We start from the raw sequence: 142,485 nt of genomic DNA, 5'->3' as shown, positions 1-142,485 counted from the left end.
CTCCAACTCATTTTAAAGATGAGAAATTGAGGCAAATAAAAGTTAAATGACTTAATTAGGACAACATAGCTAGTACATGTCTGAGGCTAGATTTGAACTTATAAAGATTAATCCTCTTGGCAGCTCTATCCAATATACTGCCACTCCATTTTAGATTAGCATTTAGATTTGCAGATCTTTTGCCCTCTAGACTCAAGGTGTTATGGGCAGGGATAGTTACTGAATAGGCAAAGTCTTACATTTTCCCTTTAAATTTTCTGTTTGCACTAATAAATAGATATACAAATCTGTGAATAAATTCCTTTAAAAAGTCTGAAACTCAGGGCAGCTAGGTGGTGCAGTGGATAAAGTACCAGCCCTGGAGTCAGGAGTACCTGGGTTCAAATCCGGTCTCAGACATTTAATAATTACCTAGCTGTGTGGCCTTGGGCAAGCCACTTAACTCCGTTTGCCTTGAAAAAAACCTAAAAAAAAAAAGTCTGAAACTGGATTGGTCATTCTTTAAGGGGAAGTTTCAATTCAGCAAATAATAACAAGGGCATATTTTGCAACAAAAACAATTAGCATTTAGTAAACCATACAGTTTACTACAGTTCTCACAATGGCAGATGAAGTACTGGTTTCATCTTTGGAGGTTACTTCAATCTTGAACCTGAATTATTAGTCTAGTTTGGGTCAGGCATGGCCTAAATATTTGTCATTGTTGGTAGCATTAGATAGGAATGCCTTCATTGAAGTGAAGAAAGGCTATCCAGAAGAAAGGGAGCCCCCGGAGGTACTGTTAGCTGCCCACTGTAAAAAACTCCCCATTTACCTAGAGAGGTATTAGAGAACAAACAGTCTACTGGAATTTGGTAACTAGAGATAGATGGAAATAAACTCTGCAACTCTAAAAACTGTGTTCTGAAGTTGATAAATACTGTAAAGCATCATTTGCTAAATTTAGATAATTTCTATATTTGGAGGTGGCAGTGATCTCCAGGCCTACCAGGTGTGATAAGCCTGGTTGCTCCCTCAAGACTGGAATTTGGGGATTGTTTAAGAATTATTCTGGGAGGCGGCTAGGTGGCATAGTGGATAAAGCACCGGCCTTGGAGTCAGGAGTACCTGGGTTCAAATCCGGTTTCAGACATTTAATAATTACCTAGCTGTGTGGCCTTAGGCAAGCCACTTAACCCTATTTGCCTTGCAAAAATCTAAAAAACAAAACAAAAAAAAAAGAATTATTCTGAAAAAACCTGGATAGATTTGCATGAACTGTAAGTGGAGTGAACAGAATCAGAAGAACATATTACATACTAACAGCAAATTTGAATGATGATCAACTATAATGAACTTAGTTCCTCTCATCAGTTCAGTGATCAAGAACAACTCTAAAAGAGTTGGGATGGAAAATGTCATCCACATCCAAAAAACTATGGAGTCTGAATGCAGAGCAAAGCATACTAATTTTATTTTTTAAAATTTGTTTTATGTTTTTTCCTTTCTTTCTCATGTTTTTCTGCCTTTAGTGCTGATTCTTCTTTCACTATATCCTATCCACTGCACTACTTGATTATCTCTGCCATTGTTCTGGATCATCTCTACCATTAGCTATATGCCCTTAGGCAAGCCATTTGCCTCCCTTATTCTTCTGGTGGCACGATGGATAGAATACTGGCCTTGGAGTCAGGAGGAAGGGTGTTCAAATCCAGCCTCAGACACTTGCCACTTACTACTGTGTGACCTTAGGCAAGTCACCTAATCCTGATTGCCTCGCATCCAGGGTCATCTTCAGTCATTCTGATTCATATCTGATGACCAAACCCAGATGTCTCTAGAAGAGAAAGTGAGGCTGGTAATTTAGCACAGCACCTCCCCCCCCCCCAATCAAATCCAATTCATGTGCTTGTCATAGCTTCACTTCCCTGATATCAGGACAAGTATCATGAAAATGTGTTAAACATGATTGTACATGCACAACCTAAATCAATTTACTAGTTGTCATAGGAGGCAGGGGTGGGGTGGGGGGGAGGTGGGGGAAAGGAATAAGGGAGAAAATGTAGAACTCCAATCTTACTCAAAAAAATGTTGAAAACTATCTTTACATGTATTGGGAAATAAAATGAAATAATATTTAAAAAACTATTCTGAAAGAACTACTTAGGTTTTATAAAATGTCATTTGGGAGGTCAATGAAAACTGTGCAAAGTGGGCTGTATTGGAACTCTTTGGTATGAGATACATGAAAGGATAATGCTTGATCATACCAGAGATTTGTTGAGGATGGGGGCTGCTCTTTCTATAACTCTCTTTCTAGGGCTTCCAGGGAGGAGATCAGCAAGGCATCCTTATAGAGTGGACCCTTCACTGATGACACAGGGATAATGGCAGCACTTATGGCAATGTCCAGAATAGAGGAGTAGACCATAGACCCCAGAAACAATAATCCCTGTGGTAATGCTTGCATCTCATCCTAGAGGAAGGTCATCACTCAGTGCTTGACATAGGAAGGTCTGGCTGAGCCTTGGCAAAGAGATCCAGCATTCCTGTCAATATTTAGGCAGCACAGAGGGATATTGCTAAGCCTCATCCCAGGGAGGGGGATAAACCTTGGTCTTGGCAGAGTGAGTAATGGTAGTCAGTGTGGCAAAGACTCCAGGAAATAGTAACAAAGCCTCCAGGAGAGCAGGCACTGGTGTGGCATGTCTAGCCTAGACCTTTGTTTACTTGTCATCTAAAAAAGATGAGGTTCCTCCACATTGTTGATGATACAGTTCCTCATGATTGCTAGACATCTTTCCAGGAAGGGCTTGGAAGATGAAAGAGTGAAGTTTTGGGGAGGTGGTTTGCTTTCTGGTGAAAGAAGGGGGGGTGAAACTGTTTACCTAGATATTAAGGAAAAAAGGAGAAATTCCCCACAAAAGCCTCTAAGGGATACAAATTTGTAATATCTTCTCCTCACCCCCATTCATGCAAGTTCCTCAGGCAGAGCAGGTCCTGACTGGTGGGTTGTGGTACAAAGGTGATTCCCTATAATCAGCTCTGGTTTGGGGACTAATTGAACTACAGAAAATTATCTTGTACTAAAACATTCCATCCACTCTAGTGGCCCTCTGTCCAGTATCAAATCCATAATCCTTTGTCATTCAAAGCCCCAAACCCTCCCACCTCCTCTATCCCTTTCCAGTCTTTACACCCCTCCATATGCTGTGCTCTTTGCACAAATAACTCCATCTTTTGACTTAAGGACAGTTTCACAAATTATCCCCTATGCCTGGAATTCTCCCCCCTCCTCATCTCTGCCTTTAGGTTTCCCTGGCTTTCTTCAAGTCTCACCTTTTACAGGAGACTTTTCTCAATCGTCCTTAATGTTAGCATCTTCCCTCTTTTGATTATTTCCAATTTATCTTGCTTAAAGTTTTTTTGGGGGGGGTATGTGGTTGTTTACCTGTTATGTTCCCCATTTGACTACTCCAAGAAGGAGATTACCTTTTGTCTTTCTCTGTATCCCTAATGACTGACATGAAATAGGCAATCAATGTTTATTGATGGGAACTAAATGTATTATAATTTTCCCATTCTTGGGCAGGGAAGAAGTTACCAATACAAGTATTCTGTTTTTCTGTTTTAATAGTAACTTCAAGATGGGGGGGGGGGAATAATCCAGTCTTTTTCACTTGGAATGTGTGATTCCAAGATTGATAGTCATGACATTTAACAGTAATGCTAATTTTTTAGATTAATATCTAGTAAACTCTCTACTGGTATAATTCCTTCCACTCTTTTTCCTTATCATCATAATTCTAGGTCTAAGAAAAAACACATTTAACTTAGATGTGTTGCAGAAAATTGAAAATATTACTATATAGTTAATGACAATTAGACAATAATAACAAGACAATGACAGTCCAGACCTGAGGAACATTCATAGTACCCACAGCCTGTTGCAATACCTCATGTTGGAACTTGCTTCTAGGAATGTGCAAAAGAGGGCCCTACTCTCTAGTTCAGGATATGTACAGGTATTCTTTGACTATTTCCTGTCTGTTTGGTGTATAGTGAAGAGGGGCCTTTTGAACCACTGCTGAGCCAGAACTGAATGTCCATTAAAAAATACTAATTGGGGGGCAGCTAGGTGGCACAGTGGATAGAGCACAGACCCTGGAGTCAGGAGTACCTGAGTTCAAATCCAGCCTCAGACACTTAATAATTACCTAGCTGTGTGGTCTTAGGCAAGCACTTAACCCCATTTGCCTTGCAAAAACTTAAAAACATATATTAATTGGCCAAATTAATCTGTTTATGTGTTTAGTGTGTGCGTGTGTGTGTCTCTGTCTCTCTGTCTTTCTGTATCTCTGTCTTTAGTCTCTGTCTATCTCCACTGTCTCTCTCTGTATCCCTGTCTGTCTCTTCCTCTGTCACTGTCTTTCTCTCTTTCTCTCTGCCTCTGTCTCTTGCTTTCTGTCTCTCTGATTCTCTATCTTTCTGTTTCTTTGTCTCTTTGTCTCTCTCTGCCTCTCTCTTCCCCCCCCCCTCCACTTTCTCCTTCAATAGAGATGGACAAAAATGTTGTGGGTCTCTGAATGAGGATCAGACCTGTCTCAGTTTCCTCAATTGTAAAATGGGTACAATAATAGCACTTATCTCCCAGGGTTGTTGTGAGGCTATCAAATGAAATAATATTTGTAAAGTATCTGGCACATACATATTAGGCACGTAATAAAAGCTTGTTCCCTTCCCCTGCCCTCTTCCCCTTACCCAGAATTGCCATAAAGCTAGTAAGCACATGGTCTTCTAGGAAAACCTCTGGCTGGGGTGGAACCCATGTCCTGTTTGCATCTTCTTTCCTTTGGGACAGGATCTTGCAAAATTTTGAAATTGGGAGAAAAATTTATCAGTGTTCCAGGAAATGTACTCCATACCAGAGTTTGCTGGCCCCTGAGCCAGGTGAATTCTAACCTAAGATCCAGGAAAGCATGACTAGGTGAGCTCTCCTTCCTTGTCCTATGTCCCAGAGGGCTATTAGGGCTAGCATTAGTCTATCTACCACATGCACAAGTATTGGTAATCTAGGAACTTTTGAGGGATCAGGAATAATGACATTTTCCCTAATTTTTCAAAGGGAAGGAGAATAGCTTATTCTCTGGCCACCTGCCAAAAACTACACCAAGCTACACAGAAAGCCAAACCTATCTTGGATAGTGAGCAAACACATTTATACAAGCAAATAGTAAATAAAACTCTTGGAAGTTGTCCAGATTAGAGTAGATGTTAGAAAACACCAGCATGAATGATCCTTTTAACTTGAAAGTAAGGTAGTTTCTTAGCCCCTTCAAGGTAAGAACAACCTCACTAGGAAGTCAAAGTTCACTCTTGGCAGTCTTTGGGAGTTCAGTTGCTTGGAATCAAGGGAGATCCTGGGGATGGGAGAATGCCTGGCTCTCCCTCATTTCTTTTTGGCCCTTCAAAAGTTTATTCCTGATCTCTGCCTATCTCTTTCAAACTCCATTTCTTTTCCCCCAGGTCCTCCATATATATCCATCATCACTGTTAATAATCTCTTATCCAATTGGGAGTCATATCTCTCTTCATACACACACACACACACACACACACACACACACACACAAACATATATACATATATATCTGCAGCATCACCTGGTTGCCTTTGGAAATGTCCAAAGCCTGGGCAGGGGTGAGGGAACTCATACACAAATGTATTAAAGCTAGTTTGTTTTTAGCCAATTATTATCCAAAGATTCAATAAAATAATCCCTGCTGGTACATTGATTTTAAGGACATAATTAAATTTCCCAGGGAGTCAATCACCTAGGACTTCAATACAAATGGTCAGTCATTTCTCAGTCATGTATAATTCTTCATGACCCCACTTAAGATTTTCTTGACAAAGATATCAGAGTGATTTGTCATTTCTTTTTCCAGCTCATTTTGCAGATGAGGAAACTGAGGCAAACAGGGTAAAGTGACTTGTCTAGGGTCAGTGTATGAGGGTAGATTTGAACTCGGGTCTTTCTGACTCCAACCTTGGCCCTTTATCCACTACACCACCTATCTGTCTGCAAAATTATTAGCTATCTAGAAAAATTATTAGGAACATACAAATTCTGAAGCAGATGACAAAGTCAGGTATTCCTCATAAAATAGAGAAATCACAGATCCCAGATAGAATCAAATGACCTTAGTAAAGAAATGTCAAGTCATCAAGCATCAAGTATCTGTGGACTACTAGGCACTGTCCCCTAAGTGATAGAGAATTAAAGAAAGGCAAAAAACGTGGTTCTCTCAAGGAACTTATCATTTAATGGAGAAAACAACATGAAGACAAGAAGTACACAGGATAAATTGGAGATGATCCCAGAGAGAAGAGACTAACATTGAGAGGGACTTCTTGCAGTTCCCTCCAACCAAATGAGTGTCACTCAAAAAAAAAAAACCCAACACTGGATAACTAGCAAACACTTTTATCCAAGCAAAGTGTAAACAATTCAGGGAAGGGAAACTTCAGGCAGATACAAGGAGGGTCAGTGCAGGCATGAAGGACAAGCAGTGAAAATACACAGGCAGGGCATGGAACATTTTGTTCAAGGAACAGCACGAAGGACAGTATCAATGAATTACAAAGAATGTGGAGGTGAGTTAGGTTTAAGGAGACTGGAAAGACAGGAAGGGATCATGGTAAGAAAGGCTTTAAAAGCCAAATCAAGACTTTTATATCTAATTCTGGAGGTAATAGGAAGTCACTGGAGATTGTTGAATGGGGTGAGGAGGGGACCACGGAGGAAGAGGGGATTGCATGGTGAGACCTATGTTTTAGCACCATCAATTTGATAGCTAAATGAAGAATGGACTGGAGAAGGAAAAGATTTGAGGTTGCCCCCCATTGACTATTATAATAGGCCAGAGATGAGATGATGAGAGTTTGTGCTAGGTTGGTGGTAGTGTCAGAGGAGAGATAAACAGAACAGACAAAGACAAACATACAGAGAAAGGGGGGGAGAGGGAGAGAGAGAGAGAGAGAGAGAGAGAGAGAGAGAGAGAGAGAGAGAGAGAGAGAGAGAGAGAGAGAGTTGATCCGAAGTGACACCTGGTTTGGAGAGAATCCTCCTAGGGATGGTGGTTCATCAACAGCAAGACAGAAGTTTGGAAGAGAGAAAAGAATCCCTTTAGACATTCTTATGACCTCTTTTCCAACATGCTTTGTAAAATCATAAATGCTTTGGATTGGTCTGGCATATAGGTTAATAATACATTATCAACAAAGGCATAAAAGGCATATATCTTATTTAACAGTATATAGAGTCATTTACTACAACAAGGCTAAATAAAGCTTTCAATCTTCTCACTTTTGGGGCGGCTAGGTGACACAGTGGATAAAGCACTGGCCCTGGAGTCAGGAGTACCTGGGTTCAAATCCAGTCTCAGACACTTAATAATTACCTAGCTATGTGGCCTTGGGCAAGCCACTTAACCCCATCTGCCTTGCAAAAACCTAAAAAAAAATCTTCTCACTTAGGTCATAGAATTGTTCTAAACATAAATTGGTCTTATCTCTATATAAAGTTCAAAATAAGTGGTAAATCTGGAAATATTTTTCTCATGATTTGACAAATAAAATGGATTTTCCTTCTCAATAGGCAGGAAAGGGCCTGCGGAGAGAGTTTGGCACTGAGCATTTTAAAAATGATGGTCAAAATAGTAAATAAATAATGCTCACAGCCTCTTTCCTCCCTAAAAAAAAAGGTTAATATAGGCTATTAAACATGAAATTTAAGGGATTCCCAATTTGCACTGTAGCAAATTTACTCTTTTAGTTTTAAGTCATGGATATGATTTGTTGCAAAGATTATCTTCACCTTGCAATAGTAGTGGTAATAATAATAATAGAATAATAAGTATAAATATTAAAATATTAAAAGAACATTAAAATAATTGATAATAATCAATAGCATTTATATGACTATAACAATTGCAAGCAAAGATTCAAAACAACAATATAATACCATTTTAATCACACTTTAAGGTTTACAAAACACTTCATAAATATCAAATTTCATCCTCTCAACAGTCCTGGGAAGTAGGTGTTACTATTATTCCAATTTTATAGATGAGGAAACCAAGAGTGACAACAGTTAAGAGACTTGCCTAAGTTCACATTTACTGATTCCAGGTTCAGCATGTTATCTGTGTACCAGTAGTTGATATTATTGAGCCATTCGTGTCTGACTCTTTGTGACCCGGTTTTCTTGGAGTGATATACCATGTCATTCTCCAGATTATTTTACATATGAGGAAACTGAGGCAAATAGGTTTAGGTAACATGCCCAGAGTCACACAATTATTAAGTATCTGAGGCCAGATTTGAATATCTTCCTGATTCTGTGCACTATCCACTGTATCTCCTAGCCCCCCATTATTAGAATTGCATGTTACACATAAATTACATGACACATTTTTATAACCTAAAGATAAATTGTCCTTATTTAATGAATAAATGTTTATTCTAATAAGATAAGAAGTGCTATTTAATGATGTCACATAATCAAGATTTAGGAAGAATTATGGTCAAATGTAACTCCTCATAATGAAAAGAAGTTAAGGTTATCCTGTGAGTGAGCCTGTCCCCATTTTCCATGCCCAATGACATAGCTCTTCCAAACTGCCAATAATTATGCACAGTCCCAAAAGTAAATAAGACTATATGGAAAAAGAAGAAATAGATATATCTGAGATCTCTTTGTGCTTAGAATAAACACAAAAAAATAGTTGATATAAAAATATTCTGCCCATAAAGACGCACCACCAAATTAATCTTTTATATACATTATTAGCAACTTCTAGTTTGGGTTTTTTTTTATTTTTAGTGCTTTCTTTTTCTTTTTTTTTTACTTAAAGATTTTATTTACTTTGAATTTTATAATTTTTCCCCTAATCTTACTTCCCTCCCTCCACCCCACACAGAAGGCAATTTGCTAGTCTTTACATTGTTTCCATGGTATACATTGATCCAAATTGAATGTGATGAAAGAGAAATCATATCCTTAAGGAAGAAACAAAGTATAAGAGATAACAAGATCAAACAATAAGATATCAGGTTTTTTCTAAATTAAAGGTAATAGTCCTTGGTCTTTGTTCAAACTCCACTGTTATTTCTCTGGATACAGATGATATTCTCCATTGCAGACAGCCCCAAATTGTCCCTGATTGTTGCACTGATGGAATGAGAGTCTATCAAGGTTGATCATCGCCCCTATGTTAGCAGCTTCTTATGATGATATGTAACCCTTGGGACACTTTTTTTTTTAGATTTTTGCAAGGCAATGGGGTTAAGTGTCTTGCCCAAGGCCACACAGCTAGGTAATTATTGTCTGAGGTCAAATTTGAACCCAGGTACTCCTGACTCCAAGGCTGGTGCTCTATCCATTGCATCACCTGGCCACCCCTGACACTTTCTCTCATATGTGAGGCTACCAACTGGGGAATGATGAACAAAGCTATGGAATCATCAAAAATATCAACTAATGAATACTACTTTCACTTATATAGAATCTTGAGATTTACAAAGAATTCTTTCTATTAACATATATGTACAAATATTATATCCCTGTTTTAGAGATGAAGAAAACAAAGCACAGATAAAATAATTTATTCAATAATACAACTAGTAAGTCGCAGAGCCTGGACATGAATCCAGGTATTTTGAAAACAAGGCCAGGATGCTTGAAAGCTGTGCCTCCTGGGAGAAATCTTAAGGATGCCCTAAAGAAGGATGCTCCAGAACCTCCAACACAGGATCATTCCTAAACCATCAGCAAAGGGCATAACCTCCTTAAAAATTCCCTGCTTCCTCTAGAAATTCCCTCTAGATTTTTCAGACTTCTATTAATACATATTTTTTTAATTTAAAAATTTTTATAGTTCTGTCTATATATTGAGTCTAATAGAAACATTATCCTTTAGCCTCTGGACCCAACTCTGGTTACCTTGAAAATATATACTTCCCAACTTTGTTAAGGTCTAAAGACAAGAAAACAGAATGCATATCTTTCCTTTTGTAGAGGTAGGGAACTATGGATATAGAAGACTATACACACACCATCACCCTAGGAGTCAATCACTATCTCTCCCCCTATCTAATCTGTTGCCAGAGTCTCCTGTTGCCTTCTCTCCTCTAACACATCCATCACTTTGGTACAGGCCCTCCTCACCTCACACTAACTGGCTGGCTGTTTCACCATCTGCAAGTCCCTCCCCACTCCAATTCATTCTCCATTTAGTCACATAAATGATTTTATTAAAATACAGGTCCATTCATGTCACCCACCCTTATTCTCTTCTTTTTTCTTTTTTTTGCAAGGCAGTGGGGTTAAGTGGCTTGCCCAAGGCCACACAACTAGGTAATTATTAAGTGTCTGAGACTGGATTTGAACTCAGGTACTCCTGACTCCAGGGCTGGTGCTCTATCCCACTGTGCCACCTAGCCACTCCTACCCACCCTTATTCATTAAACTCCAGTGGCTACCTATTGCCTCCAAGAGCAAATACAAAAATGTTATTTGACATGCAAAGCTCTTCATAACCTACTTTCCCAGTCTTCTCATGTTCTTTGATCTAATGACACTGGCTATTCCATAAAAAGACACTTTATTTCTCAATTCTGGGTATTTCCTTTGACTGTTTTCCCAAGCCTGGAACAGATCTTGGTTTCTCTTACATCTCACCTAAAATTTCACCTTCTACCCCAATCCTACTAAATTCCAGTGCTTTCCTTCTGCTAATTGTCTCCATTTATCCTGCATATAGCTTACTTTGAGTATATTTGGCTGGATATTGTCATTCCCCCTCCCCTATTAGATTATAAGCTTCTGTAGACAGGGACTGTCTATTGTCTTTTCTTCTATTTCCAATGGTTAGAACAGTGACTGGCACATAGTGGGTTCTTAATAAAGTTGACTGATTGATTGTCAAATTTAGTTTATATAAGCCTGTTAGATTTGCTGAATTTATTTTTTGTTTGTTTATTTGTTTTTAGGTTGGTTTTTTTTAGGGTTAAGTGGCTTGCCCAAGGACACACAGCTAGGTAATTATGAAGTGTCTGAGGCCAAATGTGAATTCAGGTACTCCTGACTCCAGGACTGGTGCTCTATCCACTGTGTCATCTATCCACCCCTAGATTTGCTGAATTTCTTTTAAAAAAAACCTTTTTTTCCATTGTTATTATATCAATGAAAAGATAGATTTGAAAAGAAATAAAAGTGATATAATAAAAACAAAAGATATCAACTGAAATAAAAAATAATAACTTATGCCAAGGTTTAGCCTTGGAAAGAAAAAAAATTAACCAAACTCTGGGAGATCTAACTTCTGCCCCAGTGGGATTCAGGGATCCAGTACATCATGCCTTTTGGGAATAATCAGATTTTCCAACATGACCAGAGAAGACTGCAATAAAGTATCTGACCATAGGTGAGTCTGGGTTCCTTGGGCTGGAGTCAATGAAAGTGTGAGGGTGAGGTGACTGCAAAGTATTGGGTCTCAACTTCACCTGGTAGTACTGGTCAAGAGCTGGGAAGCTGGTATCATGGAAACACTGGAGGGTAAGAACAGCTAGGTTGCACAGTGAATAGTGAACTGGGCCTGCACTCAGGAAGACTTCATCATCCTGAGTTCATATCTGACCTTAGATACTCACTAGCTGTATGGTCCTGGACAAGTCACTTATCACTTGCCTCAGTTTCCTCATCTGTAAAGTGTGTTGGAGAAGGAAATGGCAAACTACTCCAGTATCTTTGTGGGTCAGAAAGAATCTAAAATGACTAAACAACAAACAAGCAACAATGATAACAACAATAGCAACAAAGTGACATTATTGATAGATTACTGGGCCTGGAGTCAGGAAGCCCTCAGTTCAAGTATAGATACTTAATGTGTGACCCTGAGCAAATCACTTCATCTTAGTTTCCCCATCTGTAAAAATGGGGACTCACCTACATCCCAGAGTTATTGTTAAATATTTATTATTATTATTATTATATTAGATATTTTTCCCTATCCTCACTGGGATAATAACACTTGGTAAAAAAAAAAAAAAAGACCTTTGGTTCCATCTGTAAAAACAGATGCAGAAAATAAAAAAAAAAATTAGACTTCACCAAGGGTTGCATTGCTCTGCAGTTTTAAGCTGTATTATTATTGTTGTTGTTGTTATTGCTGTTGCTATACTATTATTAATTCTGAGTTTGCTTCAACAGAAGCAATTTATTTTAAATGCTGATTTTGTATCCTTTGGTTATACTGCAGAGGGAAAGCAAGATCAAAAAACTGGATTATGAGTGATATCTAGAAGGATTATGCTTTTCCCCAGACTCTAAACATAAAATCTAGGAAGACACAAGGTGAGAAAGACGAAGGTGGGGGAGAAGGGGATGGCTAGGGTAAACCGGGCTAGAGCAATTTGGGGTTAGCTCGCCATCTGGTGGTTAAGACCACAAGAGCACCCTGAACACTGTCATCCTCACAACCGTCTCTGCTAAATGAAGCCCCAAGTGTCCCTCACAATTATGGGAGTTGGATAGTCTGTACAAAGGCTGGAAGTGAGAATGCCATATTTGGGGTACATCAATCAATTAGGAAATTATTCTAATAGTCGGGGGGGGTAAAGGAAAAAAGGATGTGCCAGGTTAAGCTTTACAACTCTTATCCCATTTGCTCCTCACAGCAGCTCTAGGTGAAAGATGCTATTATTTACCCATTTTATAGATGAGGAAGCTGAGGCATACAGAGGTTAAGTAACTTGTCCAAAGATATTTGGTGGGCAGGTATCTGAAACTGATTTGAATGTGTGTCTTCCTGACTCCAGTCCTCTATTTCTTCTTCTTTTTAATTTAAATTTATTTTTATTAAAGATATTATTTGAGTTTTATATTTTTCCCCCAATCTTGCTTCCCTCCCCCCCCCCCCCCACAGAAAGCACTCTGTCAGTCTTTACTTTGTTTCCATGTTGTACCTTGGTCCAAATTGGGTGTGATGAGAGAGAAATCATATCCTTAAAGAGAAGTCTAAGAGGTAACAAGATCAGACAATAAGCTATCTGGGTTTTTTTCTAAATTAAAGGGAATAGTCCTTGCACTTTGTTCATACTCCACAGCTCCTTATCTGGATACAGATGGTACTCTCCTTTGCAGACAGCCCAAAATTGTTCCCAATTGTTGCACTGATGGAATGAGCAAGTCCTTCAAGGTTGAACATCACTGCTGTTAGGGTATACAGTGTTTTTCTGGTTCTGCTCATCTCATTCAGCATCAGTTCATGCAAATCCCTCCAGGTTTCCCTGAAATCCTGTCCCTCCTGGTTTCTAATAGAACAATAGTGTTCCATGACATACATATACCACAGTTTGCTAAGGCATTCCCCAATTGAAGGTCCAGTCCTCTATTTCTAACTTCTACACCACTAAGCTGAGAGAGAAGGGAATGGATGTGAGGAATAACATAGATAGAAAATCACTAAGACCTCCTAGTTGATTGGATGTCGGTATTAAAGAAGAGGGAAGAATTAAGATATATTCCAAGGTTAGGAAACTTGAGCAACTCTAAGAATGGTAGTACTCTTACCAAGGAAGTTTATAGGAGGGATTGTTGTTGGTCCTTCATTCTCAAAGAAAACTAAGGCATGCAAAGGAATTGGATTTGGGTGGGTGGAGGAGTAACTGTGCAAAGTCACCAGCCTCACTTTCTCTTCTGAGTCATCTGGGTCCTTTAGCAAGATATCCATCAGGTCACCATGGGTGCAGTAAGAGACTTTGGTCTTTTTAAGCTAAAGGTCTCAAGTTTGACTGAGGCAATGTCCATTTAGTGATTAAGGCTAGGGAAGAAAATGAAGCAAAGAATTATCTTTTACCTAATTAAAAAGAAAAAAATCAGGGAGGGGAAGACTCACCAGGGTTTCTGGTCAAAACAGAAACAGTTGCTATTTATCAAACAATGACCAAGTTCAACTTGGTCTGGGAACTATAGTTGGTCAATCAATGAGAATCAGAGTGATTTGGATTAAGGCATGGTCCGTGTTAGGAGGCTTAGGTTTAGGAGAAAAGATGGTACATTCTGTTTTGAATATATGGAATATAAGATGCTGGATGGAATATGAGGACCCTCAGGTAGAGTCTGTTGCTAGTAATATGAGACTAGAGAATGTACTGGGTTTTCATTTTTTTTAATCTAGTTAATACAAAGTAAATTTGTTTTTGATTGTGTGTACTTATATATACTTTCATTTTAAATTCAATTCAACTCAATATTTAGTGAGTATATATTCTATGGAAACAGCTATGCTATATTTTTCATGTATAGGGAGTATAACAAAAATTAATGAAATTTGATTTTTTTAAACAAATATGAAGTAACATTTAAATTGTGTAGTATTTAGAGAGGATCACCTTGAAAAGCTATATATTTATCCTGCCATTTCTCAAAGACTTTATTAAAACTCTTTGAATTGCTTTTGGGAACAATTTATGGTCTATGTGGTAAAATTAATTTCTTCAATTAACCCCCCCAAAAAAATTGTTTACAGTCATTTCTCAACGTATGCCTTTTTCCCTGCTCTCTCCATCTTTCCTTATGACAAAGGTAACGTTAAGTAAAGTCAAACAACAAAATTGCTACCTTTGACCATCACATATATTATGCACCCAGAGTCCAAAGATAAAGGAAATGGGTTTTATCATCATTTCTATGGGTCCAATATTAGTTACCCCCCCAAATCTGAATTAAACAGCAGTTTAGTGTGCTTTTTCTTAACACTGATGTAGTTGTTTTAAAATACATAGTATATATAGTAAATATTGTATATTATATATGGTTTTCCTGGTTCAACTTCCTTAACTCTGCATTAATTTTTCCAAGTCTTCCCATATTTCTCTGAATTCCCATTATTTTTTACTTTACAGAACGATAATATTTCATTAAATTCATATACAAAATTTGTTGAGCCATTCATTCCTCATTCCATGAGTGTCCACTTTGTTTCCTTTTTTTTCCCAAAGAATGATGCATGAATATTTTATATGGCATTTTTTTCTTCTTGTCTTTGACTTTTGACTGGGGAACACTGTAGAGGATTGGGGAATGAGAAAGGAGTGATGTAAACACAATAATGATTTGGCTGGATCAAAGAAATAGCAACTTTTCTCACATTATTTCAAATTGCTTTCTCTGATAGTTAAACCAATTCATATCAATGAATTAGTGTGCTTGCTTTCCCCTAATCCCTCTAAAATTGATTGATTCTGACTTTTGTAATCTTTGCCAATTATGGTTGTGAGATGAAATCTCAGAGCTGTTTTAAATTATATTTCTCTTCTTAGTGACTTGAATCATTTTTTAAGCAATTGTTGATAACTCACATTTTTTCTTTTGAAAATTGTTCTTATCCCAAAGTTCTCACAAGAATTACACAATATAAGACTGCTGCAAATCACTAATAAGAGAAATACAAATCAGAAAAACTCTGAATAATTATCTAGCTGTGTGGCCTTAGGCAAGCCACTTAACCCTATTTGCCTTGCAAAAACCTTAAAAAAAAAAACTCTGAGATTTCACTTCATACCCATCAAACTGTCAAAGATGACAAAAGATAGAAATAATGCTGGAGGAAGTGGAAAGACAGGCATACTAGTGCACTCATCATGAATTGATCTCAGATCAAAGATCCCATTAAGCATATACTCAAAGGAAACAAAACACAGAAAGAAAAGGACTATATCAATCAATCAATTAATCAACATTTATAAAGAATCCACTATTTCCCAGGTTCTGTTCTAAGAACTGGAAATAGAAGAAGAGGTTAAAAAAAAAACAGTCTTGTCCTTAAGGAGCTTACAGTCTAATGGGATGGGAGAGAGATATGTAAACAAATTCCTGTTAAATAGGAGATAATTAACAGAGGGAAGGCACTGAAATTAAGAGGTATTGGAGAAGGCTTCCCATAATAAGTGGGATTGTAGTTGGGAATTAAAGGAAGCCAGAGAGGTCAGTCAGTAGTTGGAGCAGAAAAGGAATATTCCAGGCATGGGCACAGTCAATGAAAATACCCAGAATTAAGAGATAGAGTAGGGGGCGGCTAGGTGGTAGTGGATAAAGCACCGGCCCTGGAGTCAGGAGTACCTGAGTTCAAATCCGGCCTCAGACACTTAATAATTACCTAGCTGTGTGGCCTTGGGCAAGCCACTTAACCCCATTTGCCTTGCAAAAACCTAAAAAAGAAAAAAAAAGAAAGATAGAGTATCTTGTTGGAGGAATAACTAGGAAGCCAATGTCCTGTGTGTTAGGGAGTAAGGTAATTAGAATACTAGAGAGAGAGAGAGGAAGGGACTAGATTATAAAGGTCTTTGAATCTTAAACAGTATTTTGTATTCATCAAAACATTCATAGCAGCATGTTTTGTGAAAGAAAAAAGCTGAAACCAAAGTATTATCAATTGCTTAGGAATGACCAAACCAATTGTGGTATATGAATGAAATTATTATAATACCATGAAAAATTAGGAATATGAAGGATTCAGAAAAGCATGGGAAGAATTTACATATATGATGCAAAGTAAAATAAACAAACCAGGAAAACAATATACAGTAACTATAACCATGTAAAAAGAAAGAACAAAAACCAGAAACTCACATTGTAATTATAATAACCAAGAGAGGAATTGAAAAAATGATTTTCCCTCCTTTCTTTACAGAATGGAGATGCTAGGTGTAGAATATTGTACATATTATCAAACAATCGATATGCCAACTGGTTTTATTGAATTGCATTTTTATCTTTATAAATTTTGTTAGAAGGACTTGCTTGGGTATGTAAATGAGAGACATAGTAAGAAATGAAGATAATATCAAAAAAAGATGAATTAAAAACAAGATTTTTTTTAGGAAAAACAAGATTTTTTAAAAAAGAGAGATGTCCTTTGGTTAGTCATCTATTGGCAAAATGACTATTTTAAATATTTGTAGTCACTTTCTTACTATCTTGGTTATAAAATACTATTTCTCTTCTTATTCTAATTTCATTGTTCCCATTAATATACAAAAGCTTTTAAATTTTATATAATCCAAATTATCTTTTTTGTCACTTGTGTTCTCTAGCCTTTCATTTTTAATTTCTCCCATAACTGTATATCTAAAGGTATTTAATTTCATTCTCTATTTTTTTGTCACTGATGTGATTTAATAAAGACCAATCATATGTATATAACTGATTTTGGCATATGGTGTAAGCTACTGATCTAAACCTATTTTCTTCTAAACTGCTTTCCAATTCTCCCAGCCCTTAAAGAAGACTCTCTCAGACTACCATTTTAGTGTACATTGCCATAGAAATATGAGGTACCAAAAATAAACATGTCAACCACATGGACTTGGCATTGGAAGAGTCCCAGTGAAAAATAAAGTACAAACATTTAATAATTAACTATCTGTGTGACTTTGGGCAAATCATTTAACCCCATTGCCTTAAATAAATTTAAAATTTTTTTTTAGGTTTTTGCAAGGCAAACGGGGTTAAGTGGCTTGCCCAAGGCCACACAGCTAGGTAATTATTAAGTGTCTGAGATGGATTTGAACCCAGGTACTCCTGACTCCAGGGCTGGTGCTTTATCCACTGCACCACCTAGCCACCCCTAAATTTTTTTTTTAAAGAATAAAGTAAGAAGAATCCACTTTGACCCTGGGACTCTTGCAGGTTGCTAGCGCCAATGATAGTGATAGAGAATTTGAAGTGGCACCAATGGAAGCTGTCAACTGTGGTGTGGCTAGTGACACACACACACACACACACACACACACACACACACACACACCCTGAAGTCTTCCTTTTCTTCTCAATCTCTGGGAGGCCAGTTACACTCCATGAACTGTCCAGACAGACCATTGTCTTCTCTCTTCCTCTGAAGAATGGAAGTGTTGATAAAGAAATGCTATGGCAGAAGTCAAATTTCAAATAAACTGTTCCATAACTATTTACTCTTGTTTATTCTTGTTTTTGTTTTTTTTTAGTTTTTGCAAGGCAATGGGGCTTACCCAGGCCACACAGGTAGGTAATTATTAAGTGTCTGAAGCTAGATTTGAACTCAGGCACTCCTGACTCCAGGGCTGGTACTCTATCCACTGCGCCACCTAGCTGCCCCTACTTTCGTTTATTCTTGCAAGTCAGTTAGGTTGAGCAGTGGAGAAGGCTGAGCCTTCAAGAAAACCTGAGTTCAGATCTAGTCTTGGATATTTAGCTAGCTGTGGGACCCTGAGCAAGTCTCTTAATCATTTTTTGCCTCAATTTCCTCATCTGTAATACAGGGATGGTAATAATAGCATCTACCTCTCAAGTTTATCATAAGGATCAGATGAAATGATAAATGTAAAGTTTTTACCACAGTGCCTAGCACGTAGCAAGCACTAAATTAAGGTATTACTATTAATTACTTATTACTTCATTTGCTCATACATGTATTGTACATTGTATATATAATATACTGATATTAAAAAAAATCTGGTGACTATCAAAATCCTGACTGAAGTGAATAATGATGGTAGCTTGGAAAAAAACTGGAAGAAAGGAAGAGGATTTCCCCCCATAAGGAGGGAATATATGATTCTTTTCCACCTTAGCTGATAGTCTTAGTAAGTCACAGATGATCTAATGTAGTCAAATGATAACAAGGTGTTTAACTATAAAACTCCCCCCCCCAACTGGAGAACCTTCTTTGAAGTGTAAACCTCCTTTTTTAATGGAAAGAGTACAAAAATTGAACTTGAAGACCATAACATCAGGAAGGTGATGCCATGACAAGCACATGAATTGTATTTCAGTAAGGAGATGCTGTCCTAAGTCATCAGTCTCACTTTCTCCTCCAGAGCCACCTGTGGCAGTGGCCAAATAGAAATCAAGAGGACTGGAGATGGCCCTGGATGGGAGGCAATCAGGGTTAAGCGACTTGCCCAAGGTCACACAGCTAATAAGTGGTAACTGAGCCTGGATTTGAAGTTCTTTCCTCTAGACTCCAAGGCCAGTGCCACCAGTCCAGGCACCACAAATGTAGAAAGAACTATGTTCCTGAGAGAAAATTATGTTGGAAGGAAAAAGGTTCATTCTCCTCTGCCTAATTCCCCACAAGTCATGTGACTGAAAGAATTATTGATTTAGGGAGATTCAAAGTTTCCCCCTTTTCTCTATCCTCATTTCAAGACTTCAGCCTCTGAAGGTTAAGTTAACCCGTTCCTCTGTGCAACCCCACTCAACCTTACCAGGAATCTCTAGTCTAAAGTGATTTCCATTTAGTCTAGCTTGGGTGGAGACAGACTCTTTTGTTTAAAGTGCTCAAGGCTGGGAGTGGTCTGGGTATAGACATAGTCTCCAAGGTTAATATGATGTCACCCTCAGCCCCTCACTGGAGTAAATCCAATTCTCTTTGTAAAGTTCACCTCTCATTGTTTTTTTTTTTTGCAAGGTAAACGGGGTTAAGTGGCTTGCCCAAGGCCACACAGCTAGGTAATTATTAAGTGTCTGAGACCGGATTTGAACCCAGGTACTCCTGACTCCAGGGCCAGTGCTTTAGCCACCTAGCAGTTCCGCCTCTCATTAATTGTTAGCCATTCAAAGTTGATTGTCAACCTAGGGAACTCTTCCCAGGGCATAAAAACTGTAAGCCTGCCACCATGAGATGAAAGATGGACAAGTGACCTTCCTTTTATTAAAATGCTAGCAATTAAATGATTAAATTATCAAGAAATTATGTCTCTTGTACTTTTTTAATTGCCACATCACTTTGAAGGAATGGATAAGAGACATTACAATCAGATACCAAAGATACAAGTATGGCAACATTGTCATTTTCAAAAACCCATTGAAAACCAAATAGTTCTTTCTCCATTTCCACACAAATATGACTCCTTTAAAGCCAAGAGGGTCTTTTTTCAGTAGGCCTTCCTTCAGTTAGACAATGATGACTATAAACAATACAAGAAGGCATCTAATCCCAAGGAAATGAGAACAGGTCTAAGAACTCATCAGCTCTTGATTGGATGAGCAGAAGTGTGGAACTAAAGTAACACAAACTTACTTCAAATAGTCATTTGGAGCTGAGAGAGAAGAGAGTAAATTCCAAAAAAGAGGTCAAATCTCTGGAAATCAGATTGGATCTAACAGATAAAAGTGAGCACAAAAGCTTTGTTGTGGAAACATTTTTAGATTACCAGCCCTCGAGGCAGTAATCTGTATCTCCTGTCTCCAATCAAAGAAATCTTCATTTCTTACCCAGCTGCACTACTCTAGGGGTCTTTTCACTAATTTCTCCATATTCCTTGTTACCAAGTTTTTACTAACCTAGTCAAACAAAGCAAAGCCAATAAATTAGATAGCAGTCTATTAGTTATTTTCTTTACAAGGAATCGATTTTAAATCATGGGATTATTCCATTCTCCTTGTTGTGGAGCCAGATATTTTATATATGATCATAAGTGGGCAGGTGGATCATAGAACAATCAGATTTGGAGATTGAATGATCTTCCCAGAACTAGCCCACCATGCAGGACAAAACAATTACATCACTTATGATCATTCAAGTAAGAGTCCTGTGGGAAAAGCTGGAATGATTTTGGAGTTACAGTCCAGTACAGGTTATACTGATACATTTCATTTAATACAGGAAAGCACAGTTCAGGGAAGGACTTGTCATGGTTGTCGAATGACTTCTGCTGCTTTGTTTTCACTGTTTTTAAGGGAGCTCTAAAAAAATCCAGATGATCAGTATATACATTACATATATCACATTGATCAACATGAAAATCATAATTTTCCTGACACCCTCAAGTTGTTGGTTTAATTCCATCATTCTCCAAGTTCTCAACAGCCTTGGGACTCTGCTTCACCACCCCAAAACTTCCATTTGAGGAGGGAGTTCAACTTAGAAGATTTCATCTGGATGTATTACTTTGCATTTTCCCCCATTAGACTATAAACTCCTTGAGGGCAAAAACTGATTTTTCTTTTTTCATATCTGTAACCTTAGTGTTTAGCACAATGTCTGACACAGTAATAGGCATTTAATGTTTATTGTAACCTAGTTTCATAAAACATAGGCCTTATCTTGTCTCCATTCAATAAACCTTTGACTTTTGTAAAGCCTTTCATAACTAGGCCCATACTATCTTTCTAGCATTTGTCCGTTTTGCTTTGCAAGGTACAAGCAGATTCCTGGAGCAGGGATGACTGGGGGGAATCTACATGATAATTTTTTCCAGTAGAAATTCCAGGAATTACAAGACTGAAGTTACTGATCTTGGGAAACAGTCAAACATCTGGGATTATAGATGGATATGGAGGAAGGAGAGCTACTGGTATTAGGTTTGAGGGAATAGCAAGCAGCTCAAAGCCACTCTCCCCACAATTCCTCAAAATTCTTGTCCAGGAACTTTCTCTCCAGCTTCTTTATCTTTGCACTGGAATACCTGAATGCACTCTCTAGGCCTGAAATGCCCTTCCTCTTCATGTCTACCTAATTCTATTAAAGAATACCCTTGCATACTTCAGTCCCCCCCCATCCCGCCATTTATAACTTTAGTGTTAACTCCAACTCCCTAAATTCTGTCATCCCACAGAGTCAACCAATCAATATATCTTGCCATTTCTACCTCTACACCATACCATCATCTCTACCCTCCATCCCTTCTTATCACTCATATACTTAAAAGTCACCATTTTCTTACCTGAACTATTTTTTAATCCTCATTTTGTACAATAATATTTTTATACATTAATAAAATATTCTTGTTTAAGATTAAACAAAATACCCCCTCCCCCAAAAAATATAGACTCCCTTGAGCGATAAAAGGGAGAGAAAAAAATTAAAATTAAAAAATAATAGTAATAATTGTAGATATGGCCAGGTGGTTCAGTGGACGGAGCACCAGTCCTGGAGCCAGGAGCACCTGAGCCCAAATCCGGCCCCATACACCCAACAATCACCCAGTTGTGTGACATGTAAGTCACCCCAACCCCACTGCCCTGCAAAAAACAAAAAAAAAGAAAAAAAAAGACCCAAAATAAATAATAGTAGGGGCGGCTGGGTGGCGGACAGAGCACTGACCCTTGAGCCAGGAGCATCCCGGTCCAAATCCAGCCTCAGACACCCAATGATCACCCTGCTATGGGGCCCTAGTCAGGCCACCCAGCCCCATTTGCCCTGCACCCCCCCCAAAAAATAATAAAAAAAAAATGTGCTTCAAACTGTGTTCCAACACCACCAACTCTGTCACGGGTGTATCACATTCTTTATGATGTCCATCACAAAAATTACTTCCATGTTTTTCCACTATTGCCATTGCTGATCACAACTCCCTCCTTTTCTATTTCTCCACTATCATGTACTATATTTTCTCTCTCCTTTCACTCTGACTCTGCTGTAGGGTAGCTGAGTGGTGCAGCAGACAGATCCCCAGCTCTGGGGCCAAGAGGCCTGGAGCCCCCATACCACCCCTTAGGCCCAGCATCCACCTGGCCCTGTGGTCCCGGACAGGCCATCCAATCCCAGCCCCTTGCAAGAAGGAAAAAAGAAAATGTGTTATATCTGACCACTCTCCCCCCCCCATGGTCCACCCTCTCCTCAATCATTCACATCCCCACCCCTTCCCCCTGTCCCCCCCTTCTTACTCCAGATGCCTATACCCCATTGAGCATATATGCTGTTTCCTCTCCTAGCTGCCTCTGATGAGAGTGAAGATTCCCTCATTCCCCTTTGCCTTTCCCCTTCCATATCATTGCAATAGCTCATTGTAATAAAGAAAAATCATATGAACTATCTTGGCCTATTCCCCCTCTCCTTTTTCTTTCTATTGATTCCATTTTTACACATTTATCTTCAAATTCGGCTTTCTCCTGTGCTTCATCTATAAAAGCTCCTTCTACCTGCTCTGTTAACTGAGAAGGTTCATGTGAATATTATCAGTGTCATTTTTCTATACAGGAATACATGCAGTTCATCATCATTAAATCCCTCATATTTTCCCTTTATCCTCCAATCTCTATGCTTCACCTGAGTCCTGTATTTGAAGATCAAACCTTCTGTTCAGCTCTGGCCATTCCAACAGGAACATTTGAAATTCCCCTGGTTCATTGAAAGGCCATCTTTTTCCCTGGAAGAAGACATTCAGTTTTGCTGGGTAGTTTATTCTCAGTTGCATTCTAAGCTCTTTTGCTTTCCGGTATATTATATTCCAAGCCCTATGAGCTTTTAATGTAGTTGCTGTTAAGTCCTGTGAGATCCTGATTGCAGCTCCACAATATTTGAATTGTGTCCTTCTAGCTGCTTGTAATATTTTCTTTTTTTTTCCCAAGGCAAATGGGGTTAAGTGGCTTGCCCAAGGCCACACAGTTAGGTAATTATTAAGTGTCTGAGACCGGATTTGAACCCAGGTACTCCTGACTCCAGGGCCAGTGCTTTATCCACTGCGCCACCTAGCCACCCCTGCTTGTAATATTTTCTCTTTGACTTGGGAGTTCCGGAACTTTCCTATGATATTCCTGGGTTGTTTTTTTTTTGGATCTCTTTCTCAGGGAGATTGGTGGATTCTTTCCATTTCTATTTTGCCCTCTGTTTCTAGGATATCAGGGCAATTTTCCTGTAGTAATTCTTTGAAAATGATGTCAAAGCAACATGGGAGTGATGTTCAACCTTGAAGGACTTGCTCATTCCATCAGCGCAACAATTGGGAACAATTTTTGGCTGTCTGCAAAGGAGAGTACCATCTGTATCCAGATAAGGAGCTGTGGAGTTTGAACAAAGTACAAGGACTATTGCCTTTAATTTGGAAAAAAAAAACCCAGATGTCTTGTTTGATCTGGTTACCTCTGAGAATTCTGTTCTCTTTAAGGATATGATTTGTACAACATGGAAACAAAGTAAAGACTGATGGAGTGCTATCTGTGGGGTGGGGGTGGGGGGAGGGAAGCAAGATGGGGGAAAATTGTAAAACTCAAATAATATCTTTAATAAAAATTAAAAAAAGAAAAGAAAATGATGTCAAGGCTCTTTTCCTGATCATGACTTTCAGGTATTCCAATAATTTTAAAATTATCTTTCCTAAATCTGTTTTCCATATCAGTTGTTTTTTTCAATGAGATGTTTCACATTTTGTTCTAATTTTTCATTCTTTTGGTTTTGAAGTATTGAGTCCTGATTTCTCGTAAAATCAGCAATCTCCCTGAGTTCTATTCTTTGTCTGAAGGATTTGTTTTCCTCTGGGAGCTTTCTTATCTCTTTTACTATCTGGCCAATTCTGCTTTTTAAAGCATTCTTCTCCTCAATAACTTTTTGAACTGTTTTATCCATTTGAACTAAGCTGGTTTTTAGCATGCTATTTTCTTCAGCATTTTTTGGGATCTCCTTGACTAAGCTGCTGACTTCATTTTCATGTTTTTCCTGCATCTCTCTCATTTCTTTTCCCAATTTTTCTTCTATCACCCTCATTTGATTTTCAAAGTCTTTTTTGAGCTCGGTCATGGCCTGAGTCCAATTTCTGTTTTTCTTGGAGTCTTTAGATGCAGGAGCTTGGACTTCCTCATCTTCAGATTGAGTGTTTTGATCCTTCTTAGGATCATAGACAAAGTATTTCTCAATGGTGTTCCTCTTTTTTCTCTGCTTACTCATTTTCCCAGCCTGAGCCTGGTTTTGGGGTGCTTCCTGAGCTTTTGGGACAATCCCACAAGGATCTCAGTGTGTGAGGCTCTGTCCTCCCTCTTGGTCTATGAATGACCATAAGTGCCCCCCTCTGCCTCAGGGTTGAGGTGGGGGGGGCATGCTGTTCTATGGAGGGGGCTAGTCTGCGATCATGATCTGAATGTGGTCAGAACCCCAGAGTTCTGTTCCATGGACAGAGGACAGAGCTCAAGCTCAGCATTCTCTCTCCACCTCCCTCCCTAGGCTCAGTGGGCTCATGCTCTGGGGGCTCCTGCTTACTGGCTTCTGCTTCTTGTTCCTGGATCTGGGCTGCTCGCTGTGTGCCCTGAGTGCTGGGCTTCACATGGTCACTCTGGTAGAGGTCCCCCTGCTGTTCCCCCAAGTTGTGCCTGGTGCCCTCAGGGGTATAAGTCAGGAAACTGCCCCAGCTGCTGTGAGCCACCCCAGGGCTGCTTCTGGGAGGCTCAAGTTCTTTTGCTCTAGCGGGCCACCCCTCCAATCCCGTGGAGAGTTACCTGAACTCCTTATCGGTCCTTCTGCTTCATCTTCCTAGACTCTAATCCATCCTTCCCAATTACTATCAAAATGTTTTTCCTTAAATATGGATTTGATCATGTCACTTGCCAATCAATGAATTGCAGTGGTTCCTGATAGCTCCAGGAGTTTTCAGATAAAATGAGAATTCCACAATGTGGACAAACCTACTTTCCCAATCTTTCTTTTCAACTTCATTGTGCTTCATGATCAAGGCAAAGAGATCTTCTCTCCACTCTTCACATTAGGCACATCATCTCCTGTATTCAGGCCTTTGTGTTGGTCATTCCACCTGGAATGATTTTACTCACCTCTAACTCATAGAATCCTTCATTTTCTTCAAGTGGCATTGAATTTTTCTGGTTCCCCCAGTTGCCTAGTGTTCTACCTCCCTGACTCATATTTAACCTAATATATTTATTCTGTATATGCTTATGTACGCTGTCTCCCTGACAGAAACAGAACTATATATGACAAACCTCTTCAGAGTGAGGAGTTTCCTTTTTTGTCTATATCCGAAGGGCCTAGTATACTGCCTGCACATAAGGTTTACTCTATGTTTTTTGACTGATTGAATGGAACAGTGGATAGAGCTCTGGACTTGGAGTCAAGAAGACTCTAGCTTCAGACATTTAGTAGTTTGGTGACTCTGGGTAAGTCACTTCACCCTATGTAAAATGAGTTGGAGAAGGAAATGTCACAACCCTCTAGTATCTTTGCCAAGGAAACCCCAAAAGGGATCATGAACAGTTGAACATAACTGAGCAACAATTACGTACTGTACCATACTCATCTGGAGGGATGATGTTATCCATTAGTGTTTTTAAATTGTAGTTTTACTAAATAGCATATATAACTTAAGCTAGGCATTGAGTGAAAAATTAAAATTAAATTTGAAATAGTCTTATGTGACACTTTATTAGGTAAAAGTCTTGAAGTGGACTGAACCTGTGATTTAATTGATGTACAGAACTCTAAAGTGAGGAAACTACCTGTAACAAGCCAAGTCAATATTTTTCTACAATTTATGTTGATCTTGTTAAATTGTTTTCAGTCATATCTGATTTTTCATGACCTTATTTGTGGTTTTCTTGACAAAGATACTGGAGTGGTTTGCCATTTCCTTCTCTAACTCATTTTACAGATGAGAAGACTGAGGTAAACAAGGTTAAATGACTTACTCATGGTCACAAAGTTAGTAAGTGTCAGATCTTTCTGACTCCAGCCTGACATGCTATCCATTATACTACCTAGCTACCTCCAACAACTTATAATAGCTTATTTTTATAAAGTATTTTTAGGTTTGCAAAGCACTTTATACAAATTATTCACATATATGTATTTAAGTATGTGTAGATGTATGTGTATGTGTGTGTGTGTGTGTGTGTGATTCACAACAACTTTGTGAGGTAGGTACAGTTATTAACCCCATTTTATAGATGAGAAAACTGAGACTAAGTAAATGTGATTTGCCCAGGCTCACAAAACCAGCAAAGGCCTGAGGTTTGAACTCAAGTCCTTCCAGTCTCCAAGTCCATTGTAATGCCTAACTGCCAAACTTAGATGCCAAATCTAATTATTTCTTCTCAATTTTCATCCTTGACATTTCTGCAGTCTTTGACATTTTCACTCTCTTCTCCTGAATATTCTTTCTTCTCTATTTTTTTTGTGTGACATTGTTCTCTCCTGTTTCTTTCCCTATGTATATGACTATTCCTTTCATGGCTCCTTTGCTAGATTTTTATCCAGTCATATCCACTCACCAGGTCCTTGACTCTCTTATCTTCTCCTATAATATTTCACTCAGTTGCATTAGCTTTAAAGAATTCAATTATCTTCTCTTACACAGATGAATCTGAAATGAAGGGAAGGAAGGAAGAAAAGAAGGAAGGTAAGAACAGAAAGAGGAAATGGAGGGAGGGAAGAAATATCCAGGGCCATCTCCAGTCATCCTGATTCACTGGCATTAGAGGAGAAAGTGAGGCTGGTGACTTAGCTGGTGACTCCACTCAAATCCAATTCACTTGCTTGTCATGGCATTATCTCCCTGGTCTTCTTCAAGAAAGAAAGATAAGTATTATATGTAGATATGACAGCTATACATATATCTCTACAGATATTTATAGATTTCTATATTATCTATATATTTATATAAAGTTACTCACTTTAATCTACTCTCACACAAATGGGTCTATATTATCAGAGTAGGACCACAACTATAAAGTTATATTCAAAGAGGTTAAATGATTTGCTTCAGAATAGCAGTTAGTGCAATCTTTTAGCTACTACCCTGTATTTGTCTTCCCAGGGAAGTTCTTTGTCAAGAACTGATGGGAAAACCAGAATTTTAGTTTTTTTTGGTGGGGGGAAGATTCAAATCATTGTTTTATTTGACTGAATATTTGCTAAATGGGAGGGTTTTTCTTTTGATTCTTTTGCAGCATTAGATAGTAATTTGAGAAAGGAGAAAAGAGTGTTACTAAAAAATTTTTTTTTTAGATTTCTTTATTGGAGAGCAGAAGGAAGTTCAGAATGAGAAACAGATAAGAAATTTTGAAACTACTGCAGAATTTATCATATACCTTAAGAAAACAAATGACATTATAGTTTCAGTTTCATATACAAAAATAGAGATTTAGACCACTGTAAGATTCCAAGTATACATTCAACAAATATAAAAGGCAGTATCATAAAGAAAAATTGGTGAAAAATGGAATGAATATCTTTCATAGCTATGGTTATAAGAATTAAAAACAAAAAAGAGCTAGATATCCCAAAATAAGAAGTATAATTTCAAATGAAATTGAAAATTTTTACATGAACAAAATCAATACATCCATAATATGAAGAGAAACAATTGATTGGAGAAAAAAATCTTGGCATCAAATATTTCTAATAAGAATCTGTTATTCAAGATATATTCCAAAGATAAATCCTACATATGATAAATCCTGCATAAATCCATATATAAATCTCATCTGTGAAATGAACTGGGGAAGTAAATAGCAACCCCCTCCATTATCTTTGCTAAGAAAATCCCAAGTGAGGTCATGAAAAGTTGGACACGACTGAACAACAACAACAAAAAAAATGTTAAATTTATGGCATTATAAATTCCATTCATAAAGTTCCTTCTCAGTTCATTCAGTCTACAATTATCGGCAAGGACTGGCTTTCAATTCTGAAGCTAACCAAAAAATTTGGATGGTGAAAATGTAGATTCAATGGATCCAAGATTCAAAATTAAGAATTTCCCTTAAGTAGGTTTTGCATGACTTCACAATTATAATTGATATCATATTGCTTGTCTTTTCAATGGATGGAGAGAGACAAGAGGGAGACAATTGGAAATTTTGCATCAGCTGAACATGCTGATGAATTCTATGCAAGTGCCAGTTCCCAGACAGAGCTAACACTCTACAAGTATGTTCTATGAAAAGTTTTTAACTTTCTTTTTGAGTTGTAGACCAGTCACAGTCTGGTGAAGCCCATGGACCCCTTCTTAGAATATTTTTAAATGTACAAAATAAAATGCATAGAATTATCTAGGAAACCAATTATATTGAGGTATAGATATCAAAACTTTTTAAAAAACAAACTCACAGCTAAGAACCAATGATATATGTCATTAAGAATGTAGAATTTAATTGCCTCTGAAGAATTAAAAACTAAGTATTGCATAGTGAATAATGGAGAGAATGATGAGCATGGGTAGGTTACCACATATAACCAAAGAACAGGAGTAAAAATATTACTAATGGATTGTACATGGGGAAAAGAAATGGATCCAGTCCCAGGGAGAGGAAAAGGAAGACAGGTGAACAATCAGACTTCTCCACTGATGACTTTCCATTGTCAGGAGAAAGGAAAGTGGACCCAGGGAAGGGAAAGAAAAGAAAGAAAAATAAGTATTTATTAAGTGCCTATTATATACTAGACACTGTGCTCAGTAACTATTATCTAATTTGAGCTCCACAACAACCTTGAGAGGAAGGTACTGGTATTATTCCTATTTTACAGTTGAGGAAACTGAAGCAAAGATAAGGACTTGTCCAGAGTCACAAAGTTAGTGTTTAAGACCTCTTGAACTTTTGATTTCCTGATTCCAGACCTAGTGCTCTATCCATTGTGCCACCTATAAACATTGGGTGAATCCTCTGTGGGAAAATTTTTTTAATTGAAATTTTTATTCTGAACTTAACAAACTTCAAACAAAATGGCATTTCCCATCTACATAGTAGAAAAGAAAGAGGATTATACACATAGAACTCTTACAAAGGAATATTTACTCCCCTGAACATATGGGAGGCAGAAACCTCCTCCTTCCCTATACCACCTGGGTCTGTAGGGACGGGAAGAGGATTAGGTTCACAACTTAATTCTGTTGTGATAAATAATAGTTCCATTTCTAAGGTCAAAACCCTCATGGGGCTCAGTATCATTGTTGCCAAGCTGCATTATCCCCCTTGCAGCTTTGGCTCCAAAGTCACCTTGGTTGGAACTCAAGAGGCCCAAAGGGGATGATCACCTCAGACAGACGTCTGAAAGTGAGAACAAACAATATAGAACATAAGCAAGCATCCCCAGGCCCACTTCTCAGAGCTGGGTCATGGGCTCCCTTTATAAAAAAAAAAGAGAACTGCAGAAAATTAGAGGCAAGGCTGATCTGTTCCTCTCACCATTTTAAAGTCTTAGGCAATCAAGATTATTCCTCCCAGCAGCAAGGGGCCATTGAGTTCCATGTTAGATAAACTGCTCAAACTTGCTCAAAGACCCATTTCATGTTAAAACTGGTCATACTCAGCAGCTCAAGTTGCTCATGAAACTGCAGCTCTCTCACGTACTGCCTGTTTTTCTTTTAAAGTGTAAAATTTCATCTTGTTCCTTTTAAAGCTGACCTACTTGTATGGTTTTCTTTCTAGCCTTCCTTTTTTCTTCATTTTTGAAAAAGAAAACTTTTCAGTAGCCTTTTTTTTTGGGGGGGGGTGGATAGCATCCTCTATTTTCACTTGCCCTTTCCTCTCCCCTGGATGCCCTAGGCAAAATTAAAGAAAAGAAAAACAAAGTGCTTAGGACAAATATAATAGAAAATAAAACACTTTCTAGGAAACATAAGAAGGCAGCAAAAGACTCACAAGATGGACATGGATGGGTTGCAATCTGCATTGTTGAAAGGAAATTTTCAATCCACAAGGATATAAATCTTTTCCAAAATTTCAGTCATAATTCAAAAAAGAAAGAGTTGAGAAATGGCAGTTTGTGGAGGTAAGAATACCGTAAGTAACAGAAATAGCATCTGACCTGAGGAATTCAGTCTGTGATCTTATTTCATTAATATCTTATAGGACATTGGAATTAAATTTGTCATTTCTCCTTTTCCTAGAAGGGTAAAATGAGGAATAAATAAAAGTTAAATGATTTTACTGGTGTCTTGTAGTTACATTAGCAGTTTTCTCAAGTAGAAAGATGCATTTGGGGTAAAGAGTTAGGGTGAGGAAGAAGACCTTTGACATCTCATAATGTTGACTCTGATCACCAATTTACAAAGGAAATATAAGAAAAAGTAAAAAAAAAAAAAGAGACTCAGATGGGTTGGTTCTTGGGAAGAAGGGAACCCAGCAGTTCTCAGCCAAGCAGTCTGGAGAGTGCCAAAGAATTGTACTGAAGTAGAAAGAGCATAATAGTGAGGAACCAGAATCACTCCATTGGGAGATCACAGATTCATAGATTTACAGCTAGAAGCCATCTAGAACAGATAGACTTTTAAAGTTATCTAATGAAAAATTCTACCCACCAGATAGATAACCATTAGAGTGCAGATGGCAGTAAACTTTTTAAACTTATTTTTCTTGCTTCCCCTGAACTCCAACATGGTTAATATGGAAATGTTTTCCATGACTTAAAAGTTATTTAATCCAATCCCTTTATTATATGGAAGAGGAAACTTGACTTCCCACACAGAAAGTGGCAGAGTGGGCAAGTGTACCAAGTTGATGTTTGGATTAAACAGTGAAAAGATCAGATGCCTAGATACTGAACCAACCATTCAGTGAATATTTATCCCTGTTCTCCAGGAGTTTATAATCAAATGGGGGGAAGACTGCATTGTTTTTTTTTTCTATTTCATTGTGTATTTTCTTTTCCAACCTCTATTTCACTTTGTATTGGTTTATGGAAATCTTTCCATGCTTTTCATCACAGCCATAGGTTTCTTTCTGTATAGTACTATTCTGTTATATTAGGGCAAAACACTTTGTTGAGTCATTCCCCAGTCAAAACTTTGTTCCCAGTTCTTTGCTACACCATGAAAATCAAATTACTTTAAATGCTGTAATGGAAGATTGATGAGATGCTTTCTCCATCAACACCCTTTACAATGCATGTCAGCTTTTTTTTTTGTGAAAGAATCCTTCAAAAAAAAAAAGAATCCTTCAGTGAAGTGATCCATGTTACAAATTATACTTTGCTAGGAAAGAACTCTAATTTAATAATGAGTTCTTCTTGGAATCTGTATTTTGGGGAATGATCTTGACCGGCGATGCTTCACTTTCAGGACTGTGCCACCAAGTTTCAGCTGCCCTCTCTCATGTTCCAATGGCCCCCTTCTGCCATTCTGAAGAAAGGCTCAAACTAGTCAGTTTTATTCTCTCATTTTCTCCACTGCCCACCCCAGTTCCCTGTAGATCCCCAACTCCTTCAACTTTTTTTTTAAGATTTTTCAAGGCAATGGGATTTAGTGGGTCGCCCAAGGCCACACAGCTAGGTCTGAGGCCAATCTCTGAACTCAGGTACTCCTGACTCCAAGGCCTGTGCTCTATCCACCACCGGGCCACCTAGCCGCCCCTAGATTTCCTGAATTTCTTTTAAAAAAAAAACAACCCTTTTCTTTGTTATCATATCAATGGAAAAGATAGATTTGAAAAGAAATAAAAGTGATATAATAAAAACAAAAGATACCTGCGCCACCTAGCCACCCCTCTTCAACTCCTTTTTATGGTTGCTTTTCCTTATTAACAAAATAAGAGCAGTACAGCTAGGAACACTGAATTCAAACCCAACCCCCAAAACCCATACTAGCTGTGCGCTCCTGGGCCACGCACTTCACCTGTTTCCTTTCTAAAATGGGGGTGTTTATTAGCAGCGCTTACTTCCCAGGCTGGTTTCTGAGGATCAGGTGAGATAGTGTAGAACAGTATCCGGCACATATCCAGATGTTAGCTGCTATTTTCCACAACTTTTATGAACCTACAACTCATTTTCTTTGGCTTTTGCAGAGCTGTGGTGCTACGTGACTTGCCCGGGTCATTCCGGTCTAACTCAGGTCCTCCTGGCTCCAGGGCCGAGGCTCTGCCCTGCCCCGGCCTCAGTTCCTCGGGGCAGGGGCGGCATCTGGGCTGGCATTCGTGTCCCGGGCTCAGGGCTGGAGACACGCGGTCTCAGGGCCGCTCCATCCCGACCGCGCGGGGCGGCGGGGGGATGGGCGCGGGGCGGGGGCCGGGTCTGCAGCCCGGATGGGCTGGTTTTGCGAGCGTGTTTGCCCCGGCGCTGGCCTTCTCTCTTCCTCGGGCCTGAATGGGGAGCCCCGCGGGCCTGGGGGCCCGGCGCCCAGCGCGGCCGAACCGACCCGGGGCGAGTCAGAAGAGAGCGAAGGCGCCGGTGCCGGTTCCCTCCCGCAGGGGTTGGCTCGGAGCTGAAAGGCGGAAGAAGCCGCCGGGGGGGGGGGGGGAGGAGGCGGGGCTCTAGCGAAGCGAGGTAAGGGAGCCGGCAGTTAGAGGCGGTTCTCGCGAGGGGCGGGATCTGCGAGGTGGCCCTGGATTGGATGAGGCAGCAGCTGTAGGCGGGGCCCAGCCCGGGTTGGGCGGAGTCGGTGGTTTGTTGCTGTCAGCGGGAAGCTGGGGGCCCGCCGCCCCTCCTCCACCCCCAGGGCGGGCGGCGCGGTGCCGACCCACATCTGGATTTGCCCGCTCCACCCCCTCCCCGCCCAGGAGCGGGGCTAGGACGGACCCGCTCCGTACCGGATCCCCGTGGAGTTTAGAACCCGGATCAGGAAATCCCGGAGCCCGGATCAGTAAAGACCGGAGCTCGGACCCGGAAGCCCCGGAGCTCGGAGCGCGGAGGGGGTTCCCCGGGCGCGGAGCCCCGGAACCTGGATCGCGGCTGAGGCCGGGCGGGACGGAACGATGTCGGGCCGCGGCGCGGGCGGGTTCCCGCTGCCCCCGCTGAGCCCCGGCGGCGGGGCCGTGGCGGCGGCCCTGGGGGCGCCCCCGCCCCCCGCGGGCCCCGGGATGCTGCCCGCCGCGGCGCTGAGGGGCCCGGGGCCCGCCGGAGGCGCGGGGGGCCCGGGGGCCGCAGCCTTCCGCCCCATCGGGCCCGCGGGGCCCGCGGCGCAGTACCAGGTGCGAGGCCGGGGCGGGGCGGCGTGGGGCCGCGGAGGGGCCAAGTGCAAGGGTCACCTCCAGCCGGGGGTCAAGGCCGACTTCAGTTAGGGTGGGGGGGCGCCCTAGAACGCAGAAGCCCGCGCCGGGGCTCCCCAAGAGAGGGCACCAGCCCCGGCGCGGAGCCCTCGGAAGGGACCCGGAGGGCAGCCAGGCCCGCTTCCTCCCACCCCCCCATTTTACAGATGAGGAAACTGAGGCCGCAGAGGTTAGGGCACCGGGCCGCGGGCACGGGGAAGGCGGTGTGGCATAGGAAGCCGCGCCCCGATTCCAAGGCCAGCACCCCGAGGCGGGCAGGCGGGAGTGGGGTGCGGATGGCGGGAGATTGGGTGCCGCCGCGCCCCCGGCTGAGGTGGGCACGGAACCGGGGCAGGGCCCGGCACCACCGGGGCAGGGCCCGGCACCACCCGGGCCGAGAGGCTTGTGCAAACGTGGGAGAACCCTCCCGTCGGAGGCACCCTCCCTTGCCCGGAGGCATTTTAGCTTGTCTTGGCTCGCTGGCCGCCCCGGGCAAGCTTGGCAGTAAGGTTTCTGCACGCGGCCGGCCCCTGCAGAGGTGGCCCGTGGGTTTCCTCCATCGGGTTGTTCAAGAAATGGAGGCTTAACCCGAGTTGAGCCAAGTAACTTGGGCAAGGGGACCCGGGCCCGTGGGAGCCCAGCTCCAGCCCAGGCACGGGAAGGTACTTTGCTGTCATTTTGTCTGGGAGCCGACGGGGAGCGGGAAGGTTCAAAGAGCCCCTGCTGAGTCCAGACCTGGGCCTAGAGGAGCCCAGGAGCAAGTGAGAGTTCTGAAGGATTGGAGCTAATATTGGAAGAGCCTTTTCTGCCTCACTCTCTCCTACCCCAGAGTCTTAGGCTTCATTCATAGAGCGAGGTGAAAGGTTAGTTAGCCCTGCCTCTAGAAGGCAATACCAGATAAGGATTTTATTCTAGGGTCTAATTAGTTGGGGCCTCACACCCCAGTCTCTTAGTTGTTTATGAATACTTATGAGGGTTACTTCTTTTTCTGTCCTCATTCCCTCCATACCTGTTTCATTTCTGCCTACTCTTTGGCCATGCTGAAGGCTAAGCTACCTACTTTAGCACTGGGTTTTATCTGTGGTTCCTCTGCTCCTTATGTTACCATCTGGAGGGCACTAGGAAGAAAACAACTTACATAGATTAGGGGAGCACCTGTGCATTCTGCCAGGCTCTCAGATGATAAGTGTTAACAGCATTTTCCCTCTTTTGACCTTTCTCAGTTGATTGGACATGACAAGCCAATATTGACCCTGGTCCCAAGGCCCTTGGAGGAAACAGGTCCCTCTCTCTTGCCTCTGACCTTGCTCAAGAGGACTTTAGAGCCAAGGTGGTTGTAGGGAGGCCCTGAAAATAAACCAGTTCCTTGGGCCTGTCAACTTAGATGTGAATCGCCAGTATCCTGAGCAGCTTCACCCTTTGAGATGATTGAATGCGAATGAATTATATTCCCTCTCAACTTTCTCTCCCTTCCCACTGTCTCTCAGGAGTCCAAGGTAGGGATTATCCCAACATGAAATTCATAGGAATGGCCTTGAATACAGCAAGTTCAGAATCAGTCAGATTCTGGAAGGGAAAGGCAGATCTGAAGGGTAGTTGGTGGGAATGGCTGGGGAGATCTTTCTGGGCCTCCTTGCAGATCAGTAATCTAGGAGGCCGAGAACTTTGTAATGGAGGTATCAATACTATTAGGAATGTCAGATGAGTTGGGGAAACAGGGACTCAGAAATGCTTTAGGGAAATTTGAGGAAGGAAGTAATGAGGGGCCTGCTGAAGGAAAAAAAAGAACAACTCAGCAGCTGTTGGTATTTGGCCAGCTCAGCAGTAGCACCCTAAAGACAGTGACATGCTATGTAGGGGTAATCCATTCCACATTCAGCTGAGACCCTTTTGGTTAGACATACGGGGTCACTAAAGTACATTCTGGCATTTTTAAGGTTGCTATTTGGAGCATCATCATAGGGGTACACTGTCAATAGGCTTCATTCTCTATCCCTGACCAGCCAATGCTGACTCAGTCTTATGCCCTGATTTCTGTAAATGATAAGAGCTGAACCAGTTCTGGCTTATATTTGGTTCAAGGAAGATGCTGTAGCCTAGATAGTCAAAGTGGGGGAAGGGCTAAATATAGGGGAGAGTAACCCCAAAACTGATCCAAATAGACTAGGAGAAACTAAACTGGTTCTTTGCTTCCCTAATTAGGAAACTGAGTCTGGGAGCTCTGGGGTAAGGATTATTTCTTGGAAAATAGCAGAATTTTCTTAAACCAAGACATAATCCAAGAAGAATTTGGGGAAGGATTTTCCATGAGGACATGTGAGCCTGTAACCTGTCAACCATAGGAGAGAGACCTGCAAGGAAATCTGAAGCAAATGTTTGGGTTAGAACCTATACCCAGTTCCTATTTTTGCCTTGTTAATGAGATATTTTCTCTGTTATCTGAGTACCTAGATAGTGGGGCTAGATAGTGCTCCAAGGACCCTGAGGAATCCAGGGGAGGGTGTGAACAGAATCCCTTTGCACTCTTCCCTCTGCTTAGTGCCAAGCATTGGATTGGCAGGTATGGGATAGATATGGCTTTGGGAATAGAGTTGAGGCCACAACGATCTGACCAGGTACTGGAAGCAATTAGTCAAGCTGACAACAAATACTTATTAAATGACTATGTCCTAGACAAAGTACCTAGGTGCTGGGGAAACAAGGACAAGAACAAAAAAGACTCTATCCTCAAAGAACTTATATTTCAGAGGAAAAATATCATGTTTGTACATATACAAAAGAAATTTTTTAAAAAAGATCATTTTTAAGGAAATTAGCATCTGGAGAATTAGGAGGGAATTACTTGAGCCAAGCGGTGAAGAAGATTCCAGATTCTAATAGAAGTGAGGAAGGAATGGAGAGAGATAGGAGATGGGAAGGTCTTTGCTATTTGAGGAACATCAGAAAGGCCAGATGAACAGAACAGCAAAATTCAGGAAGGAGAATCATGGATGTTGCTGTTGGAAAATTAGGTGGGAGAGAGGTGGTAAAGGATTTAAAATGCCAAACAGCAGGGTTTGTGTTTGATTCTGTAAGTAATGGGGAGCTTCTGGGTTTTACTGAGCAATGGAGACATATGCAGAACCATGATTTAGGATTTTAATTTGGGTAATGCTGTGAAAAGTGAATTGGACTTGAGGCAGAGAAACCAATTAGGAAGCTCTTGTATTAGTCTAGTCCAAGGAAAACAAGGGCAGAAACTAAAGTTGTGACCATATGAGTGGAAGGAAGGCCATGAATATGAGGGATGTAGGGGCAGAAACAACAAGACTTGGGAAATGATTGGCTATGTGGGATGAAGAAGAATGAGAAGTTGGGGGTGACTTTGAGGTTGCAAAGCTAAGTGACTGGAAGGATGAGTAATGTCCTTGACTGAAATAAGGAAGTTCATAAGAAAGGTAGATTTTAAAGGAAAAATAATGAATTTTGTTAGGACATGTTGAATTTGAGATTCCTATAAGATATAAGTTGAAAGGCAGGACTGGACCACAGGAGAGAGAAAGTAAGACTGGCTTTCTAGATCTAGGAGTTATCTGCATAGAGATAATCATTTAACTCTTGACACTTGAATGAATGAGATCACCAAGGAGAAAAAAAATGTAAGAAAGAAAAAGAAGGCCTAGGACAGACCTTAGGATTACACCCTCAGTAACAGAATAGGATCTATATCCTGCAAAGGGGACTGAGAAGGAGCATCAGATAGGGAGAAAACCAGCCAAAAAAGAGCAATTCATGAAAACTTCAAAGAGAGTATCTAGGAGTCATTGACAGTGTCATATGCTTCTGAGATGTCAAAAAGGATGAGGATTAAAAAAGAATCCATGGGGTGCAAAAAGAAATCATTGGTAACTTTGGAAAACAATAATTTTAATTATATGTTTAAGATTGAAAACCAGAATACCAAGATTTGAAAAGTAAGAGAGAAGAGAGGAGGTGAAGTCAATAAATGTTTTTTCCTAGGAATTTGGTTGTAAAAAGGAAGAGAGATAATAGGACAGTAGCATGAAAGACTACAAGGTCAAGGGAGGGTTTTTTTATGAATGTAGAGATCTGACCCTTGGGCCTAGCAGTGCTACTGCTGCATCTGTATTCCAGAAGAGATGAAATATAGGAAGAAAAGAACCTATATGTATAGGGATATTTATAGTAGCTTTTCCCTGGTGTCAGGGACCTTAAGATTGAGGGGATAGCCATCCGTTGGAGGATGATTTAACAAATTGTAGTGATTGAGATGAGATGCTGTTCTGTTATGAGAAATCATGAATTAGATGCTCTCAGTAGAAGAACATGAGCAGGTGCAATGGGAAATCTGTATACAAAGTCCTCACAGCCATATTGCAGGATGATCAGTTGTGATTGACTTTTTCTCAGCAATGAGCTATGACTCGAAAGAACTCAGAAGGACTTACAATAAAGAATACTATCCATCAGGGCAGCTAGGTGGTGCAATGGGTAGTACACTGGCCCTGGAGTCGGAGGATCTGAGTTCAAATGCAGCCTCAGACACTCAATAATTACCTTACTGTGTGACCTTGGGCAAGTCACTTAACCCCATTGCCTTAAATAAAAAACAAACAAAAGAACACTATCCATCCCAAAGACAAAGCTGGTTGGTGTCTGAATACTTTGAAGCATACTTCCCCCCCCCCCCACTTTATTTTTCTTGAGATTTCTTTTGTGTGTGTGTGGGGGGGTTATATGTTTACTTTTACAACATGACTATTGTAGTAATGTTTTTCATGACTACACATTTTTAACCTAATCAAGTAACTTGTTTCTTAAAGAGGGGTGACTTTGAGGTTGCAAAGCTAAATGTTTGGAAGGATGAGTAGTGCCCTTGACTAAAATAAGGAAGTTTAGAAGAAAGGTAGATTTTTGAAGGAAAAATAATGAATTCTGTTTGGATATGTTGAATTTGAGTAAGGAATGGGAGTGGGAATAAAGAAGAGAATTTGGAAATCAAGGTTTTGGATGTTTGTTTTTGCATGTAACCAGGGGGAAAAATTAAATTATATTTTTAAAAAAAGAATATAGAGATCTGGCCATGTTGGTAGGCTCTAGGGAATGGGCCAAAAGATAAAGAGACTGAAGAAGGGAGGGAGATGTCTGTGTGTGATGATTGTGAGAACAATATGCTGGAGGAAGGGACAGATAGGGTCAAGGATAGAAGCAGAAGCATCTTCTCCCCCAGAGATGACCTGAGTGCATAAGCTTTGAAGGAAAGGCCCAATTTGGGTTAGGTATTTGGGGTACTTTGAACATCCCAATACCTCTATTTTGCTTTTCCTGCTTCCTTAGATCTCTTTCCGTGAATGGGTATATAGGAATCCTTCTTTCCCCTCTTAGCCCTTCCATAGATACAGTTCCTATTGTTTAGAGTCCTACTCTCACAGCTTGGTGGTATTGGTGGTCCAGGTAGATTGCTTTCTCTGAAGTAGAATGCCTCTGGCAGGGAGCTGAGGGTAGTAGTGATGTAGGGAGGTGGGGCCATTTGTGGCTTTGACCCACCATCTGTCTCTGAACTTCTTTCCTTAGAACCATATTATCAGTATCAGCCTGGACTTTGTCTTCCACTGTCTTGTAGTAGTGTATAGACTTAAAATGCTTTCCCTAGCTTGCATTATAAGTTCTGTGGGGCCCGGTGAAGAGTCCTTGGACAGGTTGCTCTGAGCCTTCAGGAAAGGTAGCTTAGGGAAAGGTAGCATAGCATGCTGGGAACTCAGAGGCTGGGTTCCTCCCACCAGTTTACTCTCTAGGGGAGAGATCTTCCCTTGTTCTTTGTGCTCTGGTAAGGCTGCTCCTATCCTATTCGCTGGCACCACAGCCTGGGCGGTTGGAAGGGGTGGGGCAGGTGGGGCTTATATTTTTGCTTTCAGACGCCTGTTCCTCTTTGTCTTCCACTGAGTCATCACACTGTGGGACTAGTCAAAGCTCTATGTGACCCAGAATCAGAAATGGACAGTTAGTGACCAAGAGGACAAGGATGGAGGGGATGGGCGGAAGGCCTTGTCGAGCATACCCAGGAACCTACACCCTGACTGTTCCACTTTCCCTACAGCGCCCTGGTATGTCTCCAGGAAGCAGGATGCCTTTGAGTGGCCTACAGGTAGGACCCCCAGCTGGTACACCCTTTGGTGCAGCTTCTCCACTTCGGCCTGGGATGCCACCTACTATGATGGACCCATTCCGGAAACGTCTGCTTGTACCGCAGCCCCAGCCTCCAATGCCCACTCAACGCCGAGGGTAAGTTCTGTCTGTTTTCCCTGCCCCTCCCTACCACTAACTTTCTTGATAGAAGGGTTTCTCTCTGGCCTGAGAGGATAGTAAATGAGGCTTGTTTTCTGACTGTCTTCTCCCAGGAGAAGGTTGAGAAACTAGGACTTGGGGTAAAGAGGCAATGGGAAGAGATAATTTATGGACTCATTAAGCTCTTGGGTGAATGTCTGATGTTTTCTTCCTTCCCAGGCTGAAGAGAAGAAAAATGGCAGATAAGGTTCTACCTCAGCGAGTAAGTTTTAGTCTTGGGGGGAAAAACCCTGTGGTTAACTGGCAGGGAGAGGGAATTCCCTTGAATTGGATGTGGTGAAGTGAAAAGAGTGAAACTTTAGATTCATAGGACTAGTCTTAGTGCCTGTGTGACTTTAGACAAGTCACTTAACCTTTCTTGTTTTCCTCATCTGTAAAATGAAGGGATTGGACTAGAAGTCCCTTCCAGTCCTAGAGCTTCTATAAATGTACATATATTCAGCAGATAAGGGGTTGGGAAAGTCACTAAGGGTTGGATGTTTGATGCTTATCTTCTCTTCCCCAACCACAAGATCCGGGAGCTAGTCCCAGAGTCTCAGGCATATATGGATCTCTTGGCCTTTGAACGTAAACTGGACCAAACAATTGCCCGTAAACGAATGGAGATCCAAGAGGCCATCAAGAAACCATTGACGGTGTGTATATTCCCTATTCCATTCCTCCTCAAATTCACTTGAATAAGCTGAGCTCTTTGTCTAGAGCGGTACCAGGGTGGGATTGGAGCAGAACTATTGGGATTTTTCACTTCCTCTCCCCCAATTTAGGGGGTATGATTTTGGAATCCATCTAGAATTGGGATTTGGGTTTTTGTTTTTTTTTTTTGAGGTGAGTGGCAGACTTTTTGTTTGGTTTTGGTGTTTTTGCAAGGCAGTGGGTTAAGTGTCTTGCCGAAGGTCACACAGCTATGCAATTATTAAGTGTCTGAGGTCACATTTGAACTCAGGTCCTCCTGAATCCAGGGCTGGTGCTCTATCCACTGCGTCACCTAGCGGCCCCAGGTGGCAGACTTTTAACATGAGTTAACCCTCACTCCAAGAGATACCCTGTCTCTTTTTAAATGTAGCAAAAACGAAAGCTTCGAATCTACATTTCTAATACGTTCAGCCCCAGCAAGGCAGAAGGTGAAGGGGCTGGAGCTTCAGGAGCTACAGTGGGAGCCCCAGGATCAGTTCCAGCAGGGGACAAAGTGGCCTCCTGGGAACTTCGAGTAGAGGGGAAGCTACTGGATGATGTGAGTTGAAAATGAAAGGTGTTTGTGGGGAGAAGACAGAAGGAAGATAACAGAGATATTATGTTGTCATTAGAAACTGCACCACTCCAACCCCATTCCCCCAAATCCCCTTCAGTACAGGACTGTAATAAGCCTCACTTTTGTTGGGGAGAGGGGCAAGGTCAGGTAGCTAATTAGTCCCTCTTTCCCATCTCCTTAGCCCAGCAAACAGAAGAGGAAGTTTTCTTCATTTTTTAAGAGTCTGGTTATTGAGCTGGACAAGGAGCTTTATGGACCTGATAACCATCTGGTAGAGGTGAGACTAGCTTAAGCTGAACTTTGGGAGCCACACTTTGATATGTTTGGGGACACAGAATTGGCTCTAATCCCACAAGTGGGGAAAACATGTTTTGATCCATAAAATGGACCCTTCTTCCCTTCAGTGGCACCGCTTGCCTACAACTCAAGAGACAGATGGCTTCCAAGTAAAACGCCCTGGGGACCTTAATGTCAAGTGTACCCTCCTGCTTATGCTGGATCATCAGGTGACTTCCCAGGGCTACTCTTTGGTGAATACAGTTGCCTGTGCAACAGCTGGGCTTCTGCTCTGACTTTCCACCCTGGTCTCTCCACAGCCACCCCAATACAAGCTGGACCCTCGATTGGCTCGGCTACTCGGTGTGCACACCCAGACCCGGGCTGCCATCATGCAGGCACTGTGGCTGTACATTAAGCACAACCAGCTACAAGATGGTCACGAGCATGAATACATCAACTGTAACCGCTACTTTCGCCAGGTCAACACTCCAGTACCTCCCTTCTGTGCTCTCCCTCATGCTCTGTGCTTACCCTTTCCATGCCAGCTTCCCTGAGTGCTTTTTAAATATTCTGCTTCACATTACTCTGCGAGACTGTTGGTTCTATAGATCCTGAGATGCCCCGTGTACCCTTCCCAGTCTTAGCCAGCTAACCCCAGCCCCATCTACAGCCCAGCCCTGTCTTAACTCAGTTGCTCCCTCCCTAGATCTTTAGTTGTGGGCGTCTTCGTTTCTCTGAGATACCCATGAAACTGGCTGGGTTGCTGCAGCATCCAGACCCCATCGTCATCAATCATGTCATCAGGTAAAAAAAAAAAGTTTGGAGGCTCTTACTTCAACCCTTTAGGAAATGGTGAACCCTTTTTTCTAGGGTTGGGTGGGAGATCGGATACCCCCAGGATCTGGGGTCCATATTTGATCCTCATTCTTTTTTCTTCTGTTTTGGTCTAGTGTGGACCCCAATGACCAGAAGAAGACGGCTTGTTATGATATTGATGTTGAGGTAGATGACCCACTCAAGGCACAGATGAGTAACTTTCTAGCCTCCACCACCAACCAACAGGAGATAGCATCCCTAGACATTAAGGTAGGCTTTTGCCCTTTAGGGATAAGCTGATAGTTCCTCTTTGTCCCCAAGCTCTAGACCCTTGGGATGGGGTATCTGTTCTTATGCTTTGAATTCAGGGCTTTGAGCAGAACCCCAGGGAGAATGGGTTTGCCTGACACAACTCTCCTCAGATCCATGAAACCATTGAGTCCATCAACCAGCTGAAGACTCAGAGGGATTTCATGCTCAGTTTCAGCACCGACCCACAGGACTTCATTCAGGAATGGTTGCGCTCTCAGCGACGAGATCTCAAGGTATGAGGATGGGTTAGGGAGGTAACATAGTATAGTATATCAACTTCCCAGTCTGTGGGTTTGACTTCAGAGCCAGTACCAACAGGGATCCCAACCCACCCTTCTTCCCTACTCTTTTAATGGATTTGGATACTCTTCATGGTTTCTGTTCTCTCCTAATAGATTATTACAGATGTGATAGGTAACCCAGAGGAAGAAAGGCGAGCTGCCTTCTACCATCAGCCCTGGGCCCAGGAAGCTGTCGGAAGGCACATTTTTGCCAAGGTGAGGACTAGTCAAAGTTTCCTGGTTTCAGTAGGCTTATATGAAAAAGATCAGTCTTCTCTTTCTTTCCTCAGGCTCACCTGTGTTTTTTTCCCTCCAACTCTCAGGTGCAACAGCGCAGGCAGGAACTGGAACAGGTGCTGGGAATCCGCCTGACCTAGCAGCTCAGGGAGCCTTCCTTATTCCTGCAGCCACTCCCTCCTCAGACTGGAATTGATGCCACCCTCTGTGCCCCAGCTGGGGTTAGAGGGAGGTGGGATAGGATGGGGTGGAGAAGCTTCTGCCACCCCATCGCCCCAGCTTTAGTTGCATAAATGTAGTCATAGGATTCATAGTCGCTTGGGCCCCCACAGCCTTATTATTCACTTTTGCGTTGGCTTTAATTGGGTTCAGCAGATGCCTCCCCTGTCCTTATGGGCAGGCCTGAGCAGGACCTCTGGGAGCTGTGGCAGCCCTAGGGGGTTGGGCTTCGACATTGTAATTGCAAAATTTCAGAACCAAATACCCCTGGGTTTTTTTATGTTTACAGGTATTGACCTTGGAGGTCAGAGGTGGCTCCAGGGAGCCAGACAGGGGTAGTAAGAGGGCCCTTCCCAGGCTCTCTCTGGTCTTTCTAAACCAAAGTTCTTTGCCATTCCCACAAGCCCAGTGTCACTGCTGGTTTCTTCCTTTCCTTCAGGTATTTGCACTATTTGGGGAACAGGTTTTCTAGTGGGAAACACCTTTTTGTACAGGGATCGGTTGGGGGTTTTCCTAGGAGCTCTACCTGGTGCCTCCCCTTCATTATCTTAATCTATGCAAGCGGCTCAAGGGCTCCGGCCGCCATCATCTCCTTGGGTGTCAGGCAGTGGTTCCAGCTTTGCCCCTTCATTAGGGGTAGAAGGGGGGGTGGTGGGTTAAAGTGAAGTCTTTGAAAGACTTTCCCCTCTGGTCATCTTAGGCCAAAGGGTAAGGGAAGTATGGATGTTTGCATGGTGGAGGGGAAGGGTATTGCTGCTCCATAGGGGCTGGGGGAAGGGAGTGGACAGGGCGGCAGGTACCATTTTTGGCTAGTTTGGAAATTTCCAAATAAATACTTTTTTGTTTACTGATGCCTTCTGAGTTTGATCACTAAAACATCTCTGCAAGATGGCAATGAAAGGCAAAAACTAGAAACAGGAGAACTAACTGTCCCAGAGAGCTTTTATTTGGGAGACATAAGGCTGACCATTTTATTTCCATAGTTTCTTGATGGACATGTTCTTCTCACTATCTTTTTGCATGACCTGAAGGAAGAAATGATAGGCTGTAATAGCCCAGAAAAGGGCAAAACCAGTTCAGGGTATTGTGGCTTCCCACCCCCCCCCCCCCCAAATCACAGCTTCTTTACCTTGGCTACTGCCATCTCAAAATCTTCCTGGGTGACATGGACACGCCTTTCTCGAAGAGCATACATTCCAGCTTCTGTGCACACACCCTGTACACAAAAAGTTAAGTTAATAGGACCCTCAGATCACAGTTCCTATAACAACATCTCCCTTCATACATTACCTTCACTTCAGCCCCTGATGCCCCAGGCATGAGCTCTGCAATTTTCCGTAGATTGATGCCTCGAGTCAGGTTCATTTTCCTAGAATGAATCTTCAAGATATCCAATCGTGCCTGTAGTGGTAGAGAGGAGAGGGAAGCCTTGAGCACTACACTCCCCCCCTCTTAGGCAGCTACATATTTCCCTGGGTGCTCTCTACCACCAACCTCCTCATTAGGGGGTGGGAACTCAATCTTCCTGTCAATTCTACCAGGGCGAAGTAGAGCTGAGTCCAAGATGTCAATTCTGTTGGTAGCCATGATAACCTGTGGGAGGGAAGAGCTCATCAGCTGTCTTTATTCTCTTTCCTAAAGCTAGATTCTACACCTTTCTTCTCTCTCCGTTCCAACCAGAATCCTTCCCACCTTGATGTTCTTAGTGGCTTCAAAGCCATCCAGTTGGTTAAGTAGCTCTAGCATCGTTCGCTGTACTTCACTGTCCCCCCCAGAGCCACCTTCTAGCCGAGATGAACCAATGGAGTCAATCTCATCCATGAAGATGATGGAAGGGGCATGTTCTCGGGCCATAACAAACAACTCCCGTACCATTCGTGCCCCTGAAAAACATAAACTTGTGTCAAAAGCTGAGTGCCAAAGAAGAGGAAGGATTCTGGCTGACTGATCCCTTATACCTCATCTAAACCGAGGTTACCTCATGACTTCATTTTCCCCTACCATGCTCACCTTCACCAATGAATTTCTGAACCAGCTCTGAACCTGAGACACGAATAAAGGTGCAGTCAGTGTGATGAGCCACAGCTCGAGCCAAGAGAGTCTTGCCAGTCCCTGGAGGTCCATACAGCAATACACCCTATGGAAGAGTAGGTGAACTCGGTCTTCATGGCAAAGTCCACCCTGAATCTCCCATATCCCAGTTGGTGTCTTGAGCACAACTGCCTCTAACCCAGCCCCCTCTTTTTGACTGAGTAATGTTATCTGGTACAAACATAGATCAGAACTTTTCATATGACTAACAGTAAATCCTGCCCCTCACCTTAGGCTGTGCAATGCCTAGAGCCTCAAAAAGCTCAGGATGTTTAACAGGAAGTTCAATCACTTCTTTAATCTCCTTAATCTGCTTGTCTAAGCCACCAATCATCTCATAGGTTGAATCAGGAACTTTTTCCACCATCATCAAAGATACCAATGGATCTACTTTGTTGGGTAGAATTTTGTGCAGGGTGTAGCTGTCATTTCGAAGGGCCACTCGGCAATTGGGTGTCACCTGGTTGTGGTGAATAGTTTTAGAAAATGATAAAGAATAGCACAGACAAGCCTCAATCCCTCCCCCCCCATTCCTTGAATTATGACACTTACGTCATTGATGTCGATGTTCTTATCTACATCTACCACAAACTTCCCTTCAGGATGGACCTAGAGAGAGAAGCTTGTTAATTTCCAAGTGGTTACAATCTACATCCTAGGCTCAAGTCATATAACAGTGAGAAGTCAAGAAATGTTAAAAGAATACGTGGTAAGTCAGTAAGATACGATATTACCCCCCTTCCACCTCTAAGGGTCCATTATAAAGAGTAAGAACTATAGAAAATAGATGTATTTCAGACCTTGGGGTCAAACTCTGTACCTTGACCAAAACTTTCTTTTTGTCCATAGCTCGGACCACTTCCCCCACATAGGACCCCTGTTCCTGCAATAGCTGTAGTTCTTCCCGTAGCAGGCGTACTGTTTGAGAAGCAAATATGAGAAGTTTTTTCAGAATCTTGCTATTGTTTTGCTAAATAGCTCAAATTACCTGATTCCTATTCCAGTCCTGCAATTCAATCAACTGGAGCAGTGCTGGAGAGCATAAAGTATTTTCACAGACTTAAAAGAAGTTTCCATCATATTTAACAGAAAAAAGTAATGCTAATCAATGTTAATCATGCTTTCATTCAATTACTTTGGTTGTGTCTGACTAGACTTCACTTGGGGTTTTCTTGGCAAAAACATTGTAGTTATCTGTCATTTCCCCCTCCAGTTCATTTTACAGCCAAGGAAGAGAGGTAAAACAGGGTGGGCTGACTTGCCTAGGGACTCACAGATACTAAGTGTTTGCAGCCAGATTTGACCTCAGGAAGATGTCTTTCCAACTCCATTCCTGGCACTCTGTCCACCATGCTGCCTAGCTGCTCACTTGTATACTACTTTATATTAACATCTGAAGTGTGGGCAAGGATACCACCCAGAAAGTCAAAACAGAATCCAGAATCCCAGTCACTATGGTGGGCTCCTACCTTTTGCATTTAGTTCATTTCTTTGTGCTTGCAGACGCCGGAGATTCTGACTTTTGTCATTCACAATCAGCTGTGATGAAGAGGAGACAACCAGTATAATCAATAGACCAGGAGCTAAAAACAGAATCCTAATCAAATTCCTTAAAACTTGATCATAAAGAAAAATGAGGCCCACATTACCTAGGCTTACCTATACCTAATATCAGATTTTAGCAAAGTGATCCCACCAACCCTGTTCTGTCCTTTAAAGAGTCTTGCCATTAGCTAGCACTGCTAATTTTATTCTAAATACTATAAACCTTCACAAAGAGGGCTTCTGGGGAGACAATTTTAATAACCCAAATCAGTTATTCACTAAAACAAAGTCTCTGAAAAGGACCACAAAAGCCCTTAGCCTCTACTAACTGGATACCTTACTTTCCCTATATAAGCATCAAAGTCTCCATTGAAGTTCAGAAACACATCCTTCAATATGTCTTCATTCTGTTCTGTTTTTATTCTTAAGGGTCCTTCTAAAAAATAGAGTTCTGGGTTTTCTCTCTTCCTTGAGCTCGGGTCCCAAGCAGTAGTGTCCTTTCAGTACACCCATGCTTTAAGCTCTCAAAGCTTCTTTATCTTGCCCCCCCCCCCTTTAACCCAACCCCCTACATTTCTGGCAAGCCCAATTTCTATGCCTTCTCCCCTGTCTCGCATCCTTCTGAAACACTCTTTCTTCCACAGACTGCCTCCCTGGAGGGAATGAATTTCTCTTCCCCCTCTCCCAAATTTCGTGCCCACTCTCATAATACCTGGTTGCCCCCTCCCCGAGGCACGGGCTGAGTGCTCCCATGCCGCCTTCAGTCCTCCTCACCCCGAGCCCGCCCCCAGCGCCCAGCCTCACCTGCAATTCCTCGATCTTGGACAGGTAATACTGCCGCAGCCCACTCCCGGCCTTGCCTTCCTCCAACTCCATCTGCTGAAGAAGCGTTAGCAGACAACATTCGTGGGAGGTGCCTACGGCACAGAGGCCCGTGAGGCAGGCACAGTCCCGGGCCAGGGAGGGCGCGGACTCGCCCCCTGCCCGTCGGGGACCTACGGTCAACCTGAGCGGGAAGGGAAGACACGCACACCCGCGGGCAGCGTCCGTGCGGGGTGGGGGCCCCGTCCGATCGGGGCTCGGGGCCGCATCCCCGGCCGGGGCGGCGCTGACAAAGCACATCGGCCTGGGCGGGAAGCACCGGCCTCGCCTGGCGCTCGGTCCCCGCCTCCGTCGGATCCGAACCCGCGGTCTGTTTGTGCCCGCCAAAATTTGAATTCCGTACCCCATCCGTCCCCACAGATCCCTGCCTCGGCCCAGTCCCGGACTGCTTACCTGCTCCGGCCCGTCCAGCGCCATCTTCTCTTCCCAAAGCCGGATGCCGGCATCCAAGAGAGTTCCGGGCGCAAGCGCAAAAGGGCGGGAGCGTTAGCGACTGGCGCGAGAAAGCTTCCGGGTCAAGGAGCGCGACGGTCTCCACGCAGGAATGACGGCGTCTAGAAGCCATGTTGAGAAGGTCGAAGTCCACTTCTGGCCATTTGAGGTGACTTGAAAATGGTCCCCCCCCGCCCCCGAAAGCACTCCTGGATGATTGGTTTCCACTGCTCCAACATCTCCTCTCTAAGTCTTAGCTTTATTTTTGAAGGAGTCCAAGGCAGCGCTCTTGGCTGCGTCACTTCCTGTCTCTGCCTCCCTAGCAGTAAGAGATTGGATTAGAGGCCCGCTAGTACCGCCCCGTCAGCCTAGTGAAAACAACAACAAACGCCGCGAACTCAAGATGGCTGAAGGGGCGGCTGTGACGTCATAAGGACGGCGACGGAAGAGGGCGGAAGGTCGGCCCCGGTCTACACGTGCCCTCAAAGTTCGGGTGCGGGCGCCTGCGGCCTTAGGAAAGAGGACCCGAGTCGGAGCACCCTCCCGGTCCGGCGCCATGGGAAAGAAGGGCAAAGTCGGGAAGAGTCGGCGGGACAAGTTCTACCACCTGGCGAAGGAGACCGGTGAGCCTGGAGGAGCCCCCGGGCCGCCCCCCGGGCCCCGCGGGTCCCCGCTCACCGCGCGCCCTCTCTCCCCCAGGCTTCCGTTCCCGCTCCGCGTTCAAGCTGATCCAGCTGAACCGCCGCTTCCAGTTCCTGCAGAAAGCCCGGGCCTTGCTGGACCTGTGCGCGGCGCCGGGGGGATGGTGGGTGCCCGGGAGCCCCCCCCCGTCTCCTTCCCCTCCCCCCCGCGGTGAAGGAGGGCACGCCCCGGGCGCTGGGGCCCCGCTGCCCCCGGAGATGGGGGCGCAGCGGGGGCCCCCGTGCTAGGTAACGCCTCTCTGCCCCGCAGGCTGCAGGTGGCCGCCAAGTTCATGCCGGTGTCCAGCCTGATCGTGGGTGAGTGTCGGGGCGCCGGGGCTGCGGGGCGCCCGCCGTGGGCCGGGCCGCCGCCTCACTGTCCTTTCCCTAGGGGTGGACCTGGTTCCCATCAAGCCCATTCCCAACGTGGTGACGCTGCAGGAGGACATCACCACGGACCGCTGCCGCCAGGTGGGTCCCCTGCCCCGGGCTGCCCCGCGGACCATTGGATTTGTGGCCCCCAGCTTCATCACGTGCCCCTGCACCTGTCCTCTTGGAAGCCTGCCCCAGGCCCAGGGCAAGCCCCCCGAGACCCGCGGGGACACCCGCGGGGAGACCCGCGGGGAGACATGATGGTCTGTTTCCTTTCTCCAGGCTCTCCGGAAGGAGCTGAAAACCTGGAAGGTTGATGTGGTGCTCAATGACGGGGCCCCGAATGTGGGGGCCAGCTGGGTCCATGATGCCTACTCACAAGGTGCTTGAGGACCGAGGGCTGGGCTTGTTCACAGGCTCGGCCCCTGGCACTCCAGCTGACGGGTCTTGTTTCCCCCAGCCCACCTGACCTTGATGGCCCTGCGTCTGGCCTGTGATTTCCTGGCGAGAGGGGGCTGCTTTATCACTAAGGTTTTCCGCTCCCGTGACTACCAGCCCCTTCTCTGGATATTCCAACAGCTGTTTCGCCATGTCCAGGCCACCAAGCCCCAGGCCTCCCGCCAGGAATCTGCAGAGATCTTTGTGGTCTGCCAGGGTGAGTTCTCCTCTATCTAGATAGCTATATTCTCATTCTCTTAAAAAGCCATTTTTCCTATTCAACATCTTTTCTCTTCCAGGTTTCCTGGCTCCTGATAAGATTGACAATAAATTCTTTGACCCCAAATTTGCCTTTAAAGAAGTCGAAGTTCAGGCCAAGACTGTGAGTGAACTGGTAACCAAAAAGAAAGCCAAGGTATGCATGTGGAAGAGAAAAATGAACATACCCTGAAATCTCTTAGAAGAAGAAGGAATGTAAGCCATTTAGAATATCTCAAAGGGGACTTCCCTCTTCTGTGTTTCTTTCCTGTCTCCCTAGGCTGAGGGCTATGCTGAGGGTGACCTCACCCTCTATCACCGGGTCTCCAGCACTGACTTTCTTCGAGCTGCCAACCCTGTTGACTTTCTCTCCAAAGCTAGTGAGGTGAGTGTGGGGTTGAAGAGATATATAGAAAAGTCAGCCTAACTCAGCTAGGCAGTTTAGTCTTCTCTGATCCTTTTCCTTCCGTGCTGAGCAGATCATACTGGATGATAAGGAATTGGAGCAGCATCCAGCCACTAGCGAGGATGTGAAGGTGTACTGCCAGGACATCAAAGTACTGGGGCGGAAGGAGCTCAGGTACTAGGGAAGACCTCCCAAAAATTATGAGACTGGGAACCACCTTCGAGGGCAAGCCTGATTGTCTATGGTTACATATATGAGATTTGAGGAGCAGATGTGACAGATGTCTTTTTCATAATAGGAAACTATTGTCTCAAAAATTGCAGTTAGGTTAATGGACTTGCTCATTTCATCAGTGCAACAATCAGGGGCAATTTTAGGCTATCTGCTGATGGAGAATACCACCTGTATCCATACAAAGAATTGTGGAGTTTAAATGACCAAAGGGTATTACTTTTAATTTTTTTTAAAAAAGAGGCATCTTACATGTCTCTTATATTGTACTTTTTCCTTAAGGATATGATTTCTCTCAACAGTCAATTTTGACCAATGTACGGCATGGAAACAATGTAAAGACTACCTTCAGTGGGGGTGGGGGTGGGGAAGCGAGATAAGGGGGAGAATTGTAAAATTCAAAAAAAAATTGAGGCACAAGGCATTGGTTTTCATTTATTTTATGATCTTGGTATCTTGAGCATAGCTTTGATATTTTTTAATGAGTTACTTGACAATAATAGGAGTAGGGTGATCAGTTATGGGCCTTTTGGAACAGGTCCCTGCTGAATTGGAGGACAAAACTTCGTCGATTTGTGGCCAAGAAGCTAAAAGATCAAGCAAAGGCATTGGATGTTAGGTAAGCTGAAGATTGAGGTTAGAGCATAAGATTTGAAAAGGAAAATTGGTAAGAGGGTTAAATGGCATTGTATGTGCCTTCATTCTGTTTTACCTTCATTCTAGCCTTAGCTCTGGGGAGGAGGAGGAGGAACAAGAGGAAGAAGGAAGAAAAAACATAACTGTGGCTGCAGAGGATGATGAGGAAGATTTGGACAGAGCTCTTGCAGAAATGAAGGCCCAGGAGGTAGCAGAGCTGAAAAGGTGAGAGAAGAGACTGGCAGCAGAGCTGGGACTTTACAAGTAGAGAACTACACTAGGGCACAAAATAATAGGAATGCTGGATGGGGAAGTGCTGTGACATTTTATTTTAGAAGAAATTACCTTTTACAAATGTATGGAAAAGCTAGATATTAAATTGCATTTGTTATTATCTACTGAAGGCTTTGAGTCTTTAACGTAAGACACAAGGAGCAGCTAGATGGTGCAGTAAATGAAGCACTAGCCCTGGAGTCAGGAGGACCCGAGTTCAAATCTGGCCTCCAACACTTCAATAATGGCCTAGCTGTGTGACCTTGGGCAAGTCACTTAACCCCACTGCCTGAAATTAAAAAAAAAAGACAGGTTCAATTTTCAAATTGTTCAGTGGTTTCCAAGTATAACTCGTCATGTTTATAACATCCTAGATTCAGCTCTTTCTAGATTCTTGAGCCAGTAAATACAGGAGAAAGGGTTGTGGGGTTTAGAAAAAGCCTTGGGAGATTAGCTGATATGTAGAAAGGCCTAGAGTTGATTTCATGTTCACTATCCAGGAAGAAAAAAAAGCTACTTCAGGAGCAGAGGAAGCAACGGGAGCGTGTGGAGCTGAAGATGGATCTGCCTGGAGTGTCCATTGCTGATGATGGTGAAACTGGGATGTTTTCGCTTCGGACAATCCGTGGGCACCAGGTGGCTGGAGGAGAAATATAGGAATGAGTGCTTTTAGGAATTTTCAGTGATTCATGAAGCATCATGGATAACAGATTGTGGATTGTGAAAAAGTTCAGGCCCAGGGAGTTAGGAGATATCGATTATCATGCTGGGTCTGACAGGCATCTAATTGGTATTTTATTTGTGAAAGTATAATGAAAAAATGATGCTTCTCAAGTCTGGAAAGATAAGGGCTAAGAAGGGGATATACGGCTTATATGCATTAGGGTGAGGAAAATGTTTGTTGGACCTGAACATTTTGGAAGGCCTCTATTGGGGTGACCTCAAAAAAAGATCTGTCTTTGATCCCCAGATGTTCAGCATTTTTATCAGTTATGTGGATAAAGGTATGCTTCTGAGATTTGCTATGACATGAAACTGGGAGAGTGAGCTGTGGGCTAAATCTACTAACCCCCCCACCACTTTTAAATTTTGGCTTCTGTACCTAACATGGATACGTCCAGATTACACAGAAAGCTCTAGTAGATTTATAAAATCACTGAGTCAACAGTAAGACAAGACAGCTCAAAGTTAAGTTGTAGAAGGAAAATTTCCATAGTTCATGGTAAAATTACATGTAGCAATAAGTTTTCCAAAAGTGACATTGTGGACATAAACTGAAAACACAGTATTTTGAAAATATAAAAGCATCATTTTGATAAGCCTTGGCCTGTTTTACATTAAACCACAGCTACTACAGGAAGTGGTACAAGGAAATATGGGGGCTGCAGACAAATTCCTGATGGAGGAACCAGAGAGTGATATCTATTTATCTGATGAAGAGGATGAGGATGCTGATGATGAATCTCTGGCCAGTGACCTAGACCCTGAAGAACTAGCAGGAGTTAAGGGATATGGAACTTCTCCATCTCGAAAACGGTGAGCTCAGTTTTAGGGTGGAAGCCCTTTGATTTTTCTTTAGCTCTAAATCCCATGATTCTATTACCGAAGAGGAAATGTTTCATTGAGGTGTCTAATTGTAAGCATTATACAATTGTAAGTATCTAATTGTAAGAGTCTGCAACTCAAGTTTCCCTGGGATCCATTTCTGGGCCCATAGTGTGAAGTTTGCAGAGCAGCAGCCTCAAGAAGAAGAAGAAGATAATCCTCTTTTGGTGCCACTAGAAGAAAAGGCTGTCCTTCAGGAAGAACAAACCAACCTGTGGTTTTCCAAAGTAAGTGTAAGATCAGGTATAGGAATTGGAATTACGAGAGGGGATCTGAAGTCTGTTTTAGGGATTTAGGTTTGAGGTCAAGGAGGGAGAGGACTGCTGTTTCCATCCCCCTTCCCTATTAGTTCTGAAGTCCTATGGTGTTGCCAGGGTGGCTTTGCTGGAATTGAAGATGATGAAGATCAGGCCCTGGAGATAAGCCAGGCTCAACTGTTGTATGAGAGCCGCTTCAAAGAAAAACAGAAGAACCAACAAAAACCTACAAGTTTAAGGAGGGAGGAACTGCCTTCCCAACCTCAGTCCCAATCCATAAGCACAAAAGGAGATATCTCTGTGGAGATAAAGGCAACCACTTCTGCTAGAGAGGAGCAAGATGACACTACTTCAGACAGTGATAGTAGCAGCAGTGAAGATGAGAGGTGAGAGAGAGGGCCTGTGCTGGGTGGGGGGGTGCAAAATGTGGTAGAACCTGGGGAAGGATTGATTGATTTCCCTTCATCTCCCTGTACATTTTTCACAGTTCCTTTGTCCTGCGGGGAAGGGGATTTGTTAAGTGGGGAGAATTCTGATGGGCTTGTTTTCTTTTTATTAGAAAATTAAGTCAAGGCTCCCGAGGTAAGAAGCGGGGCCGGTCACTGGAGCCTGATGATGGATTTGTGGTTGTGCCAATTGAGAACCCAGGTAAGAGTGCCAGGGTTCTGCTTGGTAGGTGGCTAGGACATCCTAGGATACTCAATACTCTGGGTACTGTCAGATGCTGTGTTGGGTACTGAATTCTTAAACTGTTCCTTTAGCCAAACGCCAGATATTGGACCCAGAAGGTCTAGCTCTAGGTGCTATGATTGCCTCTTCCCGGAAGGCACGGCGGGACCTTGTGGATGACTCCTTCAGCAGGTATGAAGAGTAGGAATTATGGAGGATGAATGGACATGAATGGACAGCTATTTTGAAAAAGCATTGAGTAGGGGTGGCTAGGTGGTGTAGTAGATAAAGCACCAGCCCTGGAGTCAGGAGTACCTGGGTTCAAATCTGGTCTCAGACACTTAATAATTACCTAGCTGTGTGGCCTTGGGCAAGCCACTTAACCCCGTTTGCCTTGCAAAAAATCTAAAAAAAAAAAAGCATTGAGTAACTTCTTTTTCATCAGATATACATATAATGAGGAGGAAGGGGACCTCCCCGAGTGGTTTGTGCAGGAAGAAAAGCAGCACCGGATTCGACCACTGCCACTGGATAAGAAGACAGTGGAGGAATACAGGAAACGCTGGCGTGAAATCAATGCTCGGCCCATCAAAAAAGTGGCTGAGGCCAAGGCCCGAAAGAAACGTAGAGTGAGTGTTTTCTTGGGGTTCTTTTCTAGGTAATTATTAAGTGTCTGAGGCCATGATTGTTTTTCTAAGCAGCCTGAGGGTCTTCCTCTGAAGGCAGTCATGTAATAAAGGAGTCTATCCACAGATGTTAAAGAAGATGGAGCAGACTAAGCGGAAAGCAGAGGCTGTGGTGAATACAGTGGATATCTCTGAGCGGGAGAAGATGGCCCAGTTGCGCAGGTGAAGTGGAACAACAGAATGGGATGTGTAATACATTAGGTTTATTAGATTTAGAACACAAACTTTTTGGTTTTCACATTCTTAGAAATATATTGGGGACCCTGGCAGAGCTTTTGTTTAAGTGGGTTTTATTAAAGTCTTAATACAGAAGTGTTATGGGGACAAAGGTTTTCAATTTCATCTTCCTTTGCAGCCTCTACAAGAAGGCTGGGTTTGGCAAGGAGAAACGCCAAGTTACCTATGTTGTGGCTAAAAAAGGTGTGGGCCGAAAGGTCCGACGACCAGCGGGAGTCAAAGGTCACTTTAAAGTGGTGGACACACGGATGAAAAAGGACCTGAGGGCACAGCAACGTAAGGAGCAGCGGCAAAAAGGCCGAAGGAGAAAATGAAAGACCCCAGAGGAACCTTGGAGAATTACTGAACTATTCCCTCTCCTTAGGTTTCAGACTTGCCTCTTTTTCTGTAAAAAAGGGAAAGCTGCTCAGATCAAAGCTCTCTGGGTTAACGATTTTCTGGTATTGGTCATTGTTAGACCAATTTTTTTTTTTTTTACTGTTCTTTTCCCTCCCCCTTTTGTGGAAAATAAAAAGTTCAAAAAAAATTAAAGGAACACATTAAGCCTAATCCTTCATCTCTGATATGTCAAGGGAACTTTTCTGAACTAATTCAGCTTTCTCTTTACCGTCTTAAACATGGTCCTGAGACCAGGACTGTCAAGGGACATCACCCTTCTTATAGTGAAAAACAGTTAAGTCTATATCTGAGATAATGACACACAAACCAGGCATACTCCCAGTAATAAAACATTTACTAGAGCAAGCAAAAAGGAATGCACATCTGAAAGAAACCTTCACAAGTGTCACAAAATCTGGTAGTTCTGGATACTTTTATAAACAAGAAGAAAACAAGTTTCAGCCAAAAAGTTGTGACAAAAGTAAAAAAAAAAAGGTAATATACAATGAAATCATATTTTAAAACTGCTCAGGTTTATTTTTAAGAAACATCTTAGGCCTAAGGAACCATTTCCAGAATACTTCCTAATCATAGTAGCTCTGGGCATAGCTTGTCAGAAACAGTTTGTCATTATCTCCCATGTATCTGAAGGTTTCTGGCTGAGGAGACAAAAGTACTGCTTTCCAAATGACCTGGCACACCTGTTGCCACATCAAAAACTTAAGAGCTTGTGCCTGCTGCCATTTGTGGAATCCAAAACTCAATGCAGAGCACCCGGCTACCTCACACTAACTTACTTGGCCACCACATAAAGAGAAGAAAATCTGTCAGGAGTTTGGAAAAACGAATAAAAACAACAAAAGTACAGAGCACAGATCTGTACTCTTACAGTTAGCTTTCAGGACAACCTGAACTGGCCCCTCAACACCTAAACAGGATTTCAGGAGCAGATATATGGCTGCCTAACTGCTCTCAAGTCTCACAGAACATACCAGAAGCTCCATCGTTGCCAGAGCTCTAGCTCCCTCTGGCTAGAGCCCTACTGAAACATGAGGATTCAACACACAATGAGGACCAAAGCAGCTTCAAAGGAAGCTTAAGAAAAAGGATTCTAAAGAAGGGTTCTTATTTCTAGGCCCTGGCTACTGATGTCCCTTAGGAGCGGAGGATCTCTGCATTTCGGATTTATGGGCCCCAACTTATCTCTCAGGACACAGCCATTTATGAAGAAGAAATCCTTAAAAAAAAAAAATAACACTCCACCCATTCCATTCCATGCCTCTGCACACACCCTCTAACTGTCCCATCGACTCTTCTTGCGTTTGGGTGGCTCAGGCACAGCAAAGCCATCTGCTGTCTTATCCGTCTTCAAGTCCATCTTGCTGTCCGTCCTGCTGTCCGTCCTGTTGTCTGTCCTGCCGTCTGTCTTGTTTTCACGACCACAAGCTTCTTTCCTGCTCTCTCCATTCCGACCATCACTCCCAACCCGGCTTTCCCCATGACGACCACCACTCCCATGTCTGTTTTCTCCATGCCGGTGACCATCTCCATGCCGGCCACTGCTTTCTGGATGACGATATCCATCACCGTGACGGCCGTCTCCATGGCGTGGACCATCACCATGGCGATTACCACTGTCTCCATGGCTATGGCGACTACTACCTCGGTTCTCTGGGTATCGCTCTCTATTCCCATTACCACTGCCACCACCAATTCCTTCTCGGCTGTTGCTCCCAGAAGCTGTGTTGTTGAGACCCTGGGTTCCAGTAGGTGAGTACCCTCCTGGAACACTGCTAAGGTTACCAGCACTGGCAAAGCCTGGGATGCTCTTGGCAGCTGTGGCAATGGGGCTGTCAGAATTGGCATGGCCCTGTTGGGCTGAATTACTTGGGACAGAATTCAAACTCCCTGCACTGGTCCACCCACTTGCCCCAGCAGCAGAGCTCCCAGCCTTCTGATTGCTTAAACTGGCAGCAACAAAATGGCTCTTGTACTGCGACTATAAAAGAAAGAAAGAGTACACATATGAGTGAGACAAAATTCAAAGAGAAAATTGCGTAAAGAGACATACAGTATAGCATCTTACATGTGCAGCATGGATCTGTCATCCCCAATAATGCTATACTTTGCTCTTTCTTCCATAAGGTCAGTGGGCACAATTTTCATTTCTAGTTTCTCAATAAGTCCTATTTTAAAAGGGAATCACTGAGGAAACCATTCTTAATGCGTGCAAATTCACTCTACAGGACTCGGCTAAAACAAAATCTGTCATTTATCAAACTATATCTCTATTCAAACACAATATACTCGGGATTCAGTAAACCCAGGAAATAAACTAGAATAGAAGTCTGGAGCAAAAGCTCCTAATCTGGGTATCCTTGGACTTTTTTTTTTTTTGCATATGACTATTCTATTTCAAAATAATTGATTTTTCTTGTGATCCTATCTATATTATTTTAGATCAAGACTGTCCAAAATGTGGCCTGTGGGTTGTATGCTGCCTGCAGGGCAATTTTATGTGCCTGCCTATGAATTTACTTAAAGGCTTTAGTAATGCTACCAGAGCTCTCATTAAAATGGCAAATCAAAATGTACTATTAACGTTTCAATGAAAACTTTTAAAAGTAATATTGGGACAGCCCTGTTTTAGATTTTTTAAAAACATTTTCTGAGAAAGGGTTCATGGGCTTCTCTAGATTGCTAATGAGTTCTATGACACACAAAATTAACCTGGTCTAAGAGGCTCATGTACTAAGTGCCCAACTAATTTATGGAAAGGAAGATTCAAAACTCCTTCAGTGGAACAAACTTTTCAACTTAAGAACCCTGGCTGTTTCCACTTTGGAAAAAGTCTAAGAATTCCCACTGCTGTGTAAAAACAATTTTGATAATGTTTGTAAAACAGTCCTAGCTGTATATTTCAACTGAGTTAGCTAGGAAGTGACTTTCTAGTTTTCCTAAATCTTGAAACCACCCTGTTCCTAGAAAAAGCCACCCATGCACTGATGGCCTTCTTTGTACCACCATTAAATCAGACTATGATCTCTTCCTCTCCCACCACCCGTGCCCTTTGTTCTTTTTATTGATCATACATGAGTTCTCCCATGAGTGCCAAAGCTACGTGTCAAACCTGGAAAGCTGCTTTCATTGCAGTCAGGCGGTCTCCCATGGCCCCAGTGGAAGGCTTATAGGCCTCATAATTACTCATCACATTGCTGTTGTTTCCACGGTCCTAGGGAGTAAAGACACCCAAGATGATATACCTGGACCTCATCCCAGAGGGGAATCAAGTGTTGGGACTGCTGAGCAATGCTTTGGGGGAAATTTGCTTCTACCTTTAGAGAATAAAGACACAGCAAAAAGGCTTAAAGAACCTAATAGGCATTTATTTCCTGAGGCTTTAAAAGGAGAATCATTTCTAGGAGAGTATAACCAGGAGAGATGATTACAGCTTTGAGGCTGGCTGAAGAATATGAATGACAGGGGCGGCTAGGTGGCGTAGTGGATAAAGCACCGGCCCTGGAGTCAGGGAGCACCTGGGTTCAAATCCGGTCTCAGACACTTAATAATTACCTAGCTGTGTGGCCTTGGGCAAGCCACTTAACCCCACTTGCCTTGCAAAAAAAAAAAAAAAAAAAGGAATATGAATGACAATAAGTAATAGTGCTGGTCAAAATGACATAATATTCTCTAGGCTTCAGATTTCCACTCATTCTCTGCTACCACCACTAATGTTAGAAAATGCATAATACAGGTCCCCTTACACAGTAAGGATGAAACTTGGCAGTGATTGTTCCCCACACCCCATGCCTTAAAATAGAAGCTGGTTCCACTTAGATATGTTTTTAGTTACAAGCTCCAAAACAACTTCCTGAGCAGTCCTAACTAGCTCCCTGGAGAGCAAAATGCATACAACTTTCTCAATGCCTTCTGTGATTGGCTCATCATTTATCCTATTCCCCTGCCAAAATTCTTGGGAATTGAAATTTCCTTACTACAAACCTAGCAAACTGGTCATAATTCCTTAAGCTCTTCCTCTTTTTTTTTTGCAAGGCAAATGGGTTAAGTGGCTTGCCCAAGGCCACACAGCTAGGTAATTATTAAGTGTCTGAGACCGGATTTGAACCCAGGTACTCCTGACTCCAGGGCCGGTGCTTTATGCACTGCGCCACCTAGCCGCCCCAACCTCTTTCTCTCTTATCATGACCCCTGCTCCTCAGATTCATTCCCTTTCTCTTAACCTGTCTTTCCAACTCTGGTTTAGATGTTTCTGCAATCAGTTTTATACAAGTTACTATTTTGATATTACACTAGCTCATACCTGTCCCTTTGTTTCACTTGCACTCCACTCCCTTGGAACTTAAGTTCTTTGAAGGGAAGGACACAAAGAAATGGTGTCCCCAAATCTAGCACAGCCTGGCTTAGTAAATATGTGTGCTTTTAAACTGAGTTAATTTTACTCATTAAAAATTCACAGTACTTAATCTCTTGCTCTGCCCTCAGTGCTGATCAACAAGACTTCTCTTTAGCTGCAAATATTTTTGACCAGTGGATACTTTTTTCCTTCTTTCAATTCAGAGATACTATAACCCTAGTTCTCTTACTACACTCTATTCTGACCTATTGAGTTTTGTCTTATATTGGATGTCTTTACTTGCATGACTGACCCTATTTTTCCCTCAGCTATGAAGATCTGCTAATCCATTGGTGAAACAGCTTTTAGATACAGATCCTCTCTCAAACCCTTCTGCTATCACCTTAGTCCAGGTTCTCATTACCAACCACTCAGATTCCTAAAAGAACAGGTCTTCATACTTCCACTTCATCTTACTGCCAATCTAGTCTCGAAACTATTACCATACTCAAATTCTTATGCTTGAATCTGTCCAAGTCACTTTATGCTTATCCTTGAGTGTGACTTTATTGCCTCTTGAGCAAAGTTCAACCTCCTCTGCCTAGCATTCAAGGCCCTCTACAAACTAAACTCATAAAACTTTTTTTTCAGATTTTCTCCATATAATAGTATCTACCACACTCACAGTAATGTTGTGAGAACTAAATGAGGTAATATCTGTAAAGTACTTTGTATATATTGAAAGTACTATGTCAATATTAGATATTATATCCATCTAATTTTTAAGTTTCAACTAAACTGGCCTTTCTTTCTGTCTCCAGAAGATACCTTTCTCTCTTACTATTCCTCTGCCAGGTTGTTCCTCCTTTTTCTATCAATTCCTTGTCAATCTTTTAAAGGCAAATTTAAATAAGATTTAAGAACTAAAAGTTAACCTTAGCATCCAGTGCAATTCCTTCATTTCATATTGGAAGAAACTGAGGCTCAGTGAGATTGTGATTTACTCATCACATAGAGAGTAAAGACAAGAGGTGGTGCAATTTAAAACCAGGTGACCACAGAGCCAGTGTACATTTTATCTCATATGCCTTGCCCAACACCATGTAAGTAGCAGTATGTGGCAGGGATCCCAACCTAATTCTAACTCCAAATTCAGTTCATTTTTCAATGTATCCACTTTTTCCTCAATGTTACTCTCCTCTGGCACCCAGACAACCTTTATTAGTAATAACTTTCCCATGTGAATATCATATAGCACTTTATTTTACTCTTAATTTCTTCCCACTAGACTTAATATTCTATGAGGAAAAGGATTATGTTCTATTAATTACCCTTCTTAGCAAAATGCTCTGTAAACAGTAGGAGTAATCTTAACTTCATTCAAAACATTGACTCAGGACAAGAACTTCTTGCCATTAGGACTTACTGTGTTCTCAGAACCTAGACCAGGTCTTTCTCTGTAGCCAAGGCCTCCACCACCAATGTTCAGTTTTTTTCCTTTCCCTCCTTTGAATCGAGATTTCCGAAACCAGGCATTCTGTATGAAATATAATTCTCGTAAAGTTATGGTTGGAAGGTAGCTGAAGCATAATTTGTGTTTGGTGCAAGAAAAGGTAAAGGAGAAACATGTTTCTTTCAGCACAGAATGATCACGATTAAGCCTTTTGCTCTACTAACTACACCTAGACAAAAACAGCTATGAGATTCTATCTGTTGATTCTAAATGTTTCAGATCAAATTACTCTCAGGTCAGTGGAGTCTAATGGGCCAGGTTTGCATTCCAGTCTGCCTTGGGGAAAAAGGAAGGCCCCTGGGGCACCTAGGAATGGCCTGCCTAGCTAGCAAACCCTACAAGACATGGATTTATTTTATATTTTGTCTTAAACAAAAGTTTAATTCCAATAAGCAGTCATTGTGCTCATTCTACTCATCACCTCCGATCTCATACCTGGGAACCACAGTGGAAAAATTTTAGAGAATTTTTAGAGAACTTGTAGGTTCTAAAGTAGAAGAAGAGAAACTGCATAGACATAACTTCAGGGTAGAGAAGAAGAATCTTTTAACATCCCAGTATTAAAAAATGGTGTAGTCAAGTCTCATAAAGCAAGATTTTTTTTTATAGTAAATGGATATAGTTGGATTACATTATCGCTAAAGTTCATTATAATTTGTAAGGCATTCTAATATTTTTATCTTATAAGCATTATCCTCAGGAGTCAATTTCTTTATTAGGTTTTCTGTTCAACTAAAGCATTTGGACCAGGCTTAATGGAGACAGATCATGCCTGAACTTTCTTCTATTAAATACTCTTGATTAATATCAATGAAGCAGAATAGCTTTGAGAAAGACCTAGTTCTTCACCTGCATTGCTAGGTCCAGAAGTTCCTTGGTAACATGTTGATTGGCCCCTTCCATGTTCCTGACAAGATCACCAGCAAAATTGCTGTCCTTGGGAGTCAGAAGAGTATATGCCACACCCTTCTCGCCCGCTCGGCCTGTCCGGCCAATTCTGTGTGTATGGGTGTCGATGTCCCGAGCCACATCATAGTTGATGACAGTCTTAATAGAAGGAATGTCCAAACCACGGGCTGAAATACACAACACCCCCCCACCCCCAGGTTCCCTTCTTTTAAATTGGGCTCAGGGACTAGAAATTTAGCTACAATGATTTCATTCCACAAAAAAACCTTCTTTTGCAACTTTCTACATAATTTGGAGGAAATAGGCATATTATTGTAGACATTCTCTTTCTGGAAACTATAGAGTTCCACCTCCTCACCACCCCTACTTGACATCTGTGATACAAGACTGTTTTGCTCAACTTTTCTTGCAAAGGATTCCTGGACCGCAGGAATAAAATGCACTAGCATAAATGTCCACCACATTCAAGTAAAGACTTAATGATACACAAATAAATCAAGGTGCCTGTGTAGCTCCTCTCTTCTTAGCAGTGAAAAAAAGATTAAAATACCTTCCAGTCATCGGGCCTCTATTTTAGAAGTCAAAAGCAAATAGTAAATTATAATGTGGAGCTCAGTACACTCCCATATTCATCTATCATCCTCCTCAAGTGTTGGTTTTAGCTAAGCATACAGTATGTATTTCCAAATTTATTGGGAAAATCTTTCCTCTACCATACCTGCAACATCTGTAGCCACAAGAACTGGGATGCCCTTTTTCTTAAAATCCGAAATGACCTTGTTTCTTTCACTTTGATCCATGTCCCCATGGAGCAGCCCCAGATTGTGTCCTTCCTGCCTGAGATTGTTAGCTAGTTCATCAGCATTGGCTTTCTTAGTTACAAACAAGAGAACACTTCCTGAAGAGGTGAATTCTACCAGACGCCGAGTGAGCCAGTTCCATTTACTGGGTCCAGAGTGAAGAATTTCTACAATCTGAGTCACATCTTCATTTGCCTAAGGAAAGGATCAAAACAGAAAACTATAACATTGAGATCAAAATGGATTAAAAGACTGAATATTATTTTTTCAAAATAAAGCCTGGGAGTTTCTCAGAACTGGGTAACTACAATGTTACAGATAATATCAACTGTCTTTTTCCTTCACTACGTTAATTAATCTGCCTCAAAATTCACCCTTTCTAGGAAGCCTTCTCCCCTAAGAAAAGGTTCGATTGTTTGTCCCTGAAGAGTTTCTGTATAACATACTAATTTTCACATACTTGACCACCATAAGTATATTTTTCCATATATGTATGTAGGGTATTCTTAACGAGATTCTAAGATATTTATTACTGTGACCATGTGCAAGTCACTTAACCTCTGATCTGTTCCTGTCTTGCCTTTGTCATCTAATCCTTCCTCTACAAAACTGCCAAAATTTTCCCTTTTCCCTGTCTTTGCTCTAGTTGTCCCTGAAGCCTGAAAGTCTTCATTTTTTCACTAACACTTCTTAAGTCTCCCTGGTTTCCTTGGAGGTTCAGTTCTTGCAGAAGCCTTTCCCATACTCTCCCATCCCCAGATGCTAGTTGCTTTTTCTAAGGTTTGTCCTACTTGACCTTCTCTGTAAGTGACTTGCAAGTTCTTACTTAAATATTTGCCTCCTCCTCCTCAGAACGTACGTAAGCTCCTGGAAGGCAGATTTCTGTCCCATCCCCATCAGTTTTTAGCATACAGTGCCAGCATTTAACTGGTTACAATCTATAGATATGTTATAATAGAGGATATTTAAATACCAAGGGAATCACAAATGCTTCTCCATATCAAAATTTTCAAAGTACTTGAAGGAAATCTAATTCACAGGATTTTGGAAAAGAAGGTACTTAATATGTTTACTGAATGTTCCCCTCAGAAAGCCTTGTGAATGTTATTATGATTTAAAAGTAAGTGTTAGTTTTCTAGGAAGTAAAAAGTGGAAAGCACTCCAATCTCCTCCCTAGCCTCAATCTCTCACTGGCCAAAGTCATCTTAAGGAGAGTGCTCAGCACAGTTCATCTCATTTCCCATCTGACTGCTCACTATAGGACTGCTCCACTACATTCCCACATGTGTCACTTTTCCTGTACTTTTGTCACTTGTCTTCCCCATTACTATAAACTCTTTGAGGGTAGAAGCGGTCTCCTTTGGTATTTGCATCTCCAGTACTCAGCACTGTATCTGGCACTTGGTAGGCCTTTAATTTATGTTTACTGAAGAGGAATCCATCCCCTGGGGTTTGAGCAAATGGAATTACAAGTATTGAAATAGGAATACAAAGTTGTTGGTCTAAAACACTGATGGAAAACCTCAGAAAAGAAACATTTAGAGTCACTTAGATTGGACTTGGGTCACATCTTAATCAAAATCTTGCAGACAAGAAAGGGAATAAAATTTTCTGAATGAGACTGACACTACACCTCAAACTTGACAATGCTATGATTCTGCTCATTTTATTTTCGCACTGAATTTCACAGTAAAGATTTCTATCTTGTCCCATTCTTGGGATATTAAAGAGAAAAGTTTGCTGATTATCTGGGCAAAGAATCAATGAGAAAATTAAAATGCCCTTGATAGAAGTCTAAACTTAGGTATTCTCTTCCAAAGAAAAGTAAATTTCTGCCTTCTCCAGCTCTGTTCAGAAATTACCTCTCCAATGTCTCCCTGCACCACTCGGATAGGATCAATCAGGATGTCTCTGGCCAGTTTTTCAATCTTTTTCCGGAAAGTTGCACTGAATAACAGAGCTAAGAGAGAAGTGGATTCTATTACACTGAAAAGAGTATCTCTTCAATATACAACCAAATTCCCATAAATCAATGTTGAAAAGATAGGAAAGACTTGCTTCTAGTTCCCCTCAAATACTCTGCTCTTCTCACCCTGGTTTCAACCTAGTACAAACAAAATCACCACCCATCCAGAAGAAAATGTTCCTGTGTTTCTTCTGGCTTTACACTGACATAAAATTCTACAGAAGGCACTGAAACACTCAAAATCTAAAAGTTTAAAGCATCCATTCAAATCATTTTAGCTTGTCCTAGAAATGATAAGGGTGTCAAAATTCAGAAACAGCTTCAAGAAAGTAACTGATCTATTTGTATATGATTTATATTTATCCTAGAGTTTTCATGTTACTTTGCAAATGCATTTTCCTCAAATACAGTAGCTTATGAATAAGTAAATGCTTTGTGCCAAAATATGAAATACACAAAGTACCTCCATCATAAGACATTATGATGGTATCTATACAAGTTGATTAAAACAGTTTCATACATACTCTGTCTGTCGGGGCGGACATGACTGGCTATGGATCGAACCTGATACTCTAGAAGGAAAAAAAAAAACAAGAGTCAGAACATTTATTTATTTATCTGATGCAAAAGTTTAATATCTGGAGGGTAAAAATGTCAAAGAAGTAAAAGTTTCATGTGACATGGAGAATGAATCAAGGAAGATAATCCACAAGGATTTACCTACTAAGTGCCAAGTAAAATTGCTAGAAATCAAAGATACAAGGATAAAGAAACTTTCTTCCGTTAAAGGAGATTACATTCCATAATCCTATAGCTTCACTGCTTATCAAGGGGTACCAAATTCAGTAATCCTCTCTACCTAGTTGGAAAGAATATAGGTAGCTGGAAGGGTCCCCAATGTTGTTAAGTCAAGGAAGGCAGCAAAAGAAAGGTCTTAGAATGACTGAATCAAAGTATTACACAGTAATGTTCTAATCATCACCCAAAAAGCTGCCACAGTTTAAAGTCAATCAGGACAAAAGGAGAGAACAAATAATCCTCTACATATGACAGGCGATTTTCTATTTCCCATGACTTCAAAAAGGTGTACTCCACCAAAAAATGTTTCCTGATAGGCAACTACGGCACATAACTGATGCCAGGCAAGGTTTACAGAGACCAACCGCCAGTCTTTATGTGAGTAGGGCATGCTCATGCAGAAAGTACATGCACAGCAAACAGACTCAGACAGACAGACAGACACACACACACACACACACACACACACACACGGCTTAGTCCATTTTCAAGTGGGTTTAGAACATGGTGAGACAGCGAAGGTGAATGTCTTGAGGGCAGGGACAGAAAAGTTGGTGCTCAATACATACCAAAACCCATGTCAAACATTCGATCAGCTTCATCAAACACTAGATAAGAGACTCTTTGGAGATTTGTAGCTTTCTTCTTCACATGATCAATCAGTCGACCCTTTGTTACACACAGACAGGGTGTGAATTTACAAAGATTTGCTTTAGGATGTAGTCTAATTGGCATCAACATTCACAAAATACAGTTCCAATGCAATGATACCAGGTGATAATGTAAAATTTGTGGAGCCCCAATGAGGTTCTTTCCTTCCATTAACTTTAATTTCTCGGCAAGCTAATTTAACCAAAAGGTGTGAAATGTCAAAATTCAAAGGTCATTCTTTAAGGGTTCTAACTTTTAAAAACCATTCTCCTACCAGCTGTGACTTATCTTTCAAGTCCTGACCCTAAATTCTACTGGAAATAGCTAGATAAAACAGCTGTATTGTAATTATGTAACAAAGTTTATTCTGATTTTGCAACAAAGATTATGCTCTATTAGAGTATGCTTTCTTTCTCACCCCTTTCATCTCTTGGTCTTGCAAATGATGCATCCTCCTGACAATACCAATTCCTTTACTATCCTTTCCAGGCCTGACCTATTATCTCACCCCTATAACACAAATGGCTGTAGTGGGAAGATGGGTATGCTCTTTGTTCCCAATCTTCACTAATCAATTTGTCCTCCTTTGAGGCTCATTAACCAAATTTGCCATCAAATCTATATGCTAGTAGGCATCATGTATAACTTCAGTATATTCATATTCCTTCCTTCCTTCTTCAATGAATTCAGGTCTAGCTCAGTCTCTCCTTTACATCTACTGCTCCCCTATCAGAGACATATTTATGTTCATTCATTGTAATACTTTATCTCCACAATCCTTTACACAGATAGTCACAGCCACATCCTTAACCTTGCCATCATCTACATATCTCCCTTACATGTTCATGAATTCCATCTTTCTTTGTGCTTCACTACCTCTCATCTGTCCTCATCATGACCTCCATTCACTCTACCTCTCAGGTCTTTCCCAAGCCATTATCCCAGCACTGATTAGACTCTTCTGTCTTGCCATCATAACCCCCTGCTGAATCAACTCAACTCTATATGACCCTCCACACACTATGGATTCCCTTTTCCCTCTCACTGATTCACACTTTGTCAAACACCAACCTAATCACCATCTGCCTCCTTCATCATATTCACATGATGATAAGAGATAAAAGAAATAACAAAATCGTGCTGACTGGGCGCCTACAAATTTATCTAATCATAACTGATTCTTCAGAGCATCAAGGCAAATAGTACTTTCCTCCCTAATTGATTTGCTATCCAAAAAAGCTTTTCCAACACTTTTTGTATCTCAAGCTTCCCCTAGTACCCTTTCCCCCTTCCCCTCTTCATTTATCATCCTCCACACTGAGAGGAGTTAATGAGAGAGCATCTCCCTTCAACTCCAATTAATTAGCTATCTTCATCAACTATCTCCTATTCCATTCCAATCCAAAATAAAGAAGTGGTTCTTCTCCTTACTCTTTCATTTTCAATTTTAATCTAGACTACTTCTCTGCTGACAACAAGCATTACCATGTTTTTTCAATCTTAGAAAACCTTCACTTGATCTGACCTTCTCCGCTACCAACTCTTCTAATATGATGGCTAAAATACTCAAGAATGGCATCTACAATTCTCTTCTAAACTGTCTGGCCTAATCACTTAACTGAAACTTAGCTCTCCAAAGATATCAATGATCACTTAAGTGCCCTCAATCCTGAACTGCCTAGACTTCAATATAGGATTGATACTATTCATAACCCTTTCCTTCTAGATAGGCTCTCATCTATAAATATTTTTTTTTGGTGATACTGCTCTCCTTGTTCTTCTTCTATCTGTCTGACCAATTCTTCTCAATCTCCTTTGCCAGTTCTTCATCCATTTCATACACTCCAATCATATTTTCTCTAGCCTCTGATCTGGACCCCTTTCTCTTTTCAATATATTTCATATCAATTAGTGACCTCATCATGCTTCCACTGATTCAGCTATCTCTATGAAGACTCCCCAGATCTAGACTATCTCCTGAGGTGGATACTCACATCACCTTTTTTCTCTTTAACATAGCAAACTGGATGCCCTGTAGGATATCAGATTTAATATGCTCAGAATAAAATTTACCCCCACACACACCATAACACTTAACCTAATTTAAATGTTCTTACTTTCAAGCATCTACCATGCTCCAAAACATCTGGACTTTTACCCCTGGTATTGTCCTCTACTTCCTCACTTTTCCTCACCATTAATAACTGTCTTCAAAACTCAGCATCACTTCTCAACACTCAAATAGCTGATTCTGGTATAGAATTTCATCACCTCATGTGTGGATAACTGCAATAGCTTTCTAACAGGTCTTCCAGCTTCGGGTTTCCCACAACTCTAAACCATCCTTCATTAAGCTAAGGGTGAACCCCCCCCCCCCACCATAGATCTTCACGTTTACCCTCTTATTTAATGAGGGTATTGAACCCTCAGGACCAAATATAAATTCCTGTCTTGATTTAAAGTTTTATAAAACCTAGCCCTTTCCTTTGTTTTTTTGTTTGCCAGGCAATGGGATTAAAGTGACTTGCCCAAGGTCACACAGCTAGACAATTATTAAGTCTCTGAGGCCAGATCTGAACTGAGGTCCTCTTCACTCCACTGGTGCTTTATCTACTGTGCCACCTGGCTGCCCCTCCTGCATTGATTTTTTTTTAAATTTTATTTATTTAAGGTAATGGGGTTTAGTGAATTCCCCAAGATCACACAGCCAGGCAATTATCAAGTGTCTGAGGCTGCATTTGAAATCAGGTCCTCCTGACTTGTGCCTTTGGCTGTCCCTCATGTATGGAATGCTCTTCTTCCTCTCCTCTATTCCCTGATTTCCTTAAAGAATTAGCTCAAATTCTACATTCAGCAAAAGGTTTCCAAGTCCTCCAAGCTACTGGTGCTTTCCTTGTTCAGATGACCATCCATCCATATATATGTATATTGTGTGTATCTAAATTGCAGGGTTTTTTAATTACTATTATTATTATTAATTACAGGGCTTTTTTCTTCCACATTAGACTACATTCTTGGGGGGCTCGTTTTTGCCTATGTCTTAGCACTTAGCACAATATTCTGGCACACTGACTAAGATGGAATAGCCCAACAACCAGGATGCTGAGCCATACTCACTGGGGTACAGACAACAATCTCAGCCCCTTCTTGAAGGGCTTTGGCCTGTTCCCACATGCTTCCTCCACCATAAACGGCCACAGATCGAAGATTGTATGCTTTTCCAAACCGCTTGCATTCTGCATGAATCTGTTAATGACATGTTGGTTAATCCAGCAATTAGTACTTATTACCACAAAGAAAAAACTTTATTCAGAAAAGAAAAAAACAAAAAATTAATGTAAAATTAATAATAATCGACAATTCCACAGCATTTTTTTTTGTTTTTTTTTTTTGCAAGGCAAATGGGGTTAAGTGGCTTGCCCAAGGCCACACAGCTAGGTAATTATTAAGTGTCTGAGACCGGATTTGAACCCAGGTACTCCTGACTCCAAGGCCGGTGCTTTATCTACTACGCCACCTAGCCGCCTCAATTCTACAGCATTTTAAGGTATATAAGGAGCTCTGCATACATATCTTCATTTGCTCCTCACCACAACTTCATCAGGTGGGCACAGAAGGTACCACCCTCAATGTACAGATGAGGAAACTGAAGCTGTGAGGAATAAAGACTTGCCTATGGTCTTAAAACCACCAATTGCCAGAAACTCAGGCCTCTATTAATTCCAGGCTTAGCATTCCTTTCCTTTATTTAAAACTTGTAATTATCAATTTGCCTGAAATGTAAACTGCCAACCAGTCTTGGATCAAAAGCATGTTATTCAATAGGCTGTCTAAAACCTCATGTGAAAAGTGCTCTCCTTATTAAGCTTGACCTTTACACTAAATTTTTACGGATTATAATTTTGAGGAAATTAATGAAAGAAAAAACTGCAAGCTATTAATTCTCTCAATGGTTCTTCTTAGGAAGAGATTAATTTAAAAAGAAAAAGAAAGATGCTTTTTAGACAGTTATGGAAATTAATTTCTCTGGCTATTTCTGAGGTTAATTTTCCCTAAATGCACCTTCCTTACCTGCTGACACAGCTCCCTGGTAGGGCATACAATCACTGCAATGGGTCCATCCCCTGGATCCAATTCCTTCTGATCCATGATGTGAATCAGCATTGGCCAGATAAAGGCTGCTGTTTTCCCACTGCCTGTTTTGGCAATGCCAATCATGTCTCGCCCACTTAGAGCCACTGGAACACCCTAAAGAGAGTTAAGTGATACCTCAATTCCAAAGTTATATTTAAAGAGACTCAGAAATGGATCAATGACCACTGAGGCTCCATGATGAACAAAAGTAGAATACTCTGGGCTATATAAACACTAACCTAAAATTCTTGTATTATTCTTAGATTAATAAAGAGAAAGACTTACTTTCTGTCAATTTCTCACTAAGACACTTGCTAGAATATTTTGTAGGAATGGAAAAAAAACTTAATGTGACTCCCAAGTGACTAAAATATCTAAACCCTTTACCCACAAACCTCAATGACAGCATTTACCCCAGGGTCAAAGACAAAAATAACAAAGAGAACCACCGTTCAATAGACACCAGCATATTTAATGCCAAAAACCTGTCAAAACAGTAGATGACTGAGAAATGGATAAACAAATACTGGTAAATCAATAGGATGGAATAATATTGTAACTTAAAAATAGTAAATTATATAATTATGAAGACTACAGAAAGCACAGAAAGTTTTAAATAAGCTGATATAAAGTGAAGTAAAGAGAATTAGGAAAACAATGTCTATTAAATGGAAAGAACAAAAGAAAAAGAGAAATTGAACTCTGTACACATTGGTGATGCTCAAGCTTGACCCACAAGAAGAGATGCAAAGGATGCACCTCCCTGCCTTCTTTATGCATGTGGAACACTGCAAACTACTGGATCTGAATGTTGGTTAGTCTTGCTTGAACTGCTTTTCCCATACCCTTTTTACTCTTTGTTATAAGGAATGACTCTCTGGTTATTGGAAGAAGCAGGATATGTTGGGAATGAAGATATACAGAAAAAAAAAGATATTTAATTCTAATAGGTAAAACATACTATCCTCATTCCCATATAAAAAAGCTTTCATGGTAAAAAAAAATTGCTTTTTGGTGATGAAATAGGACAGATGGCAAAATTCAGTATCTGTGGCAACATCTAAGTAAGCTATATCATAATGTATGTATACTCCTTCATACTGTTAAGATTTTTGTTTAAATTGTACATTAGCCACAAAGGATTATGATACAATTCCTTGATTCTGGTTTCCAAAACCTGTCAAATATTGAAGGCTTTATGTATATATACTGGTGAGAAATTTGTGTATATTTATAAAAACTATAGAAATACACTGAAGATATAGCTACAACAGTTTCTATTTTGGAATTTACAATTCTGAACTTTATCTAAACAGGATCACTTATTTTTTATATTTGCTTCGAGATGGACATTCCACCCAACCGACTCTTCTTTCATGTTTTAACTGCTCACCTGACACTGAATGGGAGTAGGCTGTGTGTACTCTGATTTCCGAATCTGATGCATAAGCTGCTCGTCGAATCCAAAGTGAGCAAAACTGCTTCCTGGTCTAGGTGGAGCAGCACCAGAGACCTAGAAATTAAAATGACAAGTTTATTGACACTTCAATGACAATTAACTTGTAATTCAACACGCTTTTATCTGAAGTTATCAATTAGTCTGAATCAAGGCCAAATCTGTTCTAGTCAACAGTTTGTATGAAAAACTTTAAGTGTATCCAAAATACAATTTTTTTGCTAAGGTTTTAAGCCCTTTTCTCCTCATCAAAAGATTTCTCTTTAGTATCTTTTTAAAAGAAATATCAGAGATAATATAACAATTCTAAAATACCTTAAAGAACTAATCTAGGGGCGGCTAGGTGGCGCAGTGGATAGAGCACCAGCCTTGGAGTCAGGAGTACCTGGGTTCAAATTTGACCTCAGACATTTAATAATTATCTAGCTGTGTGGCCTGGGGCAAGCCACTTAATGCCCCATTGCCTTGAAAAATCTAAAAATAACTAATCTATATCAATTAATACAGTGTATATTTCTTTTATCCAAAAAGCAAAGTTTATATAAATATGAAAATTATTTCAAAGCAAAATTATAAGATCTATAATTACTAAAGTGTTTGCAGAAAAAATTATAATAAAATCATAAACATTTTTTGCATCAATCGATCCACCTGTCATCCTAATATTAAACTTGTTCCTCCAACTGGACCACAAACTCTTCAAGAATACTTATCTGCTCTTATTTTTCTATTACAGCCTCTAAATCACACAGTACAGAAATGAGCAATTCTTTACTTGACTGATTTAAATTGCCAGTGCCTTGTTTGTTCAAAAAGGAAAATGGAGACTTGATGAATAACTTGTCCAATCTCATTTAGTTATACACAGAAAATCAAGGTGCAGGAAGAATAAGCACAAGAAAATTAATTTGCAGCGATCTCATTTTGGTTAATCAAATTTTTGGCCTAATTAGTCCTAATTCATGGCTAATGGTTTTCTTACCCGAAGATTGAGTTTATGTCGGAGATCTATCACCTGCTGTGGGGAAAGGCTGGTTATCTCTTCATGCTCATTGTAGAAATTTTTTTCAAATGGTGGATAGTCAATCTGCAGGTTCAATTATTTAGAGTTAGTTTAAAATTCAAAAAATAATCTTGCAAGTTTCATTTTTTAATACAAAGCTTTTCTGAAAAAAATCCCAATAGAACTTTGATGCTTAGATACTTCCAACATATTTGTGACTGCATCAGTATATGGGATCTCTTCAATAAACTGTAAGTCATTTACCTTAGGAGACCAGTTTCTATTTATAAATTGACAGGGTCTTATCAAAAACAATATTACCCAGTGATCAACCTTCCAGAAAGGTATCTCTAAATTGAACCAGCCTAGGTCTCAGTGGGCTTAGTCTGTATCTTAATCCATTCCACTTCAGGGACTTTCCAGATAGTATATTACATCTCTCACATTCCATGACTTTTGGGTAGCTAAAAATTCATTGCCTCTTAATCCAATTTCAAGCAGGGATAAAGTGGGAATTTGTTTTGTTTGAATGTGTATTGTTACAATGGGTTTTTCTCTTTATTTTTAAAAAGAAGTAACCAGAATGGGGAAGATAATGGTTCTGATATACTCTGCCTGACAGGCAATATTTGGAATATTATGTTCAATTTTGAATAACATATTTTAAAAGATACATTGATAAACTCAAAGAATGGGCAAAGAGAAAGACAAGAGGAATAGAGAACATGACATACAACATATGAAGGAACAAAGGATATTTAGCCTTGAGAAAAAGACTAAAACAGATAACTGACTTACTAAGACAGAGAGCAGGCACATGACTTCTTTAACCAGAAGGTAAAGCAAAAGTCAACAGGTAGAAGCAGAAAGAAATAGATTGAAGTTTAACATAAAGGGGGCAGCTAGGTGAAGCAGTGGATGGAACACAGGCCCTGGACTCAGGAGGGCCTGAGTTCAAATCTGGCCTCAGTCACTTAATAATTACCATAGCTGTGTGACTTTGGGCAAGTCACTTAACCCCGTTGCCTTGCCAAAAAAAAAAAAATTTAACAAGGAGCAAATATTCCAAACAATTAAAATGATTCCAAAATGGAATGGGCTCCCTTGGAATGTAATAGATTTTTCCCTCATAAGTATATCCTAAGCAGGATGACTGGTCAGGTACACAGTCTCTAAGGTTCCTTCTTAGATTTTTATATTGTAGGAGTCTAAGAATTCAGGATTCACACTAATGTCACAATGAAGCACTAGTGGAAGACATTAGTATAAGATTCCCATTTTACAGATGAAGATACTTAGGCTCAGAGAGGTAAATGACTTACAGTTACTAAGTAGAAAAGCCAGGGTTCCTATATATAATTCCTATATATGATCTGAATATACATTTTCTTATTTCTTATTTCCTCAGCTCTTGAATGAAATGACAAAACAGGTACTATTTAGCATTATAAAAACCAACATATTGGAGGCGGTTAGGTGGTGCAGTGGATGGAGCACTGGCCCTGGAGTCAGGAGTACCTGAGTGCAAATCTGGCCTCAGACACTTAATAATTACCTAGCTGTGTGGCTTTGGGCAAGCCACTTAACCCCATTTGCTTTGCAAAAAACAAAAAACAAAACACACCTTAAACCCCCCCCCAACATATCATCTGTTCAGTTGAAAAAACAATTGTTAACTCTTTTAAACAAGCATAATTTGTTAACAAATACTTGCTTGAAGGTCATCAAAGACAAGTACCTTAACTAATATAAATTTTAGAATCTTGAATTTCTAACCCAACATTTTAATGAAAAATCTCCAAAATTCCTGCAAGTATTTTTATTACATTATTAGACTATGTGGAGAGAGATTGAGATCAGCCACCATTATATGAAGAGCCCAGTCATACACCTTGAAGAAAAGTAAATTTTCAAAAGCATCACTGTCATACCTCTGAATGATCAATTGGAGGAAGGGGATCAATGACTTTTTTGGATGGTGCAATGGGATTTCCATCACTGTCATACTCCAGATTATCTTCTTCCTCTTCCTGAACCAGACCAGCAGTAGGGTTTTCTGCCATGTATCGAAAATAAGCTTCCTGCGGGAAAACATAAAAGTAAAATCACACCCCAATACAGGAGAGAACAAGAAAACTTTCTTGCTCCTGTAATTTGTATATACAGTATGTCAGATGGTCGCTCACTTTACATACTTATCACGTAGGACAAGATGTTCACTAGTGATGATTCTTCTAACATTAATAGTTAGAAAGTCCAAAGGAAGGACAATTAAGGGAAATGAGCAAGAATAACTATGATGTTCATCAGTATCACGAAATAACATGGCTTTTGAAAGAAGATGATTCAGAAATGGAGTGCCACAACCTGGTCTCTTAAGATGTGTTCTACACCTACAGTCCTTGAGGTTGTAGAACATACACTGCCATCCCAACAATATCAAGTTTGGAAGCTGTCCAAAAATAAAAATGCCTCAAACCTGGAAAGGGCTCATTTCTGTTCCCTCCACACCATCCCAAAACTAAGGAGTGAAAAAACTAGAACTGCACGGTCAATATATAGTTAGCAACCCATTATGATAGACAAGAAACCTCAACAGACCGTCCAAAAAAGGCATTATGTGAGAAGCTGTTAGCGGCATACATAGATTCCACACTAAAATGTTAAATCTAACATTTTGATTTACTGAAATGGACACGAATTTTTAATTTTAATATTCAAACCATAAAAAAATCAATTCTTTAAAAATGTCACAGTTTCCTTATTCAACATGGTAGAAAAAGCCATGTACATTTTAATATTATTCCTTTGCTGTACATTGGGTAAATATTTTCTGACTGACTGTCAGAAATGGTTGAGTATTTTAATGAGGTTAAACTCTGGTTTATCCCTAGTGTGAATATCTATATATCTATATATATTTATATATATATATATATATAGACTTTCAGGGGGTAAAAAATAAAAGATAAAAATACTGCATAGGAACTCACTTGGTCATCTTCCTCTTCAATGTCATCTCGAATACCCCTGGAAAAACAAACGGAGAAACAAACTTCCCTGCAAATGTTCCACATACCCAGCTCCAAACTTATAGCAGATTTAGTGTTGAGTTCCATTCAGTATTGGAAGAATCGACACTAACAGTAACAAGCAATAGTTAAAAATACCATAAACTATTACGTGCATATTCACTGAGAAAGTATGCGCTTCTTTCTAGAAGGATGGCTTGGAATTCCTGGAAGTATATATAACTGACAAGGTTTAAAGCTAGTAGAAACTTTCTGGAGACGTGAGGAAGCACCTAGCTTTATCAGCCCCATGCAACACAGCCCAGTACTGTCATCAGGATTTCCCATGCAGATATTACCAGAATTTTTAGAGCCTACTGATATTAGTGAATTCCAAGAGTATCAAATTTTTACATATCCTTGCATATTCTGACAACAGTACAACTTTCTTAATACCCCAGATTTCTGGCTTTTAAAAAGAAAGAACATGGTAAAGCTAATTAGCCACTAGAGTCAAGCTGAGCGAAGGCCTTCAGTCAAAACCAGTCACTATAATAGGGAACAAAGAAACTTAAAACTGAAACTCTATTAAGTTCCCTTATTATTTCAGTGCTTCACACTACTGAGAAGTAATTCATGTTATGTTAAGAAGCATTCTACTCTAATAAGTATTAAAGATCTCAGTCTAACACTCAGGAATTACTAACAGTATGACTACTCAGCTCCCCACCCTACTCTTGAGGCAGACTTCCTGTTTGCCTTTATGATTGGCAAATTCCTATATTAACAAGGAGCAACACCAAAAAGCATGGAGCAACCAGGAGAAGACTAAATCTCCAGACTGCTTCGATGAATGCCTGATGCATTGGTAACTAAACTAGGCAGAAAGACAGGAAACACTATAAGTGGGCATCAGTTGGTCAAAATCTTTGCAAGACTATTTATGTGCTGGGCTTCCCCTCCACCCCCTGTGGTGAAAGAACAGAATGAAATACAGTAAGGATGTCCTTTCCCAGAAACCATTTATTCTGAAGAATATACAGCATTTTGTGAATATAATTATTCACCAGTTACTCTGCAATTAAGGGGAGCTGTTAATTTACTGACAAGGCACTGAAGTGCAGGAATGATTCAAGAATCTGGACCAAAACAAAAGAACCCTGAACCTAAATCTGAAATATGATTTTTTAACTAGCATTTTGCTGTGGAATTGTTTCATTTGTGTCCAACTCTCTGTGACCCCATTTAGAATTTTCTTGGCAAAGATACTGGAGTGATCTGCCATTTCCTTTTTCAGCTCATTTTACAGATGAGTAACTAAGGGAAACAGGTTAACTGATTTGCCCAGGGTCACACAACTAATAAGAGTCTGAAGCCAAATTTGAACTCAGGTCTTTCTGACTCAAGGACCAGCAAACTATCCACTGTACCAGCTAGTTGCCCCTTTCTAGCATTTAATTATGAAAAAACCACTGTTTCTTACCTGAATATTTTTAGTCCCTGAAAGTTTAAAAGTTCTGCAGATGCTCAAGCTTAGGACATGGGATCATAGATTTGGAGCAGGAAAAGATGTTAAAGGTCAGTTAGCCCAAACTTCTCATTTTACAGATGAGGAAACTAAGATTATGTCAGAGACAAGTTTGAACTCAAGTCTTCTGGCTCCAAAGCTCATGTTCTTTCCACTATACTATGATGCCTTTCTCCTCTACTACCTAAAGACAGACTCTTTAGGATGCTAGAGTCAAGCCAAAACCTTTTTGTTGATATTATTAATTCTATGAGCTTGGAAAAGAGTTTTGCAGTATTGCAGTATTTATTTCATGTAATTTTTGTGAAATGAGGAAAGCAACTTACTTCACATTTTTTCTTTCCTTGTCCTTTTCTTCAAGTCTCTTCATGTCTCGAGCTGCTTGATCCTAATGAAACAACAACAAAAACTACAACATATGAAACATAGCAGTAAGGGACCTTATAAATACAGAATGTAAGAGCTGCTTTGAAAGGGACCCTTAGCCCATCTAATTCAATCATTTCATCTTACAGAATATGAAACAGGTCAAGAATAGATATAACAATTTCCTCAAAAAAAATGGGCCTCTTGCAATTGGAAACACTGCCCTTGGCCAAGGTTACAAACTGTCAACCAATCTAGCTTTTGAAAATGAGAAGTTTTTTTTTTAATTTCCTTTGATTTTAACTAAATGAAATCCAGGGAAAGAACAAAAAGCTTAGTTACTCTTCCATTACAATTTAAATACTTACAAAAGCTAATTAAGAGTAACACTTTAGTGTGGAAGACACTCCATTTTTGAAAATAATTCTCTAAGGGGACTATCTAATCATTCTGACTCAAAATTCTACATGAATTCATTGCCTGAGGAAATGTGATCCATACGACCCTTTTTTAATCCTAATAAAAAAAAGCTGATTACCAAATTGAAAAGCTACTCAGATTTTTGAGAATATATAATCCACAATTTATAAACATCTGACTTTATATGCACCTATTATACTTGAAAGGCTAAGCCAAAGAGTACAAAACTACCTTCGATTCTTTACATTACAACTCTACTCCCTCTTACCCTATGGATGTGTAGGGTAGGGCCTGTGAAGTGGGACAAGGAGAGAAAAATTTGCTCTCTAGTTGGTTTTTACACCCCCCCATCTTAGTTTTTTCACTATAATTACTTCCTTAATAGTAGCAGGAAGGAAAAGATCATCCCTGAGAAGGAAAAAAAGCTCATCCCACCACTTCGGCAGGAATCTGATGCCAACCTTCATTCTTTGCACCAGATTCTCTACTGTCTTTTATCCTGTTCAGCAAGGATAGTAGTGATAATTTTATAAGACATATATACCGCTTACTGCCTTTCTTTTTTTGACTAATAAATTAAAAAAATTTCTCAAGATTAATGTTTGTTTTTAAATTATTGATATTTTGAATCATCTAAAAGATGAATTATATAAGTATAGTGAGGTCAGTTTTCCCTTATTTGCAATTTCTTCTTCATCTCTCTTTCCAAAAGTCCACCAAATCCCTTCAAAGTGAAAAGGGAAATAATTTCAGGGGGGGAAATAATTTATGCTAAGTGTTTCTACCTAAGGGTTGGATAAATCAACCACAACAGTATTTTTTTCCTTTTGAGGAATGACAGGGTAGGACTGTGATAAAAAATTTATCCATTAAAAGCAACAATGCACCACTATATACAGTGTCTGACATAGCAAGTGCTTAATAAATGTTTATTAATGGATTTACCTTCCCCTTCTCCACTACTCAGCTTTGACTATCAGAGACAAAAGAAATGAACGAAGCAGGAGATGAAAATAGTAGAGCAGGATCTATTGGCAAGTTCAAACACATGTCCTGCTCTATCTTCCTGCAGCAGAACAAACTCATTTATGATAGATGATATGAGAAAAAGAGCTTAGGATGTATATCTGTATAGTAACTTTCTCACCTTAAAAAATGATCACCTTTCTTCATTATGCTAGCTAAAGCTAACAAAAAAAGGTTAAGACTTTGCAAGGAAGTTTCTAAAGCACAAGCAAAGCAGAATGAGTAGTGATAGGGATGGCAGGGAGCAGAGGAGCATATTCTGGGAGACTGAGAAGAATACTCCTTTTATTTCTAAAGCATGATTCATTCATCAATTATGTATTAGATATATGCTAGCACAAGGCTAAGTAAAATATGGTCCCTTCCCACAAGGACCTTACAGTACAGTAATTAAAAGCATATATTCAAATAATTAATAAAAGATAGTATGAAATAAGAGTCAAAAAAGAAAACCAAAGTGATATAGATGGCAAGAGGTGATCCCTTCAGGTTTGGGACTAGGGAAGACTCTGTGAAGATGGTGATGCGAGCTGGGCCTTGAAGAATGCAGTACAGGCAAAAGATCAGTAAAATCCCAGAGGTTAGGAAACAAAAGATATTTTCAAGGACTATGTATGGGGAAAGAATGGGGAGATTAAGCTGGAAATGTAGGTTGAAGTCAGATCATAAGGGCATTTAAGTGACAGACTAAGGAGTCTGGACTTTATTCAGCAGACTTTTAACTATATTGTTCAGGCGAGAAGTACCTTGATTATAATTTTGCTTTAGGAAAAATAATCTAGAGTTTAAATGCATATGCAAACAGAAGTGAAAATTTGATTGGAAAGCTATTTCAAAAGTGCAAGAAGCAATGTGAATAATTATATAATCAGCAAGATGGTAAAACTTTTAAAAGGGGCGGCTAGGTGGCGCAGTGGAGAGAGCACCGGTCCTGGAGTCAGGAGTACCTGAGTTCAAATCCAGCCTCAGAAGACACTTAATAATTACCTAGCTGTGTGGCCTTGGGCAAGCCACTTAACCCCATTGCCTTGCAAAAAAAAAAATCTAAAATAAAAAGTCTCTCTAACCCAAAAAACTCAGAAAAAAAGGAATTTTTTGCCAGGGAGAAACTTAATCAAAAATCCTCAAGAAGATTTTATTATTTGAAGTTCTAAAAATGCTAATGATTGCAGCAAGTCAAGAGAAAAATATTAAAGATGAAAAGTAACAAAATTCAAAATAAATCCACAAAAATTATTTACATTTATACACAACTTAAACAATTTAGAAGGAAATGATAGAAGGGAAATACCTATAAAATAGTTTCAATTTTTTTTATGTTAATACATAAGAAATTTAGGTGATGTAAAAGTGTTTTATATGAATGAATTAAATTAGAGATTTAGTGCTAAACTAATTAAAAGAGCCAGACAAAATCATAACAGAATTTATTTTTTGAGGAGAACAAGTCTAGAATTTCAAAGGAAAAATAGGAGGCATGATCAGGTAATATACTTTTAGATTTCAAATTGTATTTCAACGCATTAATTTTTAAAACTAGATAGAAAAATAGCGCAGTGGAAAACATTTGATAAGAAAAAAAATCCAAATAAAAAAAATTCTATCAACAAGTGTATATTTAGCACTTACTTAGGTGCCAGGGACTATGCTAAAAGCTAGATTTAGAAAGTTAAGAACATGGCCTCTCCTCTCAAGAAGCTCACATTCTAATAGAAGAGACAACATGCTAACATCTATATAAAAACAAAACATATGGAGAGTAGATGGAAAGTAATCTTAGAGAAAAAATATAAGCACATAACTGTGGGGAAAAGACAGACCTTGAAAAGACCTCCTGCAAAAGTTGAAATCTGAGCTGAGCTTTAAAGGAAACTAGGGAAGCTAGAAAGAAAGTAAAGCTAGGGAGAGAGAGCATTCTATGTAGGGAAATATCCAGTAAAAAGGCATGGAAACAGGAGATAAGAGTAGTATGTGAGAAGAACAGTAAGAAGACCAGATGTTAGACCATAAAGTAAAGTAAAGGAATGAAGTACAAAAAGACTGGAAAGACAGGAGGAAATAAGGCTATATAATAAACCTGGTTATATATACAACATGAGGAAAAATTCCCCATGTGTGATAAGAAATGATTAAAAAAATTGCAACTGTGCGGCAAAACAAGCAAAAAGCTTTCAATTAGCATGTTAAACCATGCAAAATTAATTCTAAACAAACAACCAATTTAAATATAAAAAGTCAAACTATTTTAAAAAGTGGAGGAAAATAGATGCAGGTATCTTTTACAATTATGCCCTATGGAAGATTTCTTAAATAAAAAAGGTATCTCTTTACAGATGATAAAACAAAAATTTAATCACATAACTGAAAAATTAATGCAGTTAAGAAAAGGCCTAGCACCCCTGGAAAAATATACATATTTACATCTAACATCTCTAATAAAGGTCTGAAATCCTTTTATTAGAAAACAACTCAAATATTCAGCTGAGAATCATTCCTTAATGAGCAAATGGTCAAAGAATATGAATACAGTTCTCACAATTATTGAAAACTGTAAATGTGCTTCATATAAATAATGCTTCAACTTATGAGAAAAAAATGCAAAGCAAGGGGCAGCTAGGTAGCACAATGGACAGAGCACTGACCCTGAATTCAAATCGAGCCTCAGACACTTAATAATTGCTTAGCTGTGTGACCCTAGGCAAGTCACTTAACCCCACTGCCTTGCAAAAAGCCCCCAAAAAATTGCAAAGCAAAATGAAATTCTCTTATTATATCCAGAAACTTAATATAGATGAAAAAAAAGACATAAATAGTCAATGCTGGAGGAGATTTATTGATTTAACTATGTTTGGTCTAGTCACTTTGGAATTATGCTAAAAAGTTCATAACCTTTAACACTGAGTTTGACCCAAAGTCCAAAGACAGAAAGGCTCTATACAAACCAAAATATTCATAGAAGAAATTTTTTATGGTAGCAAAGAACTGAAAATAAAGTACAAGCCAATTCATAGGGGAGTGGATAAGAAATAATGAAATATGAAATAATGAATATGAAAATATAGAGAAATATAGGAAGATTTATCTGAACTGATACAGTTAAGAAAGAGGAACTACAAGAACACTAAAGACAACAGTAACAATGTAAATAGAAGGAATAAAGTGAATTGAATGATGTGTAATTATGATATAATGATGCCCACACCCTGACCTGGAGATAAATTACAAAAATGAATCTCCTTTACTTTACTGTGAAGGTGGGGATTAGAGATATACAATATTCCATTTGCTTTCAGATGCAATGAATAGGTTAGGTTGGTTTTATTAAAATGGTTTTATTCTTTCCTTTTATATCTTTGTTACAAGATAGGGCTCAGAAATGAATGTCAAATAGAAAATATAAGGTATCAAAAATACTAAAAACTTTTTTAAAAGAAGTATTGTGTCTCAACTTGGGTAAGTAGCAATGGGAAAGAAAGAAGATGAATGGGAAAGATATTGATGAAGAAGTAACAGGAAATGGTGACTGATGGAAGAAGGTAAGAAAAACAAAAAATCACCATGACTCCAAGTCTAGATAACGTGGATAATATTCCACTACTAAAAATGAGAAAATGAAAAGGAACTGGTTTGGTGTTAATAGGAGGGATACAAGAGACAACATGAAATGTTCAGTTTTAGAAACGCTAAATATGAGGGAGGTAGCTTTCAAAGGAAAACATATAACGAGTAGTTAGAAGTTTTTGTATGCAGTGCAAGTGAAATGCAGAAGCCCAGAAGAATATATTTACACTACTTTTGCAAATTTGGGTAGGACCTTAGAAATCAACTAATCAAACTATAAATTTACAAACTGAAGACATAATAGTCCAAGAGAGATTGATATAAGGCCACATATCTTATTAGTTGCAAATTAATAAATAAAATTTAATTCTATCAACTCCTACTCTTCACTTTTTTCAACTATGCAAGACAGGGAGCACTAAGGAGTAATAGCTGAACCCAATTCAAGTGGGGATAAGCATCACAGGAAACGTATAAAGAAAGATATTATTAAAAGCATGCACTTAAAGATTATTCACACTTAAAAGAGGACAGAATGAGGATGAGAAATCAGTGAAGACAGAAAATAATTAAGAGAAGATAGACTATATTATGAAAGAGAGATTTAAGTGAAAAGGATTAAAAAAAAATACTTAAATTTCATATACCTTCCAAACAGAATCATTTTAACAATGTGATTTTCCCTGAGTTGTATGGTTAAGATAATATTCATTTCTATTTTATAGTTAACTATTCAAGTTACTTTACTGAAGGGATTTCAGTTCCCTTATCATAATCAGCATAATCAAAAAAAATATATACAAGGTACCCAAGAATCTATAAGATCTTTGAGCAAGATGCTCCTAATCAGTGGCCAGTAAACACAATTATTGTTCTATATCCAATAACAGCATATTATAATGACAGATATTTGAAGAGCCTTGCCTCTACTTCAGCCATGAATGCTTCCAGGGGATCATCATCACTGTCAGAGTCTGCTGACTTGGAATGGAACTGCTGGCGGGTAGGTGAATTTTCAGCCGGAATATAAGGCAAATCGACATTGCTAGAATCTTCTTCCTCATCTTCAAAATAACTTAAAATTAAAAGCAATTAATAAAATAACCATTGGCAATATCTATTTTTGAAAATCTTTACCTATTTCCCCACCCCAGCTCCCTAAGTCATATACCATATTACAATAAATTCCAAACATTCTTGTACAGTGGAATTGTGTTTTACTGACTTTTGAAAACAAGTATTTCATCCCATTAGATCTGTGTAATTCAGAAATGTTCATTGTACCCTAACAAGTATTTCCAAGGTTCACCTGAAGATCTAGATATTTCAAGCAATATCCAAAGTACAAAATTCCTATTCTCGTGAGTTCAATGCAATCAGATACAACCTATAAATGTACACTCAAGTGAACAGCAAACTGATCTGCCCATCTGAGCCTACCTACTCAAATCCAGTGTTTTCAATTAAATAAACATCCCTACTATATAGGACTTCATGATTTTCACACCACTTTGGAATGAGTTTTCTTTCTAAACTAATGTTCAGGTTTACTGAAGCTATAGGGACCAGTCTTGAGTACGGTACATGTAGCACTTTATTCTTATACAGAAATCAACTGTAAGCTGTACAAAAGATAGAACTTTTGGTAAAACCTTAAAAACCCATTCAATTTCTTTGGTAAACATTAAAAACTTCAGTAGTATTTTTATAAGAGAAGGAATTTACTCCCATAGATATCCTTAGAGAGAATCTGCTGAAAACCTCCAATAACAGAAAGTCTAATCCATCATCATTCATCACACTATTTTAATTAAATAAATTTTAGGTGTAAAATATCAAGAAGAATCCCTTCACCCCAATAAGATTTTGATAAATTTTGTACAACATTGTCTTAGCACTTGAGAAATGTATTTAAGTAGATTCAGAGTAATACATATGTACATTAATATGCATGTATATCTTAAAAATATTAGCAAATAACCATTTAATGTCACATGTATTCATTAAAATTTAGAAAACTGTAACAAAAAATATCCACATAACTTTATGATATGTTGTTGGGTTAATTTTGCTAACAGAATTCACTTTTCTACATTCTTAATCATTATTTCCTGTCTACATGATACAATATATCTTAACACAGAAAACAACTGTAGAGAACAACTGCCAATCTTTTCAAAGGCACTAATTTTGTAATAGACATTACTACCTTTCTAACAATGTTAAGGTATATGTTTTTTTAATTGAAGTGAATTAAAATATATTCTGACAGAAAATTTTTTGAGATTGATACTTTTTGAGACTAGTATTACAATACCAAAATTAGAAATCCCTGTAGCATGAGAATGCTTCATTTCTCTAGCATAAAATAATATGGGTTATGATCTATGAAAAATAGAATTCAAACACAGCAAAAATCATTAGTCATATGCACTGCTGAACAATTATGGGCAAGGATTTTTCTCCTCACCTCTCAAATTACGAATTTGGTTTCTTAAAAAATAGATGAGTTAGGTTACGAAGGAAAATTAAATTTGTTTGTACCAGTACTAGAAATGATTTCTGTTTGTAATAAAATTTATACACTATCAATAAATGTCATGTTAGTAAAAAATGGTAAACAACAATTAATAAATAGTTATTATAATTCTTATAATCTATAACTCCCTGTCAAAGAAGAAAAAATCTAAAACTTATTTTTATTATTTTTTAAAAGGCCAAAACTTCGCTTTGGAAACAGATCAAGCTAAGAAAAAAGATGAAGGGGTACATACAACGTATGCAAAATTACTTACAACAAAGCAAAAAACTTACGCATTTTCTTCATCAAAATTTGCTCGCTTAGATCCAATTTTATAGAAAGAAGGAAGCTGTGGTGGAGCTGACTTTCCAAATCCTGCTGAAGAGCTGGTTGCCCCAAAGGCACTATGGGACTGTTGTGGGAGCTTCGGTTCTTCTTTTTTTCCAGCAGCAATGGCAAATCCACCAAACCCAAATCCCCTCTTGGTGCCAGGGCCACCTTTATTCCAATTCATGATGTAGATGATTTACCTGTCAGGATCATAGCACACTAAGTTAATTATAGAGACCTACAAAATTCACAATAAATGTCCTGACTTTCATCCACCTTTTGTAAAATCCACTCTTCAGTTCTTGAAGATGTCATTATCTTTTAGTCTGTATAACCTTCTTCAGATTTATGTTAGGCCAGCCTCAACTATACCATTTTCCTAAAAATAAAGTGGGACACACACATCCCCAAAGAGGGTGAGAAGTTGCAAAATATTGTTTTAAGTTTACTTTATAACCTTTAAATGAGACAAGTATTTTGGTTGACCTTTACTTTGGAATTTGCATCTACAGTTTTTTCTCGTTTTGCCTTTCTTAAATTTTTTTTTCAAAAAAAAAAATCGGTATTGTATAATGTAATTTTACTATCTCACACTTTATTTTTCTTCCTTAAGGATATGATTTCTCTGTCATCACATTCAATTGAGATCAATGTACCATGGAAACAATATAAAGACTAACAGAATGCCTTCTGGGGGTGGGGCAAGAACGGTAGAAAAATTATAAAACTTATAAAACTCAAAATAAATAAAATCTTTGTAAAAATTTTTTTTCCTGTTAGGTTAAAAGGCATCCTTTCACATTATCCTCTTATGAAACAAACTGAAAACATAAGTTTTAAATGCAACCTATTAACATGAATGCAAATTACAATTTAAATATCCTTATTTTGTGGGAGTTTTTTAAACTGACCTGTTCCTTTGTTCCCTGCCTCATGTGGATATTAAATCTAATTCAAAACTCTTTTCATATCTCGAAAACTGAAAGTGGCTTGTAGGCTAGCTCAGGAAGGAGGTACAACACTTTTCCCTTCAATTCAAATGCCTCTCTATCCCTCAGTAATATTTTCTATCACTTTTATATAACTTCCTAAGGAGATATTATCTATCCTTCCTAATCTCTCTACTTTTTCAAAGATATTATACATAATTTATTTACATGTATATTTTCATCCCACAAAGCTGGATAATATGTAAATAAAATATTCCTCTAAAGCATGTCAAACTATACCTAAGTAGAATTCAAGTGAAATCAAACAGAGTGAACAAAACCAGGCGGGCTGGTATTTGTACAATAACACCAATATTATCAAAATAAATCCACTTTGAAAGACTTATTTACATCCATCAATATAATGACCCATTACAATTCCAAAAGTACATGCTATCCACCTCCAGATAGAGGAATAAGGAACTGAAGGTAGAGACTGAAGCATATTTGTAATTCAGAAGAGTTGGATTAGATAACCTTCAAAAAATTTTTTTTCTCCTATTAAATTTTTTATTTTTGTGCAAGTCTTTTTTTATACATTACTAAAATATTCTTGCTTAAGAGTAAACACAATACCACTTCCCCCCTAAATATAGACCCTCATGAGAAATAAAGTAAAAGAAAGAGGAAAAAATATGTGTTTCAGTCTGTTTCTGATACCATCAGCTCTGTCTTAGGTGGATCACATTCTTTATGAGTCCATCACCAAAGTTACTTCCATATTTTTCCACTGTTGTTGCTGATTACAATTCCCTTGGTCCATACCTCCCCACTACCTTATATTATATCTTCTCTTTCCTAGATAACTTTTTAAATTCCAGTTCTGTACCTAAATTACTGGCTAAATTTGATAAGAATCCGCTCTTATTTTCACTGGGCACACATAACCAGCAATAGTTTGTGATGTCCTAAGAATGAAGGAATGAGTGAGGTTACCATTTTCAATATCTTCCATTTTGTGAATTCCCACCCTTCCTCAAGAAATGTCAATGATGTGAATGTATTGACATAGGAACTAAGAGGGTTCCAGTGACAATGCATATATTAAATGGGTAATACATAATTTCTTTTTGAGAAAGAAGATAAATACAAGTTCCAACATTTATTTTCAGTACTCTAATACTGGGATAGGTTTTTGCATGTACCTCTTTAAGAGATCACTGCTATTAAGGCATAGAGTTGTGAAAAACACTATTCCCAAAGGTACTTAGCAAGGGTGGAGTATGTAAATGAGTTTAAATTTATATAAATACAGTGCTAAAGTCTTTTTTTTTTAGGTTTTTGCAAGGCAAATGGGGTTAAGCGGCTTGCCCAAGACCACACAGTTAGGTAATTATTAAGTGTCTGAGACCGGATTTGAACCCAGGTACTCCTGACTCCAAGGCCGGTGCTTCATCCACTACGCCACCTAGCCACCCCCTAAAGTCTTAATAATACATTTGAGCTGGACCTCTAAAGAACAGAGGGACATTTTATCCAATTCATAATATATCAATTACTTCAAACTAAAATTTAATTCTGAATTCTTTATATATTGTCATACTTATTTTCTTTTTCATTTTTTAGGGTTTTTTTTTTGCAAGGCAAATGGGGTTAAGTGGCTTGCCCAAGGCCACACAGCTATGAGACCAGATTTGAACCCAGGTACTCCTGACTCCAAGGACTGTGCTTTATCCACTATGCCACCATACTTATTTTCTAAGGCCAAAACTGGTAAAAAAAAAAAATCTGAACAAAAACAGATATTTAGAAGAGTTCATTCTAATCTCACTCAACTTTAAATTATACATATTCTATTAACAAACCCTTAAATGTCATGAAAATGATATAAGGCAGGTCATTATCAGAGAGGCAAAGGGAGAAATTATAATCATGACTACTAATTTAATCAAAAAGTATTTGCTTTCACTGAAGCTCTTATTTATGTCATGGATTAGGAGAAGACAGAAGAAAAGGATTACAAGAAGCCCACTGACAGGACTTCTCAGGTAAGTAAGAATGTTTCAGTAAAAAAAGCACTAGACCTGTGATCAGTTATATCTTCATTCAAATCCAGACTAAGATATCTATTGAAAGTTAGACACATGAGAAAGTCACTTAAAGAGTCTTCCTCAGTTTCTTCAGCTACAAAGTGGCGATAATAGCAGGGTTGGTATAAGGATCAATTAAGGTCATAATTGTTAAGTATACTGCAAACCTTAAAATGCTATCATAATCATCAAGGTTTTCTGTCTGCTAATAAACTGAATACCAATGACAAAAATCATACATTTGAAATACCCAATGTCTAAGTCAAGTACATTTATAAAAAGACTGCTCACTAGCATGCAAATTTTATCAACAGAGTCAGCCATACTACCCCTAATCTGTTAATCTCTCAGCTAGGTTCCAATTTATTCAGAACACAAAACACTAACCATTAAACCATCTCTAACCTCTCTTCTATCAATGGAGGTTAAAATGTCAAATTACTTCTAAATTGGAGAATAAAAATATCCTGTAGGTCCCTCAACATACAAAATTAAAAAGAACAAATTAGTATTGTTACCTATCACATTATTTTTTCTTCCTATTTATATCTATCACATTTTTGAAGATGTCAGACTTCAATTCCCTGAGTAAGTCTCCCAAGACTGATGCTAAATATACATTTATATATTTACATTTAAAGCATTTACTATTTTCTTGATTAAAAAAAGCAACATGAAAGGAAATGTTGGGGCGGCTAGGTGGCGCAGTGGATGAAGCACGGGCCCTGGAGTCAGGAGTACCTGGGTTCAAATCCGGTCTCAGTCACTTAATAATTACCTAGCTGTGTGGCCTTGGGCAAGCCACTTAACCCCATTTGCCTTGCAAAAACCTAAAAAAACAAGGAAATGTTATTTATGGTTCTTTATAGATATTTAGTAAATGTCCTCATTTGCTTCACACATTTGACAGGATTTGCCTGGAAAGCTAACCCACCAGCTGCACAAAAAACACTAAGTCATTCACTTAATCATGCCTAGTTTTTTGTTTTGTTCTTACCAAATAAGAGTTCAACTAGATACAGCTTGATAACCGAGACTTGTTTGCATTAAAATACTCTCAGAAATATTGCCATTCTTTTGCAAAGAATCACAACCCAAATAGGAAAAGAGATGCATTTATACTACAATAAGAAAATTGAAACCCAAAGTGAATGACTCCAAAGTTATTCAGAGTTGGTAGCAAAGCTAGCAAAAGACTTCCAAAAGTCAACAGATGATGGGGGGGGGGGGGGGGGGGGGGGGGAGAAAATGTAAAGCTCTCAGACTGAGAGCATCTAGCACAGGGTCTAGATTACAGTAAACACTTAATAAGTGTTTGTTAATTTACAGATCAATGCAGAGAGTACTTATACATACATTTTTTACTTGCTTTAGGAATCTCCAAAAAGCATACCACAGTTTCATTTATCAATGTTATATAATAAGAATTGATGAAAAATAATTAGTGATGGATATTTTTTAATGACTTGTCAAGTTGCTATTTAAAAGAGTGAGAAACAGAAAAAAATAACTAGCCTACAGTTTAACCTGACCTTTTCTTCTAGCTCTCTCAGAGAGACTAAAGAGCCAATGAAATCAGCAAGTATTGGGGGGGAAGGGAGACAGAAGGGATTTAGATATTTATAATATAATTGACAAAACGAATAAACTCATACCTATATAAGTGAATCAAGTCCAAGAAAATAAAGTGCAAGACAAATATTGCCATTCAATTTGAAATTTCTAAACAATTCCAGCAGCAAACTATTTAGTATGTAGGACAGCGTAGTCCTCTGAGAGACCTCTAAACAGGACAGCAGTTTAGAATAGTCTTTTTAAAATTTTAATTCTGACATCCACTATCAAAGTGGCATTGAAGCAAATAGTTTTAAACTTCATTAATCTTCAAGGAGAATCTCCTTCACCTATCCCCTCCACCTCCAAAGCTAAAGACAAAAAGTAGTTTAAAACTAATGAGCCCTTCACAAGCTGGTTTATTTAATAGCATTCACTAACTAATATTCCCTTGCCTACTATTGACAGGTTAATCAAATCATTACTCTGCTCATCCATTTCCTGCTTCTAGACATGAAGGTCATCCCCATACTATTCTTCTATCATACTATGATCATATGATCATCTGTCTGACTATTCTTTAAAATCCCATTAAAACCTATTTGAAGCCTGTCTGGATAAAGTTAAGTGTTATTCAAAATACAGCAATAATAACTTCTCCCTAATACAACTTGTCTTACTATGTTTTAAAATTTGTTTTTATTCTAAATTTAATGAACACTAAATAAAATGGGTATTTCCAAATACTTAAACAAAAAGAACTGTAATACGAAGTTGTGGATTTGTTGTATATAGCTTGTTTTTAAAAATACATACATACATATACACACATATAATCAAGCAACTTTCAACATGTAACTTTCAAAGCTGTCCTGCTTGAGTGGGAAGCATTTATATGTCTTTTTGTATTTTCAGCCAGCTCTTAAGCATTTATGCTAATAGAGACTTATTTATCTGGTACCCATAGTAAACAATGGATAATCTAAAAATAATTGCTAACTAACTCTGAAAAGAGTTATTGCCTTAAAAATCAAACTCGCTTTTTAAAGAATGTTTGTTTAAGCTATCATCAAAATTAATTTGCCTTCTCTAAATAAGTATATTGGTTGGCTAGTGAGGGAAAAACAAATGGAAGGTAGGCTATTGGGCATCTGTCATGGATAATCAAAATTTTCTACTGTTTATAGAATTGTTCAAAGTTCCTTTCTCTTGGCAGCCCTCTTTTACATTTTTATACCTCTTAAGTCTTTGTCCCGGTTGTTCCAAAGACTAGGAACTTTCTCCTTACCCAGAAGGCTATCTCACATCTGACAGATCTAGAAATCTTACTTCCTCCTCCTGAAGCCTTCCCAGACAGATGAGAGAAGAGGTAAAAATAACCACTTAGCTTCATTATGGGAATGGAAGTCAAATGGCTTTCTATACCACTAAAATATACCTACTCACCACAGAACATAATTATAAATTCATAATCAAGATTCTGTTGACACTTTCATTGTGGGAAGGTAGTATTATATTAGCTCAGGAAAAATAATTTTACATCTTGTTTCTAAGTGTATATCATGAAAATGTTGACAGAGGTCCCTTATTTAAAACTGTGAATTTAATTTGAACACACTTTCCTTTTTAGGTTTTTTTGCAAGGCAAATGGTAAGGTTAAGTGGCTTGCCCAGGGCCACACAGCTAGGTAATTATTGTCCGAGGCCGCATTTGAACTCAGGTTCTGTGCTCTATGTGCCACCTAGCTGCCCTAAACACACTTAAAATGTAATGGCTTTAACTAAGAAGAATATATCTTACTTTAAAAACTAATTCAGACAAAACAAATATAAAAATAAGACTGAGATTTCTTTCCCTGCTAAAGAATTATCTAGTTTGCTTTTGAGCACACTACTCCAACAAATATCTTCTTTTTTGTACCCAGTTCTGTTGAAGTTAAGGATGAGCCAGAAGAGCTTAGGTGCAGAGACTAGGCTTAAGCATAAGAAGCATTTAGAAGAAACATACAAAGAACTATTAGAAATCAAATAGTTTGGGACGGCTAGGTGGCGTAGTGGATAAAGCACCAGCCTTGGAGTCAGGAGTACCTGGGTTCAAATCCATCCTCAGACACTTAATAATTACCTAGCTGTGTGGCCTTGGGCAAGCCACTTAACCCCATTTGCCTTGCAAAAACCTAAAAAACAAACAAACAAACAAAAAAAGAAATCAAATGGTTTACAGGAGGGAAAGGAATTCAGGGAAGCCTGGAGGGATTTGCATGAACTGATGTTGAGTGAGATGGGCAGAACACAGTACACCCTAACAACAACATGGGGGCAAAGATCAACCTAGATTGACTTGCTCATTCCTTCAGTGCAACAATCAGGGACAATTTTGGGCTGTCTGCAATAGAGAATACAATGTGTATGCAGATAAAGAGCTGTGGAGTTTGAACAAAGTTCAAGGACTATTCCCTTTAATTTAGGGGAAAAAAACCAGATATCTTATTGTTTGATCTTGTTATCTTTAAGACTTTTTGTTTCTTAAGGATATGATTTCTCTCTCATCACACTCAATTTGGATCAATGTATAACATAGATACAAAGTAAAGACTGACAGATGGCTTTCCATGGGTGGGAAGTAAAACTTGGGAAAAATTGTAAAACTCAAATAAAATCTTTAATTAAAAAAAGTAATCAAAATCCATGTAATTGAGAATTGATTACACTGAGTTGAGTAGAATTATTGGTCTTCATAGAAGACCAGAGATGCAACAGGGGAAATCTTTTTTTTGCTTGTTTTTTGCAAGTCAAAGGGCTAAATGACTTGCCCAAGGTCACAAAGTTAAGTAAGTATTAAATATCTGAATTCACTTTTGAACTCGGGTCCTTCAGACTCCGGGGTGGTATTCTATCCACTGTGCCATCTAGCTGCCACAGGGAAAAGCTTTGAAAGGCAGAAAAGATGGTCGGGAAAGGACTGCTGGCAAGAGATTGTAACAAAAGCAAGGGAAGGGAGACAAACCTAGGCTTAGGGTGTGTATAAGTGTAAATAATGGGGAGATCAGAGTAACCAAAGCTAAATCGTTTGTGCTAGGATGGGGGGGCTGGAATAAAGAGTATATACCTCTCATTTATCCTTATGTTTCCTTTGGGCTAGCATAGTATTTTGTACAAAGCAATCACTTAATTTGGTGCCTCGATTAGCCTATAGTTTTAACTATTGCCTTTAGTCAACAAATTATTAAAAATGTTTTAAGTTCCACAATACTCAGGATACTTAACTTGCTTAGTTCTTTTTATAACTATATCACCTAATCTAATAAGCAACATTATAAACATCTTTCACTCAAGTTAATCTTTCTTCAGTTCTTATATTATTTCTATAAAATAATAACAGGTAATGTCAGCATAAAGCTTTAAGATTTCAAAGTACTTTACAAATATCTCAATTTTATCCTCACCATAACCCTGAAAGAGGCAGACTAGGTAGAGGAGAAAATCGAGGCAGACAAATTTGCCTAATTTGCCCAAGGTCACAACAGCAAGCAGATAGATGTTAGAGGCTAGATCTCAAGTCAGATCTAACTGATCGCAGGGCCAGCCCTGTCCCCACTGCACCACTTTGGTGCCATCAGATGATGAATTAACAGTAACTTCAACACTTTCCATTGCTTTTTAGTACAAACCTATTCCTTTTTTTTCTCTCCGTTAGAATTAAAACGCAAAGAGAAATGGAGATTCATGTATATGGCTCCTTGTAGCCCGTATAGGTGACTCTGAAAAAGCTAGATTTTATCGCATTTTTATTTATTTGGTTAAATTCTTAATTCTCGAATATACTTTCATCCGGTTTGACACCTCGGGGGTGTAAGCCTGAAAAACTTGGGCCACAGGAATATCTGCATCCAGTAGGCAGTAAAATTGAGCTACAGAGAGCTGCGCTCTCCTCCCAGCACTGACACCGCGCTCGGGTCACCCGTGTGTCCACGCCGGGGTACAACGCAATTCTATGCATCAGCAGCCGCAGTCCTTACTCACGCGGACGTGCCCGAGCGGTGCTACAAGCCGGCGGGGCATTTCTAGAACTTGCTTTGGTTGTGCTTTTTAAAGGGAATGACAATACATCTGCCCCGCCAGGAAGGCCGGCAGCAGCGGGGGCGACCGGTGCCCGGGCCGCGGGCGGGTCCCCGCCGTCCTCCGAGGCTGCCCCTCGCCTCCACCCCGGGAGGCCGCGCCCGCCGGGCTCAGCGGGCCCGCTCCCTCCCCGCTCCCGGGCTCGGCCCGGGCCCTCGGGCCGCTCCGCCGACGGGGCCCTCGGGGCTCTCCCGAGAAGGCTCGGCCCGACTCTTTGTTAAGGAAGGCCGAGGTCCGCGGGCCTACGACTAGGCCACACGGCGGCCTCTCGGCGCCCTGGGAGCTGCCGGCCCGGCGCCCTGACCCCCTCCGCCTCAGCCCGAGAGGCCTACCGAGCCGCCGCCGCCACAGGACAGCCCCGCCGCCGCGGATGGCGTGTGCTCGCCTCCGTTCCCGTCCCGGGGGCCGCTCGCCTTTCTCCGCCTTCAGGCACAGCAGCCGCTTAGCCGGTTGCTGGGAGGGGGAGGGGGAGGAAAGTACGTCATGTGACATGCGCAATGGAGGAAAGGCTGGGGAAGGGGCGGAGCTTAACATCCCGCTTTTCTCGCGGGGAGAAGAAGAGAAACTGAGGCGTGGGTTCGCGCTTTTTTAGACTTAGCTGCTCAAGTGTGCCAGTTTTTACACGTCCGCAAACTTGGAGGGGGGTGAGGAAGGGTCTGGAAGGAGTGAGGGGCAGTGCTGGTCAAGGAATTTCCACAGATCCCCTAAAAGGTCGAGCAGGTGGATTAAGAGAGCGCCAAGTTCCCCCCAGACTAGTCAGAAGCAAATTAAAACAAACTTCCACCCCTCGTTAATACGTTTATGCGGGGCCGAATCTCCTAGTCACGACCCGCTCGCGCGTGCGCGCGGCCACGTGATCCCATTGAGCGAGAAGTGAGTACCGCTACGTTTTACGAGCAGAAGGCCCAGATCCCGGGGCGGGGGGCCGTCCCCCTACGGCCTCACGCCGCCCCCGCGCAGGCGCACAGAGACGCGGGTACGTAAAAAGGAGAGCGCCGCGGAGGCGGCGTGCGTGCCTGCGTGCGTGCGTGCGTGCGTGCGCCGACTGGCTGGCGGTGACGGAGTGCCGGCGCTTCCTCCGCGCACTGCCTCTCGCGGGGTCGCCGGGCCGGAGCGGTTGTGCGCGCGGCGCTGGAGGAGCCGGCGGGAGAGGGCACCCGGGCGAGGCCGGAGCCACGGCAGCGGCCGCACCTGCCCGTCAGCTCTCAGCGCCGGTAGGGCAGGGAGGCAGCGGGCAGCGCCCGACGGTTGGTGCGCATGGACTTGGCCGCGGGAGGTGGGTGGGAACCCGGGGCCTGGCCTGCTGAGCTTGGCTTTCCCCTTTAATTCCCTCCTCTCCATCTTGTGTGACCCCCCCGGGCTCCTTCCCCGAGATCTCAACGGTCTTCGGGCCCCGCTTTCGGAGAGGGCTCGCCGGGCCGATGCTTTCCAGAGCCAGGTGAGCACAAAATAAGACCCGGAGGGTCCGGAAAGGTTGGGGGAGCGAGGGCTTGGCGCAGTCCGCAGCTTGAGCACTGGAAGGGGCCGCAAGGGCAGCGGCGGGTAGAGCCGGGAAGCGCGCCCCACGTTCAGATGCCACCCGCCCCGGGACGCCACCCGGCTGGGACTTGGACTGGCTTCTCCCTTCGCCCATTCCCCTCTAAAGTAAAGAGGATGTTGCACTAGATGGCTTGCTTCCGAGAAAGATTCCAGCTCCAGTGTTACGATCCTCCGATCAAGACAAACGAGGAAACTGAGGTAGAGGGAGGTTAAAAGAGCCTCAGACCTTCCCTCTGGGATCATTTCGCCTCGGTAGGGCTTAGAAGAGTGTCCTAGAAAAGCTCCCAAGGTGACTTTGAGCTTTGGGTTTCTGAATCTGGGTTTGAGGTTTGAAAGCTCGTGCTTGTTTTCTTCCTCTACTCATTGCTTCGAAAGACTGACTTCATGTCTTGGAAAAGAGGCTGTTTGAGTTTAGGAGATAATCCAGACTTGTGGATGTACTTGACCTACTTCTTTCAGTCCTTTATCCTCTTTTGCCCACCCTGGTGTGTGACTTGTTTGTCTGGGATGTAGTGGTATTGCTTGAGAGCTGAGGGGACAGGTGCCGCCGTGATGAGTGGGGGCTAAATACCCAACAGCCAAAGGGTTCAAATGTCATGGCTAATTTTAACCCAAAGAATTTTGCTGACATCCTGTGTCTTATTCAACATCTTTTAAAATAAGTAATACTAGAGAAAAATTCAAACCAGTTCTAGGGAATGGGATAGCGTTGACTTCCAAAGAATTTCTTTTGGGCAAATTTAAAAAAGGTTGACTTGAGTCTAGAAAGATAAAAGACTAGGTCTGATGAGATGTTTGTGTTCATAAATGTTATGAGTAGAAATGAACGTAAGCATCCGACAAATCACAAGTTATGAGAACTAAGCAAGTATACTTCTTCAGGCTTGAAGAAAGTTTTGGAAGAAATAAAGAGAAGCTTAAAAAAAAAGCTAATAGCTTAAAGTTTAAATAATTAGATAAATTTATGGACCCATGCTGGGAGAGTTGGTAGCATGTGTATGTGTGTGTGTGTGTGTATATATATGTACACATATGTCAAATGGCATAGTGGCTGAGTGGATTTTTTCTTCAAAGAAAGGCTGAAGAGATTGCAAAAGGATATTGAGGAGTACATTTACAAGTACAAATAGGGGGGCTAGAGGGGTAGACAACTTGTCTTCACAGAGTACCTTCAGCAATTATTATTTTCCTTTGTTATCATTTTTGCCATTTTGAGGGTATGTCATTGTTGTAACAATAATAAAACACTGTTGAGAGACTATCGAAAAAACTGAATGAATTGATAAACTGGATTTCTGAATGGAAATATTAAAAAGATATTTCTCAGCATCCCATGGTAATTTTATATCCATTGATAATATCTGGGACATGAAGGAATTCTAAATGTTTAAAGGAAGGTTTAATAGAAAAAGCATCTCTTAAGGACCACAGATAATAAGATTATAAAGCATAAAGGATATATGAGCAAGAGATATAAACCTAAGTGAAGGTTAAGAAAAATATCTTAAAATTTGAATCAAAGAACAAATCATAGAAACAAATTATATTAAATATAGTAATAACAATGAAACAGTATATCCAAACTTAGAGACCCAGCTGAAACATTTGTTTAGAAAACTATATATGTGTATATATCTGAAAATTCATATTAAAAAATAGAAAAAGAACAATGAACTAAGTATGTAACTACAAAAGCTTAGAAAATAAATTAGCAATCCCAAAACAAGTACAAAGAAATGGTATAAATTAGAGAAATAAAGAAATTTGAGAAACTTATAGAACTGATAAATACTATATATTTTCAAGGTCCACCATAATAGATAAATATTAACTTAGTTGTTCAAAAATCAAAATAAATAATGAAGTGAATTCCCAACAGAGGAAATTTTAAAAATTATCAAAGATGATTTGCTACATTTGTGTTTTAGCAAATTTGAGAATTCAAAGGAAATTGGTTTATATCTGCAAAAATGTAAACCACCAAATGAACAAAAGAAAAAATTTTTTCCACAGAAAACATCTGTATTTGCTTGATCATATCTATCCTTTATGTTTCATTCTTTGTCTTAGTCTATCACCTTTCCACTTGGAAGAAGGAGGCATCATTCAATATTAGTATAATTTCCAAAATGTTTTGCTTTACAGTGTTGTAGTCACTGTTCAAATAGTTCTCATTATGCACACTTCACTCTTCAAAAATTTTTAAAAGTTTGTCCCTTCATGACTTGTTCAATTGCTTTTTGTGAGATGAGGTTATTTAAATGAACTTTTTCTTATTCTTAATAATTTCAGGGTTTTTATAAAGAATATTCCATTTAACTTCTATAATTAGGTAAACTAGTTTCTCATAATTTTATTTTGTCTACTTCTTTTGTGAGTTATTTCATTTTTTATATTGTCAATTTATCTTCAGGCCCTCCTCCATCCCCTAACATGAACTAGAACACATGTTAACTAATTTTTTTTCTATTTTTAATGAAATAGAAAGCTTTGTTTATGTGCTTCCAATAGCACTGTACTAAAGGCTAAATATAAAAATAAAAGCAACCAAAAACGTTCTTGCCCTAATAGGTCTGTGCAATACTTATAAGGGGAGTAATATCCAGGGGGAAGACTGTTTTAGGTGGTACTGATTTGAAAACTACTGTCCAAACTATATTAGGGTAATTAATGTGAGGTTGGGGGTATAGGCTTGGTGGGATAGCATGAAAATGATCAGTAAGTAGTGTGGTGGATCAGATTGCAGGCTACTTATAGTGAATTCTAGTTAGGTTGAAATTCAGGAATCCAGGACAAATGCTGGGTTTGAGGTAAAGATGAAACACAAGAGTAGGGCAGTAATCCCTTCAATATTTTTTTTCAGTTTTGTTCCTTTCTTTGGTCTTTAGAGAATTTGTTTTTCTCTTTAGTTGAGGTATTTTAATGTATTGTTTCTCAAAGTTTGTTAGTTGCATGCCCAGTTATTTGAACTGATCTTTTTTCTTTTGATGATGAAAGTGTCTTTGAGTCTAGTCTTATCTCTAAAATGGGGGCAATAGGGGCAGCTAGGTGGTGTAGTGGATAAAGCACCAGCCTTGGAGTCAGGAGTACCTGGGTTCAAATCCGGTCTCAGACACTTAATAGTTACCTAGCTGTGTGGCCTTGGGCAAGCCACTTAACCCTATTTGCCTTGCAAAAAAAAAAACCTAAAAAAATAAAAAATAAAATGGGGGCAATAATATTTACCTTCTAGCATGGTTATGAGAATAAAGTTAAATATTTGTAAAGCATTTAACAAATAATATGTAAATTCTAGCTATTATTAGCTCTTATCAGTAAAAGATGTGTTTAATACTCTGATTTTCCACATTTGTTTTTACATCCTAGTAGAGGAGTCAGCAAACCATGGGTCAAATCTGACCTGTTCCCCCCCCCTTTTTTTTGTACAGTCCACAAATTAATGATTTTAATATTTTAAAATAGTTTTATAATAATTAAAATTCTTAAAGCTATTCTTAGCCATTTTGACCATTCAGGAACAGAGGTAGGCTAGATTTGATCCTTGGGCCATAGTATTTAATCCCTACCCTAGCAAATGATCAATTTTTATAAAAGTACCTTGCAAAACTGAGAGAGCTATATATTATTAATATTTAATAATCACAAAATGTGTGTGTATATCTTTTATTTTTTAATTTATTTTTTGTTCTCATTTTGTACAAATGTTTTTTTACATTAATAAAATATTCTTGTTTACAAGTAAACAAAATACCCCTCCCCCCATGAATACAGATAGACTTGCTTGGGCAAAAAAAGTAAAGGGGAGAGAAAAAAATTAAAATTAAAAAAAATAATAGTAATAATTGTAGGTATGGCCAGGTGGCACAATGGACGAAGCACCAGCCCTGGAGCCACGAGCACCTGAGTCCATATCCAGCCTCCTAAACCCAATAATCACCGAGCCATGTGACATGCAAGCCACCCGATCCCCACTGCCCTGCAAAAACCAAAAAGAAGGAAAAAAAAGACCCAAAATAAAATAAAATAGTAATAATAGTAGGGGTGGCTGGGTGGCAGACAGACCATTGGCCCTTGAGCCAGGAGCACCTGGGTCCGAATCCGGCCCCAGACACCCAAAGATCACCCTGCTATGTGGCCCCAGGCAGGCCACCCAGCCCCACTTGCCCTGCACCCTCCCCCAAATAATAATAACAAAAAATGTGCTTCAGTCTTTGTTCCAATACCAACTCTGTCATGGGTGGATCACATTCTTTATGATAAGTCCATCACAAAAGTTACTTCCATATTTTTCCAACGTTACCATTGCTGATTGCAACTCCCTCCTTTCTTATTTCTCCACTACCATGTACTATATTTTCTCTCTCCTTTCCCTCTGACTCTGCTATAGGGTCGCTGAGTGGCGCAGCAGACAGATCCCTGGTCCTGAGGCCAAGAGGCCCCAAGCCCCCATACCACCCCTTAGGCCCAGAATCCACCTGGCCCTATGGTCCTGGGCAGGCCATCCAATCCCAGCCCCTTGCAAGAAGTAAAAAAGAAAATGTGTTATATCTAACCACTCTGCCCCCATGGTCCATCCTCTCCTCCTTTATTCACATCCCCACCCCTTCCCCCTGCTCCCCCCTCCTTCTTACTCCAGGTGACTATACCACATTGAGTATATTTGCTGTTTCCTCTCCTAGCCATCTCTGATGAGAGCAAAGGTTCCCTCATTCCCCCTTGCCTCCCCCCTTCCATATCATTGCAATAGCTCATTGTAATAAAAAAAAATCTTATTATGTGAAATATCTTGGACTATTCCCCCTCTCCTTTTTCTTTCTCCCATTCCATTTCTTTTTTTCCTATTGACTCCATTTTTACACCATATTTTATCTTCGAATTCAGCTTTCTCCTGTGCTTCAACTATAAAAGCTCCCTCTACCTGCTCTATTAACTGAGAAGGTTCATATGAGTATTATCAGTGTCATTTTTATATGGAGGAATACATGCAGTTCATCATCAAGTCCCTCATGTTTTCCCCCTCTCCTCCAATGTCCATGCTTCACCTGAGTCCTGTATCTGAAGATCAAACCCTCTGTTCAGCTCTGGCCATTCCAAAAGGAACCTTTGAAATTCCCCTGGTTCATTGAAAGTCCATCTTTTTCCCTGGAAGAGGACATTCAGCCTTGCTGGGTAGTTCATTCTTGGCTGCATTCTAAGCTCTTTTGCCTTCCAGTATATTATATTCCAAGCCCTACGAGCTTCCAATGTAAGTTGCTTCTAAGTCCTGCGTGATCCTGACTGCAGCTCCACGATATTTGAACTGTGTCCTTCTGGCTGCTTGTAATATTTTCTCTTTGACTTGGGAGTTCTGGAACTTGGCTATAACATTCCTAGGGGTTGGTTTTTTGGGATCTCTTTCTCAGGGGGATCGGTGGATTCTCTCCATTTTTATTTTGCCCTCTGCTTCTAGAATATCAGGGCAATTTTCCTGTAGTAATTCTTTGAAAATGATGTCAAGGCTCTTTTCCTGATCATGACTTTCAGGTATTCCAATAATTTTTAAATTATCTTTCCTAAATCTGTTTTCCATATCAGTTGTTTTTTCAATGAGATATTTCACATTTTCTTCTAATTTTTCATTTTTTTTTGGTTTTGAAGTATTGATTCCTGATTTCTGTTAAATTCATCAATCTCCCTGAATTCTGTTCTTTGTCTGAAGGATTTGTTCTCCTCAGAGAGTTTTCTTATCTCTTTTTCCATCTGGCCAATTTTGCTTTTTAAAGCATTCTTCTCCTCAATAACTTTTTGAACTGTTTTATCCATTTGACCTAAGCTGGTTTTTAGCATGCTATTTTCTTCAGCATATTTTTGGATTTCCTTGACTAAGCTGCTGACTTCATTTTCATGTTTTTCCAGTATCTCTCTCCTTTCTTTTCCCAGTTTTTCTTCCAACTCCCTCATTTGATTTTCAAAGTCTTTTTTGAGCTCTGTCATAGCCTGAGCCCAATGTCTGTTTTTTCTTGGAGTCTTTAGATGCAGGAGCTTGTGCTTCCTCATCTTCAGACTGAATATTTTGATCCTTCTTAGGCTCATTTGCAAAATATTTCTCAATGGTCTTCCTCTTGTTTCTTTGCTTGCTCATTTTCCCAGCCTAAGCCTGTTTTTTGGGGTGCTTCCTGAGCTTTTGGGACAATCCCCCAAGGGTCTCAGTGTGTGAGGCTCTGTCCTCCCTCCTGGTCTGTGAATGACCATGAGCGCCCCTCTCTGCCACAGGGTCGAGGTGGGGGGGCCCTGCTGTTCTGGGGGGGGGCTAGACTTCAATCAGGATCTGAATGTGGTCAGAGCCCCAGAGTCCTGTTCCAGGGGCAGAGGACAGAGCTGGGCAGTCTCTCTCTTCACTCCCCTCCCTCAGCTCAATGGGCTCATGCCCTGGGGGCTCCTGCTTACCCGCTCCACCTGCTTCTGTTTCCCAGTCTGGGCTGCCAAAGACCAAGCTGCTAGCTGTGTGCCCTGAGGGCTGGGCTCCATGCGTGCTCACGGTCCCCCGCTGTTCCCCCACTTTGTGCCGGTGCTCCTCGGGGTGCAGCTCAGGAGATTTCCCCCCCCCCCCCCCCCCCCCCCCCCCCCCCCCCCCGCTGCGAGCTGTGACTCCCAGCGCCTTGGGGCTGCGTCCGGGAGGCTGAAGTTCTTTGGCTCTGGCGGGCCACCCCTCTGGCGGGCAGCCCCTCCAACCCGGGGGAGCAGAGCCTTTCTGCTCTTTTCCAGGTTACCTTGAGTAGGAGAACTGCCTCACTTGGGTCCCTTTGTGGGTTCTGTCTCTCAAAAGTTTAGTTAGAGTCCTTAGTTTATGAGTTTTTATCAGAGAGCTCCTAAGACTCGATCCCTTCATGTCACCATCTTGGCTCCGCTGTGTTTATCTTTTAAAGTCTTATTATGAGTCTTACTTTCTTGTTTTATCTTTTTTTGTTAGATTTGTTAATTAAGTCCAAAAGGGGCACATTGAGACCTTTTTAACTGACAGAATTTTACTGTTTTTTTCTCTGTAATTTATTATCTTTTCCTACTTAAAATTTGAAAATTAAATAATTTCCCTATGATAGGAAGGAGAGAACAGTATTTCTTCTATAGTACTTACTTTGTGTCAGGGTCACCAAGGTGGCACAATGGATAGAGTGCCAGACTTAGTGTCAAGAAGACTCATCTTCCTGAGTTCAAATCTGACCCCAAACACTTGCTAGCTGTTGACATTAGTCACGTTGCTTAACTCTGTTTGTCTCAGTTCCCTCCACTGTAAAATGAGCTATAGAAAGAAATGACAGGGGCAGCTAGGTGGCACAGTGAATAGAGGACCCGCCCTGGAGTCAGGAGGACTTGAGTTCAAATGCTGCCTCAGACATTTAATAATTACCTAGCTGTGTGATCTTGGGCAAATCACTTAATTCCATTGCCTTAAATAAATAAAAAAATTTTTAAAAAAAGGAAATGACAAACCACTCCAGTATCTTTGCCAAGAAAACCCCAAATGGGGTCAGAAGAATTGGATATTTCTGAAAATGTCTGAATATTAAGAAACATGTTCCAGAGACTGTACTAAGTGCTTTTTACAAATGTTATCCTGTGTAATCTTTACAACAGTCCTGCATTGTAGGTCCTGTTACTATCCTCATTTTACAATTTAGAAAACTGAGGCAGAAATTAGCTGAATTGTCCAGGGTCACATAACTAATAAATGTCCAAAACTGGATTTGAATTTCAATTCAAATCTTCCTGAACCTAGACCCAGTGCTCTCTTCACTGTCACCTAGCTGCCGCTCTGATTTTTTATCTGTTAAAGTATTTTTTAAATTTCTTGTTTTATGTGAGATAATTCATTTCTCTGTTTCTATTAAAATTTTCCTGCAATATAATTAATTCTGTTCTAACCTTTCATTTTACTGTTTGAAGTAAACATATTACTGTACTCTACTTTCTAATCTACTGTTATCCTCTTCAATTTAATGGGTGACTTCATCACTTTTGAATTCATTATAAAGATTATTAATACTGTGCCTTCTTTTAGCATAACTTCTTATGTTTCCTTACACATTTTTTCCTAATGAATATTGATGGAAAAAAAGATTATACACTTTCATCAGGTCAGATTTATGCCAGAAATACAGAGTAAGTTAACTTTTAGGAGATGTTGGATGTAAAACACTTTGCAAACCTCAAAGCATTATGTAAATTTAATTATTAAGTTCATAGACTTAAATTTAGACAGGCTAGTTAATGTAGAGGATGAACTATTTCATGGTGTCCTTAACCCAACTTCTGTCTTACAGATGTGAACAGTTGGTCATAAGGCAAGAAGATGGGGGGGGGGAATAAACTATACTAATTATGAGTTAACATTGTTATTTTCTTGTATGAAGGACATCACAGGGGCACCTAGGTGGCGTAGTGGATAAAGCACCGGTCCTGGAGTCAGTACCTGGGTTCAAATCCAGTCTCAGACACTTAATAATTACTTAGCTGTGTGGCCTTAGGCAAACCACTTAACCCTGTTTGCCTTACCCCCCCAAAAAAACCTTAAAAAAAATGAAGGCCATCACATTCATTTTCAGTGAGCACTTTTTTTTTTAGGTTTTTCAAGCAAATGGGGTTAAGAGGCTTGCCCAAGGCCACACAGCTAGGTAATTATTAAGTCTCAGAGGCCAGATTTGAACTCAGGTACTCCTGACTCCAGGGTCAGTGCTCTACCACCTAGCCACCCCCATTGAACACTTTTTAAAGCACCTATTTAGATACCTGCTATGTGATAGAAAAGAAGTTGAAAATAGGTTTATTTGCATTGACGAAACTTAAAACCTAGCTTTGTGCCATAGGAAAACCTCCAGGTAGTTTTCTAGTTTCTTGTCTACTGGTAATAGTTTAATATGCTGCTAGTCAAATCTTACTCACCATAATTGACCTTGAATTTGGCAATATAGTCTGGTGTTGAAGGAGTTAATTGAGAGACAAGATTCCTATGCTTATGAGGAATATAGTTATTCTCTAAAATTAGAATAATGCTCCAAACCCCATATATGGTACGTTTGCTATAGGAATGAAATTCAGTGCATGATAAATGTCTGTTGCATTGGCATAAAAGGGAGTAATGCAAAACACATTTCAAAAACATAAATGACAGAATGTACTGGCTTTATGTGAATGCTGGAGGAGAAGAAAAATGATCGAAGATAAATACAAGATTTTGAACTTTGGAAATTTTGGAATTTGGAAAATACAATGAAACATTTATTAAGCACCTACTGTTTGCTAAGTACTTTGCACTTTCCGAGGAGATACAGAATCTCTGCTCTTATTGAACTTAGTAAGAGGAAGTTTAGTAAATAAAACATCAAGGTAGATAGCTATAATATACAATGTGGAATGTATGGCAAAGAGTTACAAAATGAAGTGTATTCTTAGAACAAAGTTTGTTTTCTACAATCAGATATCAGAAAAGGCTTCATTCAGGAAGTGGCATTTGAGATGGTCTTTAAAGAAAGGTAAGGAATTCAGTAGATGAAAGGAAGGAGGGACATCCCAGGTATGTGAAACAGTACAAGAGTAGAGTACAAATTTAGGAAGAAGAGAATGGTACATTTTGAACAGAGCATAGAGTATATGAAAAGAGTAATAGTAGACAGATTTAGAAAGGCAATGTAGTGCCACAGTTGTGGAAGTACTTGAATGCCAGGCAGAAATTAGAACTTTACTCCTTAGTTGTAGAAAATCTCTGAAGACTTGAGCTGAATAGTGACTTGTCTAGTTATTGGCCAAAAATATTGGGGGGGGGGGGTGCAGAAATAAGCACATGGTTTGAAAGGGTAAGAAAATGGAGGTAAAAATACCTAAAAGGATGCAGTTAGGATAGTCTAGTTAAGTAGTGATAAGAACCTTAATAAGGGGGACCAGTGGTGACAAATATAAAACATATTACTGAGATTGCTTCTACAGGTAAATAGTCAAGAGCCAGAATTTGAACCCTGGTCAGGGCAGATTCAGGAGTTACCATTAAAGAGGTAGTAACTGAAGCAAATGGTATTAAATGAGATTTCTAAGGGAAAAGTAATAAAGAAAATAGAGGAGGATCCAGAAGAGTCCCTTAAGAAATTTATCTATTAAGTTAGAGAATAAGGAATCAAAGGAGAGACTTCAAAGAAGAATTAAGTACAAAGATAACCAGGACAGTATAGTGTCTCTAAATCCAAGAGAAGAATGACTCTTCCATCCATGTCCTTTTTTTTTTTTTAAGATTTTTGCAAGGCATATGGGGTTAAGTGGCTTGCCCAAGGCCACACAGCTATCCATCCGTGTCAAAATTAAACAAAGGTCCTTGTGTTTAAGAACTAAGAAGTACATTGAATTTGGCAAATAGGTCATGGGTAGTGGTCATCAGTAGTGTGGAAGCAGAGGCCAATTGGTATGGGGTCTAACTGTGATATACCACAAATCTGCAGCAAATAAATTATCTTAATTTTTGTTGCTATAACAGTATTTGGTAACAATTCTCAAGAGAAAACCATGGAGGAAATATGTTAAGGGTTACAAAGGAATAAGGTGTCATAAGACAGAAATAATTAAAAGTCAGAATGGAGGAGAGAAAGGACTTTTTTAAAAAATGGTGGTAGGGGTGGCTAGGTGGCGCAGTGGATAGAGTACCGGCCCTGGAGTCAGGAGTACCTGAGTTCAAATCCGGCCTCAGACACTTAATAATTACCTAGCTGTGTGGCCTTGGACAAGCCACTTAACCCCAATGCCTTGCAAAAAAAATGGTAGTGTATATCATGTAGCTTGGGATAGGTCTGGAAGTAAATGAAGCTGAAGTGAGGAAAGTAGGTCAAAAGTGTAAGGATAAGTCAAGATAATGCTATTGTGAGAAGGTATGATGAAATCTCAAATAACTGAGGAAACAAAGTTTCATACTTCCATATGTATCCATTTATTAATGTATGCCAGTTGAATAACAAATAGGGTTCAGGCCTCCTCACTTGGCACTGGACCCTGAATACAATTATGCATTAAAAGAAAATAATTACCAGGATGTTTATCCTTCATTCTTGAAGAGGATCATGACATCAAGGAAATGATGTCATAATATGCATATAAATTGGATTTGAATGAGGGGGGAGCTATGCAAAGTTAAGTGACTTCCTAAGATCACACAGCTAGTAAGTGACTGAGGTCACATTTGAACTTAGATCCTCCTGACTTCAGGTCTGGTACTCTGTCCCTGAGGCGCTTAGCTGCTGATTTCTAATTGAAGGAAGTATTAGGAACTTTTCAAGTAGGGAGAGGGAGAGCAAACAGGTGCAATGCTCTGAAATCAGGAAAAGGTGTCTCACTCAACCCCCTAAATGTTTGCATTCAATCTAAGGAACAAGGAAACAGTATGAGACCAGTTTTCAGATAAGCCCCTTGGGTTGCTTGAGATTTATAATTGTGAGAAAACTTGTGGCCCAGCTTCCCAGACACTCATGGCTAGGTTCAAACAATGCAGTAAAGTTCTCTCACAATTCACATAGTGGAATAAAGTTTTATCACTAGAAAGAAATTAAACTTAGTTCCATAATCAATTAGAAGGGAAACTAAGCTAGATCCAGATTTGAGTCACAAGATGGAATCAGTCTGTGGTTCACTCAGTTTCCACAATGGTAAGTGAAAGTAGATTTTATTTGGAGAGTGAAATCCTGGAAGCAATGCACTTATTAGAGATGATGATATCTAAGGTATGATCATGTTGGTGTTAGAGGAAAAAAAATCATTGTAATTAAGGTATCATGTGGTCATAATTGGTCACCTCTTGCTAAAGGGATAGAGTGAACTGCGTAGAAGTTAGCCTGAAGAGTTCATAGGCAATACAAAAGTAGACCTTTCCAGGAAAGCAAATACTACTATACTAGTACATAGTAACCTTCCAGCAACCAGAAGCTAGGGACACATGTAACTGCCTGTCTTCAGAGACAGCAAGAAAAGGCATCCAAGAAAGCCCCATTGTCAGAAAGCCCTGGAGTGGGGACCTTGGAAGTCACAGGGAACAGCAGTAGGTAACAACCAGTGTGATAACAAGAATGCTCAAAGTGGAACACTCAAGTCTTGAGCTAGAGAAAGCCCTGGACCGCTGAAGGAGGACTTAATTCCTGGAGGTAGAGATCAGTGCAGGAATCCAGGAAACACAAACTGAGAACAAATAGGCCCAAACTATACATTAAAATAGGCTCTAGCACATAGCCCTATTTTAGAGACTAAACCTTGAAATATGAGTAAATCAAAACATCCACATGCATACAAATTATTGCAAACCTATATATATTGCCCTAAAAGAAGTAACTATAATAACTGCAAGCAGAGATTCAGAGTAAGAATATGCTAATAATAGCTACCTTTTATACAAGACTCTAAGGTTTAGAAAATGCTTTACGAATATTATCTCATTTTATCTTTATGACAATTATGAAAGGATATTGTTATTCCCATTTTACTGGTGAGGAGACTGGGGCAAATAAAAGTTAAAATGATTTGCCCAGGGTTACACAGTTAATGCATATCTAAGCCAGATTTGAATTCTGGTTACTTCTGACTTCAGGTCCAGATTGTGACACTCAGTTGGACATGAATAACAATAAGAAATTAAGAGCTAAATTAAGAGCTAAAATTGAAATAAAAACTACTGAAGATAGAATTAAACAAAAAAATAAGTAGTTTAGAGGAAGTGACAAACTTTGCCGTAGCAATGGATTCTCTAAAAACTAGATCAGAGAGAAATAAATTACTCTATGAGACAGCTAGAAATATTAGAACAAAGTCAAAAGATTTTTAAAAATGTAAGAGTAATGATGTCAGCAGGTTGCCTGAAAAACAAAGCAAGGAGAAATCTAAAAATCATTGTACTTTGAGGCAGCTAGGTGGCCCAGAGCACTGGTCTTGGAGTAAGGAGCACCTAAGTCCATATATGGCCTCAGACACTTAATATTTACTTAGTTGGGCAAGTTACTTAACCCCATTGCCTTGCAAAAGAAAAAAAGAAAAAGAAAGAAAAGAGGATGCCCATTAATTGGGAAATGAATGAACAAATTATGGTATAAGAATGTAATACAATAATACTGTGCAATAAGCAACAACAAAGGGGACAGTTTCAAAGAAACTGTAAAGACATATTAACTGATAGAGAGTGGGGTATAGAGCCAGTCCACGAACCTCACCTCTTACTCTGTCCATTTGCTTGGGGATCTCAAACCCTCCCCCCAAAAAACAGAACACCAACTAACTGTTTTACAACTAAATCAGCCAGGTATGCACATCTTCCTTTCTTAGACATCTAAAAATGGACAAACAAACAGTTCCAGTCTAGGACCTGGAACTCTATAGCCAAGAGTAGCTATGCATTGGCTCCATTGAATCACATCCTCACAGATCATTGTTCTCATCATTATCTAAGCTGGTCTTGCACTCCTCCCTTCCCCAAATTGCCTGGCTAGAGAAAACCTTCCCTGGAGGAAGTCACTCCAATGATGTAGTAATAGATTAAGTTGTAGTCTTTTATTACTGGGGCAGGTTCCAAGTTCTCATCCTTACTTCCGCTCACATTCTTTTCACCTTATAGTTAAACACTTTTTTAATTTAAAACTTGAATTGTAGATCATACATGCTCTCTGGGACCATTCAGTCCTGGCATACATTGTTATTGCCCCATTTACTCATTATTAAGGTCATGAGATACCTACCCATCTTTTGTCTTAAAAGACTGGGAGTATATATTCATATCTTTTTAAATACCCAAAGACATATTTCTCATTAGGTCAGTGAGAGTCCCTTCCCTGACTCATTGAAAGGACTTGAATTATTTCTCCAGAAGTATGGTAGGCATTGGATGCCATGCCCATATGCAAAACTGCCCAATCTTGGAGCTCATCTCCCTCTACATTTTTCTGTCTACTTTGTCCTGTAGCTTGGCTACAAGGTCATTCCAAATCAAACCATCTTACTTAAGCCAGTTCAGTGGTTCTGGCTCAGACCTGGAATCAACTGAGACTTCATAGCACATAATATTTAGGAAAGGGAAGTTTGCTCAACAGCACAAAAGTATAGTCAGCAAAGATTTAATATTGGTTTATTTAAATGCTTCTTTCCTTGTGTCCACATTTGCTACAATGATGATCCAGTAATAAAGGTGAATTCATGTATAATTTATATCAAATTGCTTATCATCTCAGGGGAAGGGGCAGGGGGATTGTTGCAGAAAATTTGTAACTCAAAATTTTATTTTAAAAATGAATTAAAAATTGTCCATGTAATTGGGAAAAAATTAAAATTATTTTAAAAAATTTTAGGGGCATCTAGGTGCTGCAGTGGAGAGAGCACCAGCCCTGGAGTCAGGAGGACCTGATTTCAAATCCAGCTTCACACACTTAATTACCTAGTTGTGTGACCTTGGGCAACTCACTTAATCCATTGCCTTGCAAAAACCAAAAAAAATTTTTTTAATAAAATAAATATGCATTGACTTGTTTGAATGTAAGGAAGTCCATTAAGCTTGAGAATCACCAACTACTTGTTTGCTGAGTCATTATCCCTTTTTATTGGGAAACATCAATTATTTGTCAATGCCCACATTCTCTGAACCAATTAAATCTTGAGATGGTTTTATTGCTTTTTATAGAAGAAAATAAGAGACTGTGTATGGACACTCCAGTTTGCCCAGTCTTATAGTGAATTTTTAGCTTTGCAAAAGGGGCCTATTGCCATTGGTCCTAACTAGATTATTAGTGAACATTATTCCTCATTATAGGATTTTTAAATCTTTATTTCAAGTACTTTTTATTTAATTCTGAGTCATTTTTTAGCTGATTTTTTGTCAACTTTATATTTTATTGTCATCCCTCATGAGACTGACAGAAAAAAGGAGTCATAAGAGTAGAAATGTTGTTTCTGCTAATTGCTTATGCTAAAATCCTTAGTATTCCATTCAGTCTGTGGTTTCTTTGCAGGAATCTTTTTAATAAAATGTCTTTAAATCCACTTAATTGGGCACATATAAACTGCAGTATATTGTAATATGCTAAAAGTGAACAAACTAACTTTGGCACCATCAATCCTTCTGCATTGTGAAACTCCCATATTATCTTCCTGTAATTTCACACATCTCTTGGGACATGTTATAAACACATGACAGTACTAGTACTGATCTATATATTAAACATTAGTAAAATTTTAACTGCTTAAGTTTTTTTAGACAGAATTAAAAATAGAAATTAATATTTCTGCCACTCAGTGGATTGTCTTTCACCCCATGCTGGAGACCATTGACACTATTAAATTGCTTCTACACAATCTTTTGAAAACTAACTATAGTTCTGTAGGGAAAGTACTATCTCTCCCATCAGCAAGTTGCCTGCCTATTCCTCCTGACTCACATCTGCTCACTCTTTTCAAGGAATCCATCAGTCAAGCTGAGCTATGGCCTTGGCATTCAGAGCCACCACCAAGATGTCCCTGAAACCTGGCTTGACCATTTAGCAAATGAGAATCATCTCATGAGCCTCAGTGCTGAATATACAGCCTAACTTAAAGAAGTCAAAGAAAAGTACTTGGAAGTGGAAGACCTATGCCCATAAGATACTTTGGATCAAAACTAGAAAAATCCTTTGTGGTTAAAGTTCACAGATTCCTTCTGAGATTATAATTTCTATCACCCTGAACCAAGTATAGAAGTTGAAGTTACAAATATTTAATTGCAAAGGTATAATCATATCTTATAACAAATTGCTTACTATTACTAAGGTTTTTAAGTGATTCTATTTTAATATTGGAAAAACATTTTGAGATTTGTTCAGATTTTGAATGAGTAAAATTGAGTTATTTAGTCCAGGAGAAAAAAGAATTATCAGCCAATAGAAATTCTCTAACCCTATTGGAATTTTGGAGTGGAGAGGATTCTGACCTGCATTTTGATCAGTATAAAAAAAATTCTCATTAATTCAGATCAGTATCTCAACTATAACTTAGTCTTAGAGGGACACAAGGCTAGTATGTATCAAAGGCAAAACTTGATTTTGTCTTCCTGGCTCCAAGGGTCAACCTGTTTGTCTAGTTACCTTTCTAGTCTTTGTCCTAGGTTAACACTTGTTCTGTTCATTTGGATCATGTTTTAAAACTTGCTTTGTTTTACACAGGTGAAATTTCAGAATAAGATATTAATGCAGTGTTTGATGATATAGAGTATAAATTTTGTGTGTTAAGTGTTTAATAATAAATCAGACTCAAGTTTAACTCAGGATTTAAATACTTTGAAGTGTTTGAAATTTATCAGAGGAGCAATTACTGATAATATAATATAGATAAGCTAATATTTAAGGTTTGTCTTTAATACATGTATTTCCCTTACCACCCCCTATTTTTATTAATCTTCATAAAATATAGCATTGGCTACAATGAGCTAAAATGAGCACTGGCTCATTTTTTATGTTCATTGTTGTAATACACTCTGAGTAGGTCTACTTTCTTTTGTCCATTAGCCTTCCTCTTATGTTTGCTATCTTTGAAAAATTAAAATGGAAATCACCTTTGATCTACTAAGTATAAAGCAGGTTTTGCATAAATAAAGCTACAGTTTTTAATGGTTCTAGAGAGAACTGAGAGTTCTGAAAAGCAAAAGGTGGTTCACAAGTTCTGGTACTGGAACATTGTAAGAATTAGGCTTTTTGGGGCAGCTAGGTGACACACTGGATAGAGTATTGACCTTGGAGTCAGAAGTACTTGAGTTCAAATCCTGCCTCAGACACTTAATAATTACCTAGCTGTATGTATGACCTTGGGCAAGTCACTTAACCCCACTGCCTTGCAAAACCAAAAAAAAAAGAATTAAGCTTTTCCTGAACATTGATCATTTCTGTTCTTGGTGGTCCTTTCACATGGACATAGTGAATTATTAGAAAAACATGTTTCTTTTAAAGTATTTATTACCACTAATTAGAATCTATTCTTATTTATCAAGTGTAACATTAATGTAGAAATTGCCAGTTATTCGAATTCTTGAATTATGGCTTACAATATCCGCATTATTGAGTTAAATCTCTACACAAAATTCATGAACAATGAAAAAGAATTTTAAAAATCAAAATAAGACAACACAAACAAGAGAACTAAAAGTACTCATCTGTGCCATTAGTATTTGAAGAGTAATTTGGCAATAGCCTCTGCATGCCTGATAATTAAAAGATTATAACTTTAATAAATAGGAAGGAAAGTTTAAATTTAGACAGTGAAAATAATTCCTCATTTTTACAAAACAAAATTGATTGTGAAGATATCGAAATAAAAGACTAAACATTCTCTCTAAAGCCTAAAATGCTGTATTGCTAAAATGTCTCATACCGACCCCAGAGGATGATTTGGACTGTGTTGGGGAATTTCAGGGGGTTATGCATGTGAAGGAAGTGTTCAGGAAGGGGGGGTAGGATGGGCTAAATGATTGCATCTGGCTAAAAGTTAACTACTTTCCCCCCTGGAAAGGACTCAAATTGTTTTGGCATCTTGAATGTCCTTAGGAAGGAAATGTTGATGAAAACAAAAACTTTTGAATTCCATGAAGATAAATTAGCAAGTCTTCCAGCAAAAGCAAAGATCCTATGAGAATCATACTTCTTGAGGTATAAGATTAAAAACAAAACAAAACCTGATTTGCTATCAATTATTTTTAAATTTCTAATGATATTTCTAAATCCCACAATCACTTGACACATAGAATTTATATTACTGTTTTAAAGCACCTTTCCAGTCACTTTTTTTTTTTTAGATTTTTCGAGGCAATGGGGTTAAAGTGACTTGCCCAAGGCCACATGACCAGGTAATTATTAAGTGTCTGAAGTCGGATTTGAACCCAGGTACTCCTGACTCCAAGGCTGGTGCTCTATCCACTGCACTACCTAGCCACCTCCTCCAGTCACTTTTTTTAAAACCCAAAAAGCTAATTGGTTGGAGAAGCCCTGTTACTAATTAGAAATTTTTCAGAACTAAAGGCAAGTAGCAAATATTTAAGCAATAGAATGGTTCTGTGATTCTCTTACTGTAGTGGTTGGGTTATTCTAGTTTAATTCCTTGTAGTAATAAGGAATACTATAATGGATTATTAGACTCATCCTCTTAAAAGTGTTCATCAGAAGATGGGTTGTCACACTAAGCTACAAATAGAATTGACTTCAGTACTTGACTTTGGAACTTCCTAGACCCTACTGCTTGGTCCTTTAGTCTGGCTTCTTCCCCATCTCTCTTGAAGACCACACTTCTCAAAAATAGTCTTTGCTTTCTGCTCCTCCTTTCACATCATTCATCCTTTTTTACCCTCTAGTTTCTGCTCTCTCCATAATACTGAAACTATTCCATGGGGTAATTCTAACCAGTTGCTACTTCCCTTAGGAAAACTTCCAGCCAAAAGGATTTTTTCCTTTGAATTCTCTGGTTACGTTGTACCTCTTCTTAGAATAATAACAGCACAATCTTTTTGTATTTTCATTATGTATGTTTATTAAATACCTAAACAAGACATTTTGTAGATACACAGACCAAAGGGAAAAAGTTGCTACCCCTCAGGAAGTTCTCATTCTAATGGGAAGAAACAATGTGCATTTGTGTAGGTATATACAAACTTGTATAGGTATATACACACTTAAAGCAGATAGAAATTTTGGGCAATAGACACCAGAGGGACAGGAGAAAGCTTCAGAAAGTGGCACTTGATCTGGGTCTGAAAGAAAACCAGGGATCCCAGGAGATGGAGATAAGGAGCATTCCAGGCATGAGGGTCAGCTAAGCCAAAGTAAGGGCCAGAGATGGAAGATAGAGCATCATGTGTAAGGAACAGCAAGTAGGCCTGTTTGGTTGAACCAGAGAAGGTTTATGTGCAGAGAAGGATAAGAAAGGACCAGTTTGTAACAGCCCTTTATATGCCAAACAAGACATTTTTTACAATACCTAATTTGTGCTGGCAATAAACTAGATATTCACTAAATATTTGTAATAGAATCACCTTGCAAAATTCTCCAATTAGAGTCCATCCTCACATTTTGCATATAAGAAAGCCAAGACCCCTAGAAGTGAAATGGCCTTCCCAGTGACTTTTATACAGCTAATTATCTAAGAACCAAGAAAAGATCCTTGGTTTCTTAGTTTCTGGTTTTTTTCTTTCTACTATATCACATTTGTTCAGATTACATCATAGGAAATATTGGTGAAATTTTAGTTATTTAGCTAGCTAGGTGGCTCAGTGAATAGAGCACCAGTACTAGGGTCAGGAGGACCTGAATTCATATCTGGCCTCAGACACTTAAAAATTGCCTAGCTATGTGACCTTGGGCAAGTCACTTAACCCATTGCCTAAAAAAAGAAATCTTATAACCCTTGTATCTTTTTTTTTTAGAAGTATTTACAATATTTGATTAATTCTGGAAGCAAGTAAATATAGCATGTTTTTTCTTTTTCATTCATTTCACAGTCACAATGAGAATTATCTGCTTACTCTGTGTGTGTCTTTTGATGCTGGGGGATTTCTTGGAAGCCAAGTTTGATGATTTTGAGGATGGAGATGACATGGTAGAGTATGATGATAATGACTTTGCTGAGTTTGAGGATGTAATGGAAGATGTTGTCACAGAGCCCCCTCAGCGAGTTATAACCACTGAAGAAGATGAAGAGGAAGCCACTGTAGAGCTGGAAGGGCCAGATGACAACCCAGAGGACTTTGAAGATACAGATCCCCAGGTGAACTTTTTGATCTCCTACACCAATCAGATCAATAATGTCTGGAAATAAGTAACAATCTACTAAGCATGAAAGCAAAACCCTTTTCCAAGAGACCCTTATTGCCTAGACTTAATCTTTATTGACCAGTAGGTGGAGCCCTTTTTCCTTCATGAAGGATGGTTTGTTACCAAGGCAATATTTCCATCTTAAAAGTTCATCTTCTAATGAAATGGAGAATTTTTTCCTCCTTACACTCAATTTAAAAAATGTAGAAAAATAAAGGTGTATGATTTGTTTGGGGAGAAGATCTGATTGATTTAAATTCTTAATACAAAATCATGGGACTTTACCTTTAAAGAAAACATTTCATAGTTTTCTGTTCTTTGCTTGCTATTTTACATACTCTATTTTCTCTAGAAGTATCTCAAACAATGTTTTTCCTTTACTTAGGAGGGGGATACTGAGAATGAACCATATGATGATGAGGAATTTGAAGGCTTTGAAGAGAAACCAGATATGTCTTCCAGCAAAAGCAAAGACCCTATAACAATTGTTGATGTAAGTATATAAGACACTGAATGCCAGATAGAGCCACAGTGTGATATTTTGTAACCATTGGCTTCAACTTATAATTACTTACACTTAACTGATGTTGAGATAACAAATTACTGAAGAGATTCCTTTTCCCTTCTACCCTTTTTCTATATTATTACCACAACACAGCAGAGGGGCAGATACATAAGATTTAGGCAAAAATGACTTATAGTCTAGTATATCAAATAATTTTCCAATTCTTTTTTTTGTCATTATACTATGTATGTTTCTCTAGCAGGATTAATATAGAACATCAGAATGATTTACTTACCATTCTATGACCATATTCTTTGAAAATAATTTTAATTAATTAAAATAGATATTATTGCTTATGATTTATATTTTCTGAAGTTTTCTTCTATGCACAAGAAGCCACATTTTTTATTATTAATTATAATCATACTGTTTTTGTTAGGTCCCTGCACATCTTCAAAATAGCTGGGAAAGTTATTACATGGAAATTTTGATGGTAACAGGCCTGCTTGCTTACATTATGAATTATATTATTGGAAAGAACAAAAACAATCGTCTGGCTCAGGCCTGGTTCAACACCCATAGAGAGCTTCTGGAAAGCAACTTCACTCTCGTAGGTGAGTTAGACCTGTTCAGATTGGAATTACTGACCTGAGTAATACTATCTGAGAATGATTTCCTGCCCCTAAATAATAGAGGAAGCTACTTTGGTATAGAGTGTTCCAAGATCTGCTGAAGGGAAGATGTCAAAGTATTGCATAAGGTGCATTACATTTGTGGAATAGGGAATAATGAAGCAGTATTATAGACATAGACTTGGTTCATCTTCACGCCTGGGAGCTCTTTGTTTCTCTTTATTTTTATTTTATAGTAAACATATATATGGCCTCTGTCCTTAAGGCACTTAGAATTTTACTCATTAATCTCTGTATCTAGTGATTTCATATTTATTGTCCACAAACACACCCAAGTTTCTCCCATCCTTAAAAATTTTCATTAGGCCTTATTGTTCCCTCACAGTGTCATCCTATTTATATCCTTCCCTGTAGATCTCTTTAAAAGCTGTCTATACTTATTAAGTCTATTCTTCACTTCTCACTCAATTTTCCACACTTTGCGGATTTGACTTCCAACCTCACTGAGTAATTGTAGCTGCTCTCTCCAATTTACAAATGATCTTTTAATTGATAAATCAGATGACTTTTTTTTACTGCTCTTTTTTTTTTTTTTTTTTTTTTTTGCAACCTTGGGCATCTTTGGCTTCCTTCTTCTAGATATACTTTGCTCTCTGGGTTTCTGTGACTCTCTCCTCCCCTAGTTATCCTCCTAGCTCTCTGACCCTCTATAACTGAGTGTTGAGATTACTCTTTCTATCTTTGAGTTTCCCCAATTACTGTTAACCTGTCCCTCTTTTCTCTCTATGCTCATGAGTTTAATTATCATCTTTAAGCAGATGAATCCTCAAGTAACATATCTTTCTAGTCCATTGCTCTTTGTTGAACTCCAAACTCATAATTCCAGCTGCCTATTAGATGTTTCAAAGTGGTAACTATGAAGGCACACTCAGCATATCCAAAATAGAACTATTTTCTTTCCTCCAAAACCTTACCCCATTTCAAAATTTCAGTCAGTTGATATTTATTAAATATTTATGTGATACCAGGCATTGTGCTAGACCCTGGGAAGACATGTAAAAAAAGAAAGAAGAAAGGAAAAATTCCTTCTCTGAAAGAGTTTATATTCTTTTGGAGGAAACTCTGTGTGTATATTTAAATTTAAAACCTATACCAAATATTTTTGGCTCAACCTGCATATTTTTGTGTATACACTTAGATACATATTAGAATGTAAGTTCTTTGAGTGCAGGAACTGTTTAATTTTCACTTTTTGAATCCCATGTGCCTAGGATAACATTTAGTTGTTTTAAATTCTTTAATATATTTAAAAGTTACACAAGCAACATCTCCCTCAACTCCTTTGCATATTAGCCTGTATAAATGGGAAAATATTTTCTGTGCTAAATTATCATCAAAGGAATGCTAACAATTGAATTTTTTTTTCCTCAGGCAATAATGATAATAATTTTTCATGTTATATACTTCTTTAAAGTGTACAAAAGGTGAAACTGTCTCTCAAATCCAGTACTGGCTACCTTTGATGAAAGGTATCTATTGTTTAGCTGTTACAATGGTTTCCAAGTTTTGATACTTCAATCAGTGGAAATTGTTTTCATAACTTTTATTTTGGTCATAAAAGCATTAATTCATTAAAATTTTGTGGCCCACAAACCTTGAATATACAGTTACTGATTTATTAATGAACTCCTTTAGAGCTTTTAATTTACAACTTATGAAATAACCATAATAATATTAATATTAATATGATGGTTGAGATTGGTTTTGGTAGTTTTTTAAAAACTTTGTGCCATTGATTATACTGCTATTCAAATTCATTTTTTAAACACTATTGGGATTGAAATCTTGTCTTTATAACATCTGTACCAGAAAACCCAGTTTCAAAGGAACAAAATGTTATAAATAACAGAAAGCTTTGTATCTCTTCATTTGATAAACAAGAATCTTTTATTCTCCTGTAGTCAAAATATAAGTGTTTCAGTTGTAAACATCGTATATCAAGACAAGTTTTCTGATCTTTGTGTTTAGAATAAGATCAGATATGTCATATTTATCCCTAGGAAGCAGGTTCCCTATTTATATCTATAAATATTTAAGTCTTTAAAATAAATTAAAAATTGCTTCAACAAGGGGCAGCTAGGTGGCACAGTGGATAGAGCACGGGCCCTGGAGTCAGGAGTACCTGAGTTCAGATCCGGCCTCAGACACTTAATAATTACCTAGCTGTGTGGCCTTGAGCAAGCCGCTTAACCCCATTGCCTAGCAGAAACTTTAAAAAAAAAACCAACAAAAATTGCTTCAACAGACTGGTCAAATGATTAATAAATGTTTAATATTTAATGTGTTGGTCAGGCATTTTTTAAAATTGGGGAATTAATTTAAATTAGATTCTTTATTAGTCACCTATTGTGCCATGCACATTTATATTTTAGGCACTGGGAATACTAAAGACAAAAATAAAAATATTTTGAAAATATTTTATATATGATTTTTCACAATTACCATATCTTTCTGAATTTGAGTATGAATACAAAGATTTTGCATTGATTCATAGTACTTAGTTATTCAAAAATATCCACTAAATATGTAAACTCTTAAGGGGGAAATTTTTATTAGTATCCTTTTTTGCCTTTTTTTGGCCAGGCAAAGGGGTTAAGTGACTTGCCCAAGGTCACACAGCTAGGTAATTTATTAAGTGTCTGAGGCTGGTCCTCCTGACTCCAGGGACAGTGCTTTATCCACTGTGCCACTTAGCTGCCCCTAATATCTTGCTTTGCATCATTACCTTCGTTTCCAAATAACTCCTTCCCTTCCTCTCTTATAACAATGAATTTTTTTTTTAACTTAAAGACTATTTCCTCAAAACTAGCCAACACATCAACCAGGTCTGATGGTATATGCAGTGTTTCAACCAATAGTTCTACATTCTTCAGTGATGAGAAATAGCTCCAAGGAATGGAGCCAAGTTTAGTCATTAAAATTTCATAACAACCATATGTTAAAATGTTCCAGATCAATAATTACAAAAGAAATGCAAATCAAAACTACTATTATGAGATTTCACAATATATCCAACATGGCAATTAGATGGTACAATGGATAGAGCACTGGCCTTGGAGTCAAGAGGATAGGAATTCGAATCCAGCATCACTTACTAGCTGTGTGACCCCGGGCAAGGCACTTAATTCTGACTGCCTCAATTCCAGAGCCACCTCTAATGGTGCTAATTTATATCTGGCCACTGGACCCAGATGGCTCTGGAGGAGAAAGTGGGGCTGGTGACTTAGCACAGCACCCCTTCACTCAAATCCATTTCATGTGCTTGACATGGCATCACTTCCCTGATGTCATGGTTTTCTTTGAGAAAGGACAACAAACATCATCATTATATCCAGCAAATTGGCAACAACAAAAATTGTTAAAATTAGAGAAATTAGAGTGTACTAGAGCAATATGTAGGTAGATCTGTGAATTGTTCCAACATTCTGGAAAGCATTTTTGGAATTATATGAAGAAAAGGACTAAAATTTCCTTCCTGAGGCCCAGAGATTCCTCTGCTAGGCACATACTCCAAGAAAGTCAGTGATGAAAAATTTGTAGTAGCTAAGGGAAACAAAGTGATGCCCATTAATTAGGGAAGAGTAAACAAATTCTGGCACATGAATAGAATATTATCGTCCTATGAGAAACATTGACTGTAATGAATACAAAGAAGCATGGAGTGACTTATGTGAGCTAAAGAAAAGATAAGCACAACTAGTAAAAACTCTTCGAGATGTAGATTACAACAATTTATGAAAAATACATCAATTGAAACTGAGTGCTTGAGATTTTAAGTTTGACCCCAAAGAGAAATGAGAAGGGATTTCTCTCTTTTGCAGAGATGGGAATATAATACTAAATACTAGAATACTTGACTAGTGTGTTGGTTAGTTTTGCTGAACTATTTTCCCTCTTAATCCATATTATAAGGAAGGGGGATGGTCCCTGGATGGGGAAATAAGGAGAGCCAAATTAAAAACTTACAGTGATATAAAACAAAAAATACCAATTTTTTTCAAAAGCTGAGGATGTATATGAAGAAAAACTTATTTGCAGTGTCAGTTTTGCTGAACTTTTTTTTTCCCCATAAAGAATGATACTCTGGGACACAGGAAATATTGGAAAATGTAGGTGATATATATATGAATTATTCATAGAGTAATATAATTATTAGTTATAATTATATTAATATGTTAAAACCATTTAAAATTTCTTCAAATGTACAGAAGAAAATAAATGCAGAATGGAAGTTTTTTTTGTACTCTATTAAGTATAACATATTCTTTAAGAATGACGAAACTGTAGCATTTATAATTTCTTATACAAGCCTCTTGTTCTTTTTTTAAAAATGAACTGTTCTGATTATTAAATTCAATAAAAATAAAATTTTAGAAAACCAAGTATTCATATTACAATTTCATTGAGGTTGCCCTTTGTTGTAGTGCCAGTGTGGCAGCTGAATGAATCATATCAATGAAATCCTTCCCTTGGCGAAGGCTTTTTGGTAGGAACTTATTGATAGTAAGCTCCTAAGGGAAACAGAAATAAATCTGTTGAAAAGACAAGAACAGCGAGATTGTAAAGATAATATGTATAATACAAAGATAATATATAAAAATGCTTTTTAAACTTTAAAGCACAATCTAATTAACAGATATTTTCAGTATAATTTCCTTCTTTTTGTATGTAGATGATAAGCCTTAGCCAGAGAAGCTAAAATAATGAGAAGAAAAACCAGTTAATTTATTCCTAATGTTTTGTATCCTTAGTAGTAGGGTAGTTAACCTAAATATTTTGTTTAATAAATGGCATTAAGCAAATTTTCTTTTTCTTAGGGGATGATGGAACCAGCAAGGAAGCTACAAGCACAGGGAAGTTAAACCAGGAGAATGAACACATTTATAACCTCTGGTGTTCGGGTCGAGTTTGCTGTGAAGGCATGCTTATACAGCTGAAGGTCAGTAAAAGAACTTGGAAACTAAAGAAATTCTTGATCTTCCCTTCTTTTTTTCCCCTATAGCTATTAATTCCTTAAGGTGTAATAATGCTTTCTACTCATGTGTAACCTAGGTAGAAAAGATATTATCTACTTTCTATATGAAAGAAAAGGTTTTGTAGAGTGTTTGATGAAATTTAGTCCCAACTGTTCAAGAGTTCCAAGCCTCATGTATTATATACTATTTTTTCTTTCAGTTTCTCAAGAGACAAGATCTCCTGAATGTACTGGCTCGAATGATGAGGCCAACATGTGATCAAGTGGTATGCCTTTCAGTTAGTTTTTCTATGTGCAGTTTGAGTTCTCAGTCTGTATAGATAATTACCTTCCTAAATTGACTATCACTTGTAGGCAAGAAAAATCCTGAATTTCTCCTTAACTGTTGTTTTTGTCTCTCAAGAGTTTATCAAAGTAAGTCAAATAGATCTGGGACTGTTATATTTTTACTCATATAGTTTTATTTTGTGGTCTGTGTATCTAGAACCCTTTATATCAAATAGATTTTTCCCCTTAATTATAATTATAACTGCTAACCCTCAAATTATGATATTTTTCTTGTTTAAAAGTATGGCATTTCCATAGATAGATTGCCATTCATTAAATAAATATTTATTGTTAAGTTGGATACTATGTTCAGGATACAATTCTGGAGCCATAGTCGATCTGAATTGTAAAAAATTCACTTCTAAGTATCCAGGAGCTTATAATTTAGTAGAAAAAATATCAGATGTCTAAAATTCAATGCAGTATATGATAAGTGCCTTAAGAATGACACAATTTAAATATCTTGAAATAATTGTTAGACTGAAACTTATTCATGATTTTTAAAGTCTCTATTTACTCCTCATGAAAAGTAGTTAGATATAATGGCTAGAAGAGCCAGGCCAGTCTTAAAGGTAGGAAGATCTGAGTTCAATTCTTGCATTTGACTTAGATCAGCAACTCCTTATGAGTTGATCCTTACTACAGATAGTTTGCTGTTCTGCATGTTGGAGAAATTCTCTACAATGATAAAATCACCCATTTGGACATAACCTCTTCCTCATTTCAACATCTCCATTCCAATCCATTTTTTTTTTTAATGACCTTGGGCAGGTGGGGGAAGGTGGCCTGGGGGCTTGATAACTTTGAAGAAAAAATTTCCACAGCTTACCATTTAGAAAATAAAATGACCTAGTACAAATTCTGAGATTATATAATCATGTCATTTAAATTTCTCAATAGTTGTTAAAATTACATAACTAAAGATATCTTAAACCCATAAATGGACTTTACTACTTGTTTGTAAACCCAGTGTAACACTTATTTTCAGCAAATAAAAGTAACAATGAATGATGAAGATATGGATACATATGTTTTTGCTGTTGGCACACGAAGAGCCTTGGTACGACTACAGAAGGAGATGCAGGACCTGGTATGTATTTTCTGACCTAAATATAGAAAAAAATTCCATCCTTTTTGTTTTCTCTGATGTTTATCATACATTTTTGTTAATTGACTATTATTTGAACTATTTTTAAAATCACTTAGAAATAAGTGAATGAAACACTTTCACTATCATATGCATATTTAGGTATATAATATGGTTGGTATTCTTTCTAATAGATAAAGAAAAAATAGACCCATTCCAGAACTTTACAGGTATGCTGGGAAAGAAAAGATAAAACTCCTTGCCATTCTCTTGGGGTGGGTAATAAGGTTTCTAAATTCATATTAGAAATATTGCATTAGGCAATTGATTATTTTCTTCATAAGATACTAAAATCCTACATTTCTTTTCCTGTTTCCAATAGTGTGAATTTTGCAGTGACAAGCCTAAGTCTGGAACAAAATATGGACTTCCAGACTCCTTGGCCATCTTGTCAGAAATGGGAGAAGTCACAGAGGGAATGATGGATACAAAGGTAAATGCAGTAGAAAAAAATGTTACTGCAGGACTTTGTACTATACCATTAAAACTATAAAATTTTTGCAACTAATTTGTGTTGTTTTCACACACAAATATTAAAATGAAAACACAAAAGTCAATTAAATAGCATTTTGTTTTATAAGGATGTTTTCTCCAATTAAACAAAGTTTGCATAGGATAGCTACTAACCTTTAAGGTGCAGTTTTTTGGTTTGGTTTTGGTTTTTTTCCCCCCAGTCCATTTTAAAGTTCATTCTCCTAGTTATTTTTTTTTTCTAGAGAGAAAGAATACTGTACTACCATTATTATTCCTATCCAGAATTACCCTAGTGATTAGTCTGTATCTCTTAAGATTCTGTTAGGTTAGGAAGAAAAGGGCATAGGAATAAACACCTAGATATCAGTTGTATGGGAATAAGAGCAAATCCTTTTATCTATCTAGGAAAACAATTCACATCAATTTAGTAAAGATTTATTAAACACTTATTATATGTAATGTGGGATACACAGATGAAATAAGACTTTATCTTTGTCTTTTCAGTAGTTTAAGATTTTAAAAATATGTATTCAGGGGTGGCTAGGTGGCGCAGTGGATAGAGCACTGGCCCTGGAGTCAGGAGTACCTGAGTTCAAATCTGGCCTCAGACAATAATTACCTAGCTGTGTGACCTTGGGCAAGTCACTTAACCCCATTGCCTTGCTGAAACTGAAAAAATATATATATATATTCAAATAACTGGTACAAGGCAAAATGTGTTAAATTCAGAAGGACCCAGACAAAATGTTTTGAGATATTTAAGGAGTAAGAGATGATTTTCAACCATGAAAATTAGGGAAGGTTTAATGGAAGAGATAATTCCTGAAGTTTATTTCATGAGGGAAGAAATTTCAGCAAGGCAAAAAATTAGGTATTTGATATGGGAATATCTATTCAGGGCCCTGAGATCATAAAGGCAAAGAGGCAAAAGAAGAATAGGAATGATGGAGAAGTAATCCAATTTGGTTGGAACTTTGAGTATGGAAAGGAAAGATAAAGATAAACCCACAAAGACAGGGTGAAGTCATTGTAATGACTTGGCATTGAATGAGGTGAGAGATGAGCTCAGAGCAGTGCAATAGGGAACTTGCTTGTGGAACAATGGAAGATGGACTAAAGAAGATTAGTTAGGAGCAGGTGAGAGATCATAGTGACATTGGGATTGGAAAAGAGGGATAATGTGTGAGATAAACCTTTCTGGGTTAAGTTCAGGTGGCCTTGTCAGTGGATGAAGGAAAGAGAGAGAGAGAGACAAATTTCAGGGGCGACTGAGATTTTTAATGTGGAAAGAAAATAGTACCATCATTTGAAATAGTGAAATGAAGAAAAAAGTAGCAGATTTAAGGGTTCAAAGGTTTAATTTTTAAATTAGAAACTAGAAAATTCTATTTTCCAAATAGAATAAGTGTAGCCTGCTCTATTACAGAGGCCCCATTAAAATTATTTGTAGTTTCTATGTCTTTATACATTGATAATTACATAAGTAGCATATGCTATGAAGTCAGTCTGTTCTGTTTTCTCCTTCCATTTGAGAAGCAACTTGGGAATGACTTAAAAATAATAGCTATGAAAGAGGCAACTTTTTCTCAAAGACTTATAATCAGGGATCCTTTTCATAAAATTTAACTCCTGAAAGGAACACCTTTGCTTTAGGGATTTCATTTACAGGAATATAAAGCTTTAAATAGTATAATTGTGTGTTTAGAAAAAAATTGAGGTGCAAAACCCCAGTTTCAAACAGATTAGAACTAAGCATACCTCCTTTTTTTCAGATGATACACTTTCTCACACACTACGCTGACAAGATTGAATCAGTCCATTTTTCAGACCAGTTCTCCGGTCCAAAAGTCATGCAAGAGTATGTATAAGAGATGAAATTCGCAAACAAATCTGCTTGACTAACTTGATGTTTTTTGAAAATCAACAAGGTGCCACCTGCAAATTTCCCTTGCAAAATGGGTAAGGGAAACTGGTGGCAATCTATTGAACTTAAGTTCATGCTGAGAGGTTTTGGCTTCCTATGTGAAGTGAAGCAGACAAATAAGCCTATCCTGGTTTTGCCCAAGTCTCGTTCATTTATTCATGTGGTTTGGTAAATGAAATTCTGGCAGAGTGACTGCTACTTAAGAAAATGAATTATTATTAATCTGTGTTTCTATTTTTGCTCCTAATTTCACAGCTTGAATGTGAAATCACTGTAAACTTTCAGTTAGTAAGCATTTATTTATTTGGAGGAGGGGGTGAGATTGTGGGGCATCACACAGCTAGTAAATATCAAGTGTCTGAGGTTGAATTTGAACTCAGGTCCTCCTGACTCCAGGACTGGTACTCTATCCATGGCAACACCTAGCTGCCCCTAATAAGCACCTACTATATGCCAGGTACCTGCATGTTCTGATTTATAGCCTCTTTCATATCAGGTAATTATATACTTAACAACATGAAATGTTTTCTAAAAGCAACAACAGCCTATAGGTTTTGAGCAGAAATTGTTTTTTATGTAAACAGGACAGATAAAAGGCTGCCTTAGGATTGGATTTGTCCTTTAAATTCACTGTTCTGCTCAGAATAAAATTTTTACATGAAAATATCTTTTGGGGCAACATTACCATATTTCTGACTTACATTTTCTTTAGAAGTAAGTTTTTCTTTTGTGGACTGTGTACTTTCTACAGTCAGGAATTGTTCTGAATTTCAGTTTACTGTCAAGTTAAATAATTATCAACCTATTCTGTTTAATTTTTCCATTTGAAGAGAAACATGAGTGTTATAGCTACAAAAGAAGCAACTTTTTTTCTTAGATTTGTAATCAGGTTAACAATAATTAACTTTGGGACTATAAAATTATCCATTTCTAAATCATTCCTAGGACATATTTATTAAGGCCTCTTTATCTGTCTTTTTTTGATAACTAGCATTAAAGGCAAAGGGAGTATACTAAAACTTTTAGAGTGCATAAAGGAAGTCAAAGGCCTACAATTTGTTGTATGTTGCTTTGCTCTAAAACCTTAACCTGATCTAGAACTAAGCTCCTTCTACTCTAAAGAATACCAAAGATACTACTAGTTGAAAACAATTTTTAAAAAAAAGCCTAAAACCCCATTAAAAATATGGCTTATAATTTATTAAGAATATCCTGGTCACACACAGAAAAATGTTTTCTGATAATGGGGGATGGGGCATGGGCAACTGCCACTTATGATCTTATGTGCGTTAATTAGGTAAGCAGCTGATTGTCCCTAATTGTTTAATTTAGACTTTTGAAATGGATATTTTAAACTTCATTGTGGTGATAACATCAACTCCCCATCTATTTTCAGGTGAATTTTCAACTATTAGTAGTGATCAACACAGAGTATTAAGTATGTTTTCCATGAATGGAGAATATGTCTCTTACTCTCTGTCTAACCAGCCTTTTCTTTTTCTTGTAACAGGGAAGGTCAGCCTTTAAAGCTGCCTGACACCAGGAGGACACTATTGTTTACATTTAATGGTAAGAATTGTGGCATTCGTTCTTGCCCTTACCTCCTGGCCTATGAAATAGTCTCCTTGAGGAGGAGTGTTGTGCTTTCTTTTAATTGAGAGAGAGTAACTCTGATTAACCCAATATGATCTTTAATCAAGAAAAGAATATAGTTTTTTCCTATAGGCTAAGTTGCCTTTTAAAGAGTGATGAAGGGGCGGCTAGGTGGTGCAGTGGATAAAGCACCGGTCCTGGAGTCAGGAGTACCTGGGTTTAAATCTGGACTCAGACACTTAATAATTACCTAGCTGTGTGGCCTTGGGCAAGTCACTTAACCCCATTTGCCTTGCAAAAACCTAAAAAAATAAATAAATGAATGGATGAATAAATAAAGAGGTGATGAATCTAAACTTAAGAAAAATGTGGAAAGCACTTCAATATTATAAAAAGAAAAGAAACTTAGGGTCATGATTTAATCAGAAATGGTTTTCTTTTTTAGTACCTGGCTTAGGTAACACTTCCCCAAAGGATATGGAGGCTTTGCTGCCCTTGATGAACATGGTGATTTATTCTATTGATAAAGCCAAAAAGTTCCGACTTAACCGAGAAGTAAGTGTCACAATTTGCTTTTAAATGAGTGCCTGTTTCTTATGCCAGCACTTATTTCTGATTTAAGGGATAGGGAGTGCGATAGAGGTTTGAGGATAACAAATGGCATGGGAACTCTTTTTTGAACAAATTAATAGGATTTTTATTTCTAAGCACTGGGCTATCAATTGAAATGCTTCTTTATCTTGGGAAAAGGGCAGGCAGAAAGCTGATAAGAACCGGGCACGAGTAGAAGAGAATTTCCTGAAGCTGACCCACGTACAGAGGCAGGAGGCTGCACAGTCTCGCCGAGAGGAGAAAAAGAGGGCTGAAAAGGAGCGGATCATGAATGAAGAAGATCCTGAGAAACAGCGTAGACTAGAGGTGACAGTGACTTTTTCTATTACTGAGGTGACAAATCATTGGAACACCCTGCCTTGGAGGAAAGGGACACCTTTCTGAACCCTCTCTTTTATTCTGTACCACTAGAGAGAGGTACAAAAATGTCTTAGGGGGACATTTTCTCCATTCCAATTACCCCTGGGCGGGGGGGAAGTAATTAGGTCTGAGATCATCATTAGGTCTGATTAATTAGGTCTGAACAAAGACATAAATAGCCACTAAAAATAGGGAAAAAATTTAAATGAATTTTAAAATGAACAAAATCTAATATTTCAATAAGCAAAAAAGGAATTATAAATGAAATTGAGTGTCTGTTACAATTTGTTTTTAAATGTGTTTATTGATTTAGATATTAACAAAACTGCCCTACTTATGTCCCTTTTTCCTTCTGAACTTTTCCACTTTCTATTTTTTTGTTTTATAGATACTTTGTTTTTTCTAAGTTCCCATTAATTTATCCTGTTCCCATAGAATGCTCTCCCTTGTAATAGATCATTCAGTAAGCCTTATTATTGTTTCAGACACTGAAATGAAAAGACAAAAGTGAAACTGTGCTCAAGAGGCATATATTGTAATAGGAGAGATGTCATATACATCATTAAGTGTATTGGAATAAGTACAGTATTCTATTTGTTCAAGGTAGTTTTTTGTTTTTACTAGGGACATCAGAAAGTCTTCATTTAGAAAGGTGTTTGATTGAAATCTTGAAAGGAAACCAAAATTTCCAAGAGGTAGAGGTGAGGAGGAGCTTCCTTCCAGGCATGGGGACAGTCAGTGCAAGGGCATTAGGACAAAAGATGGAGCATTATATATATTGGAATATTAAGCAAGTCATTATGCTGGACAGTAGGCTGTGTGGAGGGGAGTGATGTGTGAGGAGACTGAAAAGTCAGAAAGAGATCAGACTGTAAAGAGCTTTACATGCCAGACAAGTTTATATTTTATCCTTAGGCTGATAGACATTAGTATTGAATGACTTTGAAAAGGCATATCTCATTCCACATTTTTTTCCCCATCAACTCTGTCAAGAGGTGGGAGTATAACTCCTCAAACGGCAAAGGTCATTGCTGTGATCAGGGTTTTGAATATATTCAGTTTCTTTCCTTACATTATTGTGGTCATCTTGCAAATTATTTTCCTGGTCCTGCTCATTTTACTCTATTCCAGCTCATAACAATTCTTCCCAAGTTTTTTTTAAGTTTATTTATTTTGAATTTTACAAATTTTCTCCTAATCTCACTTCCCTCCTCCCTCTCCCCATAGAAGGCAGTCTTTACATTGTTTTCATAGGATACATTGATCTAAGTTGAATGTGTTACAAGAGAAATCATATCCTTAAGGGAAAAAAATGAAGTATAAGAGATAGCAAAATTACATAATAAGATAACAGGTTTTTTTTAAAAAAAAATTAAAAGTAATAGTCTTTGGTCTTTGTTCAAACTCCACAATTCTTTCTCTGGATACAGATGGTATTCTCCATCGCAGATACCCCAAAATTGTGTAATTGTTGCACTGATGGAATGAGCAAGTCCATTAAGGTTGATCATCACCCCCATGATGCTGTTACAGTGTTCTTCTGGTTCTGCTCATCTCACTCAGCATCAGTTCATGCAAATCCTTCCAGGCTTCCCATGAATTCCCATCCCTCCTGGTTTCTAATGGAACAATAGTGTTCCATGACATACATATACCACAGTTTATTAAACCATTCCCCAGTTGATGGACATTCACATAATTTGCAATTCTTTGTCACCACAAACAGGGCTGCTATGAATATTTTTGTACAAGTGATCTTTTTACCCTGTTTCGTAATCTCTTCGGGGTATAGACCCAGTAATGGTATTGCTGGATCACAGAGTATGCACTCTTCCCAAGTTTTTCTGAATTCTTCAGTCATTTCTTATGGTACAGTAGTATACCATTACTTTTTGGGGGGGTTGCAAGGAAATGGGGGTTAATTGACTACTACAGCTAGGTAGGTCACACAGCTAGGTAGTTATTAAGTATCTGAGGTCAGATTTGAACTCAGGTCCTCCTGACCCCAGGACCAGTACTCCATTCATGTCATGCATTTTTGTCTTGAAAAGGGAAGACAGGGGCGGCTAGGTGGCGCAGTGGATAAAGCACCTGCCCTGGAGTCAGGAGTACCTGGCTTCACATCCGGTCTCAGACACTTAATAATTACCTAGCTGTATGGCTGTGTGGCCTTGGGCAAGACACTTAACCCCATTTGCCTTGCAAAAACCTAAAAAAAAGGAGGACAGATTCTTCAAAAGGATTGCCTCTTCAAATTGTCTGAACCCCATCTCTAATCAATTTCTTCACTACTACAACATAGCTAAGTCTTTCCTATCCTTTGAACTAATACTATTATATTCTTAAGCTGTTACTATTATTCTTACTTTTCTCAGCCAAATTCCTAGAAAAAGCTGTCTATGCTTCTTCCTTTCCAGCCCTTTGCTCTCTGGCTTCTGACCATACATATCATTCATCTGAAATTTCTCTTTCCAGAATTACCAATGATTTCTTTAAATTGCCAAATCCAGAAATTGTTTGTTTATTCTCCTCTTTCTTCATTTCTCTGTAGAATTTGATGACTCTCTTCTGCATACTTCTTCTCTAGGGTCTCATGATAATAGTTTCTCTTGGTTCTCTTACCTTTCTTATTTGTTGAATCTTTAGCAATATCACTCTTTCACTGTGTGTATGTATATTCAAAGGCTTTATTCTGGTCCCTCATCTTTCAGCTCATTCTCTCACTTGGTGATCTCATCAGCTCCCATGATTTTAATTATCATCCCTTTGCAGATTTGTAGCTGTTCGTTCTCTCTCTGTCTCTCTCTCATTCACACACACACACACACGTCCCTTTTTTCCCTCTTCTCCCTTCCTTCTACCCCCAACTTCCAGTTCCATATCACAAATTGTATATCCCATAGATATTTCAAACATAGCTTATTATCTTTCCCTTAAAAAAAATCCCTCTTCTGAATTTCCTTTTTACTTCCAAGGACACCGTCATCCTTCTAATCATCTAGGTTCTCAACTTGTGGCTTTGCTTCAGTTGTTTGTCCTTCATTCTTGAAGAAGACCTGTGGCTTTGCCTCAATACTACTTTGTTTAATGTTCATAATACAGATTCAGTATCTCAAATACAATATACATTTTTTTTGTTCTTTGTATGAGGAAATATTCATATTTATGGTTGATTGTCATGTTCGTTTTAAAAATAGGGATGTAATAGGAACTAGACCCTCGATCTCATTGGTTTTTTGTTTGTTTTTTGCTGGACAGTAGGGTTAAGTGGCTTGCCCAAGGTCACACAGCTAGGTAATTATTAAGTGTCTGAGGCCGAATTTGAATTCAGGTCCTCCTGACTCCAGGGCCAGTGCTCTATTCACTGTGCCACCTAGCTGCCCCAATTTCATTGTTTTGGGGAACTCTGCAGAAGAGGATCTTTCTCGTGCAATTTATAGCCCTTAGTTGCCTGGAGCACTGCGAGGTTAAATGAGTTACCTAAGGTCACACAGTCCCAGGTCTTCCTAGCTTTAGAGGAATCTGTGTCTCCACTGAGCCACAAAACTGCAGAGTGCAGTTTGAACCAGATTAAAATGTAACTGGGAAATGTCTAACAAAATAAACATACAGTACCACTCTACTCAGGTACACTACTTCACTTTAAAAAATCCCCCCCAAAAGTAAATTGACTTTAGATATCTCTTTGCTTTATTAATCTGACTTAATGTTGCTGCACCATCAGAGTAATAGATAGCTATATCTGAAATTTGATAGCTATAATTGTATAATTCTGGTGTATGGAGAATTTTTGAATAGTAAAATGGGCAAGGCACCTTTTTTTTTTAAATCAATTTTGGGAGTTAGCTCTTTTACTTAATTTTGAATTCTTTCTCAATAGGAAGCTGCCTTAAGACGTGAGCAGAAGAAGTTAGAGAAGAAACAATTGAAAATGAAACAAATCAAAGTGAAATCCATATAAAGCAAAAGGAAATGACTGATTCCACTTGTAAGCTCTGAATTCACAAACTACAAAAAAAAATCCCATTTGTCATCTTTAACTTCAAACACTCAACCCCAGGGAAATCCTCCTGGTATCATCAGCACTATTTATTGGTTTAGAGTTTTACAAAGTATGTATATGAGTTTGAAGAGCTCTGTTTCAATCATTTTTTTCCAGGTAATCAGTTGTTTTGACTATTTTTAAAAGAAATGATTGCTCAAATCTGTGATTTTTTTTCTTTTAATTTTAAAATCATAAAATGAGTCGTCAGTACCAGTCACATTTCAATGCTTTTTGTTTTTAAGATATTTGATGTCTATAAGCAAAATTTTTGTTGCTTGTGGGCAAATGAAATGGCTAGAGAAGAACTCTAAACCCAAGATTTCCCAAATGACTATTGAAATTGCACAATAAACATTGTTTGGTGTCACTTTCTGTGTCTCCATTAAGCTTGTTTAGGAGTTCAATTTAGAGCACTACAGATATGATCTTGAATTTTCAGAACTCAGAATTAATGTACTTTAATTTTTTGTTTGTGGGTAGGAGGTACTGATGACAGTATTATGAAATATGCTTTATATGATAAGTTTTTAGGATACTTGTATGATAAAAATTCTTGGTAGAAGAAATGTCAGGGATAGGTAGTACAGGAACAGTTTTCTTCCTTACCTGGTGCCACAAGCTCATCAAGTGAATGCTGTATTTTAAATGATTGTATGTACTTTTTTCCTTGAACAAGACATGATAAATGAACAACTTCACCTCAGGCAGGCAGTTCAGTGGCCTCTCCAATTCAGTGAAGAAGTTAATTCTTAAAATATTTTCTTGGTTGCTGCTGCCTGTCAAATGTTTACTAAGAATCTCTTCTAGAAGGTGGCTGTGCACCTTTGATTTACTTTCTGCTGTCCACCTTCTCCTACTTGAAGTCAGGCAGATCCTTTGGGTGAAAATGAGTATCTCTAAACAATCGAGAGCTGTGGCTGCTTCCCAAGGAAGCAGCTTTAAGGGCGAGAACAGTCTGCACAAGCACTTTGCTTGGTCAGATCTCTGCATTTTATAAATGCTTCCTTCTAAGAAAGCATTTTTTTTAGTAACTACTTATACTGGGTGTTTTGTGTTGGGATGGGGAAGGGTTTGGGTTTTTTTCTTGGGGGTAGGGGAGGGATTTTGATGCTTTCTGTGCAGACCTGTTCTGAGGCAATAATAATGAATTGCTGTGGAAACAGCATGTACTGAAGAAGCCTTTGTTACTGCATGTAAACTTTTCATCTGAATTTTAATCTTGGAGAATATCAAATCTGGTAATTTGGAGATGTGAATGTAATTTTTAACAATTCATAAAATTAAATTATTAAAGTAACATATCTAACATGGAATTTAACTATTTTAATGCTTTAATTTTAGAATTAGCATTGTTCTAAAACTTTTAAATATACTATAGTAAAGAGAGTTAATATGCTATCATGTCTTTTGATTAAAAAATGAAAGCTTTCTTAAAGACTTATACATTTGGGCTATGGCAGCTAATTTTTATAATATGAGTATTCATATAAACTACATATGAACATATTAAAATAATTGACCAAACATTCAGTGCCTTCCTTATTTTACTAGTGTTTTCCTTTTTTCAAGACTCTGAAATTCAGAACTATTTTCTCTTTGTGCAAAGTCAGCATTTGAGGAAGCTCTTTAAATATATCCTTTCCTTGTCACTCTTGCCTTTTTACATCATGTTTTCCTGTCATCAATGAGAATACTCAAGAATTACATGGGATGAAAGGTTTCTGATTTGCACTAGTGAATAGAGTATCCTAATTCTGAGGTCTTGGATCCACTGAAGTGTCAGTGATGAATTCTGAGGTGTGTTTGGTTCTGAAAGCTCTGAACTTTCTGGTCAAGTCTTTCAAAATTGTGCCACCATTTTAACCACAGAGGGGGAAAGGGTTGCCTGCCATTTCAAAATAATCAGATGGATTGAGCCTTCAGCCTTCTTTTTACAGTTTATTGCTTTACTACCTGCATCTAGTAGAACTGGCCCTATTTAAAGTGGTTTTGCTTATACCTTTGCTGCCTTCCCTTCTGCCCAGCTGATTGGAAGTGTTCTAACTTGTGAAAATTTGCATAGTTTTCTTCCTTCTTATTGGAAAGCCTGACAGATTTAAAAATAGCTGAGGGGATGGTGGTAGGAAGGTGTTTCCCTAAATTATATGCCTGTTTTATAGAGCATTTTACTCCTTGCATGAATAAATGCAAAGTCATAGAACCTGTCCTTGGGGAATTTACCGGATGGCACAGGACTAGGATACCTATATCAAAAATTATAATGGTTAGAACTAGGGTCAGAGAGGACCCATTGGAATTATCTCTTACTAGCCAAGGAGGAACAGACTTAACTGTCTCTCAGGAAATGTCTCAATGACCAACTCTTGTGACATTGTACATGTTAAGAATTGAATCACCAGTATTAAACATGTATCTTGTTCTTTAACCAAGTATCTTGGTCTTGGGGGATAAAGTTTTTTCCACTGTGGACTTCAGTCTCCCTGCTGCTAGTTTTCTGAGGGGAGGTGGTTGATAGGTTTAGGGATCATACTCTGTTTCTCCTCAGATAGGGCACAATATTGATGGATCTGAAGATTCAAAGAGAAGGCAGTTGTGCCATAGAAGTAGCTGCAACTCATTTCTGTAGCTAACTTTCAAAGCAGAGTATCTTTCTCAATTTTTTGAGGAACTACCATATAACAAGATAGTTGGATGTTGCAGAAGCCATGAACATTTTTTTTTTAGTTTTTTGTTTTTGCAAGGCAATGGGGTTAAGTGGCTTGCCCAAGGCCACACAGCTAAATAATTATTGTCTGAGGCTGGATTTGAACTCAGGTACTTCTGACTCCAGGGCCAGTGCTCTATCCACTTCCCCAACCTAGCTGCCCCAGCCATGAAAATCTTCATGACTCAAATTGACTTGTATCCCTGGACCAGAATTTCAGGAAGTACATGCTGCTGTAAAGTCCAAAATAGATCTGTAGTGAAGAATAGCCCTTCCCTTTTTTTTTTTTTTTCATCTATGAAATACAGGAGGGGCAGCTAGGTAGCACTGTGGATAGAGCACCAGACCTGGAGTCAGGAGGCCCTGAGTTCAAATGTGACCTCAGACACTTTAATTACCTAGCTGTGAGACTGGGCAAGTCACCTAATACCCCCCCACCAATTGCCTTTAAAGAAAAATACAGGAGTTTACTTATTAAATGGTGTTTATGTCAACCCTGTTAAAGGTATGTAAATTTTCATCTCATAGTATCATTTTGGGGAAAGATAAGAATAAAGTAAGCACCTAACAGAACAGTAGTAGAGCCTGGATTGCTATTTCCAGAGCAAACCCTGCATTTGGAGTTCTTGTCAGAGTTCTGTCATGAATCAGCTGTTGGGCCATGGATAAGTCTCTTAATTTTGCTTTCCCTTCCTCCTCTATAAAATAAGAATAATAATATCTATCACAGTAGGGAGGATCAAATGAGATAATGGATAGAAAAGTATTTTGAACAGCGGTTTTCTATAAATGTTCTAATTGTTAAACAGCATAATTTAAAGGTCATGTGACTCAGCTCTATCATTTTACAAATCTGGAAACTTCACCTGCTCCCCCAGCAGGGATCAAATTTCTCTCTCAGTTCTCACATGGTATTCTATATTATATTGAGATAATACACTTCCAGTTGAGTACATCAGGGATCTGTAATTTCATCAGTGTGAGTACTCTCCACTGACAAAAATCTTCTGTGACCCAGTGGATAGCAGATGATCTTTGAGAATTGCTGTAACTGAAAAATTTATTACTCTGCAGCCAACCCCAGTTGATGAGACTCTCAGATAACAAATGTTACTAAGTTTATAGTCATTTAAAGCCTTCCCAAATTGGTAGCAGTACCTACCAGAGCTTGTGTACCAATGGTATAACCTTTCAACAGGTTCAATCTCCATGACCAATAAAGCATATAATACAGTATTCTGCATTTTTTCTTGCCCCTCCACTTTCTCTCCCACCACTCTCAATATCCTGTAAATTTTATGAGGGCAGCGATCATGTCACATCCAAATTTCCTCTCTGCCAGTGCAAAACACAGTGCTCTTTATTTTTTTGAGTTAATTATTTTTAATTGTGCTACTTTAGGATAAAATCAGTCAAAAATTTGATTATAGAGGTAATATGGTAACTACAATATTGGAACTGCAATCTAGAGGAAATTGGGTACAAACCATGCCTATTGATACTTTGTGACCATAGGCAAGTTACTTTATTTGGGACTCAGTTCCCTCATCTATGAAACAGAAATTGAAATACAGTAAAACATTAAAAGTATATAAAATGCTATGTTTATAATCCTGAAGCACTAAGTCCTAATCATAAATCTTAAGTCCAGCTGTTTTTACCACTGCACTATTCTTGGCTAGACTAGCCAGATCTAATTTGGCAAAGAGCTGCCCTTTATTACCATTGCCTCATAGATTTGGTGACATTTTTATGTACTTGAAAAGCTGCTGGGATGTTGGAACCAATGGGAACCGAATCAAAGATACTTTGAACCATCTGGTTGGAAAATTTGTGCTGTTGATTCATAGGACTCTACTTCAATTGCTTGAATGAAAATGAAAGAATAGCAACCTATTTCACCAAAGGTAAGTATTTGTTGAATCACAAAATCTGACCTAGAAGGGGAAGAACTTTCTTGGGAGACTATGGTAAGCATGTAAGGAGGGGCAGTATAGAAGATTGGAAAGACTTATAGGAACCTAGAGGCCTAGATTCTAATCATAGCTCTAGCTGCATGATCTTGAGCAAGTCATTATTCTAAGTTTATCTGTTTAAATGAGGAAAATGAGCTACATGATCTCTAAGCACTAAAATCTGTATCATTTCAACATTCTTTGTAGTAGTCACTACAAAGTAGTGACCAAGGAGTCCGTTTTGGCACAGAGCTGCTATACCATCTGTGGCAAGCTTTGAAATCTCAGCAGTACCTGGACATCTTTTTGTTCCCCCCCCCCATTATATATGAAAATGGGTAGTAGAGGAATATATAATTTACCTCCATATCTGATTTTGAGAAAAATGTACACACACACACACATATGAATTTAAAACAGGATGTCTCACGTCTTTATAATATTTTAAGATTGGCAAAGTACTTTAAATGCTCATCTTATTTGATGCTAACTAAAGTAAGCCTATAGGGTAGGTACTATTCTTATTCTACAAATGGAGACAAATGCTAGGGGGTGAGGCAACTTGGATCAGGAGTATGAAACCTGGAGGAAAAAAAATTCTAGGGTGGCTAGGTGGCGCAGTGGATAAAGCACCGGCCCTGGAGTCAGGAGTACCTGGGTTCAAATCCGGTCTCAGACACTTAATAATTACCTAGCTGTGTGGCCTTGGGCAAGCCACTTAACCCCATTTGCCTTGCAAAAACCTTAAAAAAAGAAAAGAAAAAAAATTCTAGAACCAGCTTCAGACACTTTCTAGCTGTGTAATCTTGGGCACATCACTTAACCCATTTTTCCTCAGTTTCCTTATCTGTAAAATGAAGATAATTAAAAAACCCAAAGATGTGGAGAATATTTGTAAAGCTTTTTATAGACCTTAAAGCACTATATAAATTATTATTATTTGTTGGGTTCCAATCCAGATCTTCCTGATACAAGTCCAGGACTCTACCATATGCAGTTCTCCAACATCCTTCTAGAAATTAGCAAATCTTAAAAGCACAGTCTCATAGATTTGTAAAATGTTGGCAGAAATATTTAATGTTCCTTAAGGATCAGCTAGCCAAATCCTTTTTTACATCTAAGGAAACTGAGGCTCAGATGGGGTTTTTGGGTGAATGTTTGATGGTAGTTGCTTTTAAGCTTGCTCTTGGTCAGCTCTCAACTTTGCTACTGTCTTGTTCTGTCACTTTAGGCAAGTCATAACTCCTGTGCTTTAATTTATCCATCTTAAAATTCTGTGCTGAACACGGGGCAATGATCAACCCTGATGGACTTGCTCGTTTCATCAGTGCAACAACCAGGTACAATTTTGAGCTATCTGCAATGAAGAATACCATCCATATCCAGTGAAAGAATTATGTTCTTTGAAAAAGACCAAAGACTATTATCATCGAATTAGAAAAAAAAGTTATATGTAATTTTACTATCTCATACTTTTTCTTCCTTAAGGATGTGATTTCTCTCTGTCACCACATTCAGTTGAGATCAATGTATAACATGGAACCAATGTAAACACTAACAATGCTTTCTGTTGCGGGGGGCATTGTAAAATTCGAATAAAATCTTTCTTTAAAAAAAATTCCATGCTGAAATAATTGTACTGTCAACTTGCCTCCATTCCCTACAACAAAGTTGATGAGCCACATAAATCTTGTTCCTCAGGATCAGGGACTAAGAAAATGGCAATTTTATAGAAAATTGCTTCCTAATGACATCTTTGTGTGGTGAGTCATTATTTCCACTTTGCAGGAGACGAAACTAGTACTTAGTGAAATTGTTACTTCTTGGTCATATATAGCTAGTAAGTGGCAAAGCTAGAACTTTTCTCCCCACTACAACCCACTGCCTTTCTTGATTGATAGGTGGTCCTCAGATCACTCCCTGGAATCTGCAGACTCAGGTCCAGAGTTTTGAATCAAGCTTTCTGGGAAGAAGAAAAATAAGTTTTCCCAAATTAGAGAAATGTTCTCCACAGGATAAACTGCAAAGGCTGCTCTCTAGTCTAAATGGTATATTTTCCCAGATTGTGAAAGAGCATCAAAGGATGATGAGGAAGGTGGCACACCTTTGGGGGACGGTGGCCCCAGCTCTCCACTGCGGTGGAATTGATTCTAGGTGAACCCGACCCCTAGATGAAATGCTCTAAACACGGCTAACGTTGGCAGCAGGCTCTCCCCAGGGTGGAGAGTGGAGGAGGAATGAGGGACCGACTTGAGAGACCTGAGGGCCACCTAAGCAGACCCCTCCACCCTCTAACTTCGGGGAGAAAAACAAAATAGAAACAAGACAACCCATTCCTCTACCTGTGCCTGAAGAAAGAGAGTCTTACGCAAATGTCCAGGCTTTAAACTCGTGTTCTGCACAGAATACTAACGCCGACCTCACATCTTGGGGACTGCAAAGCCACGACTCCTAGTGACTTATCTGGCGGCAGGGGTTAGCGCTCCTCGCCCTGCTTGGAGTCCACATCTGGCCTCGGACCTGGGCTAGCGGTGTGCCCCCTCGGGCCCGGGCTAGCGCTGTGCCCCCCTCGGGCCCGGGCTAGCGCTGTGCCCCCCTCGGGCCCGGGCTAGCGGTGTGCCCCCTCGGACCCGGGCTAGCGCTGTGCCCCCCTCGGGCCTGGGCTAGCGGTGTGCCCCCCTCGGGCCTGGGCTAGAGGTGTGCCCCCCTCGGGCCTGGGCTAGCGCTGTGCCCCCCTCGGGCCTGGGCTAGCGGTGTGCCCCCCTCGGACCTGGGCTAGCGCTGTGCCCCCTCGGGCCTGGGCTAGCGCTGTGCCCCCCTCGGGCCTGGGCTAGCGGTGTGCCCCCCTCGGGCCTGGGCTAGCGGTGTGCCCCCTCGGACCTGGGCTAGTGCTGTGCCCCCCTCGGGCCTGGGCTAGCGGTGTGCCCCCTCGGACCTGGGCTAGTGCTGTGCCCCCCTCGGGCCCGGGCTAGCGGTGTGCCCCCCTCGGGCCCGGGCTAGCGCTGTGCCCCCCTCGGGCCCGGGCTAGCGGTGTGCCCCCCTCGGGCCCGGGCTAGCGGTGTGCCCCCCTCGGGCCCGGGCTAGAGGTGTGCCCCCCTCGGGCCTGGGCTAGCGCTGTGCCCCCCTCGGGCCTGGGCTAGCGGTGTGCCCCCCTCGGACCTGGGCTAGCGCTGTGCCCCCTCGGACCTGGGCTAGCGCTGTGCCCCCCTCGGGCCTGGGCTAGCGGTGTGCCCCCTCGGGCCTGGGCTAGCGGTGTGCCCCCTCGGACCTGGGCTAGCGCTGTGCCCCCCTCGGGCCTGGGCTAGCGGTGTGCCCCCTCGGACCTGGGCTAGTGCTGTGCCCCCCTCGGACCTGGGCTAGCGGTGTGCCCCCTCGGACCTGGGCTAGCGCTGTGCCCCCTCGGACCTGGGCTAGCGCTGTGCCCCCTCGGACCTGGGCCAGCGCTGTGCCCCCCTCGGGCCTGGGCCAGCGCTGTGCCCCCCTCGGGCCTGGGCTAGTGGTGTGCCCCCTCGGGCCTGGGCTAGCGCTGTGCCCCCCTCGGGCCTGGGCTAGCGGTGTGCCCCCCTCGGGCCTGGGCTAGCGGTGTGCCCCCTCGGGCCTGGGCTAGCGCTGTGCCCCCCTCGGGCCTGGGCTAGCGGTGTGCCCCCTCGGACCTGGGCTAGTGCTGTGCCCCCCTCGGGCCTGGGCTAGCGGTGTGCCCCCTCGGACCTGGGCTAGCGCTGTGCCCCCTCGGACCTGGGCTAGCGGTGTGCCCCCTCGGGCCTGGGCCAGCGCTGTGCCCCCCTCGGGCCTGGGCCAGCGCTGTGCCCCCCTCGGGCCTGGGCCAGCGCTGTGCCCCCCTCGGGCCTGGGCTAGCGGTGTGCCCCCTCGGACCTGGGCTAGCGCTGTGCCCCCCTCGGGCCTGGGCTAGCGGTGTGCCCCCTCGGACCTGGGCCAGCGCTGTGCCCCCCTCGGGCCTGGGCCCCTGGGCGAGTCACTATTTGTATCACCTTTAACACGCACAGAGACGGAGACGACGAACCCTCCGGTCCCTCTGCCAGGGAAACCCCGAATGGGGTCCCCAAGAGCCAGAACCGACTCAACAAATGCAGCCCATTTTACAAATGAGGAAACTCCGGCCTGGAGGGCTTAAATGTGGCGTCCAATTTGGGAGTATTCACTGAAACCGGCCCGAAGGCCTCGCCAGCACCGGGAGGGGTCAAAGGCGGAAGAAACGGCCCGTTGGCCGGGACTCGCGAGGGTCTCAGCCCCGCATGCGCAGTGCCGGCCGCCAGCCTCGCCCCGCTTCCGGGGCGGCCCCCGCGCATGCCCGCGGCCGCGGCGCGCGGCCCCGCCCCCGCCCCACAATTTCTCCTGCGCATGTCGCGCCGCGTCCCCCGCCCAACCCCCACTCTGCTCCCAGCAACCGGCCCAAGCAGTTCCGGCTGAAGCCGAGGCCCGAGCGCGACGGCCCGAGCGCGGACTCCAGAACCAGGTACCGGCCGGCCGAGGGGGACCCCGGGGCTCGCCGCCTCCCTCCTGCCCCCGGCGCCCCGGGCTCCGAGGCCGCGGCCCGCGGGGAGGAAGGAGCTAGGCCGCCGCCCGCCCGGCCAGGCCGCGGGCGCCGCGCGACGGGGCCCCTAACTAGGCGACCCCCAGACTGGAAGAGGCGGCGCTGGGAGGACCCGAGTTCAAGTGCGGCCTCTGGCGCAGACGGAGCCAGTCACTTAACCTCCCTCCCTCCCTCCCGAGGCGACCCTGGGCCGCCCCCTCCCCTCCCCAGAGAGCGGCACTGCCGGACTTCACAGTGCCGAAAACAAAGCAGCTTTCTCCTGCCTCTGCAGGACTTGAACCCAGCACCCTGGACCCGCAGCGGCGCCACTGCCTGCATGCCGGGGCTGGAATCTGGAAACTGTTGCCTAGCACCCCGGCAGGGCCATAGAAACCCATTTATAGCCATCCGTCCTCCTCCGGCCGCCGCCCTTTACCTGCTTCGAACCAGGGGGCCCCTGCAGTGCTGAGCCGTTCGGAGCTACATGCGCCTCATTCAAAGCAATCATAGGTTACATCTTAGCACACAACCCGTACAATGAAGATGTTTAGAAAGGGAAAGAATTTCTCTAACACCTAGACAAAAAAAAAGCCTAAAATCTTGTTATAAAAGAATTATCTGATCTCTAGCATTCTTTAACTGTCAAGCCTTCCCAGATCTCAGTTGCTTTTCTTGTTCCTGTAGTTTTGCCCTCTTCTACCTGGCTTTCTTCCTACTTCTCTGGTTGGTGCTTTTGTTC

General features: G+C 39.8%; 6 protein-coding genes and 1 long non-coding RNA gene across 18 annotated transcripts in view; 4 read left to right on the top strand and 3 right to left on the bottom strand.

Annotated features, from left to right (window-relative positions):
* Window positions 1-33,158: 33,158 nt before the first annotated feature.
* Window positions 33,159-44,291, top strand: SMARCD2 (SWI/SNF related BAF chromatin remodeling complex subunit D2). Of its 2 annotated transcripts, none has more exons than XM_074224467.1 (13): window positions 33,159-33,649; window positions 39,804-39,988; window positions 40,211-40,253; window positions 40,564-40,686; window positions 41,115-41,282; window positions 41,482-41,577; window positions 41,705-41,806; window positions 41,897-42,058; window positions 42,286-42,383; window positions 42,530-42,665; window positions 42,818-42,940; window positions 43,103-43,204; window positions 43,312-44,291. In XM_074224467.1, the coding sequence occupies exons 1-13, from the start codon at window positions 33,434-33,436 to the stop codon at window positions 43,363-43,365; spliced, it is 1,608 nt and encodes a 535-aa protein (XP_074080568.1). In that variant the 5' UTR covers window positions 33,159-33,433; the 3' UTR covers window positions 43,366-44,291. The 2 variants fall into 2 exon arrangements, with proteins under 2 accessions (XP_074080568.1, XP_074080569.1); XM_074224468.1 differs by lacking the exon at window positions 33,159-33,649 and adding an exon at window positions 39,626-39,706.
* Window positions 44,292-44,368: 77 nt separating this feature from the next.
* On the bottom strand, window positions 44,369-48,461 carry PSMC5 (proteasome 26S subunit, ATPase 5). Of its 2 annotated transcripts, none has more exons than XM_074224469.1 (12): window positions 48,356-48,461; window positions 47,885-47,959; window positions 47,005-47,074; window positions 46,356-46,453; window positions 46,088-46,144; window positions 45,765-45,995; window positions 45,455-45,581; window positions 45,137-45,327; window positions 44,939-45,037; window positions 44,735-44,845; window positions 44,574-44,660; window positions 44,369-44,469 (listed from the first exon to the last, which is right to left on the bottom strand). In XM_074224469.1, exons 1-12 carry the CDS (start codon window positions 48,377-48,379, stop codon window positions 44,416-44,418), a joined length of 1,224 nt encoding a protein of 407 aa, XP_074080570.1. In that variant the 5' UTR covers window positions 48,380-48,461; the 3' UTR covers window positions 44,369-44,415. The 2 variants fall into 2 exon arrangements, with proteins under 2 accessions (XP_074080570.1, XP_074080571.1); XM_074224470.1 differs by having other exon boundaries at window positions 47,885-47,956; window positions 48,356-48,455.
* On the top strand, window positions 48,092-55,673 carry FTSJ3 (FtsJ RNA 2'-O-methyltransferase 3). Of its 2 annotated transcripts, XM_074224465.1 has the most exons (21): window positions 48,092-48,563; window positions 48,666-49,017; window positions 49,094-49,199; window positions 49,346-49,392; window positions 49,466-49,545; window positions 49,729-49,828; window positions 49,907-50,101; window positions 50,184-50,299; window positions 50,423-50,527; window positions 50,622-50,722; window positions 51,318-51,398; window positions 51,503-51,640; window positions 52,189-52,324; window positions 53,037-53,224; window positions 53,406-53,520; window positions 53,668-53,936; window positions 54,110-54,198; window positions 54,312-54,411; window positions 54,665-54,848; window positions 54,973-55,067; window positions 55,261-55,673. In XM_074224465.1, the coding sequence occupies exons 2-21, from the start codon at window positions 48,951-48,953 to the stop codon at window positions 55,454-55,456; spliced, it is 2,508 nt and encodes an 835-aa protein (XP_074080566.1). In that variant the 5' UTR covers window positions 48,092-48,563; window positions 48,666-48,950; the 3' UTR covers window positions 55,457-55,673. The 2 variants fall into 2 exon arrangements, with proteins under 2 accessions (XP_074080566.1, XP_074080567.1); XM_074224466.1 differs by lacking the exon at window positions 48,092-48,563 and having other exon boundaries at window positions 48,639-49,017.
* DDX42 (DEAD-box helicase 42) lies at window positions 51,238-95,032 on the bottom strand. Of its 2 annotated transcripts, XM_074224464.1 has the most exons (19): window positions 94,891-95,032; window positions 85,831-86,067; window positions 83,941-84,091; window positions 77,970-78,031; window positions 76,098-76,134; window positions 75,036-75,185; window positions 73,084-73,188; window positions 72,039-72,158; window positions 70,583-70,759; window positions 69,629-69,757; window positions 66,430-66,529; window positions 65,587-65,634; window positions 64,959-65,056; window positions 63,015-63,291; window positions 62,237-62,463; window positions 61,301-61,411; window positions 58,651-58,752; window positions 56,812-57,519; window positions 51,238-52,328 (listed from the first exon to the last, which is right to left on the bottom strand). In XM_074224464.1, exons 2-18 carry the CDS (start codon window positions 86,049-86,051, stop codon window positions 56,815-56,817), a joined length of 2,820 nt encoding a protein of 939 aa, XP_074080565.1. In that variant the 5' UTR covers window positions 86,052-86,067; window positions 94,891-95,032; the 3' UTR covers window positions 51,238-52,328; window positions 56,812-56,814. The 2 variants fall into 2 exon arrangements, with proteins under 2 accessions (XP_074080565.1, XP_074080564.1); XM_074224463.1 differs by lacking the exon at window positions 51,238-52,328 and having other exon boundaries at window positions 55,094-57,519.
* A 606-nt stretch (window positions 95,033-95,638) lies between these two features.
* CCDC47 (coiled-coil domain containing 47) lies at window positions 95,639-132,923 on the top strand. Of its 6 annotated transcripts, none has more exons than XM_074224446.1 (14): window positions 95,640-95,772; window positions 111,534-111,839; window positions 115,590-115,855; window positions 116,288-116,395; window positions 116,847-117,021; window positions 121,917-122,038; window positions 122,275-122,340; window positions 123,390-123,491; window positions 123,871-123,981; window positions 125,795-125,880; window positions 127,457-127,515; window positions 127,985-128,094; window positions 128,290-128,457; window positions 132,392-132,923. In XM_074224446.1, exons 3-14 carry the CDS (start codon window positions 115,595-115,597, stop codon window positions 132,470-132,472), a joined length of 1,449 nt encoding a protein of 482 aa, XP_074080547.1. In that variant the 5' UTR covers window positions 95,640-95,772; window positions 111,534-111,839; window positions 115,590-115,594; the 3' UTR covers window positions 132,473-132,923. The 6 variants fall into 6 exon arrangements, with proteins under 6 accessions (XP_074080550.1, XP_074080549.1, XP_074080547.1 ...); XM_074224445.1 differs by lacking the exon at window positions 95,640-95,772 and adding an exon at window positions 95,829-95,996; XM_074224449.1 differs by lacking the exon at window positions 111,534-111,839 and having other exon boundaries at window positions 95,639-95,805.
* A 4,698-nt stretch (window positions 132,924-137,621) lies between these two features.
* Window positions 137,622-139,921, bottom strand: LOC141514025 (uncharacterized). The gene is made up of 2 exons (XR_012475925.1): window positions 139,558-139,921; window positions 137,622-139,178 (listed from the first exon to the last, which is right to left on the bottom strand). It is a non-coding gene; the product is annotated as an uncharacterized LOC141514025 (long non-coding RNA).
* Window positions 139,922-141,582: 1,661 nt separating this feature from the next.
* The window catches only part of STRADA (STE20 related adaptor alpha), a 35,568-nt gene continuing 34,665 nt past the window's right edge, over window positions 141,583-142,485 (top strand). For 2 of the 3 annotated variants that reach the window (XM_074224454.1, XM_074224452.1), the window contains exon 1: window positions 141,583-141,689. The gene's annotated coding sequence lies outside the window, so the exon portion shown is untranslated. The remainder of the gene's footprint in view (window positions 141,690-142,485) is intronic. The other variant, XM_074224453.1, reaches the window with a different exon arrangement.

The sequence above is a fragment of the Macrotis lagotis genome, chromosome 2 (assembly GCF_037893015.1).
Source record: "Macrotis lagotis isolate mMagLag1 chromosome 2, bilby.v1.9.chrom.fasta, whole genome shotgun sequence".
In the NCBI taxonomy this organism is placed as follows: domain Eukaryota; kingdom Metazoa; phylum Chordata; class Mammalia; order Peramelemorphia; family Peramelidae; genus Macrotis; species Macrotis lagotis.
This window is presented reverse-complemented; position numbering and strand designations above follow the sequence as displayed.

What these genes read in the sequence shown, in the direction of transcription:
- SMARCD2 (XM_074224467.1), top strand. Translation starts at nt 33,434, where the DNA reads ATGTCGGGCCGCGGCGCGGGCGGGTTCCCGCTGCCCCCGCTGAGCCCC. An exon ending in TGCTTATGCTGGATCATCAG is followed by an intron (nt 41,807 to 41,896) that starts GTGACTTCCCAG and finishes GTCTCTCCACAG; the next exon opens with CCACCCCAATACAAGCTGGA. An exon ending in TAGCATCCCTAGACATTAAG is followed by an intron (nt 42,666 to 42,817) that starts GTAGGCTTTTGC and finishes AACTCTCCTCAG; the next exon opens with ATCCATGAAACCATTGAGTC.
- DDX42 (XM_074224464.1), bottom strand. Translation starts at nt 86,051, where the DNA reads ATGAATTGGAATAAAGGTGGCCCTGGCACCAAGAGGGGATTTGGGTTT. An exon ending in GTCTAGGTTCTGAGAACACA is followed by an intron (nt 58,753 to 61,300) that starts GTAAGTCCTAAT and finishes TTTACTCCCTAG; the next exon opens with GACCGTGGAAACAACAGCAA. An exon ending in CAATGAAAGCAGCTTTCCAG is followed by an intron (nt 57,520 to 58,650) that starts GTTTGACACGTA and finishes TTTCTTTTATAG; the next exon opens with TCGCAGTACAAGAGCCATTT.
- PSMC5 (XM_074224469.1), bottom strand. Translation starts at nt 48,379, where the DNA reads ATGGCGCTGGACGGGCCGGAGCAG. An exon ending in TAGGCATTGCACAGCCTAAG is followed by an intron (nt 45,582 to 45,764) that starts GTGAGGGGCAGG and finishes ACTCTTCCATAG; the next exon opens with GGTGTATTGCTGTATGGACC. An exon ending in TCCCACCCCCTAATGAGGAG is followed by an intron (nt 44,846 to 44,938) that starts GTTGGTGGTAGA and finishes CTACCACTACAG; the next exon opens with GCACGATTGGATATCTTGAA.
- CCDC47 (XM_074224449.1), top strand. Translation starts at nt 115,595, where the DNA reads ATGAGAATTATCTGCTTACTCTGTGTGTGTCTTTTGATGCTGGGGGAT. An exon ending in AAGCAACTTCACTCTCGTAG is followed by an intron (nt 117,022 to 121,916) that starts GTGAGTTAGACC and finishes TCTTTTTCTTAG; the next exon opens with GGGATGATGGAACCAGCAAG. An exon ending in ACTATTGTTTACATTTAATG is followed by an intron (nt 127,516 to 127,984) that starts GTAAGAATTGTG and finishes TTTCTTTTTTAG; the next exon opens with TACCTGGCTTAGGTAACACT.
- FTSJ3 (XM_074224465.1), top strand. Translation starts at nt 48,951, where the DNA reads ATGGGAAAGAAGGGCAAAGTCGGGAAGAGTCGGCGGGACAAGTTCTAC. An exon ending in TTCTCTCCAAAGCTAGTGAG is followed by an intron (nt 50,528 to 50,621) that starts GTGAGTGTGGGG and finishes CGTGCTGAGCAG; the next exon opens with ATCATACTGGATGATAAGGA. An exon ending in GGACAATCCGTGGGCACCAG is followed by an intron (nt 52,325 to 53,036) that starts GTGGCTGGAGGA and finishes ATTAAACCACAG; the next exon opens with CTACTACAGGAAGTGGTACA.